The sequence below is a fragment of the Carcharodon carcharias genome, chromosome 8, assembly GCF_017639515.1.
Source record: "Carcharodon carcharias isolate sCarCar2 chromosome 8, sCarCar2.pri, whole genome shotgun sequence".
Classification (NCBI taxonomy): domain Eukaryota; kingdom Metazoa; phylum Chordata; class Chondrichthyes; order Lamniformes; family Lamnidae; genus Carcharodon; species Carcharodon carcharias.
The window spans coordinates 156,040,908-156,185,086 of NC_054474.1; the positions used below are offsets into that span (position 1 = coordinate 156,040,908).

The 144,179-nt window shown below is 47.1% G+C and overlaps 2 protein-coding genes across 4 annotated transcripts in view; both read left to right on the plus strand.

The window, feature by feature from the left end:
- The window catches only part of slc27a4 (solute carrier family 27 member 4), a 66,980-nt gene extending 62,939 nt beyond the window's left edge, over positions 1–4,041 (plus strand). For both annotated transcript variants that reach the window (XM_041194567.1, XM_041194566.1), the window contains exons 11-12: positions 849–995; positions 3,509–4,041. In XM_041194567.1, coding sequence (XP_041050501.1) covers positions 849–995; positions 3,509–3,666 — 305 coding nt within the window. In that variant the 3' untranslated portion in view covers positions 3,667–4,041. The remainder of the gene's footprint in view (positions 1–848; positions 996–3,508) is intronic.
- Positions 4,042–37,816: 33,775 nt separating this feature from the next.
- Positions 37,817–90,147, plus strand: urm1 (ubiquitin related modifier 1). Of its 2 annotated transcripts, XM_041193979.1 has the most exons (5): positions 37,817–37,888; positions 40,088–40,158; positions 71,960–72,041; positions 88,493–88,541; positions 89,657–90,147. In XM_041193979.1, exons 1-5 carry the CDS (start codon positions 37,854–37,856, stop codon positions 89,723–89,725), a joined length of 306 nt encoding a protein of 101 aa, XP_041049913.1. In that variant the 5' UTR covers positions 37,817–37,853; the 3' UTR covers positions 89,726–90,147. The 2 variants fall into 2 exon arrangements, with proteins under 2 accessions (XP_041049913.1, XP_041049914.1); XM_041193980.1 differs by lacking the exons at positions 88,493–88,541; positions 89,657–90,147 and having other exon boundaries at positions 37,831–37,888; positions 71,960–72,045.
- The last annotated feature ends 54,032 nt before the right edge of the window (positions 90,148–144,179 follow it).

Here is a 144,179-nt window from a genome sequence, read left to right on the forward strand (position 1 = left end):
CAATCCTCTGTCTTTAATAACCCCCCTGTCAATCCCCCATCTTTAATAACCCCCCTGTCAATCCTCCGTCTTCAATAACTCCCCTGTCAATCCTCCGTCTTTAACAAGCAACCATTTTAATCGGCCATTTTTAATAACCCACCCTGTCAATATTTGCTCCCTGGATAGCTCGCTCCTGTGTACAACAGGAAGGTGGAACATATTTTGAGCAGAAATGATTGTGTACATTATGAAAATAAACTTGCGCAAGTTTCTCATTCCCTGTCCAACACCTTACATGCTGTTGTCACAATTTTTGTTCACACTTTTCAATTGACAGTTGTTGAATTTTGCTATCACTCATCTCATTGTAGTTGTGGACCCTGACCAGCAGATGGTGGTGTGCTGCGAGTTTTTGAAGTCTTGGAATTAATATAACTTCCACTCAGAAGCGTTCATGGTCTTATTTCCTACTTATCCTTTCTTGCAAAGTGAGCGTCGCTTGCTAGGCCAGCATTTATTACTCATGCCGAATCACCCTTGAAAAGGTGGTGAAGAGCTGTCTTCTTGAACCGCTGCAGTCCCTGTGGTGTAGGTACTCCCACAGTGCTGTTAGGGAGGGAGTTCCAGGGTTTTGACCCAGCGACAGTGAAGGAACGGCGATATATTTCCAAGTCAGGATGGTGGGTGGCTTGGAGCGGAACTTGCAGTTGGTGGTGTTTCCATGATTTTCTGAACGTCTGCAATTGAAGGAGTAACACAGATCCTGTGATTGGTCAGTTTTGATCATTTACTCGCACTGAAACTTTGAGTAGGTCTCTCAGTGATGCTGTATTTGATATTCTCTGTTTTCCACCCACCCACTTTAGGAGCAGAAGGTAAAACTGGAATGGCCGCCATAGCAGACCCCAACAATCAGATAGACTTGGAGACCTTCTACACAGACCTCGAGGTAGCTCTGCCTCAGTATGCACGGCCTGTGTTCCTGCGGATACTACCAGCAGTGAGCAAGACAGGTACCAGGCTCTCCAAATTTATGGAAATGTTTGGGAAGGATGCTGCTCCCAGAGATACTGTCATACTCAATCTTGTTGCATTCATCTAGTCTTGAAAGGGGCTGCCAACAATGTGGTCATTCCCTAATACCCTGTTTAGGTGGTGATGGTTGAGGGATAAATGGCAGCCAGGACATTGTGGGGAGCTCCCTTCTCTTCTTTGAATAGTGCCATGTCTATCAGAAAGGGAAAATGTGACCTCAGTTTAGCTTCCCATCCGCAAATGTGTGTTCGGTGCTTCCTCAGTACTGCCCCTCCAACTCTGCACTACTCCCTCAGTACTGCCCCTCCAACTCTGCAGTGCTCCCTCAGTACTGCCCCTCCAACTCTGCACTACTCCCTCAGTACTGCCCCTCCAACTCTGCACTACTCCCTCAGTACTGCCCCTCCAACTCTGCACTACTCCCTCAGTACTGCCCCTCCAACTCTGCAGTGCTCCCTCAGTACTGCCCCTCCAACTCTGCACTACTCCCTCAGTACTGCCCCTCCAACTCTCCACTACTCCCTCAGTACTGCCCCTCCAACTCTGCACTACTCCCTCAGTACTGCCCCTCCAACTCTGCACTACTCCCTCAGTACTGCCCCTCCAACTCTGCACTACTCCCTCAGTACTGCCCCTCCAACTCTGCAGTGCTCCCTCAGTACTGCCCCTCCAACTCTGCACTACTCCCTCAGTACTGCCCCTCCAACTCTACTCTGCAGTGCTCCCTCAGTACTGCCCCTCCAACTCTCCACTACTCCCTCAGTACTGCCCCTCCAGCTCTGCACTACTCCCTCAGTACTGCCCCTCCAACTCTCCACTACTCCCTCAGTACTGCCCCTCCAACTCTGCACTACTCCCTCAGTACTGCCCCTCCAACTCTGCACTACTCCCTCAGTACTGCCCCTCCAACTCTGCACTACTCCCTCAGTACTGCCCCTCCAACTCTCCACTACTCTCTCAGTACTGCCCCTCCAACTCTGCACTACTCCCTCAGTACTGGCCTTCCAACTCTGCACTACTCCCTCAGTACTGCCCCTCCAACTCTGCACTACTCCCTCAGTACTGCCCCTCCAACTCTGCACTACTCCCTCAGTACTGCCCCTCCAACTCTGCACTACTCCCTCAGTACTGCCCCTCCAACTCTGCAGTGCTCCCTCAGTACTGCCCCTCCAACTCTGCACTACTCCCTCAGTACTGCCCCTCCAACTCTGCAGTGCTCCCTCAGTACTGCCCCTCCAACTCTCCACTACTCCCTCAGTACTGCCCCTCCAGCTCTGCACTACTCCCTCAGTACTGCCCCTCCAACTCTGCACTACTCCCTCAGTACTGCCCCTCCAACTCTGCACTACTCCCTCAGTACTGCCCCTCCAACTCTCCACTACTCCCTCAGTACTGCCCCTCCAACTCTCCACTACTCCCTCAGTACTGCCCCTCCAACTCTGCACTACTCCCTCAGTACTGCCCCTCCAACTCTGCACTACTCCCTCAGTACTGCCCCTCCAACTCTGCACTACTCCCTCAGTACTGCCCCTCCAACTCTCCACTACTCTCTCAGTACTGCCCCTCCAACTCTGCACTACTCCCTCAGTACTGGCCTTCCAACTCTGCACTACTCTCTCAGTACTGCCCCTCCAACTCTGCACTACTCCCTCAGTACTGCCCCTCCAACTCTGCACTACTCCCTCAGTACTGCCTCTCCAACTCTGCAGTGCTCCCTCAGTACTGCCCCTCCAACTCTGCAGTGCTCCCTCAGTATTGTCCCTCCAACTCTGCACTACTCCCTCAGTACTGCCCCTCCAACTCTGCACTGCTCCCTCAGTACTGCCCCTCCAACTCTGCACCACTCCCTCAGTACTGCCCTCCAACTCTGCAGCACTCCCTCAGTACTGCCCCTCCAACTCTGCACCACTCCCTCAGTACTGCCCCTCCAACTCTGCAGCACTCCTTCAGTACTGCCCCTCCAACTCTGCAGCACTCCTTCAGTACTGCCCCTCCAACTCTGCAGCACTCTTTCAGTACTGCCTCTCGGACAGTGCGGTGCTCCTTCATTAGTGCTGCGCTCCCTCAGTGCTGCCAGTCGGACAGTGTGGCACTCCCTCCGTATTTCCCCTTGGACAGTGCGGTGCTCCCTCCGTATTTCCCCTTGGACAGCGCGGCGCTCCCTCAGTATTCCCCTCGGACAGCGCGGCACTCCTTCAGTACTGTTTCTCGGACAGTGCGGTGGCTCCTTCACTAGTGCTGCGCTCCCTCAGTGCTGCCAGTTGGACAGTGTGGCGCTCCCTCCGTATTTTCCCTCGGACAGCGCGGCACTCCTTCAGTAGTGCGGCGCTCCCTCAGTGCCCCTCAGAGTGTCAAGCCTCAATCAAGTCTGTGGAGTAGGTCTTGCATCCACAATCTCCTGACTCTGAGACCCCAGTGCTACTGAGCCACTGCTAACGTTAAGTAATTGCTTTCCCCACTCTGACATTTCATTTTTCCTTCATGTTCCCAGGAACATTCAAATTCCAAAAAACAGACATGAGAAAGGAAGGATTTGACCCCAGAGTCATTAAGGACAGACTTTATCTCCTGGATCAGAAACAACAGAAGTATGTCCCTTTGGACGAAGAACTCTTCAAAAGCATCCAATCAGGGAAACAGAAGCTGTGATTAAAAATGGATATATCTATAAATATATGTTTACCTCACCCTTACTGCTTTCAGTAGCCATAAAAAGCAAAAGGGATAATTAATTCAGTTCTGTTACTTGACCAGATTTGCATGGACAGAAACTTTACAGAGATTTCCATTATTTTTCTTTATCTAAGTTTATTACAGATTTGCTAGTAATTTATGAAGAGCGGTTATCACAATTTTGCACAAGAGAATTACAGTTAATTTTTATTGTCTGTATTGTTTGATTTGGTGATCTTCAATTGGGATGAAGCGTTTTATTTATCTGTTTCTTCTTCAGAGCTCTGTATAGCATCCTCAAGTGTTTGAAAATGTAATTAAACAGGATCCGAAAGGGGAGATGCACTGTCACGATTTGATCTCCCTCTGAAATATCACTCAGTCTTTGTCCTTTACCACTTTAAACTTATTGATCCTGGGTGCAGGGAAGGATGTGTCCAAACTTAGACTCCATACCTAAGGAAGGATATATTTTGCCTTGTGCAGCAAAGATTCACTGGGTAGCTTCCTGGGATGAGAGAGCTGTCCTCCGCGCAGAGATCAAGTAGAGTTTTGTTTATTTGTTCGTGGGATGTGGGCATCTTTGGCTAGGCCAGCAATTTTATTGCCCATCGCCTGCTTGAACTGCTGCAGTCCATGTGGTGTTGGTACACCCACAGTGCTGTTACGGAGGGAGTTCCAGGATTTTGACCCAGTGACAGTGAAGGAACGGCGATATATTTCCAAGTCAGGATGATGAGTGACTTGGAGCGTTACTTGCAGGTGGTGGTGTTCCCATCTATCTGCTGCCCTTGTCCTTCTAGGTGGAAGAGGTCATGGGTTTGGAAGGTGCTGTCGAAGGAGCCTTGGTGAGTTCCTGCAGTGCATCTTGTAGATGGTACACACACTGCTGCCACACACTGCGTGTCGGTGGGGAGGGAGTGGATGTTTAAGGTGGTGAATGGGGTGCATATCAAGCGGGCTGCTTTGTCCTGGACGGTGTCAAGCGTCTTGAGTGTTGTTGGAGCTGCACTCATCCAGGCAAGTGGGGAGTATTCCATCACACTCCTGACTTGTTCCTTGTAGATGTTGGACAAGCTTTGGGGAGTCAGGAGGTGAGTTACTCCTAGTCTCTAACCTGTTCTTGTAGCCACAGTATTTATATGGCTAGTCCAGTTCAGTTCCTGGTCGAGGATAGGAGGGAATGCGGTGTTGAGGTTACAATCAGTTCAGCCATGATCTTATTGAATGGCAGAACAGGCTCAAAGGGCTGAGTGGCCTACTCCTGCTCCTAATTCGTATGTTTGTATGTCAATGGTAAACCACGGGAAGTTGATATTGCGGGATTCAGCAGTGGTAGCGCCATTCAGTGTTGGGGGAGATGGTTAGGTTCTCTCTTGTTGGAAACGGTCATTGCCTGGCAATTGGGCATGAATCTTACTTGCCACTTCACAGCCCAAGCCTGGACATTGTCCAGGTCTTGCCGCATTTAGACATGGGCTGCTTCAGGATCTGAGGAGTCACGAATGGTGCTGAACATTGTGCAATCGTCAGCGAACATCCCCACTTCTGACCTTATGATGGAAGGAAGGTCATTGATGAAGCAGCTGAAGATGGTTGGGCCGAGGACACTACCCTGAGGAACTCCTGCGGTGATGTCCTGGGACTAATGATTGACCTCCAATAACCACAACCATCTTCCTTTGTGGTAGGTATGACTCCAACAGACATATAGAATGCGTTTATATTCTCTGGAGCTTAAAAGAATGAGAGGTGATCTCAGTGACACTGTGACACAATATAAAATTCTTAGAGGGTTTGACAGGTGCAGAGAAATGAAATTCCCTGGCTGGAGAGTCTAGAACACAGGGACACAGATAAGGGGTCAATCATTTGGGACAGAGATGAGGAGAAATTTGTTCACTCAAAGGGTTATCTTATGAGGAAAGGTTGAGCAGATCAGGCCCATACCCACTGGAGTTTAGAGGAATGAGAGATGATCTTTCTGAGGGGACTTGACAGGTTTTGTACTTGAAGCAGGAGTCTAGAACTGGGGACATGGTTTAAAAATCAGGGCTCTCACCCATTTAAGACGGAGATGAGGTGAAACTTTTTCTCTCAGAGGAATGCGTGGCATTCTCTATGCTCCTATGTTCTTCCCCACAGAGCAGTGGACGTTGGGTCATTGAATGTATTCAAGGCTGAGTTAGATAGATTTTTGATAGACAAGAGAGTTGAGGGTTATGGGGGGATGGGGGTGGAGGAGATAACAAAGTGGAGTTGAGGTCACAGTCAGATTAGCAACTTTATTGAATGGTGGAACAAGCCCGAGGGGCCAAATGGCCTACTCCACCTCTTCATTCTTGTGAATCTTCCTTTCCTGCACTGTAGGACCCCGTGGTCTCCTGCACTGTGGAGCCTGGCCTCGATCTCTCCCGAGATGGTGAGGGTTTCTCGGACTTTTTCGGTTGGAGTTATTGCCAGATCCTGGGATGGGCCAGGACAAGGCGCAGAGAGATTAGGAGTTTCACTCCTCGTGGCAGCTTTCAATGCGAACGGTCTGATGGGATGGAAGATCCCCTATTTTCTGCTGAAAGGGAGATGAGTTGGGGCATTCTTAATTCAGCACCTAGTGGGTAAGGGCCTGCTACACAAATCTGCTCCCAAGGAGCACCAGGCGGGAAGGTTGTCACCATCAGCTGGACAGCCAACCCAGCGAGAATCAGGGAAGATGCAGTTAAAGGAGGCGGTATTTGAAGTTTCTGCATCATCCAATGCACTTGCATTACTCAAATTTGCCACTGGGTGACACTGTGCAGGTATGGGGGTGGCAGCCTGCAGTAGAACCTCTTCAGCAATCGAAGGCCTTTGTTCTAAATCATGCTCAGTGAGTATCTACTATGACAAGGTCTGAATTGAGCACTAACGAAATTTAGTTCACTGGTGTTCAACCCGTTCTATAATTTACCTCACTCTCGTGTAGTTCACTGTGTTATGACCACAGCCGATGTTAATTGCTGTGCAAACCAAACCCCAGAGGAAAACTTTTCTTAAGGGCCATACCTTTTTTTTTTGTATTCTGAAAACGAGAAGAAGAGGTACCGATCCCAGCAGCAAGAAATCCAGTAACACTTTTAGGATTTTGAAAGTTAAAAGTAAAAGTTTTGACTTGTGCAACTGTAAGCTTGTGTGCTTAAATAAAGTTAGTCTTACAAAACGTTCCCCCAAAGGACTCCCTACTTGATCAGACCCACAAGTAAACACCTGCCAGGCAACACTTACTTATAGATTTTAACTGAAAAAATCAGTAATATTACTCAAGGCAAACTGCTGTAGCTTTATTGAAGGCATACCACATGATCTCTAGCTCTCTTTCACTCTGCTATGGAAACCCAAGACTTCAGAACAAATCTGCTTTTTGTAGCCTAAGAGTTTTCTGGCTTAAATGAATGGCTGATTCAAACTGCATCTTCTCCCAGCCGATAGCTACAGCTAACGGCTACAACTCACAGCTCAGCTCCCAGCTCTACCTCAACAGCCCACTGCAATGACTAAAATACCTTTTCTCCCCTTTCATCTCTGGTTCTGTTGTTCTCACACCTCTTTGAAACTTAAATCCTTCCAAATATAAAATCTTTCATATTTCTATTTTGTTTTTGTTTTCGGGTCAATAAAACATAATGCCCCACTTCTACTTACCTTTGGAACTCCTGCAAGCTGCACACATATTTCCTGTCACCTCTGACTTCCCTTTGATATTCAAACAAACTCTCAAATTATCTAAAAGTTCAAATGTTGGATCTAATCTAGTCACTTGTACCTCAAATCTAACACCTCTATCCTTTCATGTTTCAAACTCCACAGACAACCTGTCTCCTAGTAACCTCTTCCCAGCTTAATTAAATCATTTACACAGACATAATGCCTTCTTTACAGAATAACGCAATATTCCCCAAAATATTAAAAAGAATAACCTCCATTTCTCACAACTGGCCTACATTGAGCTTCCAGCCTGGCAACGCTTCAATTTTAAAATTCTCATCCTTGTTTTCAAATCCCTCCATGGCTTTGAACCCTCCCTTTCTCTCTAACTTTCTCCAGCCCCACAACCGTCCCAATTCTCTGCTTTCCTCCAATTATGGCCTCTTAAGAATCACTGATTTTAATCGTTCCACCACTGGTGGCCATGCCTTCAGCTGCCTAAGCCCCAAGGGCTAGAAATCCCTCCGTTATGTATTAGCGTCTCTCCCCCTTCTTCCTCCTTGCTGGGTCAAAATCCTGGAGCTCCCTCCCTGACAGCACTGTGGGTGTACCTACATCACATGGACTGCAGCGATTCAAGAAGGCAGCTCACCACCATCATCTCAAGGGCAATTAGGGAAGGGCAATAAATGCTGGCCCAGCCAGTGTCGCCCACATCCCATGAGCGGATTAAAAAGATGCCCCATAAGGCCTACCGCTTTGACCAAGATTTTGGTTACCTGCCCTGTTAATTCTAATGCTCCTTTGATGTCAGTTTTTGTTAGATTACTCTCCTGTGAAGCACCTTGGAACATTTTCCCATTATTGGCACCATATAAATGCAAATTGCTGTTGTCAAATGAACAGCGAGGTTGACCTCATGAACAAATAGGACAGGGTAAAGGGGTAGAGAATATAATCCTGATTGAGGTGACAGCACTGGAAACCAAATACAGTGCTTATACCTGTGTGTCTCCTGTTGGAAAGACTTATTTTAGGATGAGTTAAGTGTTGCGTTGACCAAGATGGCAGACATGGGGCAAATTAAACTCTTACCTCTGCTTCCCTAGCCACAGAATCTGCATCAGATGCTCTCGGCTCAGGTGCAGCACACGATACCTGAAAAGCACCCCCTCCTTCACTTCGATAATTTGCCTTGGCCCCAGCTTCTCAAATCTACTCCCTTCCTAACATCTCCCACGGCGACCGCTTTGGTGTCCTCTCTGGCTGTCACAGATCATTTCGGGGTTGGACTCACCATGGGCAGAATTTTATGCCCGACCCGATTGAGGGGGGGGGTTGGTGAAATAGTGCGCGATGATGTCGGGCGAGCGTGCTGACATCGTCGCGCACTCGCGTGATATTTCGCTCGGCGGACTCACCAACAGTGAAGAGGCCTAGTAAGACCATTAAGATATTAATTAGGAGCGATTTATCACGGCGGCCTTTGGATTTTAGAGGAAACCCCACCCACAGGCAGGATGAGGCTTCCGAGATTGATTTTAAACAATAAAAACGTATTGACTGAATCTTTATTATCCATATGTTCAGGTGAGTGAGTCCTATGTGGGGGGACGTTATTTTCTAGCATTTCGTAACCTTTCTACTTGTGCTTTAAGTTCTTCAGTTCCCTGGGGCAGCTCTCTGCCTTCAGGGAGCTGTCAGTGCGCACTGCCCCCCCCCGCACCCCCCACCCCGCACCTGCGCAAACTTTGGCACTCGCCCTCCCCCCACCCCCGGGCCTACCTGCCCAATGACCCGAAAATCCTGCCTTGTGTGTCCGGGAAGGAATGGGTTAAAGAAGGGCCCAAACCGACTGCCCTCCGGGACCTTGAAAGCCACAGAGGGAAGTTGTCTCTTGAGTTTGTATCCAGCTGCCTGTGCCCTAGTTAGCCTCTTGCTCCATCTCCTGGGGGTTACTCGGTAACACCAGGTGAAGAACATGACGTGATACGAGCGGCCGGTTCACTATCACTAACGTAGGTTAAAATGACCCTCCCCGTTCCCCCTCTGTGTCTTCCTTTGGATTGGCTCCAACTCAGAAACTTTTGCATCCGTGTCGGATAGAATCCTTGAGTTTTACAGCCCCGAGACCATTCAGCCCATCGAATCTGTGCCAGCTCTGGGAAAGCGTTCTCCAGTTGGTCCCATTTCCTCACACTTACCCACAAACCCTTTTAAAATTTTTGACTTTCAAATATTTAACTACTTGCCTTTTCTGAAAACAACACATGCCCTGTTTCCTGTTTGGAAAAGGAAGGCCTTTTTACTGTTAATACCCACTGTCAACATTAACTGCTTGCAACGAAAACACAGGTCAGATGCTAAAGTATCACAAAGGGCATTGGTGAGACTACATCTTGAGTACTATGTGCAGATCTGATCTCCTTACTTAATGAGGGATTCTATTAGCATTGGGAGCAGTTCAGAGAAGGTTCACTAGGTTGATTCCTGGGATGAAGTGTTGACTTTATGAGGAAAGGCTGAGCAGGTTGGGCCTATACTCATTGGAGTTTAGAAGAGAGAGCTGATCTTATTGAAACATATAAGGTTCTGAGGGGGCTTGTCAGAATGGATGCTGAGAGAATGTTTCCCCCAGTGGGGCATTTAGAACTAGGGGGGCACAGTTTGAAAACACGGGCTCTTCCATTTAAGATGGAGATGAGGAGGGATTCCTTCTCTCAGGGAGTCATTAATGTTTGGAATTCTCTTCCACAGTGAGCAGTGGAGGCTGGATCATTGAATATATTCAAGCCTGAGTTAGAGGAAGTGGTGGTGTAGTGATATTGTCACTGGACTAGTAATCCAGAGACCCAGGGTAATGCTCTGGGGACCCAGGTTCGAATCCCGCCACGGCAGATGATGGAATTTGAATTCAATAAAAACCTGGAATTAAAAGTCTAATGATGACCCATGAAACCATTGTCGATTGTCGTAAAAACCCATCTGGTTCACTAATGTCCTTAAGGGAAGGAAATCTGCTGTCCTTACCTGGTCTGACCAACATGTGACTCCAGACCCACAGCAATGTGGTTGACTCTTAAATGGCCTAGCAAGCCACTCAGTTGTATCAAACTGCAACAATGTCACAAAAAAGGCACTGGAAAAGACAATGGCAAACTCAGCCCTGTCGACCCTGCAAAGTCCTCCTTACTAATATCTGGGAGCTAGTGCTAAAATTGGGGAGAGCTGTCTCACAGACTAGTCAAGCAACAGCCTGACATAGTCATCCTCACAAAACCATACCTTACCAATAATGTCCCAGACTCCACCATCGCTGTGGGCCATCAGCAGCAGCAGAATTGTACTCGAACACCATCTGTAACCTCATGACCCAGCATATCCTGCTGCTCTACCATTATCATCAAACCAGGGGATCAACCCTGGTTCAATGAAGAGTGCAGGAGGGCATGCCAGGAGCAGCACCAGGCATACTTAAAAATGATGTGTCAACCTGGTGAAACTATAACACAGGACTACTTGTGTGCCAAACAGCATAAGCAGCAAATGATAGACAGAGCTAAATGATCCCACAACCAATCGATCAGATCTAAGCTCTGCAGTCCTGCCACATCCAGTCATGAATGGTGATGGACAATTGAACAACTCACTGGAGGAGGCGGCTTCACAAATATCCCTATCCTCAATGATGGAGGAGCCCAGCATATCAGTGCAAAAGATAAGGCTGAAGCATTTGCAACAATCCTCAGCCTGAAGTGCCGAGTGGATGATCCACCTCGGCCTCCTCCGGAGGACCACAACATCACAGACACCAGTCTTCAGCCAATTCAATTCACTCCACATGATATCAAGAAACTGCTGAAGCCACTGGATACTGCAAAGGCTATGGGCCCTGACAAAATTCTGGCAATAGTACTGAAGACTTGTGCTCCAGAACTAGCCGTGCCCCTAACCAGTATAGCTACAACATAGGCATCTACCCGGTTATGTGAAAATTGCCCAGGTATATCCTGTACACAAAATGCAGGACAAACCCAACCCAGCCAATTACCGCCCCATCAGTCTACTCTCGATCATCAGTAAAGTAATGGAAGGGGTCATCAATACTGCTATCAAGCGGCACTTGCTTAGCAATAACCTGCTCACTGATGCTCAGTTTGGGTTCCACCAGGGCCACTCAGCTCCTGCCCTCATAACAGCCTTTGTTCAAACATGGACAAAAGAGCTGAACTGCTGAGGTGAGGTGAGAGTGACTGCCCTTGATATCAAGGCCACATTTGACTGAGTGTGGCATCAAGGAGCCCTAGCAAAACGAGTCAATGGGAATCAGGGGGAAATTTTCACTGGCTGGAGTCATACTTAGCACAAAGGAAGATGGTTGTGGTTGTTAGAGGTCAGTCATCTCAGCTCCTGGACATCACTGCAGGAGTTCCTGAGGGTAGTGTCCTCGGCCCAACCATCTTCAGCTGCTTCACCTTCATTCATAAGGTCAGAAGTGGGGATGTTCGCTGATGATTGCACAATGTTCAGCACCATTTGCGACTCCTCAGATACTGAAGCAATCCATGTCCAAATGCAGCAAGACCTGGACAATATCCAGGCTTGGGCTGACAAGTAGCAAATAACATTGATGCTGCACAAGTGCCAGGCAATGATCATCTCCAGCAAGAGAATCCAACCATCGCCCCTTGATGTTTAATGGCATTACCATCACTGAATCCCCCACTATTAACATCCTGGGGGTTACCATTGACCAGAAACTGAACTGGACTAGCCATATATATACTTTGGCTACAAAAGCAAGTCAGATGCTAGGAACCTTGTGGCGAGTAACTCCCCAAAGCCTATCCGCTATCTACAAGGCACAAGCCAGGAGTGTGATGGAATACTCCCCACTTGCCTGAATGAGTGCACCTCCCACAACACTCCAGAAGCTTGACACCGTCCAGGACAAAGCAGCCCTCTTGATTGGCACCCCATCCACAAACATTCATTCCCTCCACCACTGATGCACAGTGGCAGCAGTGTGTACCATCTACAAGATGCACTGCAGCAACTCACCAAGGCTCCTTAGACAGCACCTTCCAAACCCAAGACCACTACCATCCAGAAGGACAAGGGCAGCAGATAGATGGGAACACCACCACCTGGAAGTTCCCCTCCAAGTCACTCACCTCCCTGAGTTGGAAATGTATTGTCGCTTCACTGTTGCTGGGTTAAAATCATGGAACTCCCTTCCTAACAACAATGTGGATGTACCTACACCACATGGACTGCAGCGATTCAAGAAGGCAGCTCACCACCACCTTCTCAAGGGCAACTAGGAATTGACAATAGATGCTGTCCCTGCCAGTGAAGCTCACATCCCCTGAATGAATAAAAAAAAGGTTTTGATTGATAAGGGAGTCAAGGATTATGAGGGGACAGGCAGGAAAGCCAAGTTAAGGCCACCTCAGATCTGCCATCATCTTATTGACTGGTGGAGCAGGCTTGATGGGCCGAATTCTGCTCTTTCCGGTGCGTTTTTAGAAGAGGGCCTTCAGTGCTGTGACATAGAGTCATTACAGCACAGAAGGAGACCATTCTGTCCATCGAGTTCATGCCAGCTCTCTGTAGAGCAATCCAGTCAGTCCCATTCCCCCACTCTATCCCTGATGTCCTGCAAGTTTGTTTCCCCTCAAGTGCCCATCCAATTTCATTTTGAAATCATTCATCATCTCTACTTCCACCACCCTCTCTGGCAATGAGACCAAACAGGTGAAGGAATCTTGGCTTATTTCATCCCTCACCCACAGTGAATCAATTTTAGCGTCCCCTCTATTACCATGGCTAAGTTTTGGCATAAGTAAGTTACTTAGCCGTTCAAACCAGCTGCCATTCATAGTAACACAGAAACTAGGAGCAAGAGTAGGCCATTCAGCCCTTCGAACCTGCTCTGCCATTCAATATGGCCATGGCTGATCCTCTATTTCAACACCATATTCCTGCTTTCTCTTCATACCCGTTGACGCCCCTAATATCCAAAAAATTATCAATTTCTTTCCTGAATATACTCAGTGACCCAGCCTCCTCAGCCTTATGTGGTAGAGAATTCCACAGGTTAACCACCCTCTGAGTGAAGAAATTTTTCCTCATCTCAGTCCTAAATGGCCTGCCCCGTATCCTGAGACTGTGGCCCTGGTTCTAGACCACCAGCCAGGGGAAACATCCTCCCTGCATCTAGTCTGTCTAGCCCTGTTAGAATTTTATACGTTTCAATCAGATCCCCACTCATTCTTCTAAACTCTACTGAATACAGGCCCAGTCGGACCAGTCTCTCCTCATGCGACAGTCCTGCCATTCCCGGCATCATCCTAGTGAACCCTCGCTGCACTCCCAAGACCACAACTGCACGCAATACTCCAGGTGTGGTCTCACCAAGGCCTTGTATAACTGCAGTAAGACATCCCTATTTCTGAACTCAAATCCTCTTGCAATGAAGGTGCAGCACAATTTACTTTCATTGACTGGTGTACAAGGACACCCAGATCCCCTTGTACATCCACATTTCCCAATATATCACCTTTTAAATAATACTCCGTCACCATTTAAATAATACTCATAATAATTCAAGGGGAAGCGCAGAGTGGTAAGGCTTCAGGATCCTCTGTCTTGGCTATGCTTGTTCTGATGTTATCCTGCATGGCAACTGAAGAGAACGCTTCCCTTCCATTGGCTGTGAGGAGAGCCACAATTTACCAATGACTGGTCGAATTCACTGTGGACGCACTAGCCCACATCCTCTGATTTTTTTTTCCATGTGCAGCTTGCAGTTAGTCCTCAGCAATTGCCCCCTGTTGACCTTGCAGCCACTGATTATGCAGCAGTACATGATATAGAGTAAATCCCCACAGGAATAAGCAATAATGTAGCCTTATATGTCGTGCATACTATTGCAGTAGGAGCTTTCCCAGCTTGGTCAGTACAATGCGATTGGAATGATTACTCATTCAGTGTGGGTAAATCATAGGTGATAAGTGAAAGCTCAGAATAATAGGGTGTATATCTTCTCTCAAATGTTATAAGTGTCCTAACGTTAATGAGCTTGGACATTCTCTATTCAGCTTCTTGTGGGTTTAGTTTTCACAAGTCGATAATTCAGCACTATTACGTGGTCTGAATCATTCAGCCTGTGAGTATTACTGGACTGGAAGCAGTAAATATAACATTGATGCAGCAGGAAGCGGTGCACTGAATTTGGAATCATTAATGGAGCAGGGGAAGGGAGCCCAATTCTGCATCTAACACAGGCCGCACTGCCCAGGGAATGTTTAGATCATAAAATCATAAGAAATAGGAGCAGGATTAGGACATTCAGCCCATTGAGCCTCCCCCATCATTCAATAAGATCATGACTGATCTGATTGTGACCTTAACTCAACTTTCCTGACTGCCTCCCCCCACCCCCCATAACCCTTGACTGACTCCCTTGTCGATCGAAAATCTGTCTGACTCAGCCTTGAATTTATTCAATGACCCAGCCTCCACTGCTCTCTGGGGAAGAGAATCCTAAACGCTTACGCCCCTCTGAGAGATTTAAGGTGAATGGTAGGAGGATTAAAGGGGACATGAAGAAAAATAATTTTCACCCATAGAGTGTCGGGCATCTGGAATTCACTGCCTGAGTTTGTGGTTGAGGCTGAAATGCTCAACTCATTTAAAAGATACCGGGATCTGCATCTGAAGCGCTGTAACCCGCAAGGCTATGGACCAGGTGCTGGAACGTAGGATTAAAATGAGGGCTAGTTTCTGTTTTCTTTTTTTACGGCTGGCGCAGACACAATGGGCTGAGTGGCCTCTTTCTGCTCCTTAACTCTTCTATGGTTCTATAAAAGAAATTCCTTCTCATCTCCATCTTAAATGGGAGGGCCCTTAGTCTGAAACTGTGCCCCCTCGTTCTAGATTTCTCCATGAGGGGAAATATTCTCTCGGCATCTTGCCTGTCAAGTCCCCTCAGAATCCTGTATGTTTCAATAATGAGATCATCTCTCGTTTTTCTAAACTCCAATGAGTATAGGCCCAACCTGCTAAACCTTTCCTCATAAGATCATTTCATCCTAGAGATCAGCTTAATTTAATACAGCACGGAAATGATCTGAACTCTTGCAAAACACATGTCCACAGCACAAAGCTGCCCCAAGCGGACAAAGGTTGATGTTGTCAGAACAAGGTAGCTGGCTCAGAAAGTGATGCCAAAGTGCAAATGCAGGCACAATGCTGAGTATAGAGGTTAAAAAACTCTGTCCGGACAGAGTGGAAGAAACGTTTTTTAAGATTCATTTTTGGGATTTGGGCGTAGCTGGCAAGGCTAACATTTATTGGCCATCCCTATTTTCCCTTGAGGGGGTAGTGGCGAACCACTTTGAACTGCCGCATGCTATATGATGTAGGTACACCCAAAGCCCTTTTATCATCCTGTGGTGATTCGGTACAACTGAATGGCTTACTCAGCCATTCCAGAGAGCAGTTGGGAGTCAACCACTTGCTGTGGGTCTGGAGTCACACGTAGGACAGACTAGGTAAGGACAATGGATTTCCTTCCCTAAAGGACAATAGCGAACCAGGTTAGTTTTTACAACAATCCAGTAATTTCATGATCATTATTAATGAGGCTAGCATTTCATTCCTGATTTATTAATTGAATTTAAATTTCCCCAACTGCTGTGGTGGGATTTGAGTTTATTTATCTCTGGAATTTTAGCCGGGGTTTTTGGATTACTAGTCCAGGAATATTACTGTCCCCCTCAGCTGAGCTCTGCATCTGATCCATCTTACATTGGCCCATGCCCTATACTGGGCCTTGAGCTTAAAATCTGGCCAACACTCAGTGTGTTTCTAAAGGAATGCTGCATTGTTTGAGATACCTTCCTGTAGACGAGTCCTTAAACTGACGACAAGCCTGCTTGTTTGGGTGGACATTAGGAGGCTCAGCTGCCAAGGCTCCTTTAACTAGCTCCAAGTCTCATTCCCCTATCCCCCTGTGCTCGCGGACCTATATTGGGTCCTGGTCAACTAATGCCTTGATTTTAAAATTCTCATTGTTTTCAAATCTCTCCATGGCCTTGCCCTCCCTGTCTCTGTAATCTCCTCCAGTCCCACAACCCTCTGAGATATCTGCCCTCCTCTAATTCTGACCTCTTGTGCATTCCCAATCATAATTGCTCCGCCATTGGCAGCTGTGCCTTCAGCTGCCCGGACCTTAAGCTTGGAATTCCCTCCCTACACCACTCTGCCTCTCTCCCTCACTTTCCTCTTCTAAGCCACTCCTTAAAACCTACCTCTTTGACCAAGGTTTTGGTCATCTGACCTAATATCTCATGTGAATTGATTCCATATTTTGTTTTACAATGTACCTGCGAATTGCTTCTTGGGGTCCAGTGAAATCTTGAGGAGTCAAATTCAGTTGACACAAAACTCTGCTTGCGTCGAAGTTACCAGCAATTCCCATCGGCAAAATAGCAAAAGCAAGAGAACAATCCCAAAATTCCACAGCGGTTGATCCGGATTTGCTGAACTTGAGAAATAATGCTGAAATTAAGAGTCATGTGACCATGCCAGACAATCAAAGCAGAGAGCCTGGACCTAAGCGCAAGTTAAAAGTGTTGTCGATTGAAGAGAAGGTGAAGCTGATAGAGCAAGTGGAAAACCGTGGCGTGGAGTGGAAAACAGACATCGCAAAACAACGGAAGGTTGAGCTTGTCCACCATTCTGAAAACCAAGGAGAACATCCTGGAACATTTGGACAAGTGGATATTCTCCCCAGCAAAGAGGAAGATGAGAACAGCTGCCTATCCAGGCATTGAAGAAGCTCTGCTAACATGGTCCAAGGCAGCCTGATCAGAGAATGTTCCCACCTCGGGTCCAATCAGAAGGAAGGGGGAGTCTCCATGAGAAGCAGCTAGGCCACAGGGAGTTCACCTGCAGCAATGTATGGCTGGACTGATTCGAAACAAGGCATGGCATCATCTTCCGCATGGTAAGTGTTGAGGGCTCTGACCTTATGACTGCAATGACAGATGTTTGTCTCCAAAGTGGCCTTGTCCACGTCTTGAACAAGTATGCACTACGAGACATTTTTAACGTGGATGAAACTGCACTGTTTTACCGTCTTTTTCCAGACCACTCTTTGATGTTTAAGAGGCACATGTGTAATGGCAGAAAGCGGGGCAAGGAACGCCTCACCGCTTTGGCCTGTGCCAACATAGATGGCACCAAAAAGCTGCCTCTTCTCGTGGTAGGAAAGTCTCAGAAGCCACAGTGCGTTGCCAAGGTCCAGACACTCCCCACACAGGATGAGGCAAATAAAACTGCCTGGATGGCTGCCAGTATTTTTGAGGAATGGGTCAGGAAAGTGGACAATGTATCAATGAAAGAAAATGAAGATTGCCTTCAACATGGACAACTGCCCCACACATTCAACATCACCAGTCTCAAGAGCATTAAGCTGGTGTTCTCGTCTCCCAACACCATCAAGCTTCAATCAATAGATCAGGGGTCGACGAGGAACTTGGAAATCCACTACCAATGGTAGCTGATCTCTCAGCTTATTGAGGCCACCGATATGAAACAGAAATACAATCTAACCGTACCAGAGGCCATGTTGATGTGGAAGATGGTGAAGGAAGGCACAATCATAAACTGCTTCAACCAGGCTGGGTTCAAATAGGTTACGGCCGCACAAGACAACGAGAATGAGGAGGGGCAGCGTGAAACCAGCCACCCCGATGACAACGCACTTTCTGCTCACCTATGGGGGGCCGGTATGGGGAATCCGGCAGAGACAGCCATGGGACGTTTGCATGCGATACATGATGGAACTAACAGATGATACAATCGGAGATGCTGTACGTTCTTCAGCTGAGGAGGCCAATGACCTGGAAGATTCCTGAAAAATGCCCACCTGTTTCCCTAGTTGATGCTATGAAGGCCGTGGCTCCAGGATTTCACAAAGCAGCACAAAAACATCAAAAACATGTTCGACTGCACTGGCGACATGGCCGACTGTGTCCCACACGTCCAGAAACCACACACGAAGCAGATAAAGATGACAGAGTTTTTCTGGAGCTAACTCCCAATGTTTCTCAAGGTCAATACAACGTAAACTATGAACAAATGGAATAAAGATTTTTTCACACCTTTACTGTGTGATTCTTTATTTGAATCTGAAAAACAGAAAATAATGTGTTCTTAAAGGCACATCGGGTTACATTGAGACATACCATCCTCTTGGCTATCTAGCACAATGTTCTGCTTAACCCAAATTTGAAGGCGGCTCCTCTGGGATTTGACTCAGAGAGTTTATTGTGTTAATGATGAAAGGTGCTAAATAGAGGTTGTTGTTGATGATGGTAAGTTTGGTGTTCAGGAAGAATAAGGTGAGGTAGGCCTCAGGAGTTTGTTCAAACCAGCTGAAATGTGGAGTGAACCTGTGTCCCGCTCAGGCCTCCCAAGGCTCTTGGCCACCCCCCCCGACCACCGCCTCCCGCTGCCACCACTAATGAATGAACAGAGTGAGTTTGCAGAGTAACTCCTTACTTGATGCAGCGTCAAAACAGCAGTTGGCGCGCGTGCTTAGGGGAAGTTGGGATGGGAAGAAGGTGGGGAGCAAGCTTATTTAGCACAGGGCCTTGTGTGTGAGGAATGGTGGCTTGCGTAAGCTAGCAGTGTGGGGGAAGTGGGTCTGTGTCTCAGCACAAATCAGGGCTCTCGGTTTGAGTAAGGAGGTGGAAGAGTTAAGATAAAGAAAGTCACATCCCCAACGCCCCCCCACCCCCCACCCCCCTCCCCCCCCCCCCCAACTACCCTCCCCCACCATCTTCCTGTATCATTGAACACTCAGCTGAACTACAAGGAGTTGACTAATAATTCTTGGTAATGCAGACAGGCCAGATCAGTTTGGAATTTGAAATAGCTCCAAAGATAAATGACGCCTCTTCAAACTCAATCCACAGACTGATCTGTGGTGCTGATTTGAGCCTCTGTGCATTCACTGCCATTAGAATTAAAAAGAAATGAATTAAAATGCAGCCGCTGTCCGGTGGGAATCTCTCCTTCTCTCTTATTAATACAATTCCTCAGCTGAGATGATGAGATTGTAAGCACCAGTTGGCTGACTTCCACCTTCCTGTGTGAGTTCTGGATTGCTCCTGGCTCTCGCTGTTCAGCCATGTCGGAGTCTGTATCAGGCCGCTCTCACCGTCTCCTCCTCCCCTCTTGTGTTCAGTACTCTTGGCTCACTCTAAGACTGACAGTGCTGCATATATTTGGCAGACTATGGATTAATGGTTAGGGTGCGGAAGGGCATGAATATTGTCCAGCTCCATCATCACATTCACACTGAAATGGTGAGAAAGGAACAGTATTACCCCAAAGACTCACTGCGTTGAGCTAGTTGGTCCCCATGGACCTATTCATTCCTGCAGCACCTTCTTGCTCACTACACCCACTTTCCGCTGTTTCTCCCCACTTCCTCAGTTTGGCAGCTATAGTTACCAACTGTGATTAAATGTATTTCTGGAGGTTTCATCAAACGATTTTGCCCCCTACACTCCAGCCATTATTCAGCCAACACGTTCCTCCTTGTGACGCTCTGCCTCCCTACGCCAATTGGAAAGCAAAAAGGCTCCTTACTTAATTGGATGATGCTTGACTGTCACCAAAACAGCTCTTTTTCTCCCCATTTTCAGTATTTTAACAGCCTGAAAAGAGAAATGTTCAAAGATAGTGACAAAAAAGACAATCTTTTTTAATGTCCTGATGATTTTGTTTTTCAGGATTGCACCCAGCAGTGTCCTAGAGATTGGTTTTCAATTCCTGGAGACTCCAGGTCAAACACTGGAGGGTTGGCAACTCTCCTGCTGGCTGCTTTTTCAGCCCCCCCTGCCTTCTGGATCTTCCCTGCCATTCTTGTTGACTATACCAATATCACCCCCCTTTTTTTCATTCATTCATGGGATGTGGGCATCACTGGCTAGGCCAGAATTTATTGCCCACCCCTAACTGCCCTTGTTCAGAGGGCATTTGAGTGTCAACCACATTGCTGTGGGTCTAGAGTCACATGTAGGTCAGACTAGGTAAGGACAGCAGATTTCCTTCCCTCAAGGACATTAGTGAACCAGATGGGTTTTTACAACATTCAACAGTGGTTTCATGGTCATCATTAGACTTTTAATTCCAGATATTTATTGAATTCAAATTCCACCATCTGCAGTGGTGGGATTCGAACCCTCTGCCAACCTTCACACTGCACCATTCTTCCTACCTGCTCCAGGTCCAGCTCTGTGTCAACCATTTTGAGACATCCCCTACCAAGTATTGGGTTTTTCAGTAGCTGTTTGTAGTCAGAATATGATGTACATTTTGTGTGTGACAGGAGTGGAGTCAGTACTTCCAGATCAGGTATCTAGAAAAGGTTAAATAAAGGTTAATGGTCACTCAAAAGTGCGCCCCCTGGTGCAGCAGAATGGTACTTCCCGTTCCCAGACTCACCACCTCATTGAGACTCCCAATTTGGGGAGCAGTTTCTTGCTCTGAGCTCACAGCCACTGGGTTCACTGGCCTCCCGCAGCCTCTTTCGGAGTCCACACGGTTGATGGAGAGAAAGCTTTCATCAGCACGACTCTGCGCTGGGGTCAAACCGAGGTCCCAAAGCAGCCCGCTAACCCACTGCACCTCCCAATCCTATATCCCTGCTTCACAGCCAGGCTCATTTCAGTGTGTGGCAATCAAAGCGCCCCTCCCCCACCACCGCACCCCAGCCCCACCACCCCTCCCCCACCAAACCCCCCAACCCCCCGTAATAACATTTTATTTCTTGACGGTTATGAAGTGAACTGCCATTGTCAATGTGGAATGCTTTACCAACAATGGTTGCTAACACCAGAAAGAAAGCGGGGGGTGGGGGAAGCACTGAATAAAATTACTCCTCGTAGCTCAAACGCTTTTGGAAAGATCTTGGCAAAATACTTGCCCTGTGGCCTTTTAACCATATGTTCACCAACTCAATTCGAACAAATGCATTAATATTATAAGACAGTGATTAAATGGTTTGAAAATCTCCAGCTGTGAAACTTGGCGGTGTTCATGGTTGACCTTTGCAATCCTGATATTTTCCCTGTGTCTTTCTCTCTCTCTCTCTCTTAATGGCTTTTCCAATGAGGTATCGAACCTCAGAAAACCAGGAAAGCTCATTTGCTGCTTGGGGAGTTACAGGCATATACTCAGCTTCCCACACTCCGTGATACAACAGAGCTGGGAGACTGAAGAGCTGCGGTTCAATTGGTATTAGAAATAATTAAGTACATTTGTTAGCTGTTGAACAATACAGGCAAGCCCTATTTTCTAGGATCTGATTGGCCCATGGTACCAACATGACTTAATGTTACATGGTGAGCAGCGCCCAATCTGATGGCACTACCTGTTTGAAAAAGACTGTGACACTTAAAGGAAGGCCTGCATTTATATAGCACCCTTTCATGACATCAGGACATTCCAAAACACTTTACAACCAATGACATACGATGTATTTTTGAAGTGTATTCACTGTTGTAATGTAGGAAATGTGGCAGCCAATCTGTGCCAGCCAAGCTGCCAAAAGCAGTAACGACTAGATAACCTGTTTATTGTGATGCTATCTGAGGGATCGATATTGTTCAGGTGTTCAGGACACTGGGGAGAACTCACGTTCTTTGAAGTAGTGCCAGGGGATCTTTTATGTCCACCTGAGAGGAGAGTTTAATGTCTCATCTGAAAAGTGGCACTTCCAACAGTGTAGCACTCTCAGTACTGCACTGGCTACACCAACAACTGCCCCCATTCCACATTTTTTTCCCCATCTATATCCACCCCCCCCCCCCCACCCCCCCCCCCCCCCCCCCCCCCCCCCACCCCCCGGGATCTTTAACTTGATTCTGGGTTCTACCCAAATCTTGGCCCTATCAGCCCTCTGAAACCAAGGACTGCAATCCTGTCCTCATCTGACAGCCACACACACACACACACACACACACACACACACACACACACACATCTCCAGGCAACGGCCACTGGACACTGGCTTCATTATTCTTCCCCCCACATTCTCAGCGCAGGGATCCTAAACCCAATCATTGTATCCCCACCACTGACCCCGCTGACTGAGCGTCAGGGCTGATCCTTCATGTGGTGAGCCCACCCACAGAGTGGACTAGGAGAACATCAGTGAAACATTTTAATTTCGCACCAATTTATAGAAGGAACAAGCATTAGAGGTACCACTGTCCCACAGATAACACACCACCACCTTCTCAAGGGTAATAAGGGATGGGCAATAAATGCTGGCCCAGCCAGCGATGTCCACATCCCATGGACAAATACAAAAAAACCCACTGAAATATTCCTCTGCAGTGTGGAGGGCAAACTGTTTATTTTTAATTAATAATCAGACTTAATAAAACAAATTTGATGATAAGATATAGATTCTCATGAAGAGTACTGTTAATAATAATCAATAACTCTAATAGTTTCTGGGCTTTAAGGGTGGACTGATGCTGCTGAATCATGTGAGAAGTGTGGCAGTGCCTGTCTGGATATCCTGTCTATTGCCACCAGAGGGTGCTCCTCTTTAATAAAAGTATGTGATGACCCATCTATGCTGTTGCAATCAATAACAGACAAAATCATATTCCTGGCAACAAATAATAGGTTCTGTTCAAAAAATATTTGGAGGAGTAGAACGTTTGGAATTAGAATATCCTCCTCACTCCAGTTTTAAGGAAAGATTTCCTCAAAACAATGTAGAATTAGAACTCGGCCACACATGGGTGATGGAAGCACATTGTCACACAAAGGGTTACGGAAATCTGAACTCTCCACCCCCACACAAAGCATTGTTAAATGACAACTTCAAAACTAAGATTGATGGATTTTTTTTTAGGCAATGGTACGAGGAGTTACAGGAACAAGGCAGGCAATGCAGATACAGATCGGTCATGATCTCAGTCAATGGTGGAAGAGGCTTAAGGAGCTGAACACAAATACACACACACACACACACACAGACACACAAATACACACACACACACATAATCACACACAGATAGACTCATAGACACACACACAGACATATAAACACACAAATACACATACACACATAGACACACAATACACACAAACACAATGGCACACACACATATAGACACACAAATACACAAACACACACATAGACACAATATATACACACACACACACACACACACACATGCACTTGGACACACATACACACACACATAGACACACATACATGCACACACATCACACACAAATGCATGCACATAGATAGACAAATATACACATAGACATGTAAATACACACACACACACAAACACACACACATAGTCACACACATAGACACACAGACACACACACATGCACATAGGCACACATACACACACATAGATACATACACACACATAGACACACATAAATGCACATACATCACATACAAACACGTGTGTAAACACACATACATGTAGACAGACAAGTGCACACATACACAGACAAATACACACACAAGCACACACACATATATACACACAGACAGACAGGCAGACGCACACACACAAATACACATATGCATAGACACAAGCACACACACAAACGGGCACATGCACATACACATAGATGGACACAAGCACACACACACACACACGCGCGCGCGCGCACACACACACACACACACACAAACACACACACACGCACGCACGCATGCACGCGCACACACACACACACACACACACACACACACTCGGGCATACACAGCTTGTCACTATTTTGTGGATGAGCAGTGGAGTTCTCCCCGGTGGCCCAGCCAATATTTATCCCTCAATCAAAATAGATGATCTGGCCATTTATCTCATTCCTGCTTGTGGGAGGTTGTTGTGTAAATTAACAGCTGTGTTTCCTACATGAGAACAGCGACTACACAGCAGAAGTGCTTTGTTGGCTCTGTTGATTTAAAGTGGGTAAATTCCATTTGTGGGGGCAGGGTAGGGTGGTGGTGGGGGAATCCTAAACTAGGATTCATAAATACAAGACAGTCACTAATACATCCAATAAGAAATTCCAGAGAAATCTCTTCACCCAGAGAAAGGTCAGGCTGTGGAACATGCTACCAGAGGGAGTCATTGAGGTGAAAAGCATAGATGCATTCACAGGCTAAGCGCACAAGGAAGAGAAGAATAGAAGGATATGCTGATGGGATGAGGTGAAGCCAGGCTGGGAGGAGGCTGGTAAGGAGTGTTAACACTGACATAAATCTGTAACTGTAATCAGCCAGGATTCAACAGAATGGGAGAGCAAGCTCAAGGAGCAGACTGGCCAACTACTATGCCTAATGATTCAAATGGAGCATTTGGAGGGGAAATAAATGGCAGAAATGATCTCTGTTGGATCTATTGCAAAATGAACCCTTGCCTTTTTACACGCTGCATAATGGCATTATGACATGTTACATTGAACACTGAGTGAATGAAGCTATCAGAGTTGATTGATCACACAGCACTTTTCATCAGCAATTTCACGCATTGAAAGCTCCTCTCCTCTCTCTGCTGTGACTTTCTTGCGCAAAACAGAGTAAAAGCTAATTCCTTCAGTACAACAACAGCTCGACACGAGAGGGTAGTGGAATACCTTAGCTCATCACTTTGCAAAGCGGGGTCCCTGGACCCAGACAGGGTTCAATAAGGGGATTTCAGGAGATCTCAGAGGTCATCTGATTTGTATCTATCTTGTCATCTGCTTTCCTTAGAGCAGCTGGCATTGCCTTTGGCAAGTTAGGAGAGTGTTTCCTGATGTTCCGCCATATTTGTAGGGGGCAGGGGGATGGGGGAGTGCTGTGGGGGTCTCAGGGGAATAGATCAGTGTTTGTGGGAAATCCAGGGGAGTGTGTCAATATTTGGACTAGATCCTGGGGAGCGTGTCAATATTTGGACTAGATCCTGGGGAGCGTGTCAGTATTCACATTGGATCCAGGGAAGTGTATCAGTATTCACACTGGATCCAGGGAAGTGTATCAGTATTCACACTAGATCCTGGGGAGTGTGTCAGTATTCACACTAAATCTGGGGAGTATGTCAATATATCGCACTGCATCCTGGGGAGTGTGTCAGTATTCACACTGGATCCCAGTGAGTGTGGCAGTATTCACACTGCATCCAGGGGAGTGTGTCAGTCTTCACAATGGATCACGGGGAGTGTGTTATTTTTTGCACTGGATCCAGGAAGTGTATCAGTATTCACACTGGATCCCAGTGAGTGTGTCAGTATTCACACTGGATCCAGGGAAGTGTGTCAGTATTCACACTGGACCCCAGTGAGTGTGTCAGTATTCACACTGGACCCTGGGGAGTGTGTCAGTATTCACACTGGACCTTGGGGAGTGTGTCAGTATTCACAATCGATCTTGGGAAGTGTGTCAGTATTCACACTGGACCCTGGGGAGTGTGTCAGTATTCACACTGGATCTTGGGAAGTGTGTCAGTATTCGAACTGGATCCTGGGGAGTGTGTCAGTATTCACACTGGATCCTGGAGGTTGTATCAGTAATGACACTGGATCCGGTGGAGTGCGTCAGTATTCAAACTAATCCTGGGGATGTGTCAGTATTCACACTGGATCCTGGGGAGTGTGTCAGCATTCATACTAGGTTTGGGGAGTATGTCAATATTCGTAGTGGATCCTGGGGAGTGTGTCAGTATTCACAATGGATCGAGAGAAGTGTGTCAGTATTCACACTAGATCCTCGGGAGTGTGTAAGTATTCACACGCGATCCTGAGGGTTGTGTCAGTATTCGCAGGGGATTGTGGAGAGTGTGTCAATATTCACACTAGATCCTGGGGATTGTGTCAGTATTCGCAGGGGATTTTGGGGAGTGTGTCAGTATTCATACTGGATCCAGGGGAGTGTGTCAGTATTCACACTGGATCTGGGCAGTGTGTCAGTATTCACGCTGGATCCAGGGGACAATGTTCACATTCACACTGGATCTTGGGGAATGTGGCAGTATTCGCACTAGATCCTGGGGAGTATTTCAGTATTCACACTGGACCTGGGGTGTATGTCAAATTCGCACTGGACCCTGGGGAGTTTGTCAGTATTCACACTGGATCCAGGGGAGTATATCAATGTTTGCACTGGATCCTGGGGAATATATCAATGTTTGCCCTGGATCCTGGGGAGTGTGTTAGTATTCACACTATATCCTGGGGGTTGTATCACTATTCACACTGGACTCTGGGGAGTGTGTCAGTATACACATTAGATCTGGGGAGTATGTCAATATTCACACTGGATCCCGGGGAGTGTGTCATTATTAACACAGGATCCAGGGGAGAGTGTCAGTATTCAGAGGGAATGTTTGGAAGTAAATCAATACTGCAGCTTTCCCCCACCATCCCAAAACCCTCTAGATTTTATCAATATTTTCTCCAGGTGTCTAAGTGGCCAATTGTCTGACCTGCATTAGTACCTGAGCCATACAAGCTACATTCATTGGATCCAAGGATAAGGAGTAGACCATTCCACACCTTGTGCCTGTTCTGCCATTTAGATTGTGGGGAGGTGGTGTCAGTGGTATCATCACTGGACCAGGATACCTAGGGACCTGGGTTCAAATCTCACCACAGCAGATGGTGGAATTTGAAATTGATAAAAATCTGGAATTTAAAAAAAGATAAAAACCCTTCAAGTTCAGTAACGCCCCCTTTAGGGAAGGAAATGATCTACTTGTGATTCCAGACCCACAGCAATGAGGTTGACTCTTAAGTAAGCCACTCAGTTGCATCAAACCGCTACGAAGTCTTTGATTTAGGCACCGGAAATGACAACTGTTGACCCTGCAAAACATCTGTGGCCTCGTGCTAGAGCTGTCTTTCAGACTAGTCAAGCAACAGCCTGACATAGCCATATTCAAGGAAACATACCTTACAGACAATGTTCCAGGCACCACCATTACTATACCTGGGTATGTCCTGTCCTACCGGCAGGACAGGTCCAGCAGAGGTAGTGGCACAGTGGTATACAGTTGGGAAGGAGTTGCCCATCACCAAGAGTGTCTGTACAATCTACAGACCGTACTACTACGGGCTGAGCTAGCCAAGTCCTAAATGACACAGCTGCTAGACTGTGTCTGCGGCAGGTGCTGTGGGAACCAACAAGGGGGAAAAACAGACTTGACCTCATCCTCACTAATCTGCCTGCCACAGATGCATCTGTCCCTGACAGTATCGGTAGGAGTGACCACCGCACAGTTGTTGTGGAGACGAGGTCCCGCCTTCACATTGAGGATACCCTCCATCACGTTGTGTGGCACTACCACCGTGCTAAATGGGATAGATTTCAAACAGATCTAGCAACTCAAGACTGGGCAACCATGAGGCACTGTGGGCCATCAGCAGCAGAATTGTACTCGAACACAATCTGTAACCTCATGGCCTGGCATATCCCCCACTCTATCATTACCATCAAGCCAGGGGATCAACCCTGGTTCAGTGAAGAGTGCAGGAGGGCATGCCAGGAGCAGCACCAGGCATACCTAAAAATGAGGTGTCAACCTGGTGAAGCTATAACATAGGACTAACACGACAAAGAAATACACAACAAATAGTAGGACCTTAGGAAGTACAGAGGATCAGAGGGACCTTTGTGTACCTGTCCAGAGATCCCTGAAGGATGCAGCACAGGTGGTTAAGAAAGCATATGGGATACTTGCCTTTATTAGCTGAGGCATAGAATATAAGAGCAGGGAGGTTATGTTGGAGTTGTATAAAACGCTAGTTAGGCCACAGCTGGAGTACTGTATTTAGTTCTGGTCACCACACTATAGGAAGGATGTGATTGCACTGGAGAGGGTGCAGAAGAGGTTCACCAGGATGTTGCCTGGGCTGGAGCGCTTCAGCTATGAAAAGAGACTGGATAGGTTAGGGCTGTTTTCCTTAGAGCAGAAAAGGCTGAGGGGGGACCTGACAGAGGTGTACAAAATTACGAGAGGAATAGATAGGGTAGATAGGAAGAAACTTTTCCCTTTAGCGGAGATGTCAATAACCAGGGGGCATTAAGGTAAGGGGCAGGAGGTTTAGAGGGAATTTGAGGAAAATATTTTCACCCAGAGGGTGGTTGGAATTGGAACACACTGCCAATTACCATTGCTGAATCCCCGACTATCAACATTCTGGGGGTGCCATTGACCAGAAACTGAACTGGACTAGCCATATAAATCTTGTGACTACAGGAGCAGGTCAGAGGCTAGCAATCCTATGCTGAGTAACTCACCTCCTGACTCCCCAAAGCCTGTCCACCATTCACAAGGCACAAGTCAGGAGTGTGATGGAATACTCTCCACACTTGTCTGGGTGAGTGCAGCTCCCACAACACTCAAGGAGCTTGATATCATCCAGGACAAAGCAGCCCACTTGATTGGCACCCTAACCACAAACATTCACTACCTCAACCACCAACACATAGCGGCAGCAGTGTGCACCATCTACAAGATGCACTGCAGACACTCACCAAGCCTCCTTAGCAGCACCTTCCAAACCCTCAACCACTACCATCGAGAAGGACAAGGGCAGCAGACACGTGGAAACACCACCACTTGCAGGTTCCCCTCCAAGACACTCACCATCATGGCTTGGAAATATATCGCTGTCGCCAGGTCAAAATCCTGGAACTCCTTTCCTAACAGCACTGTGTGTGTACCTACACCACATGGACTCCAGCAGTTCAAAAAGGCAGCTCACCACCACCTTCTCAAGGGCAATTAGGGATGGGTAATGAATGCTGGCCCAGCCAGTGATGCCCACATTCCGTGAATGAAATAATAGATCACAGCTCTGACATCCCGAACATTTTTGTGTTCTGATGCAAGGTCATCAAGTTGAAACATTAACTCTCTTTCTCTCTACACAGGTATTGCCTGGCCGGCTGACTATTTCCAGCGTTTTCTTGTGTTTTTTGTCTCACATCCTAACTGCTGTCCCGGTAGGTGGGTTATTAAACCTGCTGCTATTGGGGCTGTAAAGCTCACCATTACAATGGGTATTGCTACCAGGGTGCCCATGCTGGGGAGCGGGGGGAGGGGAGTTTATAACAAGCCGATATAAATCCAAACTCCCCAAATCACTACGGTGCTTTTGAAAACATCAGATAAGAATTTTTCTTTTGTCAATAAAGACGTGTGTTAGCTGTAGCTCGGTGGTCAACCTCCCATTTGTGAGACAGAAGGAAGAATAAAGGAAAAGAAAGACCTTCAGCTATAGAGTGCCTTTCATGACCACGGAGCGTCCCAAAGTGTTACACAGCCGTTTAAGTATATTTCTAAAGTGTTGTCATTGGTGTAATGTAGGGAAACGCAGAAACCAATCTGTAAACAGCAAGATTCCACCCGCAGCAATCAGTTAAATGGCCCGATAATCTGTTGTTAGTGATGTTGATTAAGGGATAAATGTCGTCCAGGATACTAGGGGAATGCCACTGCTCATCTTGAAATAACACAATGAGATCTTTTACATCCACCTAGGAGAGCCGGCAGCGCACCACTAGCATTCCTTCTCTGAAATGTCAGCCTAGATTATTTGTTTCTATCTTTGGGATGGAGCTCGAGCCCATGAGCATCTGATTGGAGTCGAACGTGCTACCATTAAACCATGGCTGGCACCCTCAGAGGACACAGATTTAAGGTAATAGACAAAATAACCGCAGAGGAGATGAGGCTAATTCTTTAGCAGAGCAAGTTGTCCGGACCTGGTACACACTCCTGACAGGGTGGTAGAAAGCAGTTCAATAGTAATTATCAAAAGGTAATTGGAAAGATGCTTGAAAAGCAAACATTTGCAGGGCCTGAAGGGTAGAGTAGGGGAGTGGGATTAACTAGGCAGTTCATTCAAAGAGATAGCGTGGGCATCATGGGTTGAATGGCCTCTTTTTGTACTGTCTGATTCTGTAATTCTAAAATATGAATCCCACATCCTCCCGAGTTTAATGGCATCCATTGGACATACATACAAACAAACAAGTTAGGAGCAGGAGTAGGCCACTCGGCCCCTCGAGATCATGGCTGATCTGATTGTAACCTCCCACCTATGCTCGATAATCTTTCACTCCCTTGCTTATCAAGAATCTATCTACCTCTGCCTTGACAATATTCAAGGACTCTACTTCCACTGCCTTTTGAGGAAGGGAGTTCCAAAGACTCACAACCCTCTGAGAGAAAATTTCTCCTCATCTGTCTTAAATGGGCGACCCCTTATTTTTAAATAGTTGTCCCTAGTTCTAGGTTCTCCCACAAGAGGAAACATCCTCTCCACATCCACCCTGTCAAAACCCCACAGGATCTTAGATGTTTCTTCTCCTCTTAATCCTCTAAATGGCTGTGGATACAAGCCAAGCCTGTCCAGAAATCTAAGTACAGTACATCCACCGGTTCCCCTTTATCCACAGCACATGTGACTCCTTCAAAGAGCTCCAGTAAATTGGTTAAACATGATTTTCTTCTCACAAAACCATGTTGACTCTGCCTGATTGCCTTAAATTTTTCTAACATCTTTACTAATAGCTTCCAACATTTTCCCTATGACAGATGTTAGGCTAACTGGCCTGTAGTTTCCTGCTTTCTGTCTGCCTCCCTTTTTGAATAAAAGAGTTACATTTGCTATTTTGCAATCTAACGGCACCTTCCCTGAATCCAGGGAATTTTGGAAAATTAAAATGGCTTTCCAACAAATGGGTCACATGGGTCAAAGGAACAGGATAAGTCACGTTTATTAGGGATCAAGGGGATATTTTAGGGCCCCAGAAACTTTGCATTGCCACAATACCTTGTCATTTATTCTTTTTGATACAGTGAAGATTTACAAGGGTGATACCAGAAATGCACAGATATACACAATCAGGAAAGGGTTGATCGGCTGGTTTCTTTTCTCTTGAAAAAATAAGGCCAAGGTGGTGACCTAATAGAGGTGTTGAAATGGGGGAGAGCTACTAAGTCAGGACTTGCTACCTGGAACACAGAGATTAGCTGACACTACAGTCTTTTTACTTTAGATGATAACCCAGTGAAACTGGTTTTAAGAACAATTCAGGCCTAGACTTTGGCATTAATATTTCTGACAAACACACTATCCATTCACTATTTTGTACACTTTTACAGAGATCCCTAAACATCAGTCTACTCGACCCATGAGAACACCAGTTTTTTTTTAAAAAAAAGCTGCCTGGGTTAAGTGGTTTATTTTTTAAAGTCCTTTGTTTGACCAGTTTGCTTTAATTAGAAAATAGAATTCATTGTGAACACAAGAGGCTCCCACTGAGCCACTTCCTGCATTTCGAAGGGCTTGTTGGTGTCATTCGGAGTTCTAAGGCTTCCTCTAATCCTTTATTTTTATTCAGTTTAAACTGCGCAAAGCGGCGAGGTCAGCGAGGCCCATTGCATGCTTCACTGTCAATTAGCACATGAACAGGGAGACTACAAATGGTCCCGCATCTCTGACAGAAGCCAGTGGTGCAGGGGATCTGCAATTCAAATGTTTCCTGCGACATTTTAAAGAGACTGTACCCCTGTTTGTCATGGCTCATGGTCAGGGTCAAACAGAGAGAAATAAAAAACACACAAACTGACAGAAGTTATTTCCTGTTTTTGCCTTTTGGATCCCAGCCATCCAGAGTCAAATTAAAAAAAAATAACAAATTTGCTGTGGTTTGACATTTGATTATTGTGCCCCCACAGTAAATCCTTTCTAATATACAGAAGAAACATTCACACTTGCTCGCCGTAAGGTGGCTACTTAATTTTATATTAGGCTACAGTTCTACCCCAGAGTCTTGGCGCAGTGGGTAATGTCCCCGCCTCTGAGCCAGAAGCTCCGGGTTGGAGTCCCACCCCAGGAAGATGCGTTCATAATGCAGCCAAACAGGCTGAGTGTCAACCTGCAAATCCTTCCAACACTCATCAATGGCAGGAGGTAAGAGTGTGAGAGATTGCTGGTCAGCCATGTGGTGGAAAGGACGTTGGAGCCTCCACCATCACTACCCATAACTCCAGACAACAACATGCATATAAAAAGTGCATTGTTGCCATTGGCAGTGAGCTGTAACATGCCCCAGTAACAGTTCCACTGGTGTTAACTGTGCTCCAGTATTTCATTCAAGGAGCTATCTTTATGTCGGCCTACTGAGCTGTGGGTGACATCACAGCCTTGCTCGATCCTGTTGACACCAAACATTGACAAACCCACATTGTGATTGGGGTTATAACAACACAGACGGCCATTCAGCCCATCGAATCCATGCTGTACCTCTGTACAGCAATCCAATTTATCCCATTCTCCCGCTTGTTTCCCTGTAGCCCTGCAAATTTATTTCTCTCAAGTGCCCATCCAATTTCCTTTTGAAATAATTGATTGTCTCCACTTTCATCACTCTCATAGGCAATGATACACATCAGATGATGGAATCTTGGTTTATTTTTGTCCCATTCACAATTAAGCAATTGTAGAGTCTACTACCTTAGCGAAGTTTTGACCAGGGATATATGGACAGAAATAGGCTATTTAGCCTTCAAGCATGTTCTGCCATTCAAGGGGATCATAGCTAATCTGCATCTTCACCATATCTACCCAACTTGGATCCGTAAGCCCTGAATACGCTCGTCTAAAATCTAACAGTTACAGTTTTCAAATTTTCAATGACAATGAAAATAAACCGATGGACAAGATTTCACTTTTTAAGGCTTCAAGTGCAACAAAAAAACTAAAATCAACATAGAACAAACACTAATTAACAGGCAACAGATACATCAAGCTAAAGAAAAAGGTAAATTTTGCATTAACTAACTAACGCAACTGAAAAATGTCAAACAAAACCTTTTCACTCTATCTTGTACTTCTGGCAGAAGTGTAACATTAAAGGAACCATCTCAAAATCACTCCCAGCTCTCCAGCAGAGGGTCACCACTCCCCGCCATGCCAAGTTGAAACTTCCAGTATCCTTCGACAATCGTCCTACTCTGAGTTTTCTGGATCTGATTATCACCAGCAAGGCACACATCGATGACTTCCCATTCCTTAAACCTTCAAGAATCCCATCTGTTCTCTTCCCTTTGCTTTTGAACAGAAACCAAACTCTCAAGGGCGTCCTGCTTGATCTTTAACACAGTCGTCCCTGTTTTTCCAGAGCAACAGTCTTCCTCCCCCTGCCATTCAGCAGCAGCTCTTCTTTGTTCTGAGATCCTGTGAAAGATGCTCAAAGCTGCCACTCCACACCTCAATGGGGAACCTGATATCACATGGTTGTTCCTCCAAACTGACGTGTTTACCAGGAATTCACCACCCCGCTTTCAGAGCCATCTGTTTTCCTCTAAGTTAAAGGGACACTTTAAAACGTAATCACATTGTAAAGTTCAGGGTTCATGACACTCTCCATCTATCCTATCAAAATTACTCCTTAAACACGTCAATTAGTTCACCCTTTGATCTTCTAAACACAAGGGAATATAAACCTAGTCCATGAAACCAGCTTTCAACCCTCCTTAGCCTTGTTATCTTTGACATACTCTGGCTCCTTCCTGGTTTCGTATTAGAAAAATTCCACTCCCAGAATTTTCTGCAGATCGCACCCAGATCCTATGTGAGCCACACAGCTGCCAGGTGCTAAGTTTAGCTAAGGGGAGATGGTGGTGCAGTAGTATTGTTGCTGGACTAGTAACCCAGGGTAACGTTCTGGGGACCTGGGTTCGAATGCTACCACGGCAAATGGTGGAGTTTGAATCCAATAGAAATCAGAAATTAAAAGTCTAATAAAACCATTGTTGTAAAAACCCATCTTGCTCACTAATGCCCTTTAGGGAAGGAAATCTGCCATCCTTACCTGGTCTGGCCTACATGTGACTCCAGATCCACGGCATTGTGGTTGACTCTTAAATGCCCTCTGAACATGGGCAATTAGGGATGGGCAATAAATGCTGGCCCAGCCAGTGATGTCCACATCCCATGAATGAATAAAAAAGCTGGCGTGCCAGTTGATTTTCCCTCTGCAGTCTGTATTGTATAAGATTGTTGCGTAGCTGTACATGTTAAAGGGAACATTGGCTGCATGGCTCCTGCTGTTTGTTGCACTACATGGCCACACACCCACACAGCAGCTTAGAGAGAACATTGGAACAGTATATGTGCTACAACAGAATGTTTGGGCCCTGCTGAGGTTGGACATGGAGGTGGACAGGGCCTGGGTGTTCCACCGTTGGCCAGCTTTCTGTTTCCCCGTTCCTGGCACTGGCCATTTTTGCTAAGGTGATCCACAAATTAAGCTCCCTAAGAAGATTGTTAAGGGCAGTTGACAGAGACCAAAGTGGCAGGGAGCAGTTTAACTCCTTGGTGGTGTGCCCCCAGGCCTTGGGGGTGGGGGGAGTGGGGGCAGTGCTCCAGGCAGGCCCTCCCCTCTGGCTGGTTTGGGTTACAGACAAAGGTCACCCTACAGGGGGATTCCGCCTCTAGCCTCCCTACACTGTGTTGGTCTGGCTGCCTTCTCTATTTCTCAATTGAGTTTTAAAATAAGTTGCTGAGAGGGCACTTTCATGTTGAAGCACCCTCTCAGTTACTTACCCTTTACTGCTGCAGGCGGCTACACTTAAGCTGGAAGGCCTCTGATTGGCCATTCAGCTTCAGGAGCCTATCTGCCACCTTTACTTGGACCAGGAACCTCTCTCTGTCAATTAAGGGCTCATCCTGGTCAAAATTCCAGTTCAGTGGCAGCTTCCTCTCCCTCCACCCTGCACCCGGGTGACTTCAAGACCTGGAAACAGTCCCAACTCCTGTTTCCTGCCCCGAAGTGAAAACTCGACCCAAGTTTGGGGAAATCAGACCAGGGTTCCTGCTCCTGACAGTGATTCGGTGGCTTCTGCTGGAAGGAACGTGTGGCTGGCCTCCCACATTCTACCTTCCAAACACCTGAGGTCATCCAAAACTGTGCCTGTGTTCTAAACAGCACAATATACTGTTTGACCATCCCCCCTCTTTGTTTGCTGAACCAAGCTGGCTCCCAGTCTGGCAATGCCTCAATTTTAAAATTTTCATCCTTGTTTGCAAATCGCTCCATGGCCTCACCCTCCCTATCTCTGTAATCAGCCCCAGTCTCACAACACTGAGATCTCTGCATTCCTCTAATTCTGGTTTCCTAAGCTTGCCTGATTTTAATGGCTCCACCATTGATGGCCGTGCCTTCAGCTGTCAAGGCCCTAAGTTCTGGAATTCCCTCCCTGTCTGGAATTCCCTCTCTGAATTTCACTGTCTCACTACCTCCTTTTCCTCTTTTAAGACACTCCCTTCAAAACTACATCCTTCATCTGCGAGGTGTCTTGGAATATTTTATTGAAGACACTATATAAATACAAATTGTCGTTGTACTCTCTTCCGCCAGGTTTAAATCCTGCAATAAAGGCCTAGATTTGTTCAATTCCTTGGAGGATTTCTGTGAGAATTCAAATTGACACTTAGCTAGGTCATGGGTGAACCAATAAATAGATAGTCTAAACTCACTCAATACTCCACAAGGAACAATCCTAAATGGACCAAGAGCTATAAGGGGCCATTAGAGCTGTCTTTACCTGTTCCCATGCAAAGGAACTGAAAAATCTGTGATGGTTTCCAGTTCTAATTCATTGACTCCTGCTACAAAGTGTCTGAGGGTGAGGACTGGACTAAGTTCAGTTCTAATGCCTACCCCCAACCTCTCCAGCAGAATGAATATTCTGCCAGCATTTAGTATCTAGCCTTATTTGGGTAATCAGCAAGACCTGGACAATATCCAGGCTTGGGCTGACAAGTGGCAAGTAACATTCTCACCAGACAAGTGCCAGGCAATTACCATCTCCAACAAAAGAGAATCTAACCGTCGCCCCTTGACATTCAAAGGCATCACCATTGCTGAATCCAACACCATCAACATCCTGGAGGTTACCATTGACCAGAAACAGAATTGGACTAGCCACATAAATAATGTGGCTACAAGAGCAGGTCAGAAGCTAGGAATCCTGCGGTGAGTAACTCACTTCCTGACTCCCCAAAGCCCACCCACCATCTACAAGACACAAGTCAGAATGTGATAGAATACTCTCCACTTGTCTGGATCAATGTCACTCCAACAACACTGAAGAAGCTTGACACCGTTCGGGACAAAGCAACTCACTTGACTGGCACCTCATCCACAAACATTCACTCCCTCTGCTACTGATGCACAGTGGCAGCATTGTTTAACATCTACAAGATACACTGCAGGAACCCACAAAGACTCCTTCGACGGCACCTTCCAAACCTATGATTGTTACCATCTAGAAGGACAAGGGCAGCAGACACATGGGAACACCACCACCTGAAAGTTCCCCTCCAAGCCACTCACCATCCTGACTTGGAAATATATCACCATTCCTTCCCTGTTGCTGGCTCAAAATCCTGGAACTCCCTCCCTAACGGCACTAAGGGTGCACCTACACCACATGGACTACAGCAATGCAAGAAAGCAGCTTGCAACCACCTTCTCAAGGGCAGTTAGGGTTGGGTAATAAATGCTGGCCTAGCCAGCAATTCCCACATCCCATGAATGAATTTAAAAAGAGACATGGTGCTCCACCCTGTGCCACAGCATCCACGGTAGGAACTGCATCAAATTTCCTGTCTGGTCACCTTGGCTCGCTTGTCATTTACGGAAATGTATGTGTTGGATTGCTTCATGAGGAGCATGTGAACAATTAATGTTCTTCAAAACGTTCTTTTGAGGGAGATGGTGATGTAGTGGTAATACCACTGGATTAGTAATCTAGTGACCTGGGCTAATAGTCTGGGGACACGGGTTCAAATGCCACTAGCTAGTCTCAGTAACGGTGACCATGAAGCAATTATCGATTGTTGCAAAAACCCACGAACCTCCTTTAGGAAAGGAAATCTGCCACCCTTACTCGATCCAGCCTACAGGTGACTCCAGGCCCACAGCAATATGCTTGATTCTTAACTTCCCTCTGAAATAGCCATGCAAGCCACTCGGTTCAAGGGCAAATTAGGGATGGGCAATAAACGCTGGCCTTGCCAGCGCATCCCATGAAAGAATAAAAAAAAAGAGTGCATAAATGTTGAATGAAAATGTCAATAGAGTCAATGCCACTGGCCATACAGTCAAAAATGTTATTAATAAATTACTTACAAACCATAATATTTGTGCCCATAATAACAATTCTGACTGTAATCAAACTTTAAAATGAGCCACACATTATTAATTTGCTGACCACAATGCCATTAAGCTGGTGTCCCTGCACACTCCCAGAACCCAGGCCCCCAGCTACACATAGATTTCTATCCAAGAGCTGCCTCAAAGACTCATCACTTCCGGGCTGCAGCACAACTGTTTCCGGGTTCACCGGAGCAACATGGCGGCGCCCATCGGTCTCCATCTGGAATTCAGGTGTGTGTGAGTGTTTCTAAATGGAAAGACGGAGGGTTTTTCAGGAATCGCACGGTTTGTTGTGTGGCAGAGAATTGATGTTCGGCGACATATTCGGGCCGGTGACTGAGGTTTTAAGTTTAATTTACCCCGCCTGTGCTTTGCAGGCTGGTCTCAGGGCCTGCGGTGTATTGACCAGTTTACTCTGTAAACTCATGAAACTTCATTCGTGGCCGCGCCTTCAGTTGCCTTGGGCCCTCAGCTCTGGAATTCCCTCCACTCCACCACTTCCCTCTTAAAGGCATTGCTGAAAACCTGCCTTTTTGACCAAGCTTCTGGTCATCTGATCTCATGTGGCTCAGTTTAGTTTTTCCTTTGTTATGCTCCTGGGATGTTTTATTATACTAAAGGTGCTGTATAAATGAATTGTCATAGTTAGTTTGAGATTGCAGTTGGTGTTGGGTTGGTGGAGAATAAACTTTTGCTGTATACGATGTTGTAAAAGACCAGTTTCCCTATCACTCTGTTGCAGTGGCAGTGCATGTCACTCAGCCCAATAGTCTGATCCTAGCACTTCCTACATTCAGTTCAGAGACTGTCACTTTTTTTTTCTCTTAAAGATCGTGATTCATAGGAAGATATAATTCTCTGAATGGTGGCAAACCTCAAGGGTAGTATCTTTTCTTCACATGTGAGATTAGACAGAGTGCTGTCCATCACTCTAACAATGAGATATGCAGCTGAGTCTGAACCTAACGGCATTAAGGTTTCAGCATGGTTTCTAATGGGATCGATTGGGATTACTGATTCCCTACCAGTAACATGACAATCCTGACTGTTTTCTCCACTCAAGTGCTTTAGGGATACTGAGCCTAATTGCATTTTGCCTCTCTCACCAATCTGTCCATATGGCTACGCAAGCAATGCCTAATTTGCTGTTTGAATGGACAGTGAAGCAGAGATTGGAACTAATGGTAATTTGGGGTGAGTTCAACCAGTAAATTGTACAGCTTGAGGGATTGAATGGGCTTTTTCTGTTCCTATATAGGTGTCCTGCTTTTGGTGCCAGCATGAAATCAGGCAACACTGGTGCAGTTTGGCTTTGCTGAGGCTATGGTTAAGGTGTATTGTTTAGAATGGAGGGAGCTTGACACTTTATTAAATTCTTCCTCTTCCTGATTTTGGACTGTTTGATTCTGGGTGCCGATGAGTCAAGAGCTGTTCTGTTCCCCAGCACTGACAATTCCTCATCTTCAGAAGCACTAAAGCAATCTGTGCCCATATGCAGCAAGACCTGGACCATGTCCAGGCTTGGGCTGATAAGTAGCAAGTTGCATTTGGACCATACAAGTGCCAGACAATGACCATCTTCAATGGGAGAGAATCCGACCATTTTCAACAAGAGAGAATCTAACTATCTCCCCATGACATTCAATGACATTACCATTACTGAATCCCCCACTATCAACATCCTGGGGGTTACCACTGACCAGAAACTGAACTGGACTAGTCATATAAATACTTTGGCTACAAGAACAGATCAAAGGCTGGGAATTCTGTGGTAAATAACTTACCCCTGACTCCCCAAAGCCTGTCCATTGTTTACAAGGCACAAGTCAGGAGTGTGATGGAATACTGTCCACTTGCCTGGATGAGTGCAGCTCCAACAACACTCAAGAAGCTTGACACCTTCCAGGACAAAGCAGCCCGCTAGATTGGCACCCCAGCCACAAACATTCACTCCGTCCACACCGACGCACAGTGGCAGCAGTGTGCACCATCTACAAGATGCACTGCAGGAACTCACTAAGGCTCCTTTGACAGCAGCTTGCAAACCAACAACCACTACCATCTAGAAGGACAAGGGCAGCAGATGCATGCGAACACCATCACCTGCAAGTTCCCCTCTAAGCCACACACCATCCTGACTTGGAAATATATTGCCGTTCCTTCACTGTCACTGGGTCAAAATCCTGGGACTGTCTAACAGCACCGTGGGTGTACCTACACCACATGGACTGTAGCAGTTCAAGAAGGTAGCGCATCACCACCTTCTCAAGGGCAATTAGGGATGGGCAATAAAAATGCTGATCTAGCCAGTGATGCCCAAATAGCATGAAAAAATAATTTTAATAAAACAAGGGATTAACTCTGCTCTTTTCATTCATTTTGTGAAGAGTTAAATAACAACTTTTTTTCTCTGCAATTAATCCATTATAGAGGTGGTGCTGAGCTGCTCTTTAATGGAGTAAAGGATCAAAACGTCACATTGCCTGGCCAGTCAACACCATGTGAGTATTGGATTTACTTTGCTTTCACTGCTTGTTGTAGAAGAGAATTTAAAATGTGACCCCTGTGTGACTACTTGTAGCAAAGCAGAGGAATGGAACATTGCATCTGTTGTGCGTTTATTGGAGGGGGGAGAGAGAAGGATTTTGGGAACAAGACATAAGAAAATGAGCAGCTGCTCCACCAAGCCTTCCCCACACTTGTGATAACTGAAGCTTTTCGATTGGACACTTCCTACCTCTGCAGCCCACCTTCCTGCTGTCATGTGATCTCCAACGAGAGGCTTAATAACCCAGGCTAATTAAGGGGAAGCAAACTCTGAAATATTCCTCCCAGGCAATGGAAACCAGTCTAGGAGATCAGTTCAACAATTTTTTTTTATATCTGTTAATTGACTTTTCTTCCACAACATGCGATCTTGCCCTGGTCAAGAACCGGTCCACCTCCCTTTTGAAGATGCACTGTTCAGAGTTAGCATGCCCCACATAGGCCTGCAAATTGTTTCAGAGACTCACTGCTCAAGGGAAAAGAACAACTATCTTTCATCCAGCCTATTTGTACTTCTGTGTACAGTAGTTTAAATGCATGTCCCCAGATATGGGCCACTGGTGTACAATGACTGATAAAGATACATTCTGTTCTTATCGCACAGAATTCTCACCGGACTTTGGATTGTATTTCACGATTGCGTCCACCTTGCTTTAAAAATCAAAAACTACTGCCCTTGCATGCAATGTACTGCGACCCCACCTAAATGAATAACTTCTTGGGAATGATTGGTTCCAACGAACCCACATAATTTGCTCTGTTCTATTGAAATTTGGTTGCTGTGCACTTAACTACCTCTGTAATTAGTTTATCATGAGTTCAATATCCCTGTCAGTTTCTGGAATTTAAACTCTCACTTATTGCTTTGTGTCTGATTGGTGAAGTTGTAGGGGACAGTGAAGTTAAACAAGAATTGCGCTGTGTCTGTGATGTTTGTCAGCACTTCACTAAGCAAGCCAGGGTCTTTCAGATCTGGAAGTAATGTTTGAAGCTTGTTTCATTGAGATTCCCTGTCTCATGTTTCTCAAAAAAACCCTTAGATAAAAATAACCTATCCAACTATTTATAGTACTTTGAGCAAACATTGAGTGAGTCTTAGCTACGCCATCATGAGTACAGTAATTTAGTAAAATAAACTTTTTGCTATATGAACATCCAAAAATATGTACAAACATATTAATTGGGAGTAAGCCATTCGAGCTCTCGAGCCTGCTCCATGATCTTGATATTGACATTGCTGATCTGATTGTGGCATCAACTCTACTTTCCTGTCTACCCCCTATACTCTTTGACTTTCTTGCCAGTTAAGAATCTTATCTAACTCGGTCTTAAAAGATATTCAATGAACCTGCTTCCACTGCTCTGAGGAAGAGAATTCCACAGACTATTGACCCTCAGAGAGAGAGTTTCTTCTCATCTTCATCTTAAGTGACAGACCCTTTGTTTTTAAACTCTGTCCCCTAGTTCTGGTCTCTCTTATAAGGGGAAACTTCCTCTCAGTATCCACCTTGTCATGTCCGCTGTAGATCTTGTATCTGTAATATATTTTGGGGAGGCGGTGCGAAGTGGTATTGTCACTAGACTAGTAATCCAGAGACCCTCCAAGAGAAAGGTAATGTTCTGGGGACCCGGTTTCAAATCCCACCATGGCAGATAGTGGAATTTGAATTTAATAAAATATTTGGAATTAAAAGTTTAATGACCTAGTTGTACTACTTGTGACTTTAGACCCATGGCAATGTGGTTGACTCCTAGCTGCCCTCTGAAATGGCCTAGCAAGCCACTCAGTTAGAACAAGCAAACAAAGAGTGAAACTGGACAGATCACCCGGCATCAGCCTAGGCACCGGAAATGCTAACGTCAAACTCAGCCCTGTCAACCCTGCAAAGTCCTCCTTACTAACATCTGGGGGCTTGTGGGAGAACTGTCTATTAGATTAGTCAAGCAATAGCCTGACATAATCATACTCATGGAATCATACCTTACAGACAATGTCCCAGACACCACCATCACCATCCTTGCAGTGGAGGTGGCAGCAAAGTGGTATACACTCGGGAGAGAGTTGCCCTGGGAGTCCTCAGCATCGACTCTGGACCCCAGGAAGTCTCATGGCACTAGGTTAAACATGGTCAAGGAAACCTCCTCCTGCTGATTGCCACGTACCACCCTCCCTCAATTGATGAATCAGTGCTCCTCCATGTTGAACACAACTTGGAGGAAGCAATGGGGGTGGAAAGGGTGCAGAAGGTACTCTGGGTGGGGTACCTGGGGACGAAGTCCCATCATCACTTTGAGGATACCCTCCATCATGTTGTGTGGCACTACCACTGTACTAATTGGGATAGATTTCGAACAGATCTAGCAACTCGAGAGACTGGACAACCATGAGGCGCTGTGGGCTATCAGCAGCAGCAGAATTGTACTCGACCACAATCTGTAACTTCATGGCCAACATTTCCCGCACCCTACCATTACCACCAAGCCAGCGGATCAATGAAGAGCAAGGAGGGTATGCCAGGAGCAGCACCAGGGATACCTAAAGATGAGGGCTCAACCTGGTGAACATACAACACAGAACTGCTTGCATGCCAAACAGCATAAGCAGCAAATGATAGAGCTAAGCGATTCCACAGCCAACAGATCAGATCTAAGCTCTGCAGTCCTGCCACATCCAATAACAAACGGTGGTGGAAAATTAAACAACTCACTAGAAGAGGAGGCTCCATAAATATTTCCATCCTCCGTGATGGAAGAGCCCAAGACATCAGTGCAAAAGATAAGGCTGAAACATTTGCAACAATCTTCAGCTGGAAGTGCTGAGTGGATGATCCATCTCGGCCTCCCCCAGTGGCCCCCAGCATCACAAATGCCAGTCTTGAGCCAATTCAATTCACTCTGTGTGATATCAAGAAACAGCTGAAGGCACTGGATACTGCAAAGACTATGGGCCCTGACAATATTTTGGGAATAGTACTGAAGACTTATGCGGCAAAACTTGCCGCGTCCCTAGCCAAGCTGTTCCAGTACAACTACAATACTGGCATCTACCCAGATGTGGAAAATTGCCCAGGTATGTCCTGTACACTAAAAGCAGGACAAATCCAATCTGCCCAATTACTGCCCCCTCAGTCTACTTTCGATCAACTGTTAAGTAATGGAAGGAGTCATCAACAGTGCAATCAAGTGGCACTTGCTTAGCAATAACCTGCTCGCTGACACCCAGTTTGGGTTCCACCAGGGCCACTCAGCTCCTGACCTCATTACAGCCTTGGTTCAAACATGGACAAAAGAGCTGAACTCCCAAGGTGAGGTGAGAGTGACTGCCCTTGATATCAAGGCTGCATTTTACTGAGTGTGGTACCAAAAAGCCCTAGCAAAACTGGAGTCGATGGGAATTGGTGGAGGGGGGGAATCTCTCTGCTGGTTGGAGTCATATGTACGACAGAGGAAGATGGCTATGGTTATTGGAGGTCAATAGGGAGGCAGTGTGGTATTGAGGCATAGTGGTATTGTCACTGGACTAGTATTCCAGAGATCCAGGGTAATACTCTGGGGACCCGGGACCACCATGGCAGGTTGTTAAATTTGAATTCACTAAAAATCTGGAATTAAAAGTCTGATGATGACCATGAAAACACTGCTGATTGTTGTAAAAATCCATCTGGTTCACTAATGTCCCTTAGGGAAGGAAATCTGCTGTCTTTACCTGGCCTGGCCTACATGTGACTCCAGACCCACAGCAATGTGGTTTACAACTTAAATGCCCTTTAAATTAGGGCAATTAGGGATGGGCATTAGATGCTGGCCTAGCCACGACTCCCACATCCCATGAACAAATTTTTACAAATCTCAGCTCCAGGACGTCACTGCAGGAGTTCCTCGGTATGTTCTCGGCCCAACCATCTTCAGTTGCTTCATCAATGACCTTCCTTTCATCATAAGGTCAGAAGTGGTGATGTTCGCTGATGATTGCACAATGTTCAGCACCATTCGTGACTCCTCAGATACTGAAGCAGTTCATGTCCAAATGCAGCAAGACCCGGACAATATCCAGGCTTGGGCTGATAAGTGGCAAGTAACATTCATGCCAGGCAATGACCATCTCCAACAAGAGAGACTATTGCCATCGCCCTTGACATTCAATGGCATTACCATTGCTGAATCCCCTGCTATCAACATCTTGGCGGTTATCATTGACCAGAAACTGGACTAGCCATATAAATACTGTGTCCACAAGAGCAGGCCAGAGGCTAGCAATCCTGCAGCTAGTAACTCACCTCCTGACTCCCCAAAGCCTGTTCACCATCTACAAGGCACAAGTCAGGAGTGTGATGGAATACTGTCCACTTGCCTGGATGAGGGCAGCTCCAACAACACTCAAGACGCTTGGCCACCATGCAGGACAAAGCAGCCCAATTGATTGGCACCACATCCACAAACATTTACCACCCCCCCCCACCCCCCCACCACAGACGCACAGTGGCAGCAGTGGGCACCATCTACAAGATGCTTTATAGGAACTCAGCAAGGCTCCTTAAACAATACCTTCCATACCCACAACCATGACAAACTAGGACAAGGGTAGCAGACACTTGAGAACACCACCACCAGCTGGATGTTCCCCTCCAAGCCACTCACCATCCTGACTTGGAAATATATCACTGTTCCTTCACTGTTGCTGAGTCGAGATCCTGGAACTCCTTCGCTAACAACAATGTGGGTTTACCTACACCACATGGACTGCAGTGATTCGAGAAGGTAGCTCACCACCATTTTCTCAAGGGCATTTAGGGATGGGCAATAAGTGGTGGCCTAGCCAGCAATGCCCACATCCCATGAATGAATTAAAAAAAAAATGAGATCACCCCTCATTCTTCTAAACTCCAATAGATATAGGCCCAACCTCTCGAACCTTTCCTCATAAAATAACACCGTCATCCCAGGAATTAGTTGTGAATCTTCTCTGAACAGATTCTAATGCAATTATATCCTTTAAGTAAGCGGACCAAAACTGTTCACAGCACTTCAGATGTGGCCTCACCAAGCCCTATACAACTGTGGCCATCGCCCTTGACATTCAATGGCATTACCATTGCTGAATCCCCTGCTATCTCAAGTGCCTGCTACCCTTGTCCTAGTTTGTCATGGTTGTGGGTTTGGAAGGTATTGTTTAAGGAGCCTTGCTGAGTTCCTATAAAGCATCTTGTAGATGGTGCCCACTGCTGCCACTGTGCGTCTGTGTGTGTGTGTGTGTGTGTGTGTGTGTGTGTGTGTGTGTGTGTGTGTGTGTGTGTGTGTGTGTGTGTGTGTGTGTGTGTGTGTGTGGGGGGGGGGGGGTGTCGGTGGTGGGTAGGGGGGTAAATGTTTGTGGATGTGGTGCCAATCAATTGGGCTTCCTTCCTTTTATGTTTGATTCCCCTTGCAATAAGTGACAACATTCCATTTGTCTTTCTAATCATTTGCTGTACTTGCATACTAACTTGGTGATTCATGTACCAGGACACCCTGATCCCTCTACCACAGATTCTGCAATTTCTCTCCATTTAAATACGATACTGCTTTTTTATTCCACCTTCCGAAGTGGACAAGTTCATATTTTCCCACATTATACTCCATCTGCCAAATTTTTGCTACTCACTTAACCTGTCTATATCCCTTTGCAGATTCCTTATGTCCTCCTCATAACTTACTCTCCTACCTAGCTTTGTGTCATCAACAAATTTAGCAACCATACATTTGGTCCCGTCATGCAGGTCATTAATGTAGATTGTGAATAGTTGAGGACTCAGCACTGACCCCTGTGGCACTCCACAAGTTATAACTTGCTAACTCGAAAATGATCCACTTATCCCTACTCTCTGTTTCCTGTTAGCTCACCAATCCGCTATCCGTGCTAATATGTTACCTTCTGCACCATGAACTCTTAATTTTGTGTAATAACCTTTCATGTGGCACCTTATCAAATTCCTTTTGGAAATCCAGGTACATCACATCTGCAGGTTCCCCATTATCGACATTGCTTCTTACTTCCTCAAAGAACTCTGATAAATTCATTAAACATTTCCCTTTCCCAAAACGATGTTGACACTGCCTGATTGTGGTAAGATTTTCTAAGTGCCCTGCTCTAACCTCTTCAATAATAGATTCTAGTATTTTCCCTATGACAGATGTTAGGCTAACTGTTGGGTGGTTTCCTGCTTTCTGCCTCTCTCCTTTCTTGAATAGGGGAGTTCCATTCATTGTTTCCCAGCCTGATGGGACTTTTCCAGAATGTAGGGAATTTTGGAAAATTACAATCAATGTATCTAATTATCTCAAGAGCCACTTCATTTCTGACCCAAGGATGAAGTCCAGCAGGTCCTGGGCACTTGTCAGACTTTAGTTCTACTAGTTTTCTCAGTACCTTTTCCCTGGTGATTGTAATTGTTTTGAGTTGCTCCCTCCCTTTCATCTCCTGATTTACAAGTACTTTTGGGATGTTATTTGTGTATTCTACAGTGAAGACAGACACAAAATAGCTGTTCAATGCTTCTGCCATTTCCTTATTTTCCATTATTAATTCCCCAGACCCCCTCTCTAAACAGCCAATGCTCAATTTAGAAACTCTTACTATCTGTTTTTATACTTCTAGCTAGCTTTTATTTCTTATAATCTTATTTATACTCTTATTTCTCCATCCTTTTTTTTAGTCATTCTTTGCTGGTTTTTAAATTGTTCTGACCTACCACTAATCTTTGCGGAAGCGGAATTGTATTTTTTTACTTTCAATTTGATACTATCTTTAACCTCCTTAGTTAGCCACAGATGGTGCATCCTTCTCCCAGAATCTTTCTTTCTCACTGGAACGTATCTTTGCTGAGTGTTTATGAAATATCTCCCTGTGTCTGCCACTGCATCTCTACTGACTTACCCCTTAACCTCTGTCTTCCTGCTCCTGTGTTATGACCATAGCAAGTGTTAAGCAAGTCAGATCCCTGTCTTACTGATCATAACCTTTTTTTTTGTTTTTTGAAAACGAGGAGGAAAAGCTACCGACCCCAGAAGCATAGAACTCCAGTAATACCTTTAGGATTTCAAAATGTTAAAAGATTTATTAACAAGAAGAAAAAAAACCCATAAGCACACAAGATTAAAGTTACGTAGTTGAAACAGTCTTACAAAACATTTCTCCACCCCCCCCCCCCCAAAAAAAACACTTGATCGGAACATACAAGGAAACTACTTGGCAACAGCTCCCTTTATAGATTTTCAACTATAAAAATCCAGAAATATTACCTCAAGGCAAAACTGCTGTTACTTTAGTAAAGGTATACCACACGACCCCTCAAACGCTTTCACTCTGCTGTGGAAATCCAAGAAAATTCAGAAAACAAACTTTCTGGAACAAAGGCTTTTCTGCTTTGACTGGATGGCTAGTTTGATTTCACTCCTCTCAGTACAGAGCTGGTCTCAAGGCATCTCTCCCACACAGCCACCACAACTCAGCTCAACATCTTCCTTAAATATCCTTTTCATCTTAGATTCCATTGTCGTCAGGACCTCTTTGAACTCAACTTTTCCAAAACATAAAAATCTTTCATGTTTTCCTATTGCCTCTGCTTTCAAGTAAAAAAAAAACTTCCCTTGTTTACTCATGAAACCTTTGTAAGTTGTAAAAGTTCCTTAAACTCCCCTTTGAAATCTAACAGCTGGAAAGCCAAGTCCCCATTTATCTCCTAATGGAATTTAAAAACACCCAGCCTATTTACTTGTAAATCCAACTTTGCCATAGTCTCTCACTACAAATGCATGCATCTGGTACCTTTACCATCAGCTAAGCTGTCTCTATTAACCTTCCCTCATTTTAATTATCCTCTCTCTCTCACACACACATACACTCTTCTTTACAGAATACTGCCATATTCCGAAAATATTTTAAAACATCCATCTTCACATATGCAATTACCTTTATTTATGTTTAAAACACTAGTCTTGGACCCACTCTTCTTTCCCTCAAACTGAATGAGAAATTCAATCCTGTTATGGTCACTGCTACCTAGAGGTTTATGTAGAGGTCATTAATTAATCCTGCTTCATTGTATACGACCAGGTCTAGAATAGCCGGCTCTCTGGTTGGCTGTAGAATGTGCTGCCGTAAGAAATTGCCCAAAAACATTCTATGAACTCATCTTCTAGGCTATCTTTGCCAATCTGAATCACTCAATCTATGTGTAGGTTGAAATCACCCATGATTATTGCTATACCTTTCTTACAAGCCCCCATTATTAATGTTTGCCAATAAGTTTGTTCCAGTAAGTCTAAGGAGCATCCACACAGAGGCAGTGGGACCAGGACATTAAGTTGAAATTCTTGCTCCTACTGATGGTACTTGCTCCAGTTTTTTATTTCTTTGCTGCCACCCGTTGCCAATTTTCTCAGTGCCAGCTGTGGCTGAGTGGGTAGTGCTCTTCCTTCTGAGTCAGAATGTTGTGAGAGAGTGCCGTATTTTGGGCGTGATGTTATACCAAGATCCGTCTGCCCTTTTGATGTCAAAGGATCTTTTAAGTCCACCTATTTTGAAGAAGAGCGGACAAGTTCTCCCAAGTATCCAGCCAACATCTATCCCTCAACCAACATCAGTAAAATAGATGATCTGGTTAATTGCCACGTTGCTGTTTGTGGGAGCTTGCTGTATGCAAATTGTCTGCTGGGTTTCCTACATCACAGCAGTGACTACACTTCAAGAGCACTTCACTGGCTGTGAAATGCTCCAGGACATCCTGAGGTTGTGAAAGGCGCTATAAACACGCAGTCCTTTTTCTCTCTGTCTCCTTTCCTGAAGCAGCTGCGTTTTTGCAGGGATACAGTTCTGTGGGATATCATCAACCCTCTGGTGCCATGTCAGAGTGACCATCTTTCATGTCTTAGTGTTAGCGATATTTTCAGTTGCAGGGCATCACAGCTCAATCTTGTATAAGTTCAATGTTCAAACGCACACTTTCCAGTATACATTAACGACCCAGCAGCTTTCATGGTCACTCTTCCCGGTGCTTTCCCACATATTATCAACTTTATTCAATTCAGGTTGGAGCTTTCCACTGTGGGGATTTGAACTCCCAACCTCTGGGTCACGAGTCCGCTTCACAATTGTACCCAACACATGCTAAAAATTCACAGCAGTCAGTCTGTGTGCTGTGGTACCTTTTAGCTCTTCAAGTTTGACTTTCAATTCACGCAACCACTACACCCTGCAGAGCACAAGTGTGTGAAAGTGCAGCTCTCCTCACTTAGAATTAATCTTTGTGTTTTTTCTCTTTCACAGGTTGTGTTCGGCTTTGATCTTTGTAATGCTGTATTTTGTGTGTCTGTGTGTGTTGGGGTATAAATGTGATCTTTGTAATGCTGTATTTTGTGTCCGTCTGTGTGTGTCTGGGTACAAAAGCAGATACTGTTTTATGACCTCACTATTGAGGTGCTTAGCAACAAGCGACTTGTATTTTCCTGGTTACTTCTTTGGTCCTCCCCTTGTTTCTGATTTATAAACTGTTATGCTTTGAAGCACTCCTCCAGGTGGAAGATGGAATTCTATCAACCCCCAGCTCCCTCCCCCACCCCCCCAGCTCCCTCCCCCAACCAGTTCACGAACCATATCTCTTCACCCTCTATCAAGTTTTGCCTTGTATAGTATATATGTTCTTGTAAGGGCATATGAAATTTTGACTGCCTTTCCCTTTTCCTTTTGTACCATTCCATGGACCTCTGCATCATCCCCTTCCCCCGGGGTCAGTTCAGGTAAGCTATGGGCCAGTGGCCAAAGCAGTGCTAGGCAACAGTGGTGTTGCTCCAACAATGCAGCTTGAACCGTGACGACTGCCCTGCTGTGGAGCTCTCAATATTGTCCGTGGAAGGGCAAACAGATAAACAAAAAGGGTTCTCTGCTCTGTCAGGGCTTTCTGCAGCCAATAATTTCAAGCTGTTAAATTGAAACAGCGCTGGCTGGTAAGTGGGAAAACAAAGGGAAAATGCCTTTACTTGCCAAGTGAATGAAAACTGCCATAGCTTCTCTTGAAGGTTGGCGACTGCTTCCCCATCCATGGTTCAGCAGGGTTATCTGGTGTGACACTGTGCCAACAGAGCAGGGAAGACCCTGGTTTGATCCGTTCTGAGTTCCCTCTCTGTAGCTGGAAAGCAAGTGGCAGTGCTACAGTTGGCTTTGAGGCCCTGGGTTGAGGAGGAGCTAACCTCAGCTCCACTCCTGATGGCAACCCTGTGATCCCTGCTGTACGTGCGGATGTCCAATGGGGGTCTGGCTGTGATGCCTTTCACAGTCGAATAACTACCACACTTGAAGACTGATCAGCCGAGCAGGGAATGAAATGGCAATCTGCATCCGTGGGACGGTAGCGCAGCAAAGATACTGCTTTGAAGAATTGATGGAAATAATTCGCAAAAATGGTGGTTGGGGAAACTTCCTGGCAAAGAAATCTTAAGAGATTTTTAGCAGCTAGTAAGACAATAAAAACATTTGTTTTACAGCAGCTTGAGGCTTAACATTCAATACAACAACAACATCTTGCATTTATATAGCACCTTTTGCATAGTGAAACATCCCAAGATGCTTCAAGTGAGCATTGACAAACAAGTATTGGCACCCAGTCAAAGAAGGAGACATTTACGAGGGTGACTTGAATGTTTCCTCTGAGGTAGGAGTTAAAAGGAGATTTTAAAGCGGGGGAGAGAGAGAAAGAGAAGTGTAGAGGTTTGAGGAGTGACATAAATCCAGTTGGTACTTGCTAATTTTGTGCTTCCTCGTTTTGATTACTGCTTTCAATGTGAGTTCATAAGTTTAAGTTTAAATTTAATTTATCAATTTATATTGATGGGTTTACTTCAAGTCCATAAACTGAAAAACTGTGTACTCACATGAACTTCATTGAATGAAACCCACGGCTATTAGAATGAAAGAAAACTTGGAATAGTCTCAATATCATGAAAGCTTTGTGTATTTTTTATAATTCTTTGATGGGATGTGGGCACCACTGGCAAGGCCAGCATTTTTGTCCATCCCTAATTGTCCTTGAACTGAGTAACTTACTCAGCCATTTCAGAGTCAACCACATTATTGTGGATCTGGAGTCACATGTAGGCCGGACTGGGTAAAGGTGGCAGGTTTCCTTCCTTATTAGTGAACTAGTTGGGTTTTTATGACAATCGACAATGGTTTCACGGTCACTGTTACTGAGACTAGCTTTCAATTCCAGATTTTTTTTTTCAAATTAATTGAATTTAAATTCCACCAGCTGCCACAGTGGGATCTGAACCCATGTCCCTAGAGCGTTAGCCCAGGTCTCTGGCTTACTCATCCAGTGACATTTCCACTAGGCCACTGTCTCCATCATGTCTACAAAACAGTGCTCAAAAGCCCACAAAGTAATTTTTAAGGAATGATAATTCTGTCGTGTGTCCCCCCCCCCCCCCCCCCCCCCCCACCCCCACACCCCCACACCCCCTTCGCCAAGCTTAACAAATGCACTGTCGGGTGTGCCATCTTTCAGAAGAGCCATTAAACCAAGGTCCCAACTGTCTTCTCCAGTGAATGTAAAAGATCCCATAGCACTAATGAAAGAAGATCAAGGGAGTTCTACCTCGTGTCCCTCAAACAATATCATGAAAAGTAGCTTGCTTTGCTTGTCATCACAGTTGACAGGACCTTGCTGTGTGCAAATTGGCTGCTGCATTTTCTATATAACAACAGTGATTTCATTTCAAAATGCATCTGATCTTGCTCCGTATACTATTGTGCATTTAGAAGCTGGCAAGCCCATAGACCTGTAAAAATGTAGATTTAAGAATGCGCCATCAGTTACGGCCGCCAGTTTCAGTAAAGTGACCTTGCAACTGCTGGTCCCGCATATTTGCCCTCTGGACCTCACAGTGGAGCCCAGCATCGCTGTAGAGATCGGCACTCAATGCCAAGCAGAGAATGACATGGCATGGTCACTTTCTCGAATGCGATCCAAATCTCCAGTAAAATATAAGATCCTGCGACAAAATAATACTGACCCAGGGTCACTAAATGTGTAACCAGAGATCTGGAAAGTGAGCACCTGGGAGTGGAAGAAGAATCTTGTGTTCAAAGCAGTAGGTGCTGGGCAGGAGTAGCAATCCACTGAGCAATTTGGCAGTGATTGCAGAATGCTCAGTGGTTTGAAGCAGTGGTCAGCCTGGAGTAGGTCTGTATTTCCAGCTGTTTTGTAAATTAGCTTCAAATATACATTTACCTTGCCTTCAAAGTGGGAATTATTTTTGCAAATTATATTGGCTCGTTTTGTTCCTTTCTCCTGGTAGAATTGCATTCAGGCAATCTGGAATCTGAAGCGCAGTTGTGATAAAATAAACTTCGCGTTATCTGACACTCTACCAACCAGAATTCCCTAGTAACTGGAATTTCTGACATCTTGATTTTTTTTTTTATTAAAAGCCTTCAATTTCAGTGTTCAGATAATGCGTTTTTTTTAAAAAAAAAATCGATTGTAAATCTACAAGTTGAAATTATTAAATTATTGGGTCAGTTTAGGTTATTGTGCCTGAACAAAGATATTCCCACACCTTGTGTTGTGTCCAGAGTAATGTAACTAACTCCCCATTAACTGGCAACAGCCATTCCCTGAGCATGTCGGCAACAAAAATTTTACTGTACTTCGTTGCGCTGATGGAGCTGTGGTTAATATGTCCTGTCCCTTTAGGAGCACTCTTCAGGTTTTTTTCCGCAAGAAAGCGCTCTGAAAAGGTCCTTCCTGAGGCTGCTTAGAGAATAATGGCTGATTGAGGTTCCAACATTGGCAACTGCTTCTCTTGTTAATTCTCGTGGACAGACAAGGCAGGTTCTCGTGGTTTACCCATTCTCTTTAAATACTTTTGACACTTGGAAGCCTGATGCACATGCACTGGATGTAAGATTTTGACTCTCACTTATCACAGAAGGAGACATTACAGAAAGAGGCCATTTGGCCCATCGTGCCTGTGCTGGCACTTTGAAAGAGCTGCCCAGTTAGCTCTGCCCCCTGCCCTTTCCCCAAAAGCCTGCAAATTTTTCCTCTTCATGTATTTATCCAATTACCATTTTGAAAGTTAGTATTGATTCAGCCTCACCAACTTGGGAGTTTGCTGATCTACAAGAAAGGAAGCTTCCTGAGCTTTATGCACAGTGTTAGTGCAGGACTGTTTAAAGCCGCCAATCCGTCTGTCCGCCTAACACAAGATCAGGTCACTGAGTTTAACTGCTTGATTCCAAACTTTGAAAACCATGACACGCTCATCAATTTAAGCTTCAGGTTAGAAGCACTCAGTTTTAAATAAAGAATGTTTTAGTTTTAAGAACGTTTTGCATCTTTATTGAAGTGTGATGCCTGGCACAGGACTATCATGCTAACTTCCTTATGTTACTAACACATCTCCTGTGGAATTGATCATTGTAAATCACAGAATCCAGTGTTTATAAGGGCAGCAACATTAGAATCATCCAACATAGAAGGAGGCCATTTGTTCCTTGTGCCTGTGCTAGCTCTTTGAAACCCAATTAGTCCTGCTCGCCTATCCTTACCCCATATCCTGTTGCAAAAAAATACAGATTATCTGGTCATTATCACAGTGCTTTCTGTGGGAGCTTGCTGTGTGCAAATTGACTGCCATGTTACCTACATTTCAACAGTGACTACACTACAAAAGTACTTCACTAGCTCTAAAGCAATTTGAGAGACCAGTGGTTGTGAAAAGCGCTATATAAATGCAAGCCTTTTTTAAAGTTTTTTTTTTCAATTACGATGTTGAAATCAAATCTTGCCTTTCCCTGCTCAACGAAGCACATCTCCAGCTTTTCCAGTCTCCCCAGATAACCAAAATCCCCGGGACCATTATAATAAGAAAAGTTACTCCACATTTTGTTCTGCATTTCAGTGCTATCATCGTGGGTTTTTTCAATTCCTGTGTGTATATATATATATATATATATTATATACTTTGAAAATAAAGAACCCTGACCCCTTAAGATAAAATGACCCAGTCATGTCCTGGTGAGGTGTGGGAGATGCTCTTGTGTTTAATATTCCGTTCACACGCTGCTCATTACCAGCTGGCCATTCAGTGTTAGTTTGAAGAGTCCTGTTTGCTGAACTCTGAACAAAGTTTAAACGGCCTGCGCCTCTGTGCAAATCACATTTTAAAAAGGCAAGTTTCTGCCTAATTAAACAATGAGCGGTGAGTCTGTGCAACATCTGTGAAAATCCATCTTCTGCCTCATTCTTTACACAAACTGGGGCTTTGTTACACGCCATTCACTTGTAAATGTAGCCACTGATCCTGCAGCTTAGACTTTATTGGGGGTAGTGGGGGGGGGGGGGGGGGGGGGGGGGGGGGGGGGGGTGGAGAGGCAGTGAGGGTGGAGGCACATTTAGGTTGTTTTTTTATTGGGTTAAGTGCTGTGCTGCTGGCTTTCTTGTACTTGGTTCTTGAAATCTGAAGCTAAATGTCATATTTGCTAAGGCTGGCCATTCGTAAGGCCAGATTTCTATCAAAAGCAACAGCAACCTGCGTTTATACAATACCTTTCACATACTTGGGGTGTTTAAAGCACTTTGCAGTCAATGAAGTATTTTTTGTTGTGAAATGTGGTCACTATTGTATCGGGGTAAAAGTGGTAGCCAACTTGCTCACAATGCAAGCAGCAATGAGATGAATGAGCAGGTAGTCTGTTTTTTAAAAATGTTTTAGTCTACCAGGTGCCCCTCATGGCTGCCCTTAGCAAATGCGCCAAGCTTGCTCTCACACTACTGCCAGCTGTGTCGAATCCCAAATACCATAAACCAGTAGTGCTGGTGGAGGTCTTGCATGATTGTAACAGCAGCTTACATGATCATACCAGACTGCTGGTGGTCAGTTTTTGCACCTTTGATGGCAATCGATGCAGTTAGTGCCCACTTTTTCTCTTGTTCAGAAATAAAGAACTTGCATTTATGTATCACCTTTCAGGATATCCCAAGTGCTTTACAGCCAGTGAATTACTTTTATTTATCTGCAGTTACTGTTGTAGTGTAGGAAGTGCAGGCTAATTAGACCCAGTGGCCTGTTTCTGTCCTGTAATTTCAATGTGCACATCACAGCTTTAACCTTTTAGCTGCCGACCTGCCTCATTATCCATGGAAGGCCTGGACACCAACAGTGCAAAATGACCAGCGAAAATTGCAAGCTGAGAGAGTGTGATGGTGCCAGAGGCACATCTCCCAGCTTTATTCTGGTCTGTTGCAGAAGTTGATTTGGCCTCTGGCCCTGAAACATAAATGGTGCATGGGTCAAATAATCTAAGCCAAACAGTAACTTTTGGTCAGCTTAGTTTGTAGATGTATATGTGTGTGTGTAAGATATACTATTCATAGGTAGCTTGGGACCTCTGATGTTTAGGTGCTAATCTGGCATGTCCATTTAAGGCCAAGCACTACCCCTTGGAATCCTCTTTATTTTAAGTGTTTGTAAATTAAGCTGAAATCAATTATATATAAGTAAACTGCTTGTAAATTTGAAGCTGCAAATTAATAGGTGAGCCTGGCTTTCTCTTATCTGAGTACTTACTTTCTCCTTAACGTGTGATGGAAGCTTGTCAAATGGAAGTTTTATATCAATATAATTAAAAACTGTACATCTGGCAGGCATATGCTGTCATCACAGTTGCTCCACTCCCTCTTCTGTGTCACGGTTTTTCAAAAAATATATATAATGTATATGCAAAGAAGCAAAGGCAATTGTCTGCAATACACAAAGTCCTCCAACCATTGGCACTGCTTTGATACAGGAGTCAGCATGTCTATAACCTCTGACCTTAGCTCATCAATCACACTTTTGAAAGGGGTGACTGGAAGCTGGGCTGTGACTTGCTGTCTAAAGACAAATTTAAAATGGCCTTATCCCCTGTTTATTTAACAGCGGTTAGAGTCTGTCACCCCAAAGAAATGCTGCTTCATCCAAGCAGCAGAAGAGTGGCACTGAGCACGACAGGTTATATTCTTATGAAGGTCTGGATTGCCTGATTTAACCATGAGTAGCCCTTCTGTGTGCGTGATGGCAATATGTGCAGCTCTAGGATAACAGTGTTTAAATAGCAATCTCTATGTGTCACTTTCCCCTTTCTATTTTGCTTTGCTCCGTCTCCCCCAAGAACATTTTTAACCTGTCAAAGGTAAGTGGAGGTGGACGACATCTTGTGGGGCCCTGCTTTATATTGAAAATGTAAATTTATGAATGGAAAGCACAGTCAGTGACTGATGCTAACAGCACTCATGCGAAAGCAGCTTGGTTATACTGGGAGTCAAGAACATCATACATGTTTTTATATGGAATTACTGAAGGCTGGTTATGCAGGATGCTGCCAGTGGGGCAACAACATTATTTTGTTTGGCCCTGTGTGTCTGAACGATATTTTGACCTATATATTCTACCCATGTAACTTGGTCCCAAGTGTTCTTAATAATAATACCACATGACAAATTGCCCTTTATCAAATATAGCCATTTAAGGAGCTCTCTCAAATATTTTGGAGTCCTTTATAAGGGGGAGGGCAAGAATGAAGATGGGGGGGTGGGAAGGAAATGGAAGGTTTGTTATCGAAGGAATCTTTCATGTTCATAAGAACATAAGAGGATAAGAGCAGGAGAAGATCATACGGCCTGTCTAGACTGCTCTATCGTTCAATGTAAGCATAGCTGATCTTGGGCTTCAGCTCCATTTTCCTGCCTACTCCCCAAATCCCTTGCTTCCCTGAGAGACCAAAAATTTGCCTATCCCAGCCTTACATACATTCAATAATGAGGATCCACAAATCTCTGGGGGAGAGAATTCCAAAGATTCACAACCCTTTGAGTGAAGTAATTTCTCCTCATCTCAGTCCCAAAAGATCATCCCCTTATCTTGAAACGGTGCCCCCGTGTTCTAGATTCCGCAGCCAGCAGAAACAATCTCTCAGTGTCTACCCTGTCCAGCCGTTTCAGAATCTTCTTTGTTTCGATAAGATCACCTCTCATTCTACTAAACTCCAGAGAATGTAGACCTAATTTACTCAGCCTTTCATCATAGGATAACCCTCACTCCCAGAGACCAATCTAGTGAACCTTCGCTGTACCACCTCCAATGCAGGTATATCCTTCCTTAAATATGGAGACCAAAACTGCACACAGTACTCCAGGTGTGGTCTCACCAAAACCCCGTACAATTGTAGCAAGACTTCTTTATTCTTGTACTCCAATCCCCTTGTAATAAAGGCCAACATGCCATTTGCTTTCCTAATTGCTTGCTGTACCTGCAACCTAACTTATTGTGTTACTTTTATGAGTACACCCACATCTCTGAACATCAGCATTTACAAGTTTCATTCCTTTCAAAATATATTCAGTTTTTCTATTCTTACAGCCAAGTTAAATAATCTCTGTTCCCCACAGTTTACTCCATATGCCACCGTGTTTGCCCACTCACTTATCTCTGTATCTTTTTGCAGCCTTTTTACATCGTCCTCACAGCTTGTATTCCCACCTAGCTTTGTATGATCAGTAAACTTGGATATATTACTGTCTCTTTGTCCAAGTCATTAATATGGATTGTAAATAGCCTAGTCCCCAACACTGATCCTTGTGGCACTCCACTAGTCACAACCTGCCAACTTGAAGCTTCCCCATCAGGGAGGCAATGGTGTAGTGGTATTGTCGCTGGACTAGTAATCCAGAGACCCAGGCTCTAGAGACCTGGGTTCAAATCCCACCATGGCAAATGGTGGAATTTGAATTCAATAAAAATCTGCTCCATGAAACCATTGTCGATTATTGTAAAAACCCATCTGGTTCACTAATGCCATCTAGCCTACATGTGACTGCAGACCCACAGCAATCTGAACTAGGGCATAGTGGGTAATAAATGCTGGCCTGGCAGTGCCCACATCTGATGAACAAATTTAAAAAAAAATTATCCATTAATCAATCGTCTAATATATCACCTCCAACTCCACGATAAAGGCACTTATCAAATTCCTTTTGAAGGAATTTCCACATCCTACTTATCTGTGAACAAACTTTTCAAACCACAGAGATAAAAACAAAAAACTGCGGATGCTGGAAATCCAAAACAAAAACAGAATTACCTGGAAAAACTCAGCAGGTCGGCGGAGAAGAAAAGAGTTGACGTTTCGAGTCCTCATGACCCTTCAACAGAACTCTATTTCTGTTCCGCCGATGTTGCCAGACCTGCTGAGTTTTTCCAGGTAATTCTGTTTTTGTTTTGTCAAACCACGTTGACTTGTTCAATTGACAGCCAGATGGAAAGCCATTCTATGAGAGATGCAGCAAATTGGTTTTGAGTGAATGCCCTAAGAAACAGGAGCATAGTTGCTGCAAGATCAGCAGGTAAGGAAGGGGTGGGTAATGAGTGATGGACTAGAGGGGTGAAGAGTGCAATCTGTGGCTGAAGATTGCTGAGGTAAGGCAGGACTCCTGTGGAGGGCCTTGAATTCCATAGAAAGAAGTGTTGGTGAAGTTGGTGGCCAGTGGAAGTTAGTGCAGGTGAACTGATGGCACAGATTATTCTGCAAGAGAGATCAGAATATGCCCGGAGTTTATGAATCACCCCTTCCACTCAATCAGCCGTATAGCACCATTGCTTTATCCATGGACTTTCAAAGATGGTCACCTTGTCTTTGCCCAAGAATAATCTGGATCAGAAGTTCCCAAAATATGAGCTTGATTGTCTTGGATAAAGAAATGGAGAGTTCTTGCACCTTGCAGATGAGGGAGGCAGCACCTTCAGAAGAGGATGGACTAAAAATTGCAGGGAGAAGAAGCAATGCTAAGTTTATTATTCAGAATATTTAGCTATTCCATATAGTAACTCCCTCCGTCACAGGCATTTGAAATGAATTGAGTGATTTGCTTGTATGGGAAGATCAAAAGTTCAGTTTGTTTATTCAATTGTGCAGTAATCAGTGTGTTATTTTTCTTGTTTCTGTCACCTTGGCTCAGCCTTAATGTTAAGTTTTAATAAGCTGGGCACAGGACACTGATTCTTTTATTGGGATTAGCTTGAATTTTTATATTGGGGAGCGGGTGAACAAGGAACAAAGGGGTGCCATTATCCCACATTTACATGAAAACAAAGGCCACTTGAGGGCTCGTGTGCCAGCCGTACAGGCTCTTGTGCACTGCCATTGTTTCCAGTGGGAGAATACCATCTGGGGGCCTTTGCTGTACAAGTCAGTTTATTTGCCAACATGCTCTGGGTGTGACAGTCGCCACCAGACCCCACCCACCCCCAACTCCTGCCATGTTGTACTTAGTGATTAGAAATAGCTGTACTCTCTTAAAGGTGCACCAGCTTCATGGAATAAACTCTTTTCTTTTTTGTTGTTGTGTCTGTTTGTGGACACGCAATTGTACTGAAATGAAGCAAAGTATCAGTTAACGTAGCATTGCGATGACGCTGGCAGACAGCTTTTTGCAGCCCGTTTTTTTCCCCAAATGTAGCAAGTGCCACATTAAAGACTATAAAATATTTCCACATTAAAAACATTTAAAAAAAGATTTATCATTTATGTATCTGATTTGTTTCCCTGGCTTTCCTAACACTTTGTTTTCCCTTCTTTATAAAATATTTCATGGATATACCACAATGTGCAATAAATTCTTTCCAATTTCAGAACCCCTTCATGCTGGAAGCTGCTCCTCAGCTGAATAAGAGATGATGAACGCCAGTCTGATATCTGAACACCCATAAACCCCATTCCCCGCTCGCATGGTTCAGCTGAATTTTGATTGGGAACGGAGATCTCAGATTGGTTTTCCATTTCTTTCTCACTCCCTCTTTCCAGCCACCACCTCCCCCGCAACCCCAAATCCCCATCATTGGTGTTAATGGTATGTTAATTGAATTATTAAAGTTAAGGATACACGAGGAAAGGGCATTGATTGGTCAAGCACCTTAAGCACATATAAAGACTTGTCTCCGGGACTCGCTCTCAGCTGCAGAGAACAGTATCTCTCCCACTTCCTATACTGTCTCTTTCTACAACTATATTCAAGGGCTGGATATTGGAAACAAGATTTTAATCTAATTTGATAAGTTTCCTTTGTTTTTGTTTTGGTTACAGTACCTCTTTAAGAGGCTGTAAACTAGTTAATTTGTTTATTAGCTCAGTTGTTTAATTGGTATACTCAAAAAGAATATAAAGTGAAGTGCAGGGGCTGGAGTGCATCACCAGCCCCGGTAATGAGATTTTAATTTGATAAGTTCCTGTTGAAAATTTTTGTTTTGGGCACAATAGTACCCCTCTAAAGAGGTTGATCGTTAGTTAATTTGTTTATTTGTTTTTTTGTTGCCTCAAAAGAGTATAAAGATATAATTCACCCCTTTAGTTAATTTGTTTATTTGATGATTTGATTTTAAAAGAGTATAAACAAAGACTTCTGGGACACTGTGTTAGTAGGTAGGAGGCAGACGTGTAATTCTGCATTCCGTAAATAGCCCCTTTATCAAGGAAAGAATTTGTGTCTAGTTTCATATTTTACCGTCTGGCTTGGGATCTATTGAACGGTAGGCATAAAGGGAGGCCAACTATAGTGCTGTTTGTAAGTGGAAGTGGCTACTGTCAGAATAGAGTTGCGGACACTCCAGGATTGTCCTAGAGTCTTTGTGAATTTATCTGGATATCACTGGAAATATAACAGCATTACAAATGATTGCGTTTTACCCCATTTGCTTTTAATACTGTTGTTTTCAGTCATAAAAATATTGGAGATGTGGAGGGGGTAAAGATTGATGGATTGATCGTTTGAGGAAGGGAGAGTGAGGTATGGTGAAGGTGGGAAGTCCAAGAACTGTCTAGGAGTAGACATCAGACTGAATCAAATTTGGTGACTATCTCCTCTTTCTTCCCCTCCCAGAAAGCAAAGTAGTCTGCCAATGTTTACTGTCCTTTTGCCGAAAGGGCAAAACTTTTACTAAAATGGTACTTGTCCAACAGTCACATTGTGTCTTCCTGGTGGAAAGCTTTACATGCGAGCTTCCCCGAGCAATTTTAACTGGATATGGAGCTTGTGCTCAAGCTCAAAATTAGTCCATTATTATCTGCCTCGGTCAAGATTCCCTGCTATCCTCTCTCAGTTTGACTGCCTTTATCCATTTTTTGAATGTGAGGGAAGATTTCCACCCCACCTCCAAAACCTTTGGCTATTCCTCTAATCAAAAAGATCAGGCATATTTGGTGGGTGAGGAACTGACGGCCTAAAATATTGTTCCTTCTCATTGACTGGGACAGAATATTTTTAATGATTGAAAGTAAGGGGTGCAGAAAATTTTGTGTGTGACTGAACTGCTAAATCTGCAACCTACATATCATTACATAGAATTTACTGCACGGATGCAGGCCACTCGGTCCAGCTGGGCCATGATGGTGTTTATGATCCACGTGGGCCTCCTCCCACCCTACATCATCTAACCCTATCAGCATGACCTATACAGTGGAGCGTTTGCCTTTAAGTAATTCCTATTTAGAGGCCTTTGTGAATTCTATCTCTTCGGTTATGTCTTTCTTTATTCAAGATCCTAACTTCATTCAAGTTGTTCTTTTAGACTGGTGCAGTTGGCATACTGACAGCTAAATACATTTCAATGTTACTTTTGTTATCACAAGGGTGCCCACTGTTTTCTGTTCAAATGGCACTGAGTGACTGGGTCGAACATGCACTGCTGTGCCATTGCCAATTACTGACTAGTGGGTTGACCTATGGATTTTTCCAGTTTTCTCCTTGCTCCAGCGAAAGTACTGGCAGTTCTCCAAGTAGCCATGCATCATGTGCAAGCCTACAACAAGAACTTGCATTTATATAGTGCTTTTAAAGTAATAGAATGTCCCACGATTCATCGATGACGATGGATTCTCCCGTTGCTTCACCGGATGAGAATTCAGCAAGTTTTGAAAAAAGAAACACAAAGACCGGTTTACAGTCTAGGTTCGTGGTCATCTCATGTCATATTAGACCAATCGGTTATGCAAATCGAGACTTGACAGGATGCTTCTCAGAAGTGATAATCAAACAAAATTTGACACCGCACCTCACGAGGAGGTATTAGAACAGGCACGCAAAAGCTTTGTCAAAGAGAAGATTTTAAGGAGCGTCTTAAAGGAGGAGAGAGAGTTAGAGAGGTGGAGAGAATTACAGAAAGAATTCCAGAGCTGAGACAGTGATTCAGCATGCTGTTGAACTGTGTAGAGCATCACAGTTGAGCTTGATCTTGCCCTTGACCATCGAATCTATCTATATACACACATAACAGGCTTTCAGGACAGAATGCTGTTTTGGAGAAGGAGGCTCCCTAGTTAAGCATCACTGGGGCCTCCAGTTCTTGGGATGTGAGTGTCGCTGGCAAGGCCAGCATTTATTGTCCAGCCCTAATTACCCTTGAGAAGGTAGTGGTGAGCTGCTGCCTTGAACCGCTGCAGTCCATGTGGTGAAGATACACCCACGGTGCTGTTTAGGGAGGGAGTTCCAGGATTTTGATCAAGCAACAATGAAGGTTATATATCTCCAGGTGTGTGCTGCGAAGGTTTTGATGTTCCTACCCACCTGCTTCCCAGCTAAGATCAACAATCTCATCATGTACTGGGCACCTTGGACATTCCTGTTCTATCTCACCAGGGACTGGAAAAGTCAGAATTTCCCCCTCCAGTTCACTATCCGATGTTTCCATTCTTGAATGTGGGCATTGGGTTTCACTGTGGTGCCCTAAGTGGGCAATTAGCCAGCTGCCACCGACTGCCGAAGATCACAGATGGGCACCGAGGAAATATATTGGAGGGCCTGTGGCATGGTGGAACTATCCACTTAGAAGAAGAGAGTGGGGGGACAAAAAGGGACAAGAAAAAGGATGCCAAACGTTTTTTAAAAAGTGCCCCTTTAACTCCACTGACTTTTTATGAACAAAGTGGTTTCACTCCTTTGGAAAAAAGGATATATAATTATTGAAATGTTGCTACTTTGCCTTTTATCCTTTTTGCTGTGTTGCTCATAGCTCCATGTGGTGCAGATCCATGGAGTATACACTAAGCTGCATCCTCCACATCGTCACACACACACAACACCACCCCCCCCCCCCAACGACCCATTGCACCCTCAGAACAATGACCTCCCCCCTGTCCACCCTGACAATAAATGGACAGCTTTTCCATAGCAACAGGGCCACAAAAGGTGATGGAGGACAGGAATGTACTGGGGTCGATCGTCTGAAGCCACAGGACAGCTCAGATGACCCAAGCCTTTGGGAGAGTGCCTGATAAATGACTCGTCTTTTTTTTCACGGAGAAAGAACCCAGCAAGATCGCTGTTGCTCTATGAGCATAAGTTGGAGTGATTGGAAGTGGGGGGCAGGGGAGGGAAGGCAGAGGCTGGGTGGGTGGGTGACTTCTCTTGTCTGTGTGTTTGCAATTCAAAACTGGATGGAACTGGTGCACATACCCCCCAGGAAGACCCTGGCAACAACCTAGTGCTGTGTTAATATATTGCTCAGCACTTGGACTTTGCCTTGCACAGACAGCGCAAACACAGACAGAAGTCACTGTTTTTGAATTTAAATACAAGAGTTTGCTGAAAGTGCTTCTTTAACCTTGGTTGACTCTTCAGGCTCTCTTGTGATGACCTCGCAAGCCATTTGGCAGGGCAACTAGATCTGTGTAATAATTTCAGCATTGCGTGCATCTCAAGGACGGATTTAAAAAAATATATATATATAAGTTAAAAGGTACAAGGCCTCACATGCTTGTCGGTGCAGTGTAACCAATGTGACTGGTAACAAAGTTAACATCTAAACTGCCAGTCGCTCTTGATCGACTCAAGAAAGGCAGGCGGGGAAGGATAGAAATGAAACTCTTGTGTGCTTTATAAGTTATTTACAGAGATACACATTTCAAACATGCGCCTCCAAACCCAACAACCACAATTTCTGTCTGTTCCTATATTTAGGAACACAAGTGAATCCCCAGTTAATAACCACCATCCATACCATTAAATACTCAATTAAGATGCAATTAGCACCTCTGTGGCGCTTTCTCTAGAGCCTGGATTGAAAGATATAGAATATTTGATAAAGTTACTTTATTAAAAAAATTATATGTGAATCTACCTTTTACTTTGTTTTTTCACTTTTCTCCCCACTATTTGAAGTCGGAGACTCGTGCTGGGATACTGCTTCGTAACCACACATTCAGGTACTGTTCACTCTCCTTTGTCTGTGAGACTGCCAGCAGCATAATCGTCCAGAGGAGGCATCACAGAACCCGATTCTGTCCTTACTTGTCAATTAGTAACCTGCCGCTAATATATAAGGTCCCAAGGTACTTTGCAGACAGTGAGGGAGTCGCATGGAAGGAAAGATTAGGAGAGTCAGAGTTCTGCAGCACAGAGAAACGGCCTTTGGCCCATTAAGTCTGCGCCGATCAAGCAAGTACCTAACTATTCTAATCCCATTTTCCAGCACTAGACCTGTAGCCTTGTATACCATGGCATCACAAGTGCTCATCCAAATACTTCTTAAATGTTATGAGGGTCTCTGCCTCTACCACCGTTTCAGGCAGTGAGTTCCAGATTCCCACCACCCTCTGGGTGAAAGAATTCTTCCTCACATCCCCTCTAAACCTTCTGCCCCTTACCTTAAATCTATGCCCCCTGGTTATTGATCCCTCCACCAAGGGGAAAAGTTCCTTCCTGCCTACCCTATCTATGCTTCTCATAATTTTATACACCTCAATCATGTCCCCTCTCAATCTCCTCTGCTCCAGGGAAAATAACCCCAGTCTATCCTATCTCTCCTCATTGCTAAAACTCTCCAGCCCAGGTAACATCCTGGTAAATCTCCTCTGCACTCTCTAGGACAATCACATCCTTCCTATAATGCGAATTCCAGAACTGCATGCAATACTCTAGCTGCGGCCTAACCAGCATTTTATACGCTTCCAGCATAACCTCCCTGCTCTTATATTCTATGCCTCAGCTAATAAAGACAAGTATACTATATGCCTTCTTAACCACCTTATCTATCTGTCTTGCTACCTAAGGGACCGGTGGACATACACACCAAGATCCCTGTGATCCTCGGTACTTCCCAGGGTCCTACCATTCATCATGTATTTCCGTGCCTTATTTGTCTTGCCCAAGTGCATCACCTCATACTTATCCGGATTAAATTCTATCCTCCTGTAACCTAAGGCTATCCTCCTCTATTTACCACCCCACAAATTTTCGTGTCATCTTCGAACTTACTGATCAACCCTCCTACATTCAAGCCTAAATTGTTTATATATACCACAGACAGCAAGGGACCCAACACCGATCCCTATGGAACCCCACTGGACACAGCCATCCAGTCACAAGAACACCCCTCAACCATCACCCTCTGCTTCCTGCCACTCAGCCAATTCTGGATCTAATTTGCCAAATTGCCTTGGATCCCATGGGCTTTTACCTTTGTTATCAGTCTCCCATGTGGGACCTTATCAAAAGCCTTGCTGAAGTCCAAGTAGACTACATCAAATGCATTGCCCTCATCTACACACCTGGTCACCTCTTCAAAAAATTCAAATTGGTCAGACATGGCCTCTCCTTAACAAAACCATGCTGAATGTCCTTGATTAATCCCTGCCTCTCCAAGTGCAGATTAATTCTGTCCCTCAGAATTGCTCCCAATAGTTTCCCCACCACTGAGGTTAGACTGACTGGCCTGTAGTTCCCTGGTTTATCCCTTCCTCCTTTCTTGAATAACGGTACCACTTTGGCTGTCCTCCAGTCCTCTGGCACCTCTCCTGCAGCCAGAGAGGTATTGAAAATTATTGCCAGCGCCCCTGCTATCTCCTACCTTGCCTCACTCAACAGCCTGGGATACATTTCATTTGGGCCTGGAGATTTGTCTACTTTTAAGCCTGCAAGACCACTTAGAACCTCCTCCCTTTCTATGCTAGTTTATTTAATTAAATCATGGTCCTTCTGCCTGATTTCCATACCCACGTCATCCCTTTCACTTGTGAACACCGACACAAAGTATTCATTTAGAACCCTACCTACGTCTTCTGGCTCGACATACAAATTATCACTATGGTCCTTAATGGGCCCTTCTCTTTCCCTAGTTATCCTCTTACTCTTAATGTACTTGTAAAAACCTTTGGATTTTCCTTTATTTTACCTGCTAATGTTTTTTCTTGCCCCTTTTTTGCTCTCCTAATTTCCTTTTTAAATTCACCCCTCCACATTCTATACTCCTCTAGGGCTTCCACTGTTTTGAGTCCTCAGTATTTGCCTTAAGCCTCCCTTTTTCTCTTTATCCAATCCTGCATGTCCCTCGACATCCAGGGTTCCCTGGATTTATTGGTTCCACCCTTTATCTTTACTGAAATATGTTGGCCCTGTACTCTCCCTAGTTCCTTCTTGAATTAGTCCCACTGCTTTGAAGCAGATTTACCTAAAAGTAGCTGCTCCCAGTCCACTCTGGCCAAATCATATCTGATCTTATTAAAATCGGCCTTCCCCCAATTTAGAACTCTGATTTTTGGCCCATCCTTGTCCTTTTCCATAACAACCTTGAATTTAACGGAGTTATGATCACTATCTACAACATGCTGCCCCACTGATACCTCTACCACTTGCCCGGCTTCATTCCTTAAAATTAACTCCAGGATGCCCCCTCTCTCATAGGACTTCTACGTACTGGCTTAAAAAGCTCTCCTGGATGTATTTTAAGAATTCCGCTCCCTCTAAACCTACCACACTATGACTAACCCAGTTAACCCACTATTACTACACTATTATTTTTACACTTCTCTGAAATTTGCCTACATATCTGCTCTTCTATTTCTCTCTGACTGTTTGGGGGCTTATAGTACACCCCCAGAATGTGACTGCTCCTTTTTTGTTTTCAAGTTCTACCCATATGGCTTCATTTGAGGAGCCTTCTAAGATGTCATCCCTCCTTACTGCTGTAATTGATTCCTTGATCAATATTGCGATACCCCCTCCCCTTTTACCTCCTTCCCTGTCTTGCCTGAAGACCCTATATCCTGGAATATTGAGCTGCCAATCTTGCCCCTCTCTCAACCATGTCTCTGTGACAGCAATGACATCATACTCCCATGTGTTAATTTGTGCCCTCAGCTCATCTGCCTTATTCGTCAGACTCCTTGCATTAAAATAAATATCATCCAGCCTTGCCAAACTCCCTTGTGCCTTAACTGGCCCATAATTTCTATGCCTTCCAGACTCATTTGCTCTCTCTTCTAATTTTGGCTGTGCATCTCCCCCTGCTGAACCTCCTCTCAGGATCCCATCCCCCTGCCAAGTAGTTTAAACCCTCCCCAACAGCATTAGCAAACCTCCCCGCAAGGATTTTGGTCCCATTCCGGTTCAGGTGCAACCCATCCACCTTGTACAGGTCCTGGACTGCCTGCCTTTCTCTGCATTTCCGTAAGCTGTGGGGTGACCACGTCTAAAAATGTGCTATCCACGAAACTCTCAGCCTCACGGATGCACCTCAGTGCCTCCAGCTGCCGCTCAAGCTTCGAAGCTCAGACCTCAAGTAGCTGCAGCTGGTGACACTTCCTGCACATGTGGTCGGTCAGAGCACAAGGAGCATCTAGGACTTCCCACGTGTTGCAGGCGGTACATAACATGGGACTGAGCTGCCCTGCCATGTAAAAACCCTTTAAGCTAAATGCAGTAAAAAAAAGTTAAATTATTTATGTACTTTAAATAAAAACTAGAACTGTTACCTTTCCTTAGCTTAATTTATTTTAAACTGGAAAAAAACTAGAGAAAAACACTTACCCACTACTCACCAATCAGCTCTCACCTTTGTGCTGACATCACTTTTTGAAGCTTCCCCGCACTCGCGCTGGTTCTGATCTCTTCACTGCTGTCTCGCGCTGTCTTGGGATGTCACTCACAAGAGAGGTGGCAAGGATGTGTACGTATCCTGTCTTTTCAGTCGGGTCTCTAAACAGAAGGAACCTTGGCTGAATCTTTTTCTTGCCTCTGACAGGTAGGGGCACTGAGACCAGGTGCAGTTCTATAACTCGTGTGTCAATAACCCAGTAACCCAGGACGATGAGGTCAGATCTATAACCTCAGCTTCCAACTTGACCAGAGTGTGATAACTCTGGCAGCGATTAAACCAGGGGTTGAATTTGGTCAGTGTGGCTAAATTTGCTGAGCATCCAGAGGAGCTGCTTAGGACCACAGCTGTCGTGACATAGGTCCACATCGAGTGTTTGTTCATCAGCCTAAGTCCCTGCAGGACGAGCTAGCAGTGGATGCCAATAGCTCCCTGACAACTGCACCACTAGACAGGAACCAATACAGTCCTAAGTAGTGAGAAATGTTGAATCCCTCACTGAGCAGAGTCTGAAAGGTATTGATTCAGGGGCCTGTCATCAGAGGTTGGAGCAGTGACTCAGACATACAACTTGATGTTCAGTTCCTGGATGCCACAAACCAGTCTGCCTCCATACGGAAGCAAAATGAGGGCAACTGCTTTTACGTCAATCATGCCATTTGTTAGCCGTGGTTTAGCGCAAGTGGCAAACCAGTGCTGAAGGCAAAATGGCATGTTACTTTGGCAGATGGTGTTTGTTTTGTACAGTGGTCTTGCCACTGTCCATGGTTAAAGAGTGATCGAGTTTCAGTATCACAGAGCTTGGTCAGTCAGGAATAATGTTAGACATTTATGTTCTCTGTGTTTAGTAATGACACCAATTCGCCTTAGTTAACTTGTGCAGTGGACTAAATTATTCCCTAAAGAAGAGAAGACTGAGGAGCGACCAAGTTATGATAGAGTAGACATAGAGAGGAAATATCCACTTGCAGGCAAGACCCCAACCAGAGGCCATGAATGTAAGGCAGCCACTTATAAATCCAATAGGGAATCCAGGAGAAACTTCTTCAGCCAGAGAGTGGTTAGAATGTGGAACTCGCTCCGACAAACGAATAGCTGAGGCAAATAGCACAGATGCATTTAAAGGGAACATCTGCATGCTGATGCTCGGCGAATCATCTGAAAACAGCACACCAGTTTGCTTCTGTAGGTTGATGCCAGCCAGCTCTACCTCACCATGACCTTTCTGGACTCCTTTATGTTTCTAAATTGCCACATTACTTGACTGACACCCAGTGCTGGATGTGCAGAAATTTCTTCCAACTAAACCTTCGAAGGTCGAAACCATAATTTTTGGTCCCTGCCGCAAACTCTGTTCCCCAGCCGCCGACTCCATCCCACTCCCTGGCCATCACTAAAACCAACACTCTGTACAACTGTCTCACATTTTAGCTTCCTGTGAAGCACATTTGGGAGGTTTTACTATGTTAAAGATTCTATATAAACACAAGTTGTTAACACTAGATAAGATTCCAAGGGAATAAAGAATAGGTTATGCTAATAAGGTTAGAAGAGGAAGAGTGGGAGGAGGTGTGTGTGAAATATAAATATCGACATAGACCTGATGGGGCCAAAAGGCATGTGTATATCTGTACTGTAAATACTTTGTAGTTGTTAGTATTAGCGAGCGAACCCATAACATGCTGAATGCAATGTTTCTCTGCCTGCCTTGTTCTTGCAAGTGTTTACCAGTTTACTTTTAATTTGGGCCTTACCCCATTGAAATGGTGGATAGAGAGATATCCTACAAACCTATGAAGTACTCTCCCACAACCATCACTGACATTCATTTCTAGACAATGTTGTTTTCTCCCAGGTTGCTCCCCCTCACTTCAAAAAATAGCGAGCCACCCTGGAGTCTAGTTTCACATGCAGCCTCTGGCATGGACTGGTTGGGCCGAGTGGCCTGTTTCTGTGCCTACATCCAGTGTAATCCTGTACACTCAGGATGCTAACCGAATAACTGAACTACAATGGCAGGCTTGTGAATTTGTTGTTCTTTTAAAGTGTTCTTGGGATGTGTGCAATGCTGACTTAAGTTTTTATTATTGTCCATCCTTAATTGTCCTGTTAACGGCCTGCTTGGCTGTCTTAAAAAGCTTTAAGAGTCGTTCACATAGTGTTGGGATAAAAGGCCAAACCAGTTAAGCGTGGCAGATTCATTCAGCTTGGGTTTCTACAAAAAACTTCTCTTCATTTCTCATGGTGCTTGCGTACATTTACTGGATTTATTGGATTCGGTATCACAGCCTGGTGGGACTTGAAGTTGCAACCTCTGGGTTGCTAGTCGAGTGCCATAACCAATTCCAGTATTAAATTATTTCCACCCGCACTATGGAAAGAGAAACCATTTGGACAGTACCTTCTTGAGCTGTATGATTCTAGAGTGAAGTGCTGCCACTTATAGGTATCTGACTGACGGTGGGATGCGATCAAAGGTAACTTTTACCTTCGAAGAGTGCAGCTTCTTGTCAGATTGCACTCCTCAATCTAATTGACCTGACTCGCAAGGGGACCAACTGCATTCTGTTGTGACCCTATGGATCTGCTGTCAGATCAAACCAGAGCTGCCCTTATGTGTCTGCACTTCTGTACAATTGGGCCCGGGCATAAGACAGCTAAGATCAGCAACTGCCTGCAGCCTGGCACCCAGTGACTGATCTAAATAAGTGGGGGAGGAGAGGGTGCTGTCAACAGTGGTCACTGTACTAACACAGGACAATAGGGCAATAAGTTTTGCAAAAAAGCATTTCCTTACATGAATCGGAAGTATGTTACATTAAAATATATAGGCTTCCCGTGCATTTCCCCACCAGTTAGATTAAATCAGATACTGGGATGCTGATGGTACAGTGTTCAATGTAGGTTTGGTCTGACATGTGGCAGTGATGCTGACAATCTGAATTCTTAATACTCCGCACGGTCCCTATTGTCAATAAAAATCTTAAACTGTTCATTGCTCAAACAACGTGACTGGTTAGAAAAGCAACAACGACCCTGATTTACAGCAGGGATTTTTATTCATTGAAGATTAATCTATCTTGGTGATATTCTAACTATTGCTCAAGTGCTGTGAGTTTTCCATCTTATATATTATTCACGTGATGTTTAATTGAATTTGTACATGTTTCATCGCCCCATCTCTACCCTGGACTTTCCCCCAGTGAAATGTTTCAAGACATAAGTAAGAGCTGAGGGGAAAAAAAACAAGTAGAATTACTTGAATATTTAGGGTTAGTCCTACAAAATGACTTCCTGTCAACAGTTTGAGGTTCAGTGCCTGTTTCTTATCCTGTTAATAAATTTGCTGTTCTTATAATATGTTTACACTATATACATCTGCCACTTGGATAAATAATGATTTTCTGAATCAAAATGGTAAATGTTTCTTTTGGTTGTGGCACTGTGAAGCCTGTTCCAATGGAGTTCCTCTTTGATCAGGGCCTCTGTGTTCCCATGAATCTGTTTGGGTTGCAGTGGCTTATGACCATGTTTATTATCAGTAAAATGTTTAAAATAATCTTGTGTTTGTGTGTGCTTCCTGTCAGATTTTTCTATTCGAAAGTCTAGGCTGCGTTTTTAGTGGAGACGGCCTATGTGAGTTTATCATCCAGTTCTCGCACTCCTCCACTGGTGTTTGTGCTTAGCCTTCGTTATGTGACTGAAAGCCTTTTTGTGCCGTGTGCAGCCAAATTATGAAAGGCACGCAGTAACTGGTCTTCAATTATGCAGTACAAAAGCTACAATCTTACTACCATCCCGTTCTGTTTTCCTTTTGCTCAGGGGACATTCGGCAGCTCCTGGTATGGATCAAAAAGAACTTGCTCAAAGAGCGGCCAGAACTTTTCATTCAAGGTGACACTGTGTAAGTTCAGGTTCAGCTGCCAATTCATTAGTGTACATACCTGTGTGATTTATGTGTACGCGCACACACGCACCCTCACAAGGCCCAGTGGACCCAGCCACATTAGACCGGGCTGAGTCTGACTGACCTCAAGTCTGACCTCTTGCCTTTATCCAATTATTTGGTATCAGGCGGGGCAGGATGCACCACAATCGGCCTCAGCAGCCATGGGTTAGGGATTCATCATTCCCTTTTCATACTGTATGCCATTTGACAGGCTGTGGCTGTGGGTGAGCCAAATCAGTGCTTAATGAGAAAGGACTGAACTAGAATTCCAGGCCTGTGCTTGTTGACACCGCCCAATGTTATTATTCTGATTCACACGGTTTCTGGAATATTCTGAATCACTGTTTCCTGTGGATTTGCTGAGCAGTCTTAGCTGGAAACTTCAGCTGATTTAGACAAAATTATAAACAGCCTCCTCTCCCCAGGGGTAGAAGTGAGGTAATGAAAGCAGTCAAACACTGTGCTTTGGCATCAGTAACATCACTCTCATCCCCCAGTCCAATCAGAGCTTTATTTCTAATGTGATTTTGTTTTTCCAAGTACCTTCTGTCCACATGAGGCATCTAATTAAAGGGACATTACCTTGTTCAGGGAGAAAAGGAGTCAGCTGGGGTTTCCATCCACACTGATCTTTATCTATTGACTGTGACACATGTGAAGATATTGAGTAAGGACATGATCAAAAATTGGGCATGATTCTCCCACAGTTGAATAGCTAGCGACTGCTGAAGGATGGCCACTTGAATGAGATACTCTCGGTTCCTTGCACCTTGGAACTGTGCCTCTGCATCAGTCACCCCGCTCGACAGGGAAGGATACTAACAAGAACAGTCAACACTATCGCTTGTTGGCAGAGAATTCCCACCACTAACATAATGGGATTTCAAAGAGCTTTATTGAGACGAGCAAATGCCTTGGTATTGTTAAAAAAAGAGACATGCTGTCAAAACTTTTCGTCTTGCACTCATCAGGGCAGATGCAAGAATGCCAAATTTCAAAGGGAACAGCAAGTTATACTGCATGCAAAAAGGAATGCCGATTGGTTGGCAAGTCAGCTCTGATTGATTGAGATGTTGTCACGGCGAATGTCCTATCCTTTTGTTTATTCACACAAGGTGCAATACCTGGACATATTCCTTTTGCCTGCAGAGGACAGGTCTCTACATATGAATATATGTAGCTTCCAGCAAGTCTAAGTGAGCTACATTGTGAGCAGGACTGATAATCTTAAATTAGTTGTTGGTGTAATTCTTAGCACACTCAGGATTGTTCAGAAAATGCTGCCCCATTGTGGAATCACATCTAACGTTGGACATTTTATTCTGAGTTTAGCAAGCGCAGGTTGCTTGAGTACAGTCAGTACTCTGCCTATTGCAAACAGCCGAAGGGAGGTGCTGTTTGATACGATCCACTAGCCATCCGGACGTATGCAGGGACCTGTCTTCTGCAGGCAAAAGGAATATGTCCAGATATTGCACCTTTTTTGAATAAACAAAACTATGGAGTCGATAGCTCCCTGGTGCATTTGCCATGGCAATGTTTTGACCAATTGGAGCTGACTTGCCAACCAATCAGCACCCCTTTCCTCATGCAGTATAACTCGCTGTTCCCCTTGCAGTTTGGCAATCTTGCATTTGTCCTGATGAGTGCAAGATGAAAAGCTTCGACAGCAAGCCTCTTTTCTCAGAAATGTCTTTGTACAAAATATTTTAAAAGTAGACCAGAGATCCTCTGTTAAAGATGATCGTCACCAGGGATGGTGGTGTTTATCAAGGAGGTTGGGGGCTGGTTTCAATCTACATAAACTTTGTGCGTTTCTTGATTATAAGCTGGAAGCTGAGCTCCCACAACTCCCCCTGTACCACCCCCCGGTCAAATCATGACTAAGTAGCTTGTAACAACAAACAGCATTGTCAATGTTGTGTTGGCTCCTCCCATCTTGATTGCCTGGCTTAGATTTTCATATCTACTTCAATAATAAGTCAACGTATGGATATTTTAAACGCAAGAGGAGTGTTCTCTGTCGAGCTCTTACATTGTCAATCTCGGGGTCACTTGCAGTATTTCAGTCTAGAAGGGCTTATGGTCCCTGGGTTAAGAGCAGCCTCCTGTAGTAAACCCCAATCTCTGTTCCCTGTCCAGATATTTTTTCAATTCTTTCATGGGTGTCACTGGCAAGGCCAGCATTTGTCGCCCATCCCTAATTGCGCTTGGCTTGCTAGGCCATTTCAGAGGGCATTTAAGGGTCAACCACATTGCTGGGGGTCTGGAGTCACGTGTAGGCCAGACCAGGTAAGGACGGCAGATTTCCTTCCCTAAAGGACATTAGTGAACCAGATGGGATTTTATGACAATCGCTGATAACTTCATTGTCTCGATTACCGTGACAAGATTTCAATTCCAGAGTTATTAGTTGAATTTCTCCAGCTGCCATGGTGGGATTTGAACCCATGTTCCCAGAGCATTAGCCTGGGCCTCTGGAGTATTAGTCCAGTGACATCACCACTACACCACAACTCCCCAAGAGTTCAATATTTTACATAATGACTGCTGTCCTCCACATAGGTGATTTTCAAATTTTTCAGTTTGAAGACCCCATGTAAATATCAGCTCCCAGGAATCCCCTGCAAACATTGGCGCACTCCCAGGCAGCCCCTGCAAACATTGGCGCACTCCTAGGCACCCCCTGCAAACATTGGCGCATTCCCAGGCACCCCCTGCAAACATTGGTGTACTCCCAGGCACCCCCTGCAAACATTGGTGTACTCCCAGGCACCCCCTGCAAACATTGGCGCACTCCCAGGCACCCCCCTGCAAACATTGGTGCACTCCCAGGCACCCCCTTGCAAACATTGGTGCACTCCCAGGCACCCCCCTGCAAATATTGGCACACTCCCAGGCACCTCCCTGCAAATATTGGTGCACTCCCAGGCACCCCCCCTGCAAATATTGGCACACTCCCAGGCACCCCCAGCAAATATTGGCGCATTCCCAGGCACCTCCCTGAAAACATTAGCACACTCCCTTGCAACCCCCCTGCAAACATTGGCGCACTCCCAGGCGCCCCCTGCAAACATTGGCGCACTCCCAGGCACCTCCTGCAAACATTAGCACACTCCCTTGCACCCCCTGCAAACATTAACGCACTCCCAATCTTATCTTCCAAAAGACAGTGTCAACCACCCAAAGGGAAAACCATGCCATCATTGCTTTGTAGGGAATATTTTTAATGAGATACACAATATGATAAACTAGTTAAGACTGATGAAAATAATAATCCCTGGATATTTATAACCATGACCAGAGTTTATTAGCACATACCATGGTAAGCAGCACTGAAAAGGGAGTGTTCTGTAGAGGCTATCTGTTAGTGAGGGAGTCACAAACAATTTGTGTTATATCAGATCTGGTGACACACAGTGTCTGGGGTCGAGCAGCAAGAAGGAGCTGTGTGGCATGAATATTTAATATTTCTCATTATTTCCCATGTATCTTAACTCGGCATTTGTTATTAAATTTGGAGGTGACTTGTTAGAAATTCAGCTTCGTTTATAGACCCCTTTGTGCTGAATATTTATCTGTGCGTGGGTGCTTTCTAATTAGACTTGATTGGACTTTTAACCTGCAATGTTTAAGCTCTATTCTGTCGACAGCTTGTCTCCTAAAGGTATCATCTCTGCCATCACAAGGAATAAAGACACTGCACTTTTACTATATAGCTGGAAAATGTTCAAAACTGTTATTCCAAAGCTTTGCCCTTCACCACCTCCTGCTCCCCTCTTCAATCATTGGTGCAATGTTTAGTGCAGCACTGAGAATCCTGTTAGTCCCAGCTTGGATCCCTGGCCTCTGTTGTTCTCAGTTAAGAGAAGCCTCGTCTGGCTTCAATGGCCCAAGCTGAGGATCAAGAAGGGTTCCTGGTCCTGATGTCCATCAAGTGACATTTACCACAAAGTACCTGTTTGAAAGAAAGAACTTGCATTTGTATAGAGCCTTTCACAACCTCAGGATGTCCCAAAATGCTTTAGGGCCAGTGAAGTACTTTTTGAAGTGTAGCCGCTCTAGTAATGTAGAAAAGGTGGCAGCCAATTTGCACACCACAAACTTTCGTGAACAGCAATGTAAAAATGACCAGGTAATATATTGTAGTGATAATAAAAATGGCAAATGCTAGAAATACCAGCAAGTCAGGCAGATTCTGTGGAGATAAAAATAGAGCTGACATATCATCAGAACAGAAAGTTCATCGACCTTAAATATTAACTCTATTTTTCTCTTCACAGATGCTGTGTGACCTGATGAGTATTTCCAGCATTTTCTGTTTTTATTTCAGATTTCCAGCATCTGCAGTATTTTGCTCTTGTATTTACTTTGGTGATGTTGATTAAGGAATGAAAATTGGCCAAGACACTGGGGAGAACTCCCCTGCTCCTCTTCACAAAAGTGCCACGAGATCTTTTACATCTGCCTGAAGCTGCAGATGTCTAATCCAAAAGACGACACCTGATGGTCTACACCTTAGGGTTCTAAGAGGTAGTGGATGTGTTGGTTAAAATTTTCCAAAATTTCCTGGATTCTTGAATGGCCCCAGTGGATTGGAAGTTCATAAATGTAACACTGCTATGAAAGAAAGGAGCAAGAGAGAAAACAGGGAACGATCAGCCAGTTAGCCTGACATTGATTGTCGGGAAAGTGCGGAACTTGTTATTAAGCAAGTCTTAACAATGGACATAGTAAGTCCATAGTATTGTCAAAGTCAACATGGTTTTATAAAAGAATCATGATTGACAAATTTATTAGAGTTTTTTGAAGATGTAACTAGTAGGGTAGATAAAGAGGAACTATTAGATGTGGCATATTCTGATTTCCAAAGATATTTGATAAGGTGCCACGCAAGATTAATACACAAGATAAGGGCTCATGGAATTGGGGGTAAAATATTAACATGGATAGAGAAGCAAAGGATAAATGGAACATGTTCAGGCTGGCACACTGGAAGATTGCTGTAAGGATCAGTGCTGGGGCCTCAGCTATTTGCAATTTATATTAATGCTCAGATGAAGGGAGGAGAGTTAAGTATCTAAGTTTACTGACAGTAGGAGGCTAGGTGGGAATGCAAGTTGTGAGGAGGACACAGGACTCAGACAGTGCAACATAAGTTAAATGAGTGGGCAGATGGACTAAAAGGTGGGGAAGTGTGAGGTTATTCACTTGGTATTAAGGATAGAAAAGTGGAATTCTTTTAAAATCATGTAACTTGTAAATGTTGATTGTCAGGGGGACTTGAGTGTACTCATAGAAGGAATGCAGAAAGTTAGAATGGAGGTATAGTAATCAATTAGGAAGGCAAATGGCATGTTGGCCTTTATTGCAAGAGGATTAGAGTACAAGAAAAAAGAAATCGCGCTACCGTTGTACTGGGCTTTGGTGAGACCACCCTGTGTGTAGTTTGGTTTCCATAGTTATGGAAGGATATACTTGCATTGGAGGCGGTACAGCAAGGCTCACTTGATCGGTCCCTGGGATGAGATGTCTATGATGAGAGGCTGAATAAATTGGGCCTATATCTCTGGGGTTTAGAAGGAGTGGTGATCTCATTGAAACATACAAGATTCTGAAGGGGCTGGTCAGTGTGGAGGTTCTTTCTGTTGTTTGGGGAACCTAGAGCATGGGCATAGTTTCAGGATACAGGGCTGATCATTTAGGGCTGAGATGAGGAGAAATGTCTTCACTGAGGATTGTGAATCTTTAAAATTCTCTACCCCAGAGAATTGTGGATGCTCCATCATTGAGGATATTCAAGGCTGGGATAGACAGATTTTTGTTCACTCAGAGAATCAACAGATACAGGGAGTGGTTGGGAAAGTGGAGTTGAAGCCAAAGGATCAGCCATGGTCATATTAAATGGTGAGCAGACTCGCAGGGCCGAATGGTCTATTCCTGCTCCTATTTCTTACGTTCTTACCTCCGATAGTGCAGCACTCCTTCAGTAGTGTAGTGAAATGCCAGCCTTGATTTTGTGCTGCAGCCTGTGTGAGAATGTCAGGTGAGGCCAGAGTCAGGCATGGCTGTGATGCCCTCTTTAGAAGGCAGCCCCACTCACTGTCAGGGCTCACAGAATGACCAAGGGATTGGTCAACTACAAGGGCTGTGGTCACCATGGAACTGGAGCCCAGAATGAGTCAGCACTTTGAAAAAAGGAAAGAAAAGAATTGCACATTGTCTGACTTTTTAAAAAAGAAGTGTTTCTTTGCCACATCCAGCTCTCAGAATGGTGGACTCCACTGCTGTCAGAATGCACTGTGTGCTGCAGCAGCTTCCAGTTTCTGTCTGGCCCTCAGGATGCTTTAAAATTCAGGGCACTCCGAACGACTTGAAGTGTGCAACTTTGAGGAAGATAATTAAAGTACGCTGAAGATCAAACGGCTTTTCTATCCAGCTTTGATCATTAACTGATGTACTAATGCTTTCCTTTTGTAGACATGCTTTAAATTAATAGCTCTGATAGCATTTCCAAGTGTCACTTTAACATGCTTCTCCTCTGTCTGTCTGCACTGCCAAGCAACTGCTCCCAGCTCACTTGTCTGAGATTTAGTGATTATAGCGGTGACTGTATAATGAATTAGAGAGGAAGGTGACTCCATGGATAAGTGCTGGAATTCACTACTTGCCCATTGAGCACTTCTCTCGGTTTAATAAATGCAGGGTTCTTTAGTGCAGCTAAGGCAAACAAATGTAGCTTAGGAACTGAGTGCATACCTGAGAGTTTGGTGAGTGGGGTAGTTCAGTGATGGGGGAGGGTGAAGGAAGTCTTGCTTTTTCTACCTTTTTCATCCTGTAGGAATTGGTTCTTACTCCGCTACAGGGAAAGGTGCTAGCTGTTTGGTGAGTATCTGGCAAGGTCTGTTCCAGTCCTAAGGTTTAAAATAGTATATAAACTGGTGGTACAGTTAATAAAAAATATATAAAAAGGAACATAAGTAAGTGAATAATATAATTAAGTAATTAAAACACATTAAGGATGGCAGGACAGGTGATGTGTCAGGGCTGCAGCAAGTGGGAGCTCCTGGATGCCAGTGTGATCTAGGGAAAACACATCTGCAAAGTATTTGCAGCTTGAGGAGCTTCAGATCAGAGTCATTGAGCTGCAGGCACTGTGACACATCAGGGAGGGGAATAGTTACCTGGATGTTTTGTACCAGGAGGCAGTCACACCACATAGGATAGGGTCTTCTGATTTGGTCAGCAGTCAGGGAGAGGAAGGTGTGACTGCGAGTGAGGCAGATAAAGGGACACAGAGGGCAGGAGTGTCAGCCTCTGCAATTATCCAATAGGTTTGAGGTTCTCCCAGCTTGTTTGGATGAGAGTGAGGGTTGCAGGATGGATGAGCAAACTGACCATGGCACAGGAAGCTATTCAAGTGGGGGGAGCTAAATGGAATGTAGTGATAGTCGGGGACGGTGTAGTGAGAGGGATTGACAATGTTCTCTGCAGCAAAGAGCAAAAGCCTAGACGGCTTTGTTACCTGCCCAGTGCCAAGGTGCGGGACATGTGCTCAGGGCTGGAAAGGAACTTGCAGTGGGAGGGGGAGGATCCAGTTGTTGTGGTCCATGTAGGTACCAGCGACATAGTTAGAACTAGGAAAAAGATTCTGCATGGAGAGTATGAGGACCAAGGCACTAAATTAAAAAGCAGAACCTCAAAGGTTATATTCTCTGGATTGTTACTTCATCTGCCTGCAAATTAACATAGGGTACATAAAATTAGAGCGATGAGTACGTGGCTGAAAGACTGATGTGGGAGAAGTGGGTTCCGGGTTGTGGGGCACTGGCACCAGAATTGGGAAAGTGAGACTGTATCGTTGGGTCGGTCTATACCTGAATCGTGCTGGGACCAGTTTTCTAGCTAGCTACATAACCAGTGAAGTAGAGAGTGTTTTAAACTAATTAGTGGTGGCAAGGGATCAAATTTGGGAAGATGTGGTAAATCAAAGAGTAGATACAAGGCAAGAGAGAAAGCTATTAATTTGGGAAATGATAAACAGACCATGACAGGAAGGGACAGAGAGTACAGGGAGTACAAATCTAAGAGGAAATCAGCAGATAAGGCTAGAGGTAACAAAATTAATAAAAGGACGAAACTGAAGGCTCTGTATCTGAATGCACGTAGCATTCAAAACAAAACCAATGAACTAAGAGCACAAATAGAAATAAATAATTACGATCTGTTAGCCATTACAGAGACATGGCTGCAGGATGACAAATTGGGCCCTGAATATTGAAGGGTACGTGACATTTAGGAAGGACAGGGAGCTAGGAAAAAGTGGAGGAGTGCCTCTGTTAATTAATTATGGTCTTAGCACATTAGAGAGGGATGACCTAAGTTTGGGAAATGGCTTGGGTAGAGATCAGAATTGATAAAGGCAAGAAGCCACTTGTGGGTGTGGTGTACAGGCCCCCTAACAGTAACTATAGAGTAGGATGGGGTATAAAGGAAGGAATAGTGGGAGCTTGTCAGAAAGGAATGGCGATAATTGTGGGGGATTTTAATTTGCATATAGACTGGGAAAATCAGATGGACAAAGGTAGCTTAGGTGAGAAATTCATAGAATGTTTTCGGGATAGTTTCTTAGAACAGCACATTCTGCCACCGATCGGAGAGCAGGCTATACCAGACTTTTTAAAAATTCATTCACGGGATGTGGGCTTTGCCATCTGGACTATCATTTGTTGCCCATCCTGGTTGCCCTTGAGAAGATGGTGGTGAGCTGCCTTCTTGAACTGCTGCAGTCCATGTGGTGTAGGTACATCGACAATGCTGTTACGAAGGGAGTTCTAGGATTTTGACCCAACGACAGTGAAGGAACGACGATATATTTCCAAATCAGGATAGTGAGTGACTTGGAGGGGAACTTGCAGCTGGTGGTGTTGCCATCTATCTGCTGCCCTTGTCCTTCTAGATGGTAGTGGTCATGGGTTTGGAAGGTGCTGTCCAAGGAGCCTTGGTGAATTCCTGAAGTGTATCTTGTAGATAGTACACGCTGCTGCCACTGTGCGTCGGTGGTGGAGGGAGTGAATGTTTGTGGATATGGTGCCAATCAAGTGGGCTGCTTTGTCCTGAACAGCGTCAAGCTTCTTCTGTTGTTGGAACTGCACTCATCCAGACAAGTGGAGTGTATTCCATCACACTCTTGACTTGTGCCTTGTAGATGGTGGACAGACTTTGGAGAGTCAGGAGGTGAGTTACTTATTGTAGGATTCCTAGCCTCTGGCCTGTTCTTGTAGCCACAGTATTTATATGATTAGTCCAGTTATTGTGCAACAAGATAGGATTAATTAATGACCTCGGATTGAAGGTGCTCCTAGATAGCTGTGGTTAAAATATGATTGAATTTTACATTCAGTTTGAGGGAGAGAGAGTGGGTCCAAGGCTAGTATTTAAAACTTGAATAAGGGCAGTTATGAGGACATGAAAGCGCAACTAATTAAAGCGAACTGACAAATTATGTTAAGTGATAGGTCAATAGCGATGCAGTGGCGGACATTTAAGGGGATATTTCAGTATACACAGAATAGATACATTCCAACGAGAGAGAAAAATTCCGAGGAGAGGACCCACCATCCGTGAACTAACAAAATTAAATATAGTATCAAACTTAAAGAAAAAGCATATAATTGCACAAAGATGGGCAGCAAATCAGAAGATTAGACAATATAAAAAACAGCAAAGAATGACCAAAAGATTGATAAAGAATGAAAAATTACAGTATAAGAAAGCTAACTAGAAATATAAAGGCAGATACTAAGAGTTTCTATAGATATTTTAAAAAGAAAATAGTTAACAAAGTGAGCATTTGCCCTATAGAAAGTGAGTCTGGGGAATTAATAATGGGAAATAAGGAGATGACAGAGGAATTGAACCGGTATTTTGCATTGGTCTTGACCATAGAGGATGCAAGTAACATCCCAGAAATAACTAAATTGGGAAATGGAAGGCTGGGAGGAACTCGGGAACATTACAATCACCGGGTACTGAGCAAATTGTTGGAGCTGTGGGTTGACAAGTCTTTGGGTCCTGATGGACATCATCCTAGGGTCTTAAAAGAAGTGGCTAGTGAGATAGTTGATGTGGTTTTAATTTTCCAAAATTCTTTAGATTTGGGGAAGGATTAGTTAGATTGGAAAATAGTGAATGTAACTCCTTTATTCAAAAAGGGAGGGAGACAGAAAGCAGGAAACTACAGGCCAGTTAGCTTAACATCTGTCATAAGGAAAATGTTAGAAGCAATTATTGAAGATATTATAGCAGGGCACTTAGAAAAATTCAAGGTAACCAGGCAGAGTCAACATTGTGAAAGGGAAATTATGTTTAACCAATTTATTGGAGTTCTTTGAAGAAGTAACATATGCTGTGGATAAATGGGTACCAGTGGATGTTACTGTAATTAGATTCCTAGAATCATTTGATAAGGTGCTACATAAAAGGGTATTGCAAAAAGTAAAAGCTCATGGTGAAGGGGGAAAACATACTGGCATGGATAGAAGATTGGCTAGCTAACAGGAAACAGAGGGTATGCATAAATGGGCCTTTTTCTGGTTGACAGGGTGTGACGAGTAGTGTGCCACAGAGATCAGTGCTGGTGCCTCAACTTTTTACAGTTTATGTAAATGTCTTGGATGAAGGATCTGAAGGTATGGTTGCTAAATATGCTGATGACATAAAGACAGGTAGGATAGTAAGATGTGGAGAGGACACAAGTAGGCTACAAAGGGATATAGATAGGGTGAGTGATCGGGCAAAGACTTGGTAACTGGATTATAATGCGGGCACATGTGAAATTGTCCATTTTGGCAGGAAAAATAAAAAAAGCATATTATCTTAATGGTGAGAGATTGCAGAGCTCTTGGATGCAGAGGGGTCTGGATGGTCCTAGTGTATAAATCACAAAAGGTTAGTATGCAGGTACAACAAATAATTAGGAAAGCTAATAGAATGTTATTGTTTATTGCAAAGGGAATTGAATACAAAAGTAGGGAGGTTATGCTTAAGTTGTACAGGGCACTGGTGAGACCACATCTAGAGTACTGTGTACAGTATTGGTCTCCTTATTTAAAGGAAGATTTAAATGCATTGGAAGTAGTTCAGAGAAGGTTTACTAAGCTAATAAATGGATTGGGCAAAAATAAAATACTGCAGATGCTGAAAATCTGAAATAAAAACAGAAAACGCTTCTTCGTGATCATACAGACTCGAAACGTTAACTCTGTTTCTCTCTCCACAGATGTTATCAGACCTGTTAAGTTTCTCCAGAATTTCCTGTTTTTATACCTGCATTGGGCAAGTTGTCTTATGAGGAAAGCTTGGACATGCTAGACTTTTATTTGCTGGAGTTTAGGAGAGCAAGAGGTGACTTGATTGAAACCTTTAAGATCCTGAGGGGTCTTGATGGGTTGGATGTGCAGAGGATGTTTCCTCTTGTGGAAGAATCTAGAACTAGGGGTCACTGTTTAAAAATAAGGGGTTGCTCATTTAAGACAGATGAGAAATTTTTTCTGAGGGTTGAGAGTCTTTGGAACTCTCTTCCTCAAAAGGTGTTGGAAGCAGAGTCTTTGAATATTTTTAAAGCAGAGGTAGATAGATTCTCTATAAGCAAGAGGATGGAGTATGGAAGGAGTCTGGTACAGTGAGCAAGTAGGCAATACTTGTGTCAGGACAATTGTGAGGTAATTAAAAATTTTTCACAAGCTCTAGACTTGATATGTTATAATCTTTAGCATTATCGACCTAAACGGAGTTGGTGTGTTTGGTGACGGATTTGGTGCCTTGGGAGATGGCGTGTTTGGCCAGTTCCCCTGGCAGCATGAGGCGGATGGCGCTCTAGATCTCTCTGGCCGAGATGGTGTGGCACTTGTTGTAGCGAATGAGGTGTGAGGCCTCTGAGGAGATGCACTTAAATGTCAGCAACGAAGGAGTTCATAACACTCATGGCCTTGGAGGGAAAAGTGTCCTATCAAATTACAGCATATTAACAGCACATGTGACGCATGCACCAGATTTCACTAGCAACCTGTCTGAATCAATAGAGTACAATGTCATGGACAGTCATTCAGAGAAATGCAACAACTATTGAAAAAGAATCAACAGAAAGTTGTGTCTGTTGCTGTAAGAAAAAAGTTTTATTTTTTTTAAAAGATAATTAGAGATGTTTTACAATAGAACAAAATAAATTTGCGATCTGCCCCATGTTTCAATTGGTGAATACATTGAGTCATGCAGAATTGGAAAAGGGAGCAGATTTCATCTCTGGTCTAAGCTGTTCCTGTGTTTGGGATTTTGCAATTGCTGTCTGCGTTCCTGGACTAGCGATAGGAAAATAGGATAGGGTTCCTATCCCTGATTGTTATCCAGTGGCCCATGTGTATGTATATGTCTGTGTGTGAGAGACACCAGGTTTGCTCTCTGTGCTGTCTCCTCCCTTGTTCATCTCAAAAGGCTCCTTAAAATTTTTTTCTCTATGGGGATCATAGTCAAAGAAATCAGAAAACAGAATAATTCCCAAGTGCCTCCTGTAAGCTTGCATGATTCTTGCTGCAGAGAAGCCTCAGAGTAAATTGCCTTGCGTGTCTCTCTTCTCTGTATAACAGTGCATGGAGTGAGAACCTAAGAGAGGGAAAAAATGCATTTAATATGAAAGCGCCAGAAGGAAACATTGAAAAATATTGGTTGCCCTGATGACTCAACAGGGTAAAATGCACCATTGTTTAAATACTGAGAAAGCCCCAGGCTTGAGCATCATAACGGTGCATCTCCAGGAGATGCAAAAAATAAAAAGGCTTGGTAATGGCAGGCAGACATGAATGGAGCTGAACCAGTTGAGGAATTGATGCACCTGAACCAGTTTCTTCCTTCTCCCCCCTCTAGCAATTGATATCAATTCTCATTCAGTCACTTGCACAATAAAGTAGCAATAATCTTATATCAAAACGGCACTTCCAAAAATAACGGATGACACTAAAGTCACGTTATGAGCTTATACTTTGATCAGCTGAGATCTGCCACCCGTGCGCACACAAGAGGAGGCCTGGTCACAAAACCAACAAGTGACCTCTCAGCGCTCTAGTACAGAGCAGCTAAATATCAATATAATTCTGTCAAATGCATGGACTTTGAATAGTGAGCTTGCTGAGTTTTAAGCAAAACGCAAGCTTTTGAGGTTAATATTTTGCTGATTTTTTTAAAATGTTTTTTTTTCATGGGTTGTGGGCATCGCTGGCAAGGCCAGCATTTGTTGCCCATCCCTAATTGCCCTTGAACTGAGTGACTTGCCAGGCCATTTCAGAGGGCAAAGAGTCAACCACATTGCTGTGGGTCTGGAGTGACGTGTAGGCCAGACTGGGTAAGGATGACAGATTTCTTCCCCTGAAGGGCATTGGTGACTAGATGGGTTTTTATAACAATTAATGATAGTTGTCATGGTCACCATTACTGAGACTGGCTTTCAGTTCCAGCTGGCATGGTGAGATTGAACCCATGTCCCCAGAGCATTAGCCTGGGCCTCTGGGTTACTAGTCCAGGGACATCACCGCTACGCCATCATCACCCTATATTTTTCACTTCCACTATTTAAATGGGAGGAAACTATGGGGTGGTCTTTGACACTGTTCCAATGCGCCATGTCATGGAGTAGTATGATGGAAGCCAACACCCAGAGCTCACCAATTTTAACATATCTACCGGGCAGAGAGTTATCATCACACAGCAAACCTGTGTTCAAAGCTGCCTCTTCCTGTAGAAACGGATGATGTTGCTGGAACAAATTCGTCTTGGGGACAGGAACCTCATTGCTATGACAACAGCCTAAAAAAAAATCCTGTCCTATAAGCAGTTTGTTTAAAAGTTGAGATTGCAGCTTTAGTTTCTCTGGCATCAGACTGACCCCATTGCTAGCGGAAAGCCTTTACAAGCAAGCAATTGTTTAGGGAGGGGGTGGGGCTAGAGAAGATGGCAGTGCAGTTTACATTGCCGCTATGCTGTCAATAGCAACCTTCTTTGTTTGCCAGTGGTTCTGTATGTCTGACTGCACAGGGAAGGAAACACCTCTTGAACCATACCGCTGGCAACATTCTTTTGAGTTTGGTTACCCAGGTGTGTAATCCAACAACTTGCATTTATATAGCGTCTTTACTGTAAGAAAATGTCCCAAAGTGCTTCACAGGAGCATTATTGAACAAAATTTGATACCGAGCCACCTAACAAACTTGCTATAAAAAGAGACATGCTGTCAAATTTTCATCTTGCACTCATCAGGACAGATGCAAGAATACCAAATTTAAAGTGATCGCAACAATTTATGCTGCATGAGAACTAGGTGCTGATTGGTTAGCCTGTTGACTTTAATTGGTCAAAGTCAATTCATTGCTCCCTTTGAAACTTGCCATTCTTGCGTCTGTCCTGATGAGTGCAAGACAAAACGCTTTGACAGCATTTCTCTTTTTTTCAGCCATGTTTAAGCTCTGTACTACCATATGACTCAGAAAATATTAGGACATGTGCCCAAAAGCTTGGTCACAGTTTTTAAGGAGTGCCTTGAAGGAGGAGAGAGGGAGAGGTGGAGAGGTTTAAAGGGGGTGTGGGTGGATTGTAGAGTGTGGGGCTTTGACAGCTGAAAGCACAGCCACCATTATTGATGCGATGAATATTGGGGATGTGCTAACAGCTTGCATTGGAGAAGTGCAGATACCTCAGGCTTGAGGTTACAAAGATAGGGAGAGATGTGGAAACTGAAAACAAGTTTGCGAATTTTAAAACTGAGGCATTGTCAATCCAGGAATCAATGTTGATCAGTGAGTACAGATGTGAATGGGACTTGGTGCAAGGATAAATGTTCGAGTTTTGGACAAGGAGAAAATGGAGGACGCAAGCTGGGAGGCCAACTAGGACAGTCTTGGAATAGTCATGTCCAGATGTAACAAAGGTGTGGATGGGGGTTTCAGCAGCATATGTGCTGAGGCAGGGGCAGAGACTGGTGATGTTACAGGAAGAGGTAGGCAGGTTTGGTGATGGTGCTTTATGACCTTGGGAGCTCATATTGGGGTCAAGTAAGCCGCTGAGTTTGTGAGCAGGTTGACTGAACCTCAAGTGACTAGGGAGAGGCATGGGGTTAGTGGCTAGAAAATTGTGGAGGGAACTGAGAAAACTGCCCTTGCTATTTAGTTAGAGGATTTTCCTGCCCATTCAGTACAGTATACATGCAAAAATTCCACACACTGTCTCTAAAACTAGCTACTGAGCTATCAGTACCATAGTCAATAGGTAATGAGTTCAAATCTCACTGCAGAGTCTGAAACACCACCTCAGCTGCCACTTCGACCCTGGAGGCGCTGTCTGTCTGATGAGATATTAAATACATGCTCCACCTACTCTCTCAGATCCCCTGGCACTATTTCAAAGGAGAGTCAGGGAGTTCACCCTGATGTCCTGGCCAATGTTTATCCTTCAACTAATATCACAAAAATAGATTGTCTGCTCAGTAGCACATTGCTGTTTGTGGGAGCTTGCTGTGCACAAATTGGCTGCCCTGTTTCCTACGTTACAAAAGTGGCTGGACCTTAATTATTTAATTGGTTGCACAGGGCTTAGGGTACCCTTGAGGTTGTGAAAGGCGCTATGTAAATGCAAGTTATTTTCCTTGGTCGATTATGAAGACTGCCTCGACTGTTTTATGTTGCAACCAGTGTTTTCTGTCAGTGCGTAATGTGTCATCTTACAAATGCAGGGCACAGCATCTAACATAAACCACAAACATGAATGTTTCAAATCCAAGCAGTCCCCCCGCCGCTCCCCCAGCAAATAAAACTTGGCAGTGAGGGGGGCCAAAGTGGAGTTCAGACCATTTGCGTGTCAGTCTCGCACTTAACCCCGCTGCCCCTTTACCTGGTTAACTTCCCACATAAGCAGTGACTCTTTCGTACACATTCCAACAAATTCGGCAGCGTTGGGGTTAGGAAACTTTTATTCCTGTTCAGGAAAGTGTGAATTGTAAAGGTGAAGCCATACCCCCAAACCCAAACAATTCCCTTGTGTAACAGAGTGGGCAGGTGAATGAACACTGCTCTGATTTAAGTCTGTGCCGCAATATTCACAGCAACGTACTTAAACCATGTTCCCTCTCCTCTTTTGGCAAAGATCGGTTGGCCGCGTTTGTTGCTGAGGAATTAACCCAGAGAAAATTGAAAGTGCGAAATTGATTTGAAATTGACCGATATATGTTGTGAATGTATCTGTTCTCCCCAACCCCACCCATACCCCAGCCCACATACACTAAATATTATTCCTCCTGCACAGTACCAAGAACAACACCTGCCCGGGGTGACTGACCTCGCTGATGTTCCCTTGATGTCTTTCAGGAGGCCGGGGATTCTGGTTCTGGTCAACGACGCCGATTGGGAATTGATGGTTGGTATCACCGATTGATTCCGCTTCCATTTCGCCAGCGATCCACATCGTCGCGGTTCCCTTGAATCCGGGGGGGGTGGGGGGAGGCCGAGAGATCCTTAAAAGTTAAAGAGGACAGTCACAGAATGGCTTGTGAACGTGTTCCGTGTATTCACTTCAAAGGCAGGGTGGGGGGTGATAAACGCTTTGCCGTTACTGATAGGCCGACATCTGTTCAATATGTGACCCAATCATTCCATTTCACAGCTGAAGGAGACCAAACCAGTTCAGTTAAGCAAGTTCCCCCCCCCCCACCCCGCCCGCCCATTTTGCTAGTGGAATATGTATTTTGCTTACCCCAAGTACATATTTTATTAAAGTACAATGTTAAGGGCGCAGCACTTGAGCTGCTATTGCAGGGGCAGAAGTGTGAGTAAACTAGGCATTTTAACACTCAAATATTACTTTTACTCCATTCCAGGCAAATGATTCAGGGTAGTTAGAAACAGAATTCTTGTTTTAACGAGCTGAGCGTTTCTTAAATATAATTAATTACAAGGAATATCCCTCCATTTTATTCACCCAGACAAAAAATGGCTGAAGAGCGTTGTAGTGGATTTTATTTTGGGAAGAGTTGGAGTGAATTTTATTTTTGTTCAATCCTCTTTCCGCCGGGTGGGGCTCAGCTTTCCCATTCAGGTGGGTTTCACACCCTTCCGATCTGGAGGTCTTCACTGTGGGAGCTCAAGTCCAATTTTAAGTTGGGAGTTGATCCTTCAGCCTTGACGACAATTTTTTAAAAAAAATTAAAATCAGTGAAAATCGAGGGGAAAAAATCAGGCTTGTTCTTCATAAATTAACCCAGAAATCACCGCCCGTTTTTGAAAGTGCGAAATTGATTTGAAATTGACCGATCCATTCAGAGGGTTGTAGTGAAGTCCGGTCAATATTAAGCCGGATAGCTCACTAAATACGAACACTGGGCCTGGAGATAGGGGCAAGCGAGGCATTCTGACGAATGTTTTGAGCTTAGAAGATGCGATTGCAAATTGGCGAACGAACTGTAGGGTTTGAACAAATTCAGCAATTTATCCATTTGACCGAGATTTTTCCTCCTACCTTTGTGTTTTCGCCAGGGCCAGTTGGACTATAAACTGGAGGACCGAGACAACGTCGTGTTTATATCAACTTTGCACGGTGGTTAAAGGGACATTTAAAAATAGACGAGAGTTTCCTCTGTACCAATGTCTAACCGCGGCTTCTCGGTGATAAAGTGACAGCATGATGTTCTCGAGGTTATCCGGATCCGCTCCTTGTAATACACAAATCGTTTGACCCGCAGTGCATGAGGAATACAGACCAGAGTAAGAAAATCAGCGTTTAAGTATAGATTTTGAGCTGCAAAATGAAATAAGCTTCTCCGATCCTTAAAGTCCTTAATCTCTCCTTTTAAAAAAAAGTAATTCCGACATATTATGTGGGCAGTAATATTACATGGTTTAACATAATCGAGTCAATGCACCGAGACCTGAAATCTCCTTTCTGTTAAAATGTTACCTAACCCCCCCCCGCCAGAATTATTTCGATTTTCTTTCTAGTTAAATTGAAATTAAATCGTTGACTCTTGCGTTTGTGTCTTGCTCTGCATTTATGTTTCCACTCCTGGCTTAATTCTGAAGCGTTTCCCTCTGTCTCTTCATCCAACCACCCGGACAAGCACCTTCTAATGTATTAACTGAGGGCTGGAAATGAAGGGGCATTGCAGTGTGAAAGCCAGCTTGCCTTGAGGTGAGGGTGTGATCAAAGACCCTGGTGAAGGAGAATTCTTTAAACGGTAGACCGCTCCTGGCCTGAAAATCAGCGGCGTAATATAACGGAATATTTCGAACCAAACGCTTCCAAATTTTGTGTGTGTACATATATTTCCGCAAAAAAAAACCTTTGTGAAAGAGGAGTGCTAATTTTAGACAGCAAGCTTAAGTACAAAATTTATGTCAGATTAAAGGTGCGACGCTCTTAACAGTAGATATTAGGTGGTTTGGGAATATTATTTGTGTTTCTATATCGATGTTGTTTGCAAAGTAAGAGTTATACCAAATTGAGATTTAAAAAAAAGAGGGGAGGGAACAGGTGCGATTCGTACTGTTAAGTTTTGCAACCACGTCAGAATATTTTATTAATTTTTAAAATATGTACAGATCACATTACCCGTCACAACAGAAAATCCCTGTTACAAACCAATAAAAGTTGCGTATTTTGTGTAAAGACGCGAATAAGATGTACCAGCACCCCTTTATCGAATATTTAAACGGAATTAGTTCCAAATGTTGGTCCTGGCTTCAAATTTAAAGCGAACCCAGATTTAATAAATAATTTAAACGATTTTTTTTTATATTTTAAAAAAAAATGCCGCTCTCTTTCACACAAACCCCGCTCTCGAAGAACAGTTAATGTAAACATGTCAGCAGAATTGCGTTGCAGTTTTGTCATTGTTCCCGTGTTGTGCCCGGACTGAATTTACCTGCCGCTGCTCCATTTGCCAGCCCTTCAGTGTCTAGGCACGAAACATGTTTTCAAAATTTGACAAATCCCGTTCGTCGTTTCTTCGGGGTACAACAGAGGCTTGTCCAGCTCAAGGTGCTGTTAGTTAAACCTGCTTTCCTGGTTTTTCTGATCAAAAACTGGCTTTTTTTTAAAACAAAAAAAATCTATATATATATATATTTCCTCCTCGCTTTATCACTGTAGACGAAAGAAGAATATTAAAATCCAGCTACGGATGTCCATCTACAATTCTCGGGGTCCGATTTGGAAAAACACAAGAATTGCGTTTGGACAATCAATAGCGAGAATTTCGAGGCTTTTCCCCCCCCCCCCTCTCTCTCTCTCTCTCTCTGTCTCTCTCAGTCTCCCTCTCTCTCTCTCTCTCTCTTTCTCTCCCGGAGGCAGCATCTCCTGTCTTCGATACACCACAAACACAGGAAACACACACACACACAAAATAAGATTTTAAACAGATCTGCTGACCAACGCACTGTCCCGTCAATTTCCATCTCTTCGGCTCGTCCTCCAACGGACCTGGAGATGTGAGAACCAGATGGCAAAGATGTTTTGTAAAGCACACTGCAGACAATTTATAAACACAGCAGTTCAGGCTGGACATGTATTCATTTGTTGTTCGTTTTGCAATAAGGACCGCATCATTCTGACCACCATTTTTGCGTCAGCACAAAATGCTATTTTTTTTTGCACGCGTTTAAAAAACGATACAAATTTTCTCTTTTTGTTTGGAAGAACAGAAAATCTGCATCTCAGTACCAACACTTGAAAGGTAACATCGGTCATGGTTGCAGCTATATATATATATATATATAGATGCACCCACACATACATACACACACAGACACAGACACACAACCTGTAATATGCTGCAAAGCAAAAGGGGATTTGTCTCATTCTCGTTTTAAAAGTATCGACGTTCCGATCCTTCACTCTATAGTTGAGGTGCCATTTCAGGCTCCTGGTCCTCTGAAGCTCCTCTGGAGGCTGACGGCTCTGCATTTCACACTGTGCTCGGTTAGTGAAACGGGGCTTCTTCTGAGCAATCTCTCTTCCAACACCAACACCACCCCCCACCCACCCCCCCTCCCCCAACAATAAATGTATAGTGACCAAAGCAGAGAGAGAGAGAGAGGGAGAGGGAGAGAGCGAAAAAAGGCGATTGTCTTCAATTGGCACTGAATTTGAATAACGCCACGGGGTGATAAATGGGCATTGAGGGTGAGGTAATGAATCTGTGCAGTCTCTATAGCAGACAACGGCAGCTGGGAAATATCCAGTCGCTTCTTAAAGCGAAAACCCCACGGAAAAAAAAAATCTTTGCATAAGACTCGGGCCTTTATTCTGTATATACATAAATATAGAAAAGACACATCTGTTCAGTCCAAACAGAACTTGTTTCTGAACAAACAGCTGCAAACGTTGGGAAGGTTTTTTTAAAAAAAAATTTAAATAAATTAAATAAAAAGCTAATTATGTCAAACTAAACGGTTTGCCTTTTACCCAGGCTGCACGTGCCTTTCATATTTATAAACAACCGGCTAGTAAATGAAATACATTTTTACAACACCTTCCCCGGGAAGCACTTTTTAAAAAAAAAGTAACAGGCGCTGTTGCACTAGCTGCCGTTGTGCGGGGTGGAATGTGATAACATAACACCCATACCAAGCACAATACTCAGCACATGACTTTATTCGTCTGTTAAACCTTGTCTCTTTCAGGTAAATGTTGATACCTTTAAACCGTTTGGGACTTTCAGTCTATTCGTTTTTATTGATCCGTCAGTTAACCAATCCGAGCGTCCATTTTATAATTTGGTCCCGTTTCTTTTCTGTTTACTTTGAAGAATGCATTTTTGTTTTTGTTTCCACAGATATATTTTTTTGGGGGATTCCCAGCCTTCGCTCCCAGTTCTTGTTTTTTAATTCATCGGTGTAAGGAAGTCATTTTCCTCCTTTTTAGTAACTTTTTTTTTCTCGCCTACGGACCTTGTAGATCACAACTGATTCCAAATTAAATGTTTAATCCTGACTCGGCACAATTTCCTAAACGATTCATTAAAGTTACGAGATCATATAAATGTTGATTGTTTCATACTGAAAAAAAAAGTTCCCAATTCCCCCTATCTCCGCCCATCCCCACTTTGCCTGTCTGTGTGTGTGTGTGTGTGTGTTTAAATATATTTTGGAAAGCGAAATTTCTTGGCTCGCTCACACAAGTTGCCCGGCAACAGGAAACCAAAAAGGACAAATGTAACCAATCCGAAGATAAAGAATAAGATTTTCTTGACGTCTGACCCTTTTAAGAGAATGGCGGGAACAAATCCCTACAGTCTTAAACCCCGCAGTCCCCCCCACCTCCCCGTGGCGCGCACGGCTCCTTCAATTTAACATCGAAATTCCACTGTCAGCTCTCGCCCTACAGGTGCATCTCCAGAATTCCTCATTGCATATTTTTTTTTTTTTAAAAATATCCCACACGGAAACAGAAACCAGCGTGGGTCTGGAAAGAAAAAAATGCTGCAGCTCAGAAAGAGGCCATTCGGCCCATCGTCTCGGCGGCGGCTCTTTGAAAGCCTTCCCCACTTGCCCCTTATTTCCCCCCCCCCGCCCCCCCCCCCCCCCCCAACCCCAGAGTTAAGTAAGACACAGCGAACGGTTCGGACAGAATTTGAATGGGCAACATCTTTCTCTTTAAACCAGTACGAATCGGCTGATCTTTGGGTTCAATACATGTGCAGAGAGGAATGGGCCGCTTTGATACAACCGCAGATTAAACGTACCTTTTAGTACAAGTCATGTGTGACCCGAGTTTTAAGTGAAGGGCTTGGCTTCCGAAGAGAACAGGAATATTTCAAATGTCTTTTGTGCCCAGGGTTCTGCTGATCAGAATTCATTATCTAACGGGGGCTGCTTAAAGAAAGTCAGATTCACTCCGACTTTTAACAGAGTCAATCAGCCTCAAATCCATCGACCGTGGGGCTGAATGCAGCGCTCAGCGTCTTTGTGGGGGGGGGGGGGGGGGGGTTTCCTGTAGAGATTTTGTATTCAAATTCGCAGTTGATTCTCCACAGAACTGCCCGCTAACGAAATAAAACCGAAAAGAATTAGGCGTTATGTCAGTCGGGCTCTCCATTTGATTTGATTTAAGTCGTTTTTTTTAAATCAGTTTTAGTTCTCCCCCCCTCCTCCCTCCCCCCTTTCGTTTCATTCCCATATTTATTTAGAGTTCCGGAGATTCCTGTTATCCTCCTAATCACGACTCTTTGAAAACATTGAGAGTTAAAGAAAAACCCCTTGTTCAGACTGTCAACCGGCTGCTTATTTGCCAGAGTTCCTCGTCCCTTTGGCCGAGTTTTGTCATTTTGATTCGTTTTACAGGCGAACGCTCTCGAAGACCAACACGAGACAAAACTTATCGAAAGGTGAAGGTTGTTCTGGGGGAAATCCAATTTAAAAAAAAGAGGGGATTGGGGAGGGTGTCGGATGGTAGAATGGGTCTCCGGAAAACGTGTTCTAATGAAAACTGAGGGGGGAGTGAGGTGGGTGGGTGGCAGTAGACAAAGATTCGCTTGGCATTCTGCAAATTTATACCCGGGGGTGGGGACCGGGGTGGGGGGGAACGCTATCTTTTTGGAATGAAGAGTTAAGTTTCTACATAGGTATCAATAAAAGTTAAATTAAAGACAGAATATGTTGGAATCACTCAGCACGTCTGGCAGCATCTGTGGGGAGAGAAACAAGAGTTAACGTTCCGAGTCTTCGGAAAAGGGTAATACTACTGAAAAAAAAACTACGCTTTTTGCGGCTGTTTCCTTTAGAAGATGGAAGATTGGGAAGGGAGGAGGGGGTTGGAGAGAGATGTTCAACTGATGAAGTGATGGGACACTGGGAGTCCCTCCCTACCCTGTCTCCTCGTTTAAGATGCGCTTTAAAACCTACCTGACCGACGCGAAACGTTAATTTTCTTTATCCACAGGCGCTGCCTAACCTGCTGGGTATATCTAACATTTTCTGTTTTTGTTGTAACCTTAAATCCTATCTCGGTTCGACCAAGCTTTGGGTCACCAATATCTCCTAGCCCAGTTTCAAGTCTTCTTTTCCAACTCTCCTGTGAAGTGTCTTTGGGACATTGGACAAGTTTCAAGGTGCCGCATTAACGTTATTCCCCGTGCTTGAGGGATTGGAATGAGAATCCACCAGTATAACGTTAATTGTAAGAGGTTTAGGACAGAGCCGAATAAACTTTCCTGCAGAGAGGATTGTGAGGGCTGTGGATTGGAATTAATGATTTAAGCGGAGACCGTGTCAACATCGAAGAACAAGCGATTGAACAATGAGGACACTGGGGAACAGAACAGGCACATGGGAATATGACCAGCGCTCATAGAAAGGATAAGCAACACCATCTATTGGTTGGGTCGAAGGGCCTTTTTCTATGTTGTAATTTCTATGGAGGTTTTCTGTTAGTAGCTGCTTTTAGTGCTCCAATTTAGAAGCTGGGCTGTTCCAGATTCAGGATCAATGCGTCCATGAAGTCTCTCCCTCTAGTGTGTTTCTAACGCCAGGGATGTGTCCTTTGGGTTTTACTGCTGGGCGGGGGACAGCCAGGAATTTCCCGAATCGAAGTTTTAAGGCAGCGTCTTTTTTTGATTTTAGTTAACAACACGCATTTTGGAGATGAGGCTGCGTTATACAGCAGAGTGAGGTTTATATATATATATATATAATTATCCACAATTAATTGAAACATTGGCCATTGGTTGAGCAGGCCAGCATTTGCTGCCATTAAGCGTTGTCAGGTCATAGAAAAGGCCGAGGAGTGACCGTACGAGGAAACCATTATCCGAACTGGAGATGATGTAAATAAGGTGAATGCAGTATCTGTCGCGAGGCTGGCTCATTGGAGACACAGAGGCAAACAACAGTCAGCACCTCTGGAACAGCGGCCCCGGTGCTATACATTCAGCATCTCTAGAACAGAAGTCCTGGTGCTATGCATTCAGCACCTATGGAAAAGCAGCCCTGGCGCTATGCATTTAGCATCTGGAACAGCAGCCCCGGTGCTATACATTCAGCATATCTGGAACAGCAGCCCCAGTGCTATGCATTAAGCATCTCTGCAGCAGCAAACCTGGTGCTATGAATTCAGCACCTCTGGAAAAGAAGCCCCGGTGCTATGCATTCAGCACCTCTGCAAAAGCAGCCCCGGTGCTACACATTCAGCATCTGGAACAGCAGCCCCAGTGCTATGCATTGAGCATCCCTGCAGCAGCAACCCTGGTGCTATGCATTCAGCACCTCTGGAAAAGCAGCCCCGGTGCTTTGCATTCAGCACCTCTGCAAAAGCAGCCCCAGTGCTATGCATTCAGCACCTCTGGAACAACAGCCCCGGTGCTACACATTCAGCATCTCTGCAGCAACCCCAGTGCTATGCATTCAGCACCTCTGGAACAGCAGCCCCGGTGCTATGCATTCAGAATCTCTGCAGCAGCCCCGGTGCTATGCATTCAGCATCTCTGCAGCAGCCCCGGTGCTATGCATTCAGCATCTCTGCAGCAGCAGCCCCGGTGCTATACATTCAGCATCTCTGCAGCAGCAGCCCCGATGCTATGCATTCAGCATCTCTGGAACAACAGCCCCGGTGCTATGTGTTCAGCATCTCTGGAACAGCAGCCCCGGTGCTATACATTCAGCATCTCTGCAGCAGCAGCCCCGGTTCTATGCATTCAGCATCTCTGCAGCAGCAGCCCCGGTGCTATACATTCAGCATCTCTGGAACAACAGTCCTGGTGCTATGCATTCAACATCTGGGACAGCAGCAACAGTGCTATACATTCAGCATCTGGAACAGCAGCCCCAGTGCTATACATTCAGCACCTTTGGAACAGCAGCCCCAGTGCTATACTTTCAGCATCTCTGGAACAACAGTCCCGGTGCTATGCATTCAGCATCTCTGGAACAACAGTCCTGGTGCTACGCATTCAGCATCTGGAACAGCAGCCACGGTGCTATACATTCAGCACCTTTGGAACAGCAGCCACGGTGCGATACTTTCAGCATGTCTGGAACAGCAGCCCCAGTGCTATGCATTGAGCATCTCTGCAGCAGAAAACCTGGTGCTATCAATTCAGCACCTCTGGAAAAGCAGCCCCGGTGCTATGCATTCAGCACCTCTGCAAAAGCAGCCCCGGTGATATGCATTCAGCATCTCTGGAACAGCAGCCCCGGTGCTATACATTCAGCATCTGGAACAGCAGCCCCAGTGCTATGCATTGAGCATCCCTGCAGCAGCAACCCTGGGGCTATGCATTCAGCACCTCTGGAAAAGCAGCCCCAGTGCTATGCATTCAGCATCTCTGCAAAAGCAGCCCCGGTACTATGCATTCAGCACCTCTGGAACAACAGCCCCGGTGCTACACATTCAGCATCTCTGCAGCAACCCCGGTGCTATGCATTCAGCATCTCTGCAGCAGCCCCGGTGCTATGCATTCAGCATCTCTGCAGCAGCCTCGGTGCAATGCATTCAGCATCTCTGCAGCAGCAGCCCTGGTGCTATGCATTCAGTACCTCTGGAACAGCAGCCCCGGTGCTATGCATTCAGCATCTCTGCAGCAGCCCCGGTGCTATGCATTCAGCATCTCTGCAGCAGCCCCGGTGCTATGCATTCAGCATCTCTGCAGCAGCAGCCCCAGTGCTATACATTCAGCATCTCTGCAGCAGCAGCGCCAGTGCCATACATTCAGCATGTCTGCAGCAGCAGCCCCGATGCTATGCATCCAGCATCTCTGGAACAGCAGCCCCGGTGCTATAGATTCAGGATCTCTGCAACAGCAGCCCCGGTGCTATACATTCAGCATCTCTGGAACAACTGTCCTGGTGCTATGCATTCAGCATCTGGGACAGCAGCACCAGTGCTGTATGTTCAGCATCTGGAACAGCAGCCCCAATGCTATACATTCAGCACCTTTGGAACAGCAGCCCCAGTGCTATACTTTCATCATCTCTGGAACAACAGTTCCGGTGCTATGCATTCAGCATCTCTGGAACAACAGTCCGGTGCTATGCATTCAGCATCTCTGGAACAACAGTCCTGGTGCTATGCATTCAGCATCTGGAACAGCAGCCCCGGTGCTATACATTCAGCACCTTTGGAACAGCAGCCCCGGTGCTATACATTCAGCATCTCTGGAACAACAGTCCTGGTGCTATGCATTCAGCATCTGGAACAGCAGCCCCAGTGCTATACATTCAGCACCTTTGGAACAACAGCCCCGGTGCTATACATTCAACATCTCTGGAACAACAGCCCAGGTGCTGTACATTCAGCATCTCTGGAACAACAGCCCAGGTGCTATACATTCAGCATCTCTGGAACAACAGCCCCGGTGCTATACATTCAGCACCTTTGCAACAGCAGCTCCAGTGCTATACATTCAGCATCTCTGGAACAACAGTCCTGGTGCTATGCATTCAGCATCTGGAACAGCAGCCCCAGTGCTATACATTCAGCATCTCTGGAACAACAGTCCTGGTGCTATGCATTCAGCATCTGGAACAGCAGCCCCAGTGCTATACATTCAGCACCTTTGGAACAACAGCCCCGGTGCTATACATTCAGCACCTCTGGAACAACAGCCCCGGTGCTATACATTCAGCATCTCTGCAGCAGCTCCGGTGCTATGCATTCAGCATCTGGAACAGCAGCCCCAGTGCTATACATTCAGCATCTGGAACACCAGCACAAGTGCTATACATTCAGCATCTCTGCAACAGCAGCCCCAGTGCTATGCATTCAGCATCTCTGGAACAGCAGCCCCAGTGCTATGAATTCAGCATCACTGCAGCACAACCCCGGTGCTGAACATTCAGAATCTCTGGAACAACAGTCCTGGTGCTATGCATTCAGCATCTGGGACGGCAGCCCCAGTGCTATACATTCGGCATCTCTGGAACAACAGTCCTGGTGCTATGCATTCAGCATCTGGAACAGCAGCCCCGGTGCTATACATTCAGCACCTTTGGAACAGCAGCCCCGGTGCTATACATTCAGCATCTCTGCAACAGCAGCCCCGGTGCTATGCATTCAGCATCTCTGCAGCAGCAGCCCCAGTGCTATACATTCAGCATCTCTGGAACAACTGTCCTGGTGCTATGCATTCAGCATCTGGGACAGCAGCACCAGTGCTATACGTTCAGCATCTGGAACAGCAGCCCCAGTGCTATACATTCAGCACCTTTGGAACAGCAGCCCCAGTGCTATACTTTCATCATCTCTGGAACAACAGTTCCGGTGCAATGCATTCAGCATCTCTGGAACAACAGTCCGGTGCTATGCATTCAGCACCTCTGGAACAACAGTCCTGGTGCTATGCATTCAGCATCTGGAACAGCAGCCCCGGTGCTATACATTCAGCACCTTTGGAACAGCAGCCCCAGTGCTATACTTTCATCATCTCTGGAACAACAGTTCCGGTGCTATGCATTCAGCATCTCTGGAACAGCAGCCCCGGTGCTATACATTCAGCATCTCTGGACCAACAGTCCTGGTGCTATGCATTCAGCATCTGGAACAGCAGCCCCTGTGCTATACATTCAGCACCTTTGGAACAACAGCCCCGGTGCTATACATTCAACATCTCTGGAACAACAGCCCAGGTGCTATACATTCAGCATCTCTGGAACAACAGCCCAGGTGCTATACATTCAGCATCTCTGGAACAACAGCCCCGGTGCTATACATTCAGCACCTTTGCAACAGCAGCTCCAGTGCTATACATTCAGCATCTCTGGAACAACAATCCTGGTGCTATGCATTCAGCATCTGGAACAGCAGCCCCGGTGCTATACATTCAGCATCTCTGGAACAACAGTCCTGGTGCTATGCATTCAGCATCTGGAACAGCAGCCCCAGTGCTATACATTCAGCACCTTTGGAACAACAGCCCCGGTGCTATACATTCAGCATCTCTGCAGCAGCTCCGGTGCTATGCATTCAGCATCTGGAACAGCAGCCCCAGTGCTATCCATTCAGCATCTGGAACACCAGCACAAGTGCTATACATTCAGCATCTCTGCAACAGCAGCCCCAGTGCTATGCATTCAGCATCTCTGGAACAGCAGCCCCAGTGCTATGAATTCAGCATCACTGCAGCACAACCCCGGTGCTGAACATTCAGCATCTCTGGAACAACAGTCCTGGTGCTATGCATTCAGCATCTGGGACGGCAGCCCCAGTGCTATACATTCAGCATCTCTGGAACAACAGTCCTGGTACTATGCATTCAGCATCTGGAACAGCAGCCCCGGTGCTATACATTCAGCACCTTTGGAACAGCAGCCCGGTTCTATACATTCAGCATCTCTGGAACAACAGTCCTGGTGCTATGCATTCAGCATCTCTGGAACAGCAGCCCCAGTGCTATACATTCAGCATCTGGAACAGCAGCCCTAGTGCTATACATTCAGCACCTTTGGAACAGCAGCCCCAGTGCTATACATTCATCATCTGGAAAAGCAGCCCAACTGCTATACATTCAGCACCTCTGGAACAATAGCCCCGTGCTATACATTCAGCATCTCTGGAAAAGCAGCCTCGGTGCTATACATTCAGCATCTCTGGAACAGCAGCCCCGGTGCTATACATTCAGCATCTCTGGAACAACAGCCCTGGTGCTATAAATTCATCACCTCTGGAACAACAGCCCCGGTGCTATGCAGTCAGCATCTCTAGAACAGCAGCCCCGGTGCTATGCATTCAGCACCTCTGGAACAGCAGCCCCGTGGCTATGTATTCAGCATCTCTGGAACAGCAGCCCCGGTGCTATACATTCAGCACCTCTGGCACAGCAGCCCCGGTGCAATGCATTCAGCACCTCTGGAACAGCAGCCCCGGTGCAATGCATTCAGCACCTCTGCAACAGCAGCCCCGGTGCTATACATTCAGCAACTCTGGAACAACAGTCCTGGTGCAATACATTCAGCATCTCTGGAACAGCAACCCTGGTGCTAAGCTGTCAGCAGCTCCAGAACAACAGTCCTAGTGCTATGCATTCAGCATCTGGAACAGCAGCCCCAGTGCTATACATTCAGCATCTCTAGAACAACAGCCCTGGTGCTATAAATTCAGCACCTCTGGAACAACAGGCCCGGTGCTATGCAGTCAGCATCTCTAGAACAGCAGCCCCCGTGCTATGCATTCAGCACCTCTGGAACAACAGCCGCGGTGCTCTGCATTCAGCACCTCTGGAACAGCAGCACCGGTGCTATACATTCAGCACCTCTGCAGCAGCATCCCCAGTGCTATGCATTCAGCATCTCTGCAGCAGCACCCCGGTGTAATGTATTCAGCATCTCTGCAGCAGCACCCCAGTGCTATACATTCAGCATCTCTGCAGCAGCAGCCCCAGTGCTTTAGAGTCAGCATCTCTGCAACAGCAGCCCCGTTTGCTATACATGCAGCATCTCTGGAACAGCAGCCTAAGTGCTATACATTCAGCACCTTTGGAACAGCAGCCCCATTGCTATACATTCAGCATCTCTGGAAAAGCAGCCCCGGTGCTATACATTCAGCATCTCTGGAACAGCAGCCCCGGTGCTATACATTCAGCATCTCTGGAACAACAGTCCCGGTGCTATGCATTCAGCACCCATGGAATAGCAGCCCCGGTGCTATGTATTCAGCATCTCTGGAACAGCAGCCCCGGTGCTATGCATTCAGCATCTCAGGAAAAGCAGACCCAGTGCTATACATTCAGCATCTCTGGAAAAGTAGCCCGAGTGCTATACCTTCAGGACCTCTGGAACAACAGCCCCGTGCTATACATTCAGCATCTCTGGAACAGCAGCCCCGGTTCTATGCATTCAGCATCTCTGGAACAGCAGCCCCGGTGCTATGCATTCAGCATCTCTGCAGCAGCAGGCCCGGTGCTACACATTCAGCATCTCTGGAACAACAGTCCTGGTGCTATGCATTCAGCATCTGGGACAGCAGCCCCAGTGCTATGCATTCAGCACCTTTAGAACAGCAGCCCCGGTGCTATACATTCAGCATCTGGAACAGCAGCCCCTGTGCTATACATTCAGCATCACTGGAACAGCAGCCCCGTTGCTATGTATTCAGCATCTCTGGAACAACAGCCCCGGTGCTATACATTCAGCAACTCTGGAAAAGCAGCACCGGTGCTATATATTCAGCATCTCTGCAGCAGCAACCCGGTGCTATGCATTCAGCATCTCTGCAGCAGCCCCGGTGCTATGCATTCAGCATCTCTGCAGCAGCACCCCGGTGCAATGCATTCAGCACCTCTGCAGCAGCACCCCGGTGCTATACATTCAGCATCTCTGCAGCAGCAGCCCCAGTGCTATACATTCAGCATCTCTGCAACAGCAGCCCCGTTTGCTATACATTCAGCATCTCTGGATTAGCAGCTCATGTGCTATACATTCAGCACCTCTGGAACAACAGCCCCGGTGCATTACATTCAGCATTTCTAGAACAGCAGCCCCGGTGCTATACATTCAGCACCTCTGGAACAACAGCCCTGGTGCTATACATTCAGCATCACTGGAAAAGCAGTCCCGGTGCTATACATTGAGCATCTCTGCAAAAGCAGCCCAAGTGCTATACATTCAGCACCTCTGGAACAACAGCCCTGTGCTATACATTCAGCACCTCTGGAACAACAGCCCTGTGCTATACATTCAGCATCTCTGGAACAGCAGCCCCAGTGCTATACTTTCATCATCTCTGGAACAACAGTTCCGGTGCTATGCATTCAGCATCTCTGGAAAAACAGTCTGGTGCTATGCATTCAGCATCTCTGGAACAACAGTCCTGGTGCTATGCATTCAGCATCTGGAACAGCAGCCCCGGTGCTATACATTCAGCACCTTTGGAACAGCAGCCCCAGTGCTATATTTTCATCATCTCTGGAACAACTGTTCCGGTGCTATGCATTCAGCATCTCTGGAACAGCAGCCCCGGTGCTATACATTCAGCACCTTTGGAACAGCAGCCCCGGTGCTATACATTCAGCATCTCTGGAACAACAGTCCCGGTGCTATGCATTCAGCACCCATGGAACAGCAGCCCCGGTGCTATGTATTCAGCATCTCTGGAACAGCAGCCCCGGTGCTATGCATTCAGCATCTCTGGAAAAGCAGACCCAGTGCTATACATTCAGCATCTCTGGAAAAGTAGCCCGAGTGCTATACCTTCAGGACCTCTGGAACAACAGCCCCGTGCTATACATTCAGCATCTCTGGAACAGCAGCCCCGGTTCTATGCATTCAGCATCTCTGGAACAGCAGCCCCGGTGCTATGCATTCAGCATCTCTGCAGCAGCAGGCCCGGTGCTACACATTCAGCATCTCTGGAACAACAGTCCTGGTGCTATGCATTCAGCATCTGGGACAGCAGCCCCAGTGTTATACATTCAGCATCTGGAACAGCAGCCCCAGTGCTATGCATTCAGCACCTTTAGAACAGCAGCCCCGGTGCTATACATTCAGCATCTGGAACAGCAGCCCCTGTGCTATACATTCAGCATCACTGGAACAGCAGCCCCGTTGCTATGTATTCAGCATCTCTGGAACAACAGCCCCGGTGCTATACATTCAGCAACTCTGGAAAAGCAGCACCGGTGCTATATATTCAGCATCTCTGCAGCAGCAACCCGGTGCTATGCATTCAGCATCTCTGCAGCAGCCCCGGTGCTATGCATTCAGCATCTCTGCAGCAGCACCCCGGTGCTATACATTCAGCATCTCTGCAGCAGCAGCCCCAGTGCTATACATTCAGCATCTCTGCAACAGCAGCCCCGTTTGCTATACATTCAGCATCTCTGGATTAGCAGCTCATGTGCTATACATTCAGCACCTCTGGAACAACAGCCCCGGTGCATTACATTCAGCATTTCTAGAACAGCAGCCCCGGTGCTATACATTCAGCACCTCTGGAACAACAGCCCTGGTGCTATACATTCAGCATCACTGGAAAAGCAGTCCCGGTGCTATACATTGAGCATCTCTGCAAAAGCAGCCCAAGTGCTATACATTCAGCACCTCTGGAACAACAGCCCTGTGCTATACATTCAGCATCTCTGGAACAGCAGCCCCAGTGCTATACATTCAGCACCTTTCGAACAGCAGCCCCAGTGCTATACTTTCATCATCTCTGGAACAACAGTTCCGGTGCTATGCATTCAGCATCTCTGGAAAAACAGTCTGGTGCTATGCATTCAGCATCTCTGGAACAACAGTCCTGGTGCTATGCATTCAGCATCTGGAACAGCAGCCCCGGTGCTATACATTCAGCACCTTTGGAACAGCAGCCCCAGTGCTATATTTTCATCATCTCTGGAACAACTGTTCCGGTGCTATGCATTCAGCATCTCTGGAACAGCAGCCCCGGTGCTATACATTCAGCATCTCTGGACCAACAGTCCTGGTGCTATGCATTCAGCATATGGAACAGCAGCCCCTGTGCTATACATTCAGCACCTTTGGAACAACAGCCCCGGTGCTATACATTCAACATCTCTGGAACAACAGCCCAGGTGCTATACATTCAGCATCTCTGGAACAACAGCCCCGGTGCTATACATTCAGCACCTTTGCAACAGCAGCTCCAGTGCTATACATTCAGCATCTCTGGAACAACAATCCTGGTGCTATGCATTCAGCATCTGGAACAGCAGCCCCGGTGCTATACATTCAGCATCTCTGGAACAACAGTCCTGGTGCTATGCATTCAGCATCTGGAACAGCAGCCCCAGTGCTATACATTCAGCACCTTTGGAACAACAGCCCCGGTGCTATACATTCAGCACCTCTGGAACAACAGCCCCGGTGCTATACATTCAGCATCTCTGCAGCAGCTCCGGTGCTATGCATTCAGCATCTAGAACAGCAGCCCCAGTGCTATACATTCAGCATCTGGAACACCAGCACAAGTGCTATACATTCAGCATCCCTGCAACAGCAGCCCCAGTGCTATGCATTCAGCATCTCTGGAACAGCAGCCCCAGTGCTATGAATTCAGCATCACTGCAGCACAACCCCGGTGCTGAACATTCAGCATCTCTGGAACAACAGTCCTAGTGCTATGCATTCAGCATCTGGGACGGCAGCCCCAGTGCTATACATTCAGCATCTCTGGAACAACAGTCCTGGTGCTATGCATTCAGCATCTGGAACAGCAGCCCCGGTGCTATACATTCAGCACCTTTGGAACAGCAGCCCGGTCCTATACATTCAGCATCTCTGGAACAACAGTCCTGGTGCTATGCATTCAGCATCTGGAACAGCAGCCCCGGTGCTATACATTCAGCACCTTTGGAACAGCAGCCCGGTTCTATACATTCAGCATCTCTGGAACAACAGTCCTGGTGCTATGCATTCAGCATCTGGGACGGCAGCCCCAGTGCTATGCATTCAGCATCTCTGGAACAGCAGCCCCAGTGCTATACATTCAGCATCTGGAACAGCAGCCCTAGTGCTATACATTCAGCACCTTTGGAACAGCAGCCCCAGTGCTATACATTCATCATCTGGAAAATCAGCCCAACTGCTATGCATTCAGCACCTCTGGAACAACAGCCCCGTGCTATACATTCAGCATCTCTGGAAAAGCAGCCTCGGTGCTATACATTCAGCATCTCTGGAACAGCAGCCCCGGTGCTATACATTCAGCATCTCTGGAACAGCAGCCCCGGTGCTATACATTCAGCATCTCTGGAACAACAGCCCTGGTGCTATAAATTCATCACCTCTGGAACAACAGCCCCGGTGCTATGCAGTCAGCATCTCTAGAACAGCAGCCCCGGTGCTATGCATTCAGCACCTCTGGAACAGCAGCCCCGTTGCTATGTATTCAGCATCTCTGGAACAGCAGCCCCGGTGCTATACATTCAGCACCTCTGGCACAGCAGCCCCGGTGCAATGCATTCAGCACCTCGGGAACAGCAGCCCCGGTGCAATGCATTCAGCACCTCTGCAACAGCAGCCCCGGTGCTATACATTCAGCAACTCTGGAACAACAGTCCTGGTGCAATACATTCAGCATCTCTGGAACAGCAGCCCTGGTGCTAAGCTGTCAGCAGCTCCAGAACAACAGTCCTAGTGCTATGCATTCAGCATCTGGAACAGCAGCCCCAGTGCTGTACATTCAGCATCTGGAACACCAGCCCGAGTGCTATATATTCAGCATCTCTAGAACAACAGCCCTGGTGCTATAAATTCAGCACCTCTGGAACAACAGGCCCAGTGCTATGCAGTCAGCATCTCTAGAACAGCAGCCCCCGTGCTATGCATTCAGCACCTCTGGAACAACAGCCGCGGTGCTCTGCATTCAGCACCTCTGGAACAGCAACACCGGTGCTATACATTCAGCACCTCTGCAGCAGCATCCCCAGTGCTATGCATTCAGCATCTCTGCAGCAGCACCCCGGTGTAATGTATTCAGCATCTCTGCAGCAGCACCCCAGTGCTATACATTCAGCATCTCTGCAGCAGCAGCCCCAGTGCTATAGAGTCAGCATCTCTGCAACAGCAGCCCCGCTTGCTATACATGCAGCATCTCTGGAACAGCAGCCCAAGTGCTATACATTCAGCACCTTTGGAACAGCAGCCCCATTGCTATACATTCAGCATCTCTGGAAAAGCAGCCCCGGTGCTATACATTCAGCATCTCTGGAACAGCAGCCCCGGTGCTATGCATTCAGCATCTCTGCAGCAGCAGCCCCGGTGCTATACATTCAGCATCTCTGGAACAACAGTCCCGGTGCTATGCATTCAGCACCCATGGAACAGCAGCCCCGGTGCTATGTATTCAGCATCTCTGGAACAGCAGCCCCGGTGTTTTGCATTCAGCATCTCTGGAAAAGCAGACCCAGTGCTATACATTCAGCATCTCTGGAAAAGTAGCCCGAGTGCTATACCTTCAGGACCTCTGGAACAACAGCCCCGTGCTATACATTCAGCATCTCTGGAACAGCAGCCCCGGTTCTATGCATTCAGCATCTCTGGAACAGCAGCCCCGGTGCTATGCATTCAGCATCTCTGCAGCAGCAGGCCCAGTGCTACACATTCAGCATCTCTGGAACAACAGTCCTGGTGCTATGCATTCAGCATCTGGGACAGCAGCCCCAGTGTTATACATTCAGCATCTGGAACAGCAGCCCCAGTGCTATACATTCAGCACCTTTGGAACAGCAGCCCCGGTGCTATACATTCAGCATCTGGAACAGCAGCCCCTGTGCTATACATTCAGCATCACTGGAACAGCAGCCCCGTTGCTATGTATTCAGCATCTCTGGAACAACAGCCCCGGTGCTATACATTCAGCAACTCTGGAAAAGCAGCACCGGTGCTATATATTCAGCATCTCTGCAGCAGCAACCCGGTGCTATGCATTCAGCATCTCTGCAGCAGTCCCGGTGCTATGCATTCAGCATCTCTGCAGCAGCACCCCGGTGCAATGCATTCAGCACCTCTGCAGCAGCACCCCGGTGCTATACATTCAGCATCTCTGCAGCAGCAGCCCCAGTGCTATACGTTCAGCATCTCTGCAACAGCAGCCCCGTTTGCTATACATTCAGCATCTCTGGATTAGCAGCCCATGTGCTATACATTCAGCACCTCTGGAACAACAGCCCCGGTGCATTACATTCAGCATCTCTAGAACAGCAGCCCCGCTGCTATACATTCAGCACCTCTGGAAAAGCAGCCCCGGTGCTATACATTGAGCATCTCTGCAAAAGCAGCCCAAGTGCTATACATTCAGCACCTCTGGAACAACAGCCCTGTGCTATACATTCAGCATCTCTGGAAACGCAGCCCCGGTGCTATACATTCAGCATCTCTGGAACAGCAGCCCCGGTGCTATACATTGAGCATCTCTGCAAAAGCAGCCCAAGTGCTATACATTCAGCACCTCTGGAACAACAGCCCTGTGCTATACATTCAGCATCTCTGGAACAGCAGCCCCAGTGCTATACATTCAGCACCTTTGGAACAGCAGCCCCAGTGCTATACTTTCATCATCTCTGGAACAACAGTTCCGGTGCTATGCATTCAGCATCTCTGGAACAACAGTCTGGTGCTTTGCATTCAGCATCTCTGGAACAACAGTCCTGGTGCTATGCATTCAGCATCTGGAACAGCAGCCCCTGTGCTATACATTCAGCACCTTTGGAACAGAAGCCCCGGTGCTATACATTCAGCATCTCTGGAACAACAGTCCTGGTGCTATGCATTCAGCATCTGGAACAGCAGCCCCAGTGCTATACATTCAGCACCTTTGGAACAACAGCCCCGGTGCTATACATTCAACATCTCTGGAACAACAGCCCAGGTGCTATACATTCAGCATCTCTGGAACAACAGCCCAGGTGCTATACATTCAGCATCTCTGGAACAACAGCCCCGGTGCTATACATTCAGCACCTTTGCAACAGCAGCTCCAGTGCTATACATTCAGCATCTCTGGAACAACAGTCCTGGTGCTATGCATTCAGCATCTGGAACAGCAGCCCCAGTGCTATACATTCAGCATCTCTGGAACAACAGTCCTGGTGCTATGCATTCAGCATCTGGAACAGCAGCCCCAGTGCTATACATTCAGCACCTTTGGAACAACAGCCCCGGTGCTATACATTCAGCACCTCTGGAACAACAGCCCCGGTGCTATACATTCAGCATCTCTGCAGCAGCTCCGGTGCTATGCATTCAGCATCTGGAACAGCAGCCCCAGTGCTATGCATTCAGCATCTCTGGAACAGCAGCCCCAGTGCTATGAATTCAGCATCACTGCAGCACAACCCCGGTGCTGAACATTCAGCATCTCTGGAACAACAGTCCTGGTGCTATGCATTCAGCATCTGGGACGGCAGCCCCAGTGCTATACATTCGGCATCTCTGGAACAACAGTCCTGGTGCTATGCATTCAGCATCTGGAACAGCAGCCCCGGTGCTATACATTCAGCACCTTTGGAACAGCAGCCCCGGTGCTATACATTCAGCATCTCTGCAGCAGCAGCCCCAGTGCTATACATTCAGCATCTCTGGAACAACTGTCCTGGTGCTATGCATTCAGCATCTGGGACAGCAGCACCAGTGCTATACGTTCAGCATCTGGAACAGCAGCCCCAGTGCTATACATTCAGCACCTTTGGAACAGCAGCCCCAGTGCTATACTTTCATCATCTCTGGAACAACAGTTCCGGTGCTATGCATTCAGCATCTCTGGAACAACAGTCCGGTGCTATGCATTCAGCACCTCTGGAACAACAGTCCTGGTGCTATGCATTCAGCATCTGGAACAGCAGCCCCGGTGCTATATATTCAGCACCTTTGGAACAGCAGCCCCAGTGCTATACATTCAGCATCTCTGCAGCAGCAGCCCCAGTGCTATACATTCAGCATCTCTGGAACAACTGTCCTGGTGCTATGCATTCAGCATCTGGGACAGCAGCACCAGTGCTATACGTTCAGCATCTGGAACAGCAGCCCCAGTGCTATACATTCAGCACCTTTGGAACAGCAGCCCCAGTGCTATACTTTCATCATCTCTGGAACAACAGTTCCGGTGCTATGCATTCAGCATCTCTGGAACAATAGTCCGGTGCTATGCATTCAGCACCTCTGGAACAACAGTCCTGGTGCTATGCATTCAGCATCTGGAACAGCAGCCCCGGTGCTATATATTCAGCACCTTTGGAACAGCAGCCCCAGTGCTATACTTTCATCATCTCTGGAACAACAGTTCCGGTGCTATGCATTCAGCATCTCTGGAACAGCAGCCCCGGTGCTATACATTCAGCATCTCTGGAACAGCAGCCCCGGTGCTATGCATTCAGCATCTCTGGAAAAGCAGACCCAGTGCTATACATTCAGCATCTCTGGAAAAGTAGCCCGAGTGCTATACCTTCAGGACCTCTGGAACAACAGCCCCGTGCTATACATTCAGCATCTCTGGAACAGCAGCCCCGGTTCTATGCATTCAGCATCTCTGGAACAGCAGCCCCGGTGCTATGCATTCAGCATCTCTGCAGCAGCAGCCCCGGTGCTACACATTCAGCATCTCTGGAACAACAGTCCTGGTGCTATGCATTCAGCATCTGGGACAGCAGCCCCAGTGTTATACATTCAGCATCTGGAACAGCAGCCCCAGTGCTATACATTCAGCACCTTTGGAACAGCAGCCCCGGTGCTATACATTCAGCATCTGGAACAGCAGCCCCTGTGCTATACATTCAGCATCACTGGAACAGCAGCCCCGTTGCTATGTATTCAGCATCTCTGGAACAACAGCCCCGGTGCTATACATTCAGCAACTCTGGAAAAGCAGCACCGGTGCTATATATTCAGCATCTCTGCAGCAGCAACCCGGTGCTATGCATTCAGCATCTCTGCAGCAGCCCCGGTGCTATGCATTCAGCATCTCTGCAGCAGCACCCCGGTGCAATGCATTCAGCACCTCTGCAGCAGCACCCCGGTGCTATACATTCAGCATCTCTGCAGCAGCAGCCCCAGTGCTATACATTCAGCATCTCTGCAACAGCAGCCCCGTTTGCTATACATTCAGCATCTCTGGATTAGCAGCTCATGTGCTATACATTCAGCACCTCTGGAACAACAGCCCCGGTGCATTACATTCAGCATTTCTAGAACAGCAGCCCCGGTGCTATACATTCAGCACCTCTGGAACAACAGCCCTGGTGCTATACATTCAGCATCACTGGAAAAGCAGCCCCGGTGCTATACATTGAGCATCTCTGCAGCAGCAGCCCAAGTGCTATACATTCAGCACCTCTGGAACAACAGCCCTGTGCTACACATTCATCATCTCTGGAACAGCAGCCCCGGTGCTATACATTCAGCACCTTTAGAACAGCAGCCCCAGTGCTATATTTTCATCATCTCTGGAACAACTGTTCCGGTGCTATGCATTCAGCATCTCTGGAACAGCAGCCCCGGTGCTATACATTCAGCATCTCTGGACCAACAGTCCTGGTGCTATGCATTCAGCATATGGAACAGCAGCCCCTGTGCTATACAGTCAGCACCTTTGGAACAACAGCCCCGGTGCTATGCATTCAACATCTCTGGAACAACAGCCCAGGTGCTATACATTCAGCATCTCTGGAACAACAGCCCCGGTGCTATACATTCAGCACCTTTGCAACAGCAGCTCCAGTGCTATACATTCAGCATCTCTGGAACAACAATCCTGGTGCTATGCATTCAGCATCTGGAACAGCAGCCCCGGTGCTATACATTCAGCATCTCTGGAACAACAGTCCTGGTGCTATGCATTCAGCATCTGGAACAGCAGCCCCAGTGCTATACATTCAGCACCTTTGGAACAACAGCCCCGGTGCTATACATTCAGCACCTCTGGTACAACAGCCCCGGTGCTATACATTCAGCATCTCTGCAGCAGCTCCGGTGCTATGCATTCAGCATCTGGAACAGCAGCCCCAGTGCTATACATTCAGCATCTGGAACACCAGCACAAGTGCTATACATTCAGCATCTCTGCAACAGCAGCCCCAGTGCTATGCATTCAGCATCTCTGGAACAGCAGCCCCAGTGCTATGAATTCAGCATCACTGCAGCACAACCCCGGTGCTGAACATTCAGCATCTCTGGAACAACAGTCCTGGTGCTATGCATTCAGCATCTGGGACGGCAGCCCCAGTGCTATACATTCAGCATCTCTGGAACAACAGTCCTGGTGCTATGCATTCAGCATCTGGAACAGCAGCCCCGGTGCTATACATTCAGCACCTTTGGAACAGCAGCCCGGTTCTATACACTCAGCATCTCTGGAACAACAGTCCTGGTGCTATGCATTCAGCATCTGGGACGGCAGCCCCAGTGCTATGCATTCAGCATCTCTGGAACAGCAGCCCCAGTGCTATACATTCAGCATCTGGAACAGCAGCCCTAGTGCTATACATTCAGCACCTTTGGAACAGCAGCCCCAGTGCTATACATTCATCATCTGGAAAATCAGCCCAACTGCTATGCATTCAGCACCTCTGGAACAACAGCCCCGTGCTATACATTCAGCATCTCTGGAAAAGCAGCCTCGGTGCTATACATTCAGCATCTCTGGAACAGCAGCCCCGGTGCTATACATTCAGCATCTCTGGAACAGCAGCCCCGGTGCTATACATTCAGCATCTCTGGAACAACAGCCCTGGTGCTATAAATTCATCACCTCTGGAACAACAGCCCCGGTGCTATGCAGTCAGCATCTCTAGAACAGCAGCCCCGGTGCTATGCATTCAGCACCTCTGGAACAGCAGCCCCGTTGCTATGTATTCAGCATCTCTGGAACAGCAGCCCCGGTGCTATACATTCAGCACCTCTGGCACAGCAGCCCCGGTGCAATGCATTCAGCACCTCTGGAACAGCAGCCCCGGTGCAATGCATTCAGCACCTCTGCAACAGCAGCCCCGGTGCTATACATTCAGCAACTCTGGAACAACAGTCCTGGTGCAATACATTCAGCATCTCTGGAACAGCAGCCCTGGTGCTAAGCTGTCAGCAGCTCCAGAACAACAGTCCTAGTGCTATGCATTCAGCATCTGGAACAGCAGCCCCAGTGCTATACATTCAGCATCTGGAACACCAGCCCGAGTGCTATACATTCAGCATCTCTAGAACAACAGCCCTGGTGCTATAAATTCAGCACCTCTGGAACAACAGGCCCGGTGCTATGCAGTCAGCATCTCTAGAACAGCAGCCCCCGTGCTATGCATTCAGCACCTCTGGAACAACAGCCGCGGTGCTCTGCATTCAGCACCTCTGGAACAGCAGCACCGGTGCTATACATTCAGCACCTCTGCAGCAGCATCCCCAGTGCTATGCATTCAGCATCTCTGCAGCAGCACCCCGGTGTAATGTATTCAGCATCTCTGCAGCAGCACCCCAGTGCTATACATTCAGCATCTCTGCAGCAGCAGCCCCAGTGCTATAGAGTCAGCATCTCTGCAACAGCAGCCCCGTTTGCTATACATGCAGCATCTCTGGAACAGCAGCCCAAGTGCTATACATTCAGCACCTTTGGAACAGCAGCCCCATTGCTATACATTCAGCATCTCTGGAACAGCAGCCCCGGTGCTATGCATTCAGCATCTCTGCAGCAGCAGCCCCGGTGCTATACATTCAGCATCTCTGGAACAACAGTCCCGGTGCTATGCATTCAGCACCCATGGAACAGCAGCCCCGGTGCTATGTATTCAGCATCTCTGGAACAGCAGCCCCGGTGCTATGCATTCAGCATCTCTGGAAAAGCAGACCCAGTGCTATACATTCAGCATCTCTGGAAAAGTAGCCCGAGTGCTATACCTTCAGGACCTCTGGAACAACAGCCCCGTGCTATACATTCAGCATCTCGGAACAGCAGCCCCGGTTCTATGCATTCAGCATCTCTGGAACAGCAGCCCCGGTGCTATGCATTCAGCATCTCTGCAGCAGCAGGCCCGGTGCTACACATTCCGCATCTCTGGAACAACAGTCCTGGTGCTATGCATTCAGCATCTGGGACAGCAGCCCCAGTGTTATACATTCAGCATCTGGAACAGCAGTCCCAGTGCTATACATTCAGCACCTTTGGAACAGCAGCCCCGGTGCTATACATTCAGCACCTCTGGAACAACAGCCCCTGTGCTATACATTCAGCATCACTGGAACAGCAGCCCCGTTGCTATGTATTCAGCATCTCTGGAACAACAGCCCCGGTGCTATACATTCAGCAACTCTGGAAAAGCAGCACCGGTGCTATATATTCAGCATCTCTGCAGCAGCAACCCGGTGCTATGCATTCAGCATCTCTGCAGCAGCCCCGGTGCTATGCATTCAGCATCTCTGCAGCAGCACCCCGGTGCAATGCATTCAGCACCTCTGCAGCAGCACCCCGGTGCTATACATTCAGCACCTCTGCAGCAGCAGCCCCAGTGCTATACATTCAGCATCTCTGGAACAACAGTCTGGTGCTATGCATTCAGCATCTCTGGAACAACAGTCCTGGGGCTATGCATTCAGCATCTGGAACAGCAGCCCCGGTGCTATACATTCAGCACCTTTGGAACAGAAGCCCCGGTGCTATACATTCAGCATCTCTGGAACAACAGTCCTGGTGCTATGCATTCAGCATCTGGAACAGCAGCCCCAGTGCTATACATTCAGCACCTTTGGAACAACAGCCCCGGTGCTATACATTCAACATCTCTGGAACAACAGCCCAGGTGCTATACATTCAGCATCTCTGGAACAACAGCCCAGGTGCTATACATTCAGCATCTCTGGAACAACAGCCCCGGTGCTATACATTCAGCACCTTTGCAACAGCAGCTCCAGTGCTATACATTCAGCATCTCTGGAACAACAGTCCTGGTGCTATGCATTCAGCATCTGGAACAGCAGCCCCAGTGCTATACATTCAGCATCTCTGGAACAACAGTCCTGGTGCTATGCATTCAGCATCTGGAACAGCAGCCCCGGTGCTATACATTCAGCATCTCTGCAGCAGCTCCGGTGCTATGCATTCAGCATCTGGAACAGCAGCCCCAGTGCTATACATTCAGCATCTGGAACACCAGCACAAGTGCTATACATTCAGCATCTCTGCAACAGCAGCCCCAGTGCTATGCATTCAGCATCTCTGGAACAGCAGCCCCAGTGCTATGAATTCAGCATCACTGCAGCACAACCCCGGTGCTGAACATTCAGCATCTCTGGAACAACAGTCCTGGTGCTATGCATTCAGCATCTGGGACGGCAGCCCCAGTGCTATACATTCGGCATCTCTGGAACAACAGTCCTGGTACTATGCATTCAGCATCTGGAACAGCAGCCCCGGTGATATACATTCAGCACCTTTGGAACAGCAGCCCCGGTGCTATACATTCAGCATCTCTGCAGCAGCAGCCCCAGTGCTATACATTCAGCATCTCTGGAACAACTGTCCTGGTGCTATGCATTCAGCATCTGGGACAGCAGCACCAGTGCTATACGTTCAGCATCTGGAACAGCAGCCCCAGTGCTATACATTCAGCACCTTTGGAACAGCAGCCCCAGTGCTATACTTTCATCATCTCTGGAACAACAGTTCCGGTGCTATGCATTCAGCATCTCTGGAACAGCAGCCCCGGTGTTATGCATTCAGCATCTGGAACAGCAGCCCCGGTGCTATACAGTCAGCAGCTTTGGAACAGCAGCCCCAGTGCTATACTTTCATCATCTCTGGAACAACAGTTCCGGTGCTATTCATTCAGCATCTCTGGAACAGCAGCCCCGGTGCTATACATTCAGCATCTCTGGACCAACAGTCCTGGTGCTATGCATTCAGCATCTGGAACAGCAGCCCCTGTGCTATACATTCAGCACCTTTGGAACAACAGCCCCGGTGCTATACATTCAACATCTCTGGAACAACAGCCCAGGTGCTATACATTCCGCATCTCTGGAACAACAGCCCAGGTGCTATACATTCAGCATCTCTGGAACAACAGCCCCGGTGCTATACATTCAGCACCTTTGCAACAGCAGCTCCAGTGCTATACATTCAGCATCTCTGGAACAACAATCCTGGTGCTATGCATTCAGCATCTGGAACAGCAGCCCCGGTGCTATACATTCAGCATCTCTGGAACAACAGTCCTGGTGCTATGCATTCAGCATCTGGAACAGCAGCCCCAGTGCTATACATTCAGCACCTTTGGAACAACAGCCCCGGTGCTATACATTCAGCACCTCTGGAACAACAGCCCCGGTGCTATACATTCAGCATCTCTGCAGCAGCTCCGGTGCTATGCATTCAGCATCTGGAACAGCAGCCCCAGTGCTATACATTCAGCATCTGGAACACCAGCACAAGTGCTATACATTCAGCATCCCTGCAACAGCAGCCCCAGTGCTATGCATTCAGTATCTCTGGAACAGCAGCCCCAGTGCTATGAATTCAGCATCACTGCAGCACAACCCCGGTGCTGAACATTCAGCATCTCTGGAACAACAGTCCTGGTGCTATGCATTCAGCATCTGGGACGGCAGCCCCAGTGCTATACATTCAGCATCTCTGGAACAACAGTCCTGGTGCTATGCATTCAGCATCTGGAACAGCAGCCCCGGTGCTTTACATTCAGCACCTTTGGAACAGCAGCCCGGTTCTATACATTCAGCATCTCTGGAACAACAGTCCTGGTGCTATGCATTCAGCATCTCTGGAACAGCAGCCCCAGTGCTATACATTCAGCATCTGGAACAGCAGCCCTAGTGCTATACATTCAGCACCTTTGGAACAGCAGCCCCAGTGCTATACATTCATCATCTGGAAAAGCAGCCCAACTGCTATACATTCAGCACTTCTGGAACAACAGCCCCGTGCTATACATTCAGCATCTCTGGAAAAGCAGCCTCGGTGCTATACATTCAGCATCTCTGGAACAGCAGCCCCGGTGCTATACATTCAGCATCTCTGGAACAGCAGCCCCGGTGCTATACATTCAGCATCTCTGGAACAACAGCCCTGGTGCTATAAATTCATCACCTCTGGAACAACAGCCCCGGTGCTATGCATTCAGCATCTCTGCAGCAGCAGCCCCGGTGCTATACATTCAGCATCTCTGGAACAACAGTCCTGGTGCTATGCATTCAGCACCCCTGGAACAGCAGCCCCGGTGCTATGTATTCAGCATCTCTGGAACAGCAGCCCTGCTGCTATGCATTCAACATCTCTGCAACAGCAGCCTTGGTGCTCTACATTCAGCATCTCTGGAACAGCAGCCCAGTACTATACATTCAGCACCTCTGGAAAAGCAGCCCTGGTGCTCTGCATTCAGCACCTCTGGAACAACAGCCCCGGTGCTATACGTTCACCATCTCTGCAGCAGCATCCCCGGTGCTATGCATTCAGCATCTCTGCAGCAGCCCCGGTGCAATGTATTCAGCATCTCTGCAGCAGCACCCCGGTGCTATACATTCAGCATCTCTGCAGCAGCAGCCCCAGTGCTATACATTCAGCATCTGGAATAGCAGCCCCAGTGCTATACATTCAGCACCTTTAGAACAGCAGCCCCGGTGCTATACTTTCAGCATCTCTGGAACAACAGCCCTGGTGCTATGCATTCAACATCTCTGGAACAACAGTCCTGGTGCTATGTATTCAGCATCTGGAACAGCAGCCCCGGTGCTATACATTTAGCATCGCTGCAGCAGCAGCCCCGGTGCTATGCATTCAGCATCTCTGCAGCAGCAGCCCCGGTGCTATACATTCAGCATCTGGAACAGCAGCCCCAGTGCTATGCATTCAGCATCTGGAACAGCAGCCCCAGTGCTATGCATTCAGCATCTGGAAGAGCAGCCCCAGTGCTATACATTCAGCATCTGGAACAGCAGCCCCAGTGCTATACATTCAGCACATTTGGAACAGCAGCCCCGATGCTATGCATTCAGCATCTCTGGAAAAACAGTCCTGGTGCTATACATTCAGCATCTCTAGAACAGCAGACCCGGTGCAATGCAGTCAGCATGTCTGGTACAGCAGCCCTGGTGCTAAGCTGTCAGCAGCTCTAGAACAGCAGCCCTGGTGCTATGCATTCAGCATCTGGAACAGCAGCCCCAGTGCTATACATTCAACATCTCTGGAACAACACTCCTGGTGCTATGCATTCAGCATCTGGGACAACAGCCCCAGTGCTATACATTCAGCATCTGGAATAGCAGCCCCAGTGCTATACATTCAGCACCTTTGGAACAGCAGCCCTGGTGCTATGCAATCAGCATCTCTGGAACAATGTCCTGGTGCTATACATTCAGCATCTCTGGAACAACAATCCTGGTGCTATACATTCAGCATCTCTGGAACAACAGTCCTCGTGCTATACATTCAGCAGCTCTGGACAACAGTCCTGGTGCAATACATTCAGCATCTCTGGAACAGCAGCCCTGGTGCTAAGCTGTCAGCAGCTCCAGAACAACAGTCCTAGTGATATGCATTCAGCATCTGGAGCAGCAGCCTCAGTGCTATACATTCAGCATCTGGAACACCAGCCCGAGTGCTATACATTCAGCATCTCTGGAACAACAGCCCTGGTGCTATAAATTCAGCACCTCTGGAACAACAGCCCCGGTGCTATGCAGTCAGCATCTCTAGAACAGCAGCCCCGGTGCTATGCATTCAGCACCTCTGGAACAACAGCCGCGGTGCTCTGCATTCAGCACCTCTGCAGCAGCATCCCCAGTGCAATGCATTCAGCATCTCTGCAGCAGCACCCCGGTGCAATGTATTCAGCATCTCTGCAGCAGCACCCCAGTGCTATACATTCAGCATCTCTGCAGCAGCAGCCCCAGTGCTATAGAGTCAGAATCTCTGCAACAGCAGCCCCGTTTGCTATACATGCAGCATCTCTGGAACAGCAGCCCAAGTGCTATACATTCAGCACCTTTGGAACAACAGCCCCATTGCTATACATTCAGCATCTCTGGAAAAGCAGACCCGGTGCTATACATTCAGCATCTCTGGAAAAGCAGACCCAGTGCTATACACTCAGCATCTCTGGAAAAGTAGCCCGAGTGCTATACCTTCAGGACCTCTGGAACAACAGCCCCGTGCTATACATTCAGCATCTCTGGAACAGCAGCCCCGGTTCTATGCATTCAGCATCTCTGGAACAGCAGCCCCGGTGCTATGCATTCAGCATCTCTGCAGCAGCAGCCCCGGTGCTATACATTCAGCATCTGGAACAGCAGCCCCAGTGCTATGCATTCAGCATCTGGAACAGCAGCCCCAGTGCTATGCATTCAGCATCTGGAACAGCAGCCCCAGTGCTATACATTCAGCATCTGGAACAGCAGCCCCAGTGCTATACATTCAGCACATTTGGAACAGCAGCCCCGATGCTATGCATTCAGCATCTCTGGAAAAACAGTCCTGGTGCAATGCAGTCAGCATGTCTGGTACAGCAGCCCTGGTGCTAAGCTGTCAGCAGCTCTACAACAACAGCCCTGGTGCTATGCATTCAGCATCTGGAACAGCAGCCCCAGTGCTATACATTCAACATCTCTGGAACAACACTCCTGGTGCTATGCATTCAGCATCTGGGACAACAGCCCCAGTGCTATACATTCAGCATCTGGAATAGCAGCCCCAGTGCTATACATTCAGCACCTTTGGAACAGCAGCCCTGGTGCTATGCAATCAGCATCTCTGGAACAATGTCCTGGTGCTATACATTCAGCATCTCTGGAACAGCAATCCTGGTGCTATACATTCAGTATCTCTGGAACAACAGTCCTCATGCTATACATTCAGCAGCTCTGGACAACAGTCCTGGTGCAATACATTCAGCATCTCTCGAACAGCAGCCCTGGTGCTAAGCTGTCAGCAGCTCCAGAACAACAGTCCTAGTGCTATGCATTCAGCATCTGGAACAGCAGCCTCAGTGCTATACATTCAGCATCTGGAACACCAGCCCGAGTGCTATACATTCAGCATCTCTGGAACAACAGCCCTAGTGCTATACATTCAGCATCTCTAGAACAACAGCCCTGGTGCTATAAATTCAGCACCTCTGGAACAACAGCCCCGGTGCTATGCAGTCAGCATCTCTAGAACAGCAGCCCCGGTGCTATGCATTCAGCACCTCTGGAACAACAGCCGCGGTGCTCTGCATTCAGCACCTCTGCAGCAGCATCCCCAGTGCTATGCATTCAGCATCTCTACAGCAGCACCCCGGTGCAATGTATTCAGCATCTCTGCAGCAGCACCCCAGTGCTATACATTCAGCATCTCTGCAGCAGCAGCCCCAGTGCTATAGAGTCAGAATCTCTGCAACAGCAGCCCCGTTTGCTATACATGCAGCATCTCTGGAACAGCAGCCCAAGTGCTATACATTCAGCACCTTTGGAACAACAGCCCCATTGCTATACATTCAGCATCTCTGGAAAAGCAGACCCGGTGCTATACATTCAGCATCTCTGGAAAAGCAGACCCAGTGCTATACACTCAGCATCTCTGGAAAAGTAGCCCGAGTGCTATACCTTCAGGACCTCTGGAACAACAGCCCCGTGCTATACATTCAGCATCTCTGGAACAGCAGCCCCGGTTCTATGCATTCAGCATCTCTGGAACAGCAGCCCCGGTGCTATGCATTCAGCATCTCTGCAGCAGCAGCCCCGGTGCTATACATTCAGCATCTGGAACAGCAGCCCCAGTGCTATGCATTCAGCATTTGGAACAGCAGCCCCAGTGCTATGCATTCAGCATCTGGAACAGCAGCCCCAGTGCTATACATTCAGCATCTGGAACAGCAGCCCCAGTGCTATACATTCAGCACATTTGGAACAGCAGCCCCGATGCTATGCATTCAGCATCTCTGGAAAAACAGTCCTGGTGCAATGCAGTCAGCATGTCTGGTACAGCAGCCCTGGTGCTAAGCTGTCAGCAGCTCTAGAACAACAGCCCTGGTGCTATGCATTCAGCATCTGGAACAGCAGCCCCAGTGCTATACATTCAACATCTCTGGAACAACACTCCTGGTGCTATGCATTTAGCATCTGGGACAACAGCCCCAGTGCTATACATTCAGCATCTCTGGAAAAGCCGCACAGGTGCTATGCATTCAGCACCTCTGGAACAACCGTCCCGGTGCTATACATTCAGCATCTCTGCAGCAGCATCTCCGGTGCTCTGCATTCAGCATCTCTGCAGCAGCACCCCGGTGCAATCCATTCAGCATCTCTGCAACAGCAGCCCCGTTTGCTATGCATTCAGCATCTCTGCAGCAGCACCCCGGTGCTATGCATTCAGAATCTCTGGAACAGCAGCCGCGGTGCTAGGCATTCCGCATCTCTGGAACAGCAGCCCCGGTGCTATGCATTCAGCACCTCTGCAACAGCTGCCCCTGTGCTATGCATTCAGCACCTCTGCAACAGCAGCCCCGGTGCTATGCATTCAGCACCTCTGCAACAGCAGCCCCGGTGCTATGTATTCAGCACCTCTGGAACAGCAGCCCTGGTGCTATACATTCAGCATCCCTGGAAAAGCAGCCCCGGTGCTGTGCATTCAGCATCTCTGGAACAGCAGCCCCGGTGCTATACATTCAGCAACTCTGGAACAGCAGCCCCGGTGCTATACATTCAGCATCCCTGGAACAGCAGCCCCGGTGCTATACATTCAGCACCTTTCGAACAGCAGCCCCGGTGCAATGCAGTCAGCATCTGGAACAGCAGCCCCAGTGCTATACATTCAGCATCTGGAACAGCAGCCCCTGTGCTATACATTCAGCATCTGGAAAAGGAGCCCCAGTACTATACATTCAGCATCTGGAACAGCAGCCCCAGTGCTATACATTCAGCATTGCTGCAACAGCAGCCCCGTTTGCTATACATGCAGCATCTCTGGAACAGCAGCCCAAGTGCTATACATTCAGCACCTTTGGAACAACAGCCCCATTGCTATACATTCAGCGTCTCTGGAAAAGCAGACCCGGTGCTATACATTCAGCATCTCTGGAAAAGCAGACCCAGTGCTATACACTCAGCATCTCTGGAAAAGTAGCCCGAGTGCTATACCTTCAGGACCTCTGGAACAACAGCCCCGTGCTATACATTCAGCATCTCTGGAACAGCAGCCCCGGTTCTATGCATTCAGCATCTCTGGAACAGCAGCCCCGGTGCTATGCATTCAGCATCTCTGCAGCAGCAGCCCCGGTGCTATACATTCAGCATCTGGAACAGCAGCCCCAGTGCTATGCATTCAGCATCTGGAACAGCAGCCCCAGTGCTATGCATTCAGCATCTGGAACAGCAGCCCCAGTGCTATACATTCAGCATCTGGAACAGCAGCCCCAGTGCTATACATTCAGCACATTTGGAACAGCAGCCCCGATGCTATGCATTCAGCATCTCTGGAAAAACAGTCCTGGTGCAATGCAGTCAGCATGTCTGGTACAGCAGCCCTGGTGCTAAGCTGTCAGCAGCTCTAGAACAACAGCCCTGGTGCTATGCATTCAGCATCTGGAACAGCAGCCCCAGTGCTATACATTCAACATCTCTGGAACAACACTCCTGGTGCTATGCATTTAGCATCTGGGACAACAGCCCCAGTGCTATACATTCAGCATCTCTGGAAAAGCCGCACAGGTGCTATGCATTCAGCACCTCTGGAACAACCGTCCCGGTGCTATACATTCAGCATCTCTGCAGCAGCATCCCCGGTGCTCTGCATTCAGCATCTCTGCAGCAGCACCCCGGTGCAATCCATTCAGCATCTCTGCAACAGCAGCCCCGTTTGCTATGCATTCAGCATCTCTGCAGCAGCACCCCGGTGCTATGCATTCAGAATCTCTGGAACAGCAGCCGCGGTGCTAGGCATTCCGCATCTCTGGAACAGCAGCCCCGGTGCTATGCATTCAGCACCTCTGCAACAGCTGCCCCTGTGCTATGCATTCAGCACCTCTGCAACAGCAGCCCCGGTGCTATGCATTCAGCACCTCTGCAACAGCAGCCCCGGTGCTATGTATTCAGCACCTCTGGAACAGCAGCCCTGGTGCTATACATTCAGCATCCCTGGAAAAGCAGCCCCGGTGCTGTGCATTCAGCATCTCTGGAACAGCAGCCCCGGTGCTATACATTCAGCAACTCTGGAACAGCAGCCCCGGTGCTATACATTCAGCATCCCTGGAACAGCAGCCCCGGTGCTATACATTCAGCACCTTTCGAACAGCAGCCCCGGTGCAATGCAGTCAGCATCTGGAACAGCAGCCCCAGTGCTATACATTCAGCATCTGGAACAGCAGCCCCTGTGCTATACATTCAGCATCTGGAAAAGGAGCCCCAGTACTATACATTCAGCATCTGGAACAGCAGCCCCAGTGCTATACATTCAGCATTGCTGGAACAGCAGCCCCAGTGCTATACATTCAGCATCTGGAACAGCAGCCCCAGTGATATACATTCAGCACCTTTGGAACAGCAGCCCCGGTGGTATACATTCAGCACCTCTGGAAAAGCAGCACCGGTGCTATGCATTCAGCATCTCTGGAACTGCATCACTGGTGCTATGCATTCAGCCACTCAGCAGCAGCAGCCCCAGTGCTATACATTCAGCATCTCTGGAACAGCAGCACAAGTGCTATATATTCAGCACCTCTGGAACAACAGCCGCAGTGCTATACATTCAGCACCTCTGGAAAAACAGCCCCGGTGCTCTACATTCAGCATCTCTGGAAAAGCAGCCCAAGTGCTATACATTCAGCACCTCTGGAACAACAGCCCCGGTGCCATGCAGTCAGCATCTCTAGAATAACAGTCCTGGTAGAATGCAATTAGGAATCTGGAACAGCAGCCCCAGTGCTATACATTCAGCATCTGGAACACCAGCACCAGTGCTATACATTCAGCATCTCTAGAACAACAGCCCTGGTGCTATACATTCAGCACCTCTGCAACAGCAGCCCAGGTGCTATGCATTCAGCAGCTCTGGAACAACAGCCCCGGTGCAATGCATTCAGCACCCTTGCAACAGCAGCCCCGGTGCTATACATTTGGCGACTCTCGAACCGCAGCCCCGGTGCTATACATTCAGCATCTCTGGAACGGCAGCCCCGGTGCAATGCAGTCTGCATCTCTGGAACAGCAGTACCGGTGCTAAGCTGTCAGCAGCTCTAGAACAACAGTCCTGGTGCTATGCATTCAGCATCTCTAGAACAGCAGCCCCAGTGCTATGCATTCAGCGTCTCTGGAACAGCAGCCCCGGTGCTATGCATTCAGCATCTCTAGAACAGCAGCCCCGGTGCTATGCCTTCAGCATCTCTGGCACAGCAGCCCCGGTGCTATGCATTCAACATCTCTGGAACAGCAGCCGCGGTGATAGGCATTCAGCATCTCTGGAACAGCAGCCCAGGTGCTATGCATTCAGCATCTCTGGAACAGCAGCCCCGGTGCAATGCATTCAGCACCTCTGCAACAGCAGCCCCGGTGCTATGCATTCAGCATCTCTGGAACAGCAGCCCCGGTGCTATGCATTCAGCATCCCTGGAACAGCAGCCCCGGTGCTATACATTCAGAAACTTTGGAACAGCAGCCCCGGTGCTATACATTCAGCACCTTTGGAACAGCCGCCCCGGTGCAATGCAGTCAGCATCTGGAAAAGCAGCCCCAGTGCTATACATTTGGCGACTCTGGAACCGCAGCCCCGGTGCTATACATTCAGCATCTCTGGAAAAGCAGCCCCGGTGCAATGCAGTCTGCATCTCTGGAACAGCAGCACCGGTGCTAAGCTGTCAGCAGCTCTAGAACAACAGTCCTGGTGCTATGCATTCAGCAGCTCTAGAACAGCAGCCCCAGTGCTATGCATTCAGCGTCTCTGGAACAGCAGCCCCGGTTCTATGCATTCAGCATCTCTAGAACAGCAGCCCCGGTGCTATGCATTCAGCATCCCTGGCACAGCAGCCCCGGTGCTATGCATTCAGCATCTCTGGAACAGCAGCCGCGGTGCTAGGCATTCAGCATCTCTGGAACAGCAGCCCCGGTGCTATGCATTCAGCATCCTGGAACAGCAGCCCCGGTGCTTTGCATTCAGCACCTCTGCAACAACAGCCCCGGTGCTATGCATTCAGCATCTCTGGAACAGCAGCCCCGGTGCTATGCATTCAGCATCCCTGGAACAGCAGCCCCGGTGCTATACATTGAGCATCTCTGCAAAAGCAGCCCAAGTGCTATACATTCAGCACCTCTGGAACAACAGCCCTGTGCTATACATTCAGCATCTCTGGAAAAGCAGCCCCGGTGCTATACATTCAGCATCTCTGGAACAGCAGCCCCGGTGCTATGCATTCAGCATCTCTGCAGCAGCAGCCCCGGTGCTATTCATTCATCATCTCTGCAACAGCAGCCCCGGTGCTATACATTCAGCATCTCTGGAACAACACTCCTGGTGCTATACATTCAGCATCTGGGACAGCAGCCCTAGTGCTATACATTCAGCATCTGGAATAGCAGCCCCAGAGCTATACATTCAGCAGCTTTGGAACAGCAGCCCCGGTGCTATGCATTCAGCATCTCTGCAGCAGCAACCCCGGTGCTATACATTCAGCATCTCTGGAACAACAGTCCTGGTGCTATGCATTCAGCACCCCTGGAACAGCAGCCCCGGTGCTATGTATTCAGCATCTCTGGAACAGCAGCCCCGGTGCTATGCATTCAACATCTCTGCAACAGCAGCCCCGGTGCTATACATTCAGCATCTCTGGAACAGCAGCCCGGTACTATACATTCAGCACCTCTGGAAAAGCAGCCCTGGTGCTCTGCATTCAGCACCTCTGGAACAACAGCCCCGGTGCTATACGTTCACCATCTCTGCAGCAGCATCCCCGGTGCTATGCATTCAGCATCTCTGCAGCAGCCCCGGTGCAATGTATTCAGCATCTCTGCAGCAGCACCCCGGTGCTATACATTCAGCATCTCTGCAGCAGCAGCCCCAGTGCTATACATTCAGCATCTGGAATAGCAGCCCCAGTGCTTTACATTCAGCACCTTTAGAACAGCAGCCCCGGTGCTATACTTTCAGCATCTCTGGAACAACAGCCCCGGTGCTATGCATTCAACATCTCTGGAACAACAGTCCTGGTGCTATGTATTCAGCATCTGGAACAGCAGCCCCGGTGCTATACATTCAGCACCTTTGGAACAGCAGCCCCGATGCTATGCATTTAGCATCGCTGCAGCAGCAGCCCCGGTGCTATACATTCAGCAACTCTGGAACAGCAGCCCCGGTGCTATACATTCAGCATCCCTGGAACAGCAGCCCCGGTGCTATACATTCAGCACCTTTCGAACAGCAGCCCCGGTGCAATGCAGTCAGCATCTGGAACAGCAGCCCCAGTGCTATACATTCAGCATCTGGAACAGCAGCCCCTGTGCTATACATTCAGCATCTGGAAAAGGAGCCCCAGTACTATACATTCAGCATCTGGAACAGCAGCCCCAGTGCTATACATTCAGCATTGCTGGAACAGCAGCCCCAGTGCTATACATTCAGCATCTGGAACAGCAGCCCCAGTGATATACATTCAGCACCTTTGGAACAGCAGCCCCGGTGGTATACATTCAGCACCTCTGGAAAAGCAGCACCGGTGCTATGCATTCAGCATCTCTGGAACTGCATCACTGGTGCTATGCATTCAGCCACTCAGCAGCAGCAGCCCCAGTGCTATACATTCAGCATCTCTGGAACAGCAGCACAAGTGCTATATATTCAGCACCTCTGGAACAACAGCCGCAGTGCTATACATTCAGCACCTCTGGAAAAACAGCCCCGGTGGTCTACATTCAGCATCTCTGGAAAAGCAGCCCAAGTGCTATACATTCAGCACCTCTGGAACAACAGCCCCGGTGCCATGCAGTCAGCATCTCTAGAATAACAGTCCTGGTAGAATGCAATTAGGAATCTGGAACAGCAGCCCCAGTGCTATACATTCAGCATCTGGAACACCAGCACCAGTGCTATACATTCAGCATCTCTAGAACAACAGCCCTGGTGCTATACATTCAGCACCTCTGCAACAGCAGCCCAGGTGCTATGCATTCAGCACCTCTGGAACAGCAGCCCCGTTGCTATGTATTCAGGACCTTTGGAACAGCAGCCCCGGTGCTATGCATTCAGCAGCTCTGGAACAACAGCCCCGGTGCAATGCATTCAGCACCCTTGCAACAGCAGCCCCGGTGCTATACATTTGGCGACTCTGGAACCGCAGCCCCGGTGCTATACATTCAGCATCTCTGGAACGGCAGCCCCGGTGCAATGCAGTCTGCATCTCTGGAACAGCAGTACCGGTGCTAAGCTGTCAGCAGCTCTAGAACAACAGTCCTGGTGCTATGCATTCAGCATCTCTAGAACAGCAGCCCCAGTGCTATGCATTCAGCGTCTCTGGAACAGCAGCCCCGGTGCTATGCATTCAGTATCTCTAGAACAGCAGCCCCGGTGCTATGCATTCAGCATCTCTGGCACAGCAGCCCCGGTGCTATGCATTCAACATCTCTGGAACAGCAGCCGCGGTGATAGGCATTCAGCATCTCTGGAACAGCAGCCCAGGTGCTATGCATTCAGCATCTCTGGAACAGCAGCCCCGGTGCAATGCATTCAGCACCTCTGCAACAGCAGCCCTGGTGCTATGCATTCAGCATCTCTGGAACAGCAGCCCTGGTGCTATGCATTCAGCATCCCTGGAACAGCAGCCGCGGTGATAGGCATTCAGCATCTCTGGAACAGCAGCCCAGGTGCTATGCATTCAGCATCTCTGGAACAGCAGCCCCGGTGCAATGCATTCAGCACCTCTGCAACAGCAGCCCCGGTGCTATGCATTCAGCATCTCTGGAACAGCAGCCCCGGTGCTATGCATTCAGCATCCCTGGAACAGCAGCCCCGGTGCTATACATTCAGAAACTTTGGAACAGCAGCCCCGGTGCTATACATTCAGCACCTTTGGAACAGCCGCCCCGGTGCAATGCAGTCAGCATCTGGAAAAGCAGCCCCGGTGCTATACATTTGGCGACTCTGGAACCGCAGCCCCGGTGCTATACATTCAGCATCTCTGGAAAAGCAGCCCCGGTGCAATGCAGTCTGCATCTCTGGAACAGCAGCACCGGTGCTAAGCTGTCAGCAGCTCTAGAACAACAGCCCTGGTGCTATGCATTCAGCAGCTCTAGAACAGCAGCCCCAGTGCTATGCATTCAGCGTCTCTGGAACAGCAGCCCCGGTTCTATGCATTCAGCATCTCTAGAACAGCAGCCCCGGTGCTATGCATTCAGCATCCCTGGCACAGCAGCCCCGGTGCTATGCATTCAGCATCTCTGGAACAGCAGCCGCGGTGCTAGGCATTCAGCATCTCTTGAACAGCAGCCCCGGTGCTATGCATTCAGCATCTCTGGAACAGCAGCCCCGGTGCTTTGCATTCAGCACCTCTGCAACAACAGCCCCGGTGCTATGCATTCAGCATCTCTGGAACAGCAGCCCCGGTGCTATACATTCAGCACCTCTGGAACAACAGCCCTGTGCTATACATTCAGCATCTCTGGAAAAGCAGCCCCGGTGCTATACATTCAGCATCTCTGGAACAGCAGCCCCGGTGCTATGCATTCAGCATCTCTGCAGCAGCAGCCCCGGTGCTATTCATTCATCATCTCTGCAACAGCAGCCCCGGTGCTATACATTCAACATCTCTGGAACAACACTCCTGGTGCTATACATTCAGCATTTGGGACAGCAGCCCTAGTGCTATACATTCAGCATCTGGAATAGCAACCCCAGAGCTATACATTCAGCAGCTTTGGAACAGCAGCCCCGGTGCTATGCATTCAGCATCTCTGCAGCAGCAACCCCGGTGCTATACATTCAGCATCTCTGGAACAACAGTCCTGATGCTATGCATTCAGCACCCCTGGAACAGCAGCCCCGGTGCTATGTATTCAGCATCTCTGGAACAGCAGCCCCGGTGCTATGCATTCAGCATCTCTGCAGCAGCCCCGGTGCAATGTATTCAGCATCTCTGCAGCAGCACCCCGGTGCTATACATTCAGCATCTCTGCAGCAGCAGCCCCAGTGCTATACATTCAGCATCTGGAATAGCAGCCCCAGTGCTATACATTCAGCACCTTTAGAACAGCAGCCCCGGTGCTATACTTTCAGCATCTCTGGAACAACAGCCCCGGGGCTATGCATTCAACATCTCTGGAACAACAGTCCTGGTGATATGTATTCAGCATCTGGAACAGCAGCCCCGGTGCTATGCATTCAGCACCTTTGGAACATCAGCCCCGATGCTATGCATTTAGCATCGCTGCAGCAGCAGCCCCGGTGCTATGCATTCAGCATCTCTGCAGCAGCAGCCCCGGTGCTATACATTCAGCATCTGGAACAGCAGCCCCAGTGCTATGCATTCAGCATCTGGAACAGCAGCCCCAGTGCTATGCATTCAGCATCTGGAACAGCAGCCCCAGTGCTATACATTCAGCATCTGGAACAGCAGCCCCAGTGCTATACATTCAGCACATTTGGAACAGCAGCCCCGATGCTATGCATTCAGCATCTCTGGAAAAACAGTCCTGGTGCTATACATTCAGCATCTCTAGAACAGCAGACCCGGTGCAATGCAGTCAGCATGTCTGGTACAGCAGCCCTGGTGCTAAGCTGTCATGCAGGTCTAGAACAACAGCCCTGGTGCTATGCATTCAGCATCTGGAACAGCAGCCCCAGTGCTATACATTCAACATCTCTGGAACAACACTCCTGGTGCTATGCATTCAGCATCTGGGACAACAGCCCCAGTGCTATACATTCAGCATCTGGAATAGCAGCCCCAGTGCTATACATTCAGCACCTTTGGAACAGCAGCCCTGGTGCTATGCAATCAGCATCTCTGGAACAAAGTCCTGGTGCTATACATTCAGCACCTCTGGAACAGCAGCCCCGGTGCTATACATTCAGCAACTCTTGAACAGCAGACCCGGTGCAATGCAGTCAGCATCTCTGCAGCAGCACCCCGGTGCTATACATTCAGCATCTCTGCAGCAGCAGCCCCAGTGCTATACATTCAGCATCTCTGCAACAGCAGCCCCGTTCGCTATACATTCAGCATCTCTGGAACAGCAGCCCATGTGCTATACATTCAGCACCTCTGGAACAATAGCCCCGGTGCTATACATTCAGCATCTCTGGAACAACAATCCTGGTGCTATACATTCAACATCTCTGGAACAGCAGTCCTGGTGCTATACATTCAGCATCTCTGGAACAACAGTCCTCGTGCTATACATTCAGCAGCTCTGGAACAACAGTCCTGGTGCAATACATTCAGCATCTCTGGAACAGCAGCCCTGGTGCTAAGCTGTCAGCAGCTCCAGAACAACAGTCCTAGTGCTATGCATTCAGCATCTGGAACAGCAGCCCCAGTGCTATACATTCAGCATCTGGAACACCAGCCCGAGTGCTATACATTCAGCATCTCTAGAACAACAGCCCTAGTGCTATACATTCAGCATCTCTAGAACAACAGCCCTGGTGCTATAAATTCAGCACCTCTGGAACAACAGCCCCGGTGCTATGCAGTCAGCATCTCTAGAACAGCAGCCCCGGTGCTATGCACTCAGCACCTCTGGAACAACAGCCGCGGTGCTATACATTCAGCAACTCTGGAAAAGCAGCACCGGTGCTATATATTCAGCATCTCTGCAGCAGCAACCCGGTGCTATGCATTCAGCATCTCTGCAGCAGCCCCGGTGCTATGCATTCGGCATCTCTGCAGTAGCACCCCGGTGCAATGCATTCAGCACCTCTGCAGCAGCACCCCGGTGCTATACATTCAGCATCTCTGCAGCAGCAGCCCCAGTGCTATACATTCAGCATCTCTGCAACAGCAGCCCCGTTTGCTATACATTCAGCATCTCTGGATTAGCAGCCCCGGTGCTATGCATTCAGCACCTCTGGAACAACAGCCGCGGTGCTCTGCATTCAGCACCTCTGGAACAGCAGCACCGGTGCTATACATTCAGCGCCTCTGGAAAAGCAGCACCGTGCTATGCATTCAGCACCTCTGCAGCAGCATCCCCGGTGCTATGCACTCAGCATCTCTGCAGCAGCACCCCGGTGCAATGTATTCAGCATCTCTGCAGCAGCACCCCAGTGCTATACATTCAGCATCTCTGCAGCAGCAGCCCCAGTGCTATAGAGTCAGCATCTCTGCAACAGCAGCCCCGTTTGCTATACATGCAGCATCTCTGGAACAGCAGCCCAAGTGCTATACATTCAGCACCTTTGGAACAGCAGCCCCGTTCGCTATACATTCAGCATCTCTGGAACAGCAGCCCATGTGCTATACATTCAGCACCTCTGGAACAATAGCCCCGGTGCTATACATTCAGCATCTCTGGAACAACAATCCTGGTGCTATACATTCAACATCTCTGGAACAGCAGTCCTGGTGCTATACATTCAGCATCTCTGGAACAACAGTCCTCGTGCTATACATTCAGCAGCTCTGGAACAACAGTCCTGGTGCAATACATTCAGCATCTCTGGAACAGCAGCCCTGGTGCTAAGCTGTCAGCAGCTCCAGAACAACAGTCCTAGTGCTATGCATTCAGCATCTGGAACAGCAGCCCCAGTGCTATACATTCAGCATCTGGAACACCAGCCCGAGTGCTATACATTCAGCATCTCTAGAACAACAGCCCTAGTGCTATACATTCAGCATCTCTAGAACAACAGCCCTGGTGCTATAAATTCAGCACCTCTGGAACAACAGCCCCGGTGCTATGCAGTCAGCATCTCTAGAACAGCAGCCCCGGTGCTATGCACTCAGCACCTCTGGAACAACAGCCGCGGTGCTATACATTCAGCAACTCTGGAAAAGCAGCACCGGTGCTATATATTCAGCATCTCTGCAGCAGCAACCCGGTGCTATGCATTCAGCATCTCTGCAGCAGCCCCGGTGCTATGCATTCGGCATCTCTGCAGTAGCACCCCGGTGCAATGCATTCAGCACCTCTGCAGCAGCACCCCGGTGCTATACATTCAGCATCTCTGCAGCAGCAGCCCCAGTGCTATACATTCAGCATCTCTGCAACAGCAGCCCCGTTTGCTATACATTCAGCATCTCTGGATTAGCAGCCCCGGTGCTATGCATTCAGCACCTCTGGAACAACAGCCGCGGTGCTCTGCATTCAGCACCTCTGGAACAGCAGCACCGGTGCTATACATTCAGCGCCTCTGGAAAAGCAGCACCGTGCTATGCATTCAGCACCTCTGCAGCAGCATCCCCGGTGCTATGCACTCAGCATCTCTGCAGCAGCACCCCGGTGCAATGTATTCAGCATCTCTGCAGCAGCACCCCAGTGCTATACATTCAGCATCTCTGCAGCAGCAGCCCCAGTGCTATAGAGTCAGCATCTCTGCAACAGCAGCCCCGTTTGCTATACATGCAGCATCTCTGGAACAGCAGCCCAAGTGCTATACATTCAGCACCTTTGGAACAGCAGCCCCATTGCTATACATTCAGCATCTCTGGAAAAGCAGCCCCGGTGCTATACATTCAGCATCTCTGGAAAAGCAGACCCAGTGCTATACATTCAGCATCTCTGGAAAAGTAGCCCGAGTGCTATACCTTCAGGACCTCTGGAACAACAGCCCCGTGCTATACATTCAGCATCTCTGGAACAGCAGCCCCGGTTCTATGCATTCAGCATCTCTGGAACAGCAGCCCCGGTGCTATGCATTCAGCATCTCTGCAGCAGCAGCCCCGGTGCTACACATTCAGCATCTCTGGAACAACAGTCCTGGTGCTATGCATTCAGCATCTGGGACAGCAGCCCCAGTGTTATACATTCAGCATCTGGAACAGCAGCCCCAGTGCTATACATTCAGCACCTTTGGAACAGCAGCCCCGGTGCTATACATTCAGCATCTGGAACAGCAGCCCCAGTGCTATACATTCAGCATCACTGGAACAGCAGCCCCGTTGCTATGTATTCAGCATCTCTGGAGCAACAGCCCCGGTGCTATACATTCAGCAACTCTGGAAAAGCAGCACCGGTGCTATATATTCAGCATCTCTGCAGCAGCAACCCGGTGCTATGCATTCAGCATCTCTGCAGCAGCCCCGGTGCTATGCATTCAGCATCTCTGCAGCAGCACCCCGGTGCAATGCATTCAGCACCTCTGCAGCAGCACCCCGGTGCTATACATTCAGCATCTCTGCAGCAGCAGCCCCAGTGCTATACATTCAGCATCTCTGCAACAGCAGCCCTGTTTGCTATACATTCAGCATCTCTGGATTAGCAGCCCATGTGCTATACATTCAGCACCTCTGGAACAATAGCCCCGGTGCTATACATTCAGCATCTCTGGAACAACAATCCTGGTGCTATACATTCAACATCTCTGGAACAGCAGTCCTGGTGCTATACATTCAGCATCTCTGGAACAACAGTCCTCGTGCTATACATTCAGCAGCTCTGGACAACAGTCCTGGTGCAATACATTCAGCATCTCTGGAACAGCAGCCCTGGTGCTAAGCTGTCAGCAACTCCAGAACAACAGTCCTAGTGCTATGCATTCAGCATCTGGAACAGCAGCCTCAGTGCTATACATTCAGCATCTGGAACGCCAGCCCGAGTGCTATACATTCAGCATCTCTAGAACAACAGCCCTAGTGCTATACATTCAGCATCTCTAGAACAACAGCCCTGGTGCTATAAATTCAGCACCTCTGGAACAACAGCCCCGGTGCTATGCAGTCAGCATCTCTAGAACAGCAGCCCCGGTGCTATGCATTCAGCACCTCTGGAACAACAGCCGCGGTGCTCTGCATTCAGCACCTCTGGAACAGCAGCACCGGTGCTATACATTCAGCGCCTCTGGAAAAGCAGCACCGTGCTATGCATTCAGCATCTCTGCAGCAGCACCCCAGTGCAATGTATTCAGCATCTCTGCAGCAGCACCCCAGTGCTATACATTCAGCATCTCTGCAGCAGCAGCCCCAGTGCTATAGAGTCAGCATCTCTGCAACAGCAGCCCCGTTTGCTATACATGCAGCATCTCTGGAACAGCAGCCCAAGTGCTATACATTCAGCAACTTTGGAACAACAGCCCCATTGCTATACATTCAGCATCTCTGGAAAAGCAGCCCTGGTGCTATACATTCAGCATCTCTGGAAAAGTAGCCCGAGTGCTATACCTTCAGGACCTCTGGAACAACAGCCCCGTGCTATACATTCAGCATCTCTGGAACAGCAGCCCCGGTTCTATGCATTCAGCATCTCTGGAACAGCAGCCCCGGTGCTATGCATTCAGCATCTCTGCAGCAGCAGCCCCGGTGCTATACATTCAGCATCTGGAACAGCAGCCCCAGTGCTATGCATTCAGCATCTGGAACAGCAGCCCCAGTGCTATGCATTCAGCATCTGGAACAGCAGCCCCAGTGCTATACATTCAGCATCTGGAACAGCAGCCCCAGTGCTATACATTCAGCACATTTGGAACAGCAGCCCCGATGCTATGCATTCAGCATCTCTGGAAAAACAGTCCTGGTGCTATACATTCAGCATCTCTAGAACAGCAGACCCGGTGCAATGCAGTCAGCATGTCTGGTACAGCAGCCCTGGTGCTAAGCTGTCAGCAGCTCTAGAACAACAGCCCTGGTGCTATGCATTCAGCATCTGGAACAGCAGCCCCAGTGCTATACATTCAACATCTCTGGAACAACACTCCTGGTGCTATGCATTTAGCATCTGGGACAACAGCCCCAGTGCTATACATTCAGCATCTGGAATAGCAGCCCCAGTGCTATACATTCAGCACCTTTGGAATAGCAGCCCTGGTGCTATGCAATCAGCATCTCTGGAACAAAGTCCTGGTGCTATACATTCAGCATCTCTGGAACAGCAGTCCCGGTGCTATACATTCAGCAACTCTTGAACAGCAGACCCGGTGCAATGCAGTCAGCATCTCTGCAGCAGCACCCCGGTGCTATACATTCAGCATCTCTGCAGCAGCAGCCCCAGTGCTATACATTCAGCATCTCTGCAACAGCAGCCCCGTTCGCTATACATTCAGCATCTCTGGAACAGCAGCCCATGTGCTATACATTCAGCACCTCTGGAACAATAGCCCCGGTGCTATACATTCAGCATCTCTGGAACAACAATCCTGGTGCTATACATTCAACATCTCTGGAACAGCAGTCCTGGTGCTATACATTCAGCATCTCTGGAACAACAGTCCTCGTGCTATACATTCAGCAACTCTGGAACAACAGTCCTGGTGCAATACATTCAGCATCTCTGGAACAGCAACCCTGGTGCTAAGCTGTCAGCAGCTCCAGAACAACAGTCCTAGTGCCATGCATTCAGCATCTGGAACAGCAGCCCCAGTGCTATACATTCAGCATCTGGAACACCAGCCTGAGTGCTATACATTCAGCATCTCTAGAACAACAGCCCTGGTGCTATATATTCAGCATCTCTAGAACAACAGCCCTGGTGCTATAAATTCAGCACCTCTGGAACAACAGCCCCGGTGCTATGCAGTCAGCATCTCTAGAACAGCAGCCCCGGTGCTATGCATTCAGCACCTCTGGAACAACAGCCGCGGTGCTCTGCATTCAGCACCTCTGGAACAGCAGCACCGGTGCTATACATTCAGCGCCTCTGGAAAAGCAGCACCGTGCTATGCATTCAGCACCTCTGCAGCAGCATCCCCGGTGCTATGCACTCAGCATCTCTGCAGCAGCACCCCGGTGCAATGTATTCAGCATCTCTGCAGCAGCACCCCAGTGCTATACATTCAGCATCTCTGCAGCAGCAGCCCCAGTGCTATAGAGTCAGCATCTCTGCAACAGCAGCCCCGTTTGCTATACATGCAGCATCTCTGGAACAGCAGCCCAAGTGCTATACATTCAGCACCTTTGGAACAGCAGCCCCATTGCTATACATTCAGCATCTCTGGAAAAGCAGCCCCGGTGCTATACATTCAGCATCTCTGGAAAAGCAGACCCAGTGCTATACATTCAGCATCTCTGGAAAAGTAGCCCGAGTGCTATACCTTCAGGACCTCTGGAACAACAGCCCCGTGCTATACATTCAGCATCTCTGGAACAGCAGCCCCGGTTCTATGCATTCAGCATCTCTGGAACAGCAGCCCCGGTGCTATGCATTCAGCATCTCTGCAGCAGCAGCCCCGGTGCTACACATTCAGCATCTCTGGAACAACAGTCCTGGTGCTATGCATTCAGCATCTGGAACAGCAGCCCCAGTGTTATACATTCAGCATCTGGAACAGCAGCCCCAGTGCTATACATTCAGCACCTTTGGAACAGCAGCCCCGGTGCTATACATTCAGCATCTGGAACAGCAGCCCCAGTGCTATACATTCAGCATCACTGGAACAGCAGCCCCGTTGCTATGTATTCAGCATCTCTGGAACAACAGCCCCGGTGCTATACATTCAGCAACTCTGGAAAAGCAGCACCGGTGCTATATATTCAGCATCTCTGCAGCAGCAACCCGGTGCTATGCATTCAGCATCTCTGCAGCAGCCCCGGTGCTATGCATTCAGCATCTCTGCAGCAGCACCCCGGTGCAATGCATTCAGCACCTCTGCAGCAGCACCCCGGTGCTATACATTCAGCATCTCTGCAGCAGCAGCCCCAGTGCTATACATTCAGCATCTCTGCAACAGCAGCCCCGTTTGCTATACATTCAGCATCTCTGGATTAGCAGCCCATGTGCTATACATTCAGCACCTCTGGAACAACAGCCCCGGTGCATTACATTCAGCATCTCTAGAACAGCAGCCCCGGTGCTATACATTCAGCACCTTTGGAACAGCCGCCCCGGTGCAATGCAGTCAGCATCTGGAAAAGCAGCCCCGGTGCTATACATTTGGCGACTCTGGAACCGCAGCCCCGGTGCTATACATTCAGCATCTCTGGAAAAGCAGCCCCGGTGCAATGCAGTCTGCATCTCTGGAACAGCAGCACCGGTGCTAAGCTGTCAGCAGCTCTAGAACAACAACCCTGGTGCTATGCATTCAGCAGCTCTAGAACAGCAGCCCCAGTGCTATGCATTCAGCGTCTCTGGAACAGCAGCCCCGGTTCTATGCATTCAGCATCTCTAGAACAGCAGCCCCGGTGCTATGCATTCAGCATCCCTGGCACAGCAGCCCCGGTGCTATGCATTCAGCATCTCTGGAACAGCAGCCGCGGTGCTAGGCATTCAGCATCTCTTGAACAGCAGCCCCGGTGCTATGCATTCAGCATCTCTGGAACAGCAGCCCCGGTGCTTTGCATTCAGCACCTCTGCAACAACAGCCCCGGTGCTATGCATTCAGCATCTCTGGAACAGCAGCCCCGGTGCTATACATTCAGCACCTCTGGAACAACAGCCCTGTGCTATACATTCAGCATCTCTGGAAAAGCAGCCCCGGTGCTATACATTCAGCATCTCTGGAACAGCAGCCCCGGTGCTATGCATTCAGCATCTCTGCAGCAGCAGCCCCGGTGCTATTCATTCATCATCTCTGCAACAGCAGCCCCGGTGCTATACATTCAACATCTCTGGAACAACACTCCTGGTGCTATACATTCAGCATTTGGGACAGCAGCCCTAGTGCTATACATTCAGCATCTGGAATAGCAACCCCAGAGCTATACATTCAGCAGCTTTGGAACAGCAGCCCCGGTGCTATGCATTCAGCATCTCTGCAGCAGCAACCCCGGTGCTATACATTCAGCATCTCTGGAACAACAGTCCTGATGCTATGCATTCAGCACCCCTGGAACAGCAGCCCCGGTGCTATGTATTCAGCATCTCTGGAACAGCAGCCCCGGTGCTATGCATTCAGCATCTCTGCAGCAGCCCCGGTGCAATGTATTCAGCATCTCTGCAGCAGCACCCCGGTGCTATACATTCAGCATCTCTGCAGCCAGCAGCCCCAGTGCTATACATTCAGCATCTGGAATAGCAGCCCCAGTGCTATACATTCAGCACCTTTAGAACAGCAGCCCCGGTGCTATACTTTCAGCATCTCTGGAACAACAGCCCCGGGGCTATGCATTCAACATCTCTGGAACAACAGTCCTGGTGCTACGTATTCAGCATCTGGAACAGCAGCCCCGGTGCTATGCATTCAGCACCTTTGGAACAGCAGCCCCGATGCTATGCATTTAGCATCGCTGCAGCAGCAGCCCCGGTGCTATGCATTCAGCATCTCTGCAGCAGCAGCCCCGGTGCTATACATTCAGCATCTGGAAGAGCAGCCCCAGTGCTATGCATTCAGCATCTGGAACAGCAGCCCCAGTGCTATGCATTCAGCATCTGGAACAGCAGCCCCAGTGCTATACATTCAGCATCTGGAACAGCAGCCCCAGTGCTATACATTCAGCACATTTGGAACAGCAGCCCCGATGCTATGCATTCAGCATCTCTGGAAAAACAGTCCTGGTGCTATACATTCAGCATCTCTAGAACAGCAGACCCGGTGCAATGCAGTCAGCATGTCTGGTACAGCAGCCCTGGTGCTAAGCTGTCATGCAGGCTCTAGAACAACAGCCCTGGTGCTATGCATTCAGCATCTGGAACAGCAGCCCCAGTGCTATACATTCAACATCTCTGGAACAACACTCCTGGTGCTATGCATTCAGCATCTGGGACAACAGCCCCAGTGCTATACATTCAGCATCTGGAATAGCAGCCCCAGTGCTATACATTCAGCACCTTTGGAACAGCAGCCCTGGTGCTATGCAATCAGCATCTCTGGAACAAAGTCCTGGTGCTATACATTCAGCACCTCTGGAACAGCAGCCCCGGTGCTATACATTCAGCAACTCTTGAACAGCAGACCCGGTGCAATGCAGTCAGCATCTCTGCAGCAGCACCCCGGTGCTATACATTCAGCATCTCTGCAGCAGCAGCCCCAGTGCTATACATTCAGCATCTCTGCAACAGCAGCCCCGTTCGCTATACATTCAGCATCTCTGGAACAGCAGCCCATGTGCTATACATTCAGCACCTCTGGAACAATAGCCCCGGTGCTATACATTCAGCATCTCTGGAACAACAATCCTGGTGCTATACATTCAACATCTCTGGAACAGCAGTCCTGGTGCTATACATTCAGCATCTCTGGAACAACAGTCCTCGTGCTATACATTCAGCAGCTCTGGAACAACAGTCCTGGTGCAATACATTCAGCATCTCTGGAACAGCAGCCCTGGTGCTAAGCTGTCAGCAGCTCCAGAACAACAGTCCTAGTGCTATGCATTCAGCATCTGGAACAGCAGCCCCAGTGCTATACATTCAGCATCTGGAACACCAGCCCGAGTGCTATACATTCAGCATCTCTAGAACAACAGCCCTAGTGCTATACATTCAGCATCTCTAGAACAACAGCCCTGGTGCTATAAATTCAGCACCTCTGGAACAACAGCCCCGGTGCTATGCAGTCAGCATCTCTAGAACAGCAGCCCCGGTGCTATGCACTCAGCACCTCTGGAACAACAGCCGCGGTGCTATACATTCAGCAACTCTGGAAAAGCAGCACCGGTGCTATATATTCAGCATCTCTGCAGCAGCAACCCGGTGCTATGCATTCAGCATCTCTGCAGCAGCCCCGGTGCTATGCATTCAGGCATCTCTGCAGCAGCACCCCGGTGCAATGCATTCAGCACCTCTGCAGCAGCACCCCGGTGCTATACATTCAGCATCTCTGCAGCAGCAGCCCCAGTGCTATACATTCAGCATCTCTGCAACAGCAGCCCCGTTTGCTATACATTCAGCATCTCTGGATTAGCAGCCCCGGTGCTATGCATTCAGCACCTCTGGAACAACAGCCGCGGTGCTCTGCATTCAGCACCTCTGGAACAGCAGCACCGGTGCTATACATTCAGCGCCTCTGGAAAAGCAGCACCGTGCTATGCATTCAGCACCTCTGCAGCAGCATCCCCGGTGCTATGCACTCAGCATCTCTGCAGCAGCACCCCGGTGCAATGTATTCAGCATCTCTGCAACAGCACCCCAGTGCTATACATTCAGCATCTCTGCAGCAGCAGCCCCAGTGCTATAGAGTCAGCATCTCTGCAACAGCAGCCCCGTTTGCTATACATGCAGCATCTCTGGAACAGCAGCCCAAGTGCTATACATTCAGCACCTTTGGAACAGCAGCCCCATTGCTATACATTCAGCATCTCTGGAAAAGCAGCCCCGGTGCTATACATTCAGCATCTCTGGAAAAGCAGACCCAGTGCTATACATTCAGCATCTCTGGAAAAGTAGCCCGAGTGCTATACCTTCAGGACCTCTGGAACAACAGCCCCGTGCTATACATTCAGCATCTCTGGAACAGCAGCCCCGGTTCTATGCATTCAGCATCTCTGGAACAGCAGCCCCGGTGCTATGCATTCAGCATCTCTGCAGCAGCAGCCCCGGTGCTACACATTCAGCATCTCTGGAACAACAGTCCTGGTGCTATGCATTCAGCATCTGGGACAGCAGCCCCAGTGTTATACATTCAGCATCTGGAACAGCAGCCCCAGTGCTATACATTCAGCACCTTTGGAACAGCAGCCCCGGTGCTATACATTCAGCATCTGGAACAGCAGCCCCAGTGCTATACATTCAGCATCACTGGAACAGCAGCCCCGTTGCTATGTATTCAGCATCTCTGGAACAACAGCCCCGGTGCTATACATTCAGCAACTCTGGAAAAGCAGCACCGGTGCTATATATTCAGCATCTCTGCAGCAGCAACCCGGTGCTATGCATTCAGCATCTCTGCAGCAGCCCCGGTGCTATGCATTCAGCATCTCTGCAGCAGCACCCCGGTGCAATGCATTCAGCACCTCTGCAGCAGCACCCCGGTGCTATACATTCAGCATCTCTGCAGCAGCAGCCCCAGTGCTATACATTCAGCATCTCTGCAACAGCAGCCCTGTTTGCTATACATTCAGCATCTCTGGATTAGCAGCCCATGTGCTATACATTCAGCACCTCTGGAACAATAGCCCCGGTGCTATACATTCAGCATCTCTGGAACAACAATCCTGGTGCTATACATTCAACATCTCTGGAACAGCAGTCCTGGTGCTATACATTCAGCATCTCTGGAACAACAGTCCTCGTGCTATACATTCAGCAGCTCTGGACAACAGTCCTGGTGCAATACATTCAGCATCTCTGGAACAGCAGCCCTGGTGCTAAGCTGTCAGCAGCTCCAGAACAACAGTCCTAGTGCTATGCATTCAGCATCTGGAACAGCAGCCTCAGTGCTATACATTCAGCATCTGGAACGCCAGCCCGAGTGCTATACATTCAGCATCTCTAGAACAACAGCCCTAGTGCTATACATTCAGCATCTCTAGAACAACAGCCCTGGTGCTATAAATTCAGCACCTCTGGACAACAGCCCGGTGCTATGCAGTCCAGCATCTCTAGAACAGCAGCCCCGGTGCTATGCATTCAGCACCTCTGGACAACAGCCGCGGTGCTCTGCATTCAGCACCTCTGGAACAGCAGCACCGGTGCTATACATTCAGCGCCTCTGGAAAAGCAGCACCGTGCTATGCATTCAGCATCTCTGCAGCAGCAACCCCAGTGCAATGTATTCAGCATCTCTGCAGCAGCACCCCAGTGCTATACATTCAGCATCTCTGCAGCAGCAGCCCCAGTGCTATAGAGTCAGCATCTCTGCAACAGCCAGCCCGTTTGCTATACATGCAGCATCTCTGGAACAGCAGCCCAAGTGCTATACATTCAGCAACTTTGGAACAACAGCCCCATTGCTATACATTCAGCATCTCTGGAAAAGCAGCCCCGGTGCTATACATTCAGCATCTCTGGAAAAGTAGCCCGAGTGCTATACCTTCAGGACCTCTGGAACAACAGCCCCGTGCTATACATTCAGCATCTCTGGAACAGCAGCCCCGGTTCTATTCATTCAGCATCTCTGGAACAGCAGCCCCGGTGCTATGCATTCAGCATCTCTGCAGCAGCAGCCCCGGTGCTATACATTCAGCATCTCTGAAACAACAGTCCTTTTGCTATACATTCAGCATCTGGGACAGCAGCCCCAGTGCTATGCATTCAGCATCTGGAACAGCAGCCCCAGTGCTATACATTCAGCATCTGGAACAGCAGCCCCAGTGCTATACATTCAGCACATTTGGAACAGCAGCCCCGATGCTATGCATTCAGCATCTCTGGAAAAACAGTCCTGGTGCTATACATTCAGCATCTCTAGAACAGCAGACCCGGTGCAATGCAGTCAGCATGTCTGGTACAGCAGCCCTGGTGCTAAGCTGTCAGCAGCTCTAGAACAACAGCCCTGGTGCTATGCATTCAGCATCTGGAACAGCAGCCCCAGTGCTATACATTCAACATCTCTGGAACAACACTCCTGGTGCTATGCATTTAGCATCTGGGACAACAGCCCCAGTGCTATACATTCAGCATCTGGAATAGCAGCCCCAGTGCTATACATTCAGCACCTTTGGAATAGCAGCCCTGGTGCTATGCAATCAGCATCTCTGGAACAAAGTCCTGGTGCTATACATTCAGCATCTCTGGAACAGCAGTCCCGGTGCTATACATTCAGCAACTCTTGAACAGCAGACCCGGTGCAATGCAGTCAGCATCTCTGCAGCAGCACCCCGGTGCTATACATTCAGCATCTCTGCAGCAGCAGCCCCAGTGCTATACATTCAGCATCTCTGCAACAGCAGCCCCGTTCGCTATACATTCAGCATCTCTGGAACAGCAGCCCATGTGCTATACATTCAGCACCTCTGGAACAATAGCCCCGGTGCTATACATTCAGCATCTCTGGAACAACAATCCTGGTGCTATACATTCAACATCTCTGGAACAGCAGTCCTGGTGCTATACATTCAGCATCTCTGGAACAACAGTCCTCGTGCTATACATTCAGCAACTCTGGAACAACAGTCCTGGTGCAATACATTCAGCATCTCTGGAACAGCAACCCTGGTGCTAAGCTGTCAGCAGCTCCAGAACAACAGTCCTAGTGCCATGCATTCAGCATCTGGAACAGCAGCCCCAGTGCTATACATTCAGCATCTGGAACACCAGCCTGAGTGCTATACATTCAGCATCTCTAGAACAACAGCCCTGGTGCTATATATTCAGCATCTCTAGAACAACAGCCCTGGTGCTATAAATTCAGCACCTCTGGAACAACAGCCCCGGTGCTATGCAGTCAGCATCTCTAGAACAGCAGCCCCGGTGCTATGCATTCAGCACCTCTGGAACAACAGCCGCGGTGCTCTGCATTCAGCACCTCTGGAACAGCAGCACCGGTGCTATACATTCAGCGCCTCTGGAAAAGCAGCACCGTGCTATGCATTCAGCACCTCTGCAGCAGCATCCCCGGTGCTATGCACTCACCATCTCTGCAGCAGCACCCCGGTGCAATGTATTCAGCATCTCTGCAACAGCACCCCAGTGCTATACATTCAGCATCTCTGCAGCAGCAGCCCCAGTGCTATAGAGTCAGCATCTCTGCAACAGCAGCCCCGTTTGCTATACATGCAGCATCTCTGGAACAGCAGCCCAAGTGCTATACATTCAGCACCTTTGGAACAGCAGCCCCATTGCTATACATTCAGCATCTCTGGAAAAGCAGCCCCGGTGCTATACATTCAGCATCTCTGGAAAAGCAGACCCAGTGCTATACATTCAGCATCTCTGGAAAAGTAGCCCGAGTGCTATACCTTCAGGACCTCTGGAACAACAGCCCCGTGCTATACATTCAGCATCTCTGGAACAGCAGCCCCGGTTCTATGCATTCAGCATCTCTGGAACAGCAGCCCCGGTGCTATGCATTCAGCATCTCTGCAGCAGCAGCCCCGGTGCTACACATTCAGCATCTCTGGAACAACAGTCCTGGTGCTATGCATTCAGCATCTGGAACAGCAGCCCCAGTGTTATACATTCAGCATCTGGAACAGCAGCCCCTGTGCTATACATTCAGCACCTTTGGAACAGCAGCCCCGGTGCTATACATTCAGCATCTGGAACAGCAGCCCCAGTGCTATACATTCAGCATCACTGGAACAGCAGCCCCGTTGCTATGTATTCAGCATCTCTGGAACAACAGCCCCGGTGCTATACATTCAGCAACTCTGGAAAAGCAGCACCGGTGCTATATATTCAGCATCTCTGCAGCAGCAACCCGGTGCTATGCATTCAGCATCTCTGCAGCAGCCCCGGTGCTATGCATTCAGCATCTCTGCAGCAGCACCCCGGTGCAATGCATTCAGCACCTCTGCAGCAGCACCCCGGTGCTATACATTCAGCATCTCTGCAGCAGCAGTCCCAGTGCTATACATTCAGCATCTCTGCAACAGCAGCCCCGTTTGCTATACATTCAGCATCTCTGGATTAGCAGCCCATGTGCTATACATTCAGCACCTCTGGAACAACAGCCCCGGTGCATTACATTCAGCATCTCTAGAACAGCAGCCCCGGTGCTATACATTCAGCACCTCTGGAACAAGAGCCCTGGTGCTATACATTCAGC

Coding starts and splice junctions, on each gene's coding strand:
- urm1 (XM_041193979.1), top strand. CDS start 37,854: ATGGCGGCGCCCATCGGTCTCCATCTGGAATTCAG. Junction 72,042..88,492: donor TTCATTCAAGGTGACACTGT/GTAAGTTCAGGT, acceptor GATGTCTTTCAG/GAGGCCGGGGATTCTGGTTC. Junction 88,542..89,656: donor ACGCCGATTGGGAATTGATG/GTTGGTATCACC, acceptor TGTTTTCGCCAG/GGCCAGTTGGACTATAAACT.